At 38.6% G+C, this 144,179-nt stretch overlaps 9 protein-coding genes across 15 annotated transcripts in view; 5 read left to right on the plus strand and 4 right to left on the minus strand.

The window, feature by feature from the left end:
• Nucleotides 1–3,279: 3,279 nt before the first annotated feature.
• Nucleotides 3,280–15,270, plus strand: prokr1a (prokineticin receptor 1a). Its single transcript, XM_077246053.1, has 3 exons — nucleotides 3,280–3,770; nucleotides 6,028–6,567; nucleotides 12,779–15,270. The coding sequence occupies exons 2-3, from the start codon at nucleotides 6,101–6,103 to the stop codon at nucleotides 13,482–13,484; spliced, it is 1,173 nt and encodes a 390-aa protein (XP_077102168.1). The 5' UTR covers nucleotides 3,280–3,770; nucleotides 6,028–6,100; the 3' UTR covers nucleotides 13,485–15,270.
• Nucleotides 15,271–32,031: 16,761 nt separating this feature from the next.
• On the minus strand, nucleotides 32,032–49,243 carry aplf (aprataxin and PNKP like factor). 4 transcript variants are annotated; one of them, XM_077246057.1, is made up of 12 exons: nucleotides 48,183–48,446; nucleotides 47,861–47,956; nucleotides 45,950–46,021; nucleotides 44,667–44,827; nucleotides 42,987–43,152; nucleotides 42,453–42,558; nucleotides 40,057–40,172; nucleotides 39,958–40,026; nucleotides 38,950–39,212; nucleotides 37,775–37,909; nucleotides 35,087–35,133; nucleotides 32,032–33,011 (listed from the first exon to the last, which is right to left on the minus strand). In XM_077246057.1, the coding sequence occupies exons 2-12, from the start codon at nucleotides 47,954–47,956 to the stop codon at nucleotides 32,830–32,832; spliced, it is 1,413 nt and encodes a 470-aa protein (XP_077102172.1). In that variant the 5' UTR covers nucleotides 48,183–48,446; the 3' UTR covers nucleotides 32,032–32,829. The 4 variants fall into 4 exon arrangements, with proteins under 4 accessions (XP_077102172.1, XP_077102171.1, XP_077102169.1 ...); XM_077246056.1 differs by lacking the exon at nucleotides 48,183–48,446 and adding an exon at nucleotides 49,225–49,243 and having other exon boundaries at nucleotides 39,958–40,172; XM_077246054.1 differs by having other exon boundaries at nucleotides 39,958–40,172; nucleotides 48,183–48,468.
• On the plus strand, nucleotides 48,444–50,476 carry fbxo48 (F-box protein 48). Its single transcript, XM_077246062.1, has 3 exons — nucleotides 48,444–48,549; nucleotides 48,858–49,175; nucleotides 49,264–50,476. The coding sequence occupies exons 2-3, from the start codon at nucleotides 48,876–48,878 to the stop codon at nucleotides 49,423–49,425; spliced, it is 462 nt and encodes a 153-aa protein (XP_077102177.1). The 5' UTR covers nucleotides 48,444–48,549; nucleotides 48,858–48,875; the 3' UTR covers nucleotides 49,426–50,476.
• Nucleotides 50,477–50,996: 520 nt separating this feature from the next.
• On the plus strand, nucleotides 50,997–55,321 carry cnrip1a (cannabinoid receptor interacting protein 1a). Its single transcript, XM_077246058.1, has 3 exons — nucleotides 50,997–51,319; nucleotides 51,695–51,839; nucleotides 54,159–55,321. The coding sequence occupies exons 1-3, from the start codon at nucleotides 51,018–51,020 to the stop codon at nucleotides 54,321–54,323; spliced, it is 612 nt and encodes a 203-aa protein (XP_077102173.1). The 5' UTR covers nucleotides 50,997–51,017; the 3' UTR covers nucleotides 54,324–55,321.
• Nucleotides 55,322–56,114: 793 nt separating this feature from the next.
• ppp3r1b (protein phosphatase 3 (formerly 2B), regulatory s1ubunit B, alpha isoform, b) lies at nucleotides 56,115–73,094 on the plus strand. Of its 2 annotated transcripts, XM_077246059.1 has the most exons (6): nucleotides 56,115–56,398; nucleotides 61,382–61,421; nucleotides 68,938–69,114; nucleotides 69,467–69,526; nucleotides 70,378–70,562; nucleotides 70,860–73,094. In XM_077246059.1, exons 1-6 carry the CDS (start codon nucleotides 56,396–56,398, stop codon nucleotides 70,905–70,907), a joined length of 513 nt encoding a protein of 170 aa, XP_077102174.1. In that variant the 5' UTR covers nucleotides 56,115–56,395; the 3' UTR covers nucleotides 70,908–73,094. The 2 variants fall into 2 exon arrangements, with proteins under 2 accessions (XP_077102174.1, XP_077102175.1); XM_077246060.1 differs by lacking the exons at nucleotides 56,115–56,398; nucleotides 61,382–61,421 and adding an exon at nucleotides 68,411–68,535.
• A 9,472-nt stretch (nucleotides 73,095–82,566) lies between these two features.
• Nucleotides 82,567–89,006, minus strand: etaa1a (ETAA1 activator of ATR kinase a). Of its 2 annotated transcripts, none has more exons than XM_077246063.1 (6): nucleotides 88,710–89,006; nucleotides 88,078–88,212; nucleotides 87,925–87,998; nucleotides 87,727–87,836; nucleotides 84,127–85,664; nucleotides 82,567–83,331 (listed from the first exon to the last, which is right to left on the minus strand). In XM_077246063.1, the coding sequence occupies exons 1-6, from the start codon at nucleotides 88,846–88,848 to the stop codon at nucleotides 83,210–83,212; spliced, it is 2,118 nt and encodes a 705-aa protein (XP_077102178.1). In that variant the 5' UTR covers nucleotides 88,849–89,006; the 3' UTR covers nucleotides 82,567–83,209. The 2 variants fall into 2 exon arrangements, with proteins under 2 accessions (XP_077102178.1, XP_077102179.1); XM_077246064.1 differs by having other exon boundaries at nucleotides 88,078–88,209; nucleotides 88,710–88,980.
• A 5,944-nt stretch (nucleotides 89,007–94,950) lies between these two features.
• On the minus strand, nucleotides 94,951–117,782 carry meis1a (Meis homeobox 1 a). Of its 2 annotated transcripts, none has more exons than XM_077246065.1 (13): nucleotides 117,393–117,782; nucleotides 115,999–116,210; nucleotides 115,367–115,505; nucleotides 115,119–115,169; nucleotides 114,929–114,979; nucleotides 114,275–114,421; nucleotides 111,253–111,358; nucleotides 109,024–109,169; nucleotides 104,084–104,160; nucleotides 99,009–99,067; nucleotides 97,828–97,917; nucleotides 96,747–96,847; nucleotides 94,951–96,092 (listed from the first exon to the last, which is right to left on the minus strand). In XM_077246065.1, exons 1-12 carry the CDS (start codon nucleotides 117,402–117,404, stop codon nucleotides 96,786–96,788), a joined length of 1,152 nt encoding a protein of 383 aa, XP_077102180.1. In that variant the 5' UTR covers nucleotides 117,405–117,782; the 3' UTR covers nucleotides 94,951–96,092; nucleotides 96,747–96,785. The 2 variants fall into 2 exon arrangements, with proteins under 2 accessions (XP_077102180.1, XP_077102181.1); XM_077246066.1 differs by having other exon boundaries at nucleotides 97,828–97,914; nucleotides 117,393–117,763.
• Nucleotides 117,783–120,570: 2,788 nt separating this feature from the next.
• spred2a (sprouty related EVH1 domain containing 2a) lies at nucleotides 120,571–132,053 on the plus strand. Its single transcript, XM_077246067.1, has 6 exons — nucleotides 120,571–120,992; nucleotides 126,933–127,116; nucleotides 127,214–127,382; nucleotides 127,474–127,538; nucleotides 130,016–130,165; nucleotides 131,012–132,053. The coding sequence occupies exons 1-6, from the start codon at nucleotides 120,967–120,969 to the stop codon at nucleotides 131,699–131,701; spliced, it is 1,284 nt and encodes a 427-aa protein (XP_077102182.1). The 5' UTR covers nucleotides 120,571–120,966; the 3' UTR covers nucleotides 131,702–132,053.
• Nucleotides 132,054–141,996: 9,943 nt separating this feature from the next.
• Nucleotides 141,997–144,179, minus strand: part of actr2a (actin related protein 2a) — a 12,373-nt gene continuing 10,190 nt past the window's right edge. Inside the window, exon 9 of the mRNA XM_077246068.1 lies at nucleotides 141,997–144,179. This exon is cut by the window's right edge and continues 221 nt beyond it. The gene's annotated coding sequence lies outside the window, so the exon portion shown is untranslated.

Consider the following 144,179-nt stretch of genomic DNA (forward strand, 5'->3'; position numbering starts at 1 on the left):
ATCAGCATTTTTTAACAAATCTCTTGAATGAATGATTCAATGACAAATACATTTTTAACAGTCACTTGTCGCCACCTACTGGCGTAACGATGTAATTGATACAATCGCTAATTGAAGGAGATGGTTCTCACTGCAGAACACTGGGAGGAGTCGGATCTAGATCCAACTCCTCCCACATTACATATACCTAAACCTACCCATCTCCGGCCCCTAATCCCTAAACCCACTTCTAATCCTACCCATCTCCGCCCCTTGGATCTTGAATCCGACTCCTACCCGTGGATCTCATATACTGCATTGAGGTGCTACTGATTTGAAGCGCCCAGTTACTTTCAAAGGGTGAGTAAATGATGACAGAATTTTCACTTTTGGGTGAATTGTTGTCATTTAGAGATAAGATGGGTTTTTGAAGCAACCACTCTTAAAGCCTCACTGCTTCTTCACTTCTTCTTATGAGCTTTACTTATTATGACGGGAACATTCTAATTCTGTTCTGCTATGTTGCTCATAAATCTCTGTAAGATCTCTGTTTGATATTCAGCTGCTTGTAGCTTCAGTGCTGCTTTTATGGCTCACTTTTACCAGGACACTGTGTGTGTATGTGTGAGTGATTTAGAGAACGAGATGGATATTTTTGTCCACACAGCAATCTACCGTCCGCTCCTGTCAGTGTCAGAGCTGTAAATTTAGAGGATGTTCAGGAATGATTCTGTCGGGAGTGAAAGATTGTATGTGGAGGACAGCATGATGCTCTTTGATAGAATCTGTGTTCTACATGTGAGTAAATCTTTAACACGACACCTGTTTCACTTTCTTCTGCAGGTCCAGATGCTTGTCCTGCAGGAGCTCCTCTCGTGAATCCCACAAAAATGTGTCTAGGTCATTTCAAGGCTAAATTAAAGGGGGGGAAAAATAATACAATAAAAAAATGTAAAAGATAACTTTTTTCCTTCGCAATTGCGAGAATATATTTAGCAATTTTGACTTTTCCATGCAATTGCGAGTTTTTATTTTGCAATTTTGACTTTTTTGCAATTCTAACTTTTTTTTCACAATTGCGAGTTTATATCTTGCAATTTGGACTTTTTTCTTGCAATTGCGAGTTAATATCTTGCAATTTTGACTTTTTTCTTGCAATTGCGAGTTTATATCTTGCAATTTTGACTTTTTTCTTGCAATTGCGAGTTTATATCTTGCAATTTTGACTTTTTTCTTGCAATTGCAAGTTTATATCTTGCAATTTTGACTTTTTTCTTGCAATTGTGAGTATATATCTTGAAATTCTTTTTTTCTCACAATTCTAACTTTTTTGCAATTCTGACTGTTTTCTCGCAATTGTAAGTTTAGCTATATCTCGCATTTCTGACTTGCAACTGAGAAAAAAGTCAGAATTGCTAGATGTAAACTCGCAATTGTAAGAAAAAGGTCACAATTACCTTATTTTTTATTCAGTGGCGAAAACAAGCTTCTATTGTAATATGCTTCAGTGTTATGAAAATAAGGTGATAAAAGTAAAGTAGTCCTCATTGTCTTTAAGTAAAATACAATTTCTTCACTCTTTATTTTGATTTTTGGGAGAAAAAGGAGCTGGACATGTTTCGAACTGTTGATTTATCTGCCCAATGAAATTAGCTGATGAAATCTCTTCTTGTCGGGTATCGGGGTCGATTGCTGACCTTTTAACACCATATTAGTAATTTATGTCTAAGGTTGAAAGATTGTTTTTCTCAAGGTTTTTTCTCATCAGTCCTGCTAAACCGAAAACAGAACGTTATCAAAGGACGAAATTAGTAGCCTACAGAAAAATTTATTATGACCAGACTGAATATCATGTTCCCAATCACACTGTCCAATGAACCGAACGAGACCAAGTCAACTTTATTTATTTATGACTGAATTCAGACCACAAAAATCTGGAATGGAAAAGAACACTTAAACTACAAAATGCTCTACAAATGCGCATTTATTGCTCCTGAGGGGCCTTTAAATAAAAACGCTCATAAAAAGACATTTACCTGGACTATAAATAATGATTGTTCTGTCAACTCTTTGCAGCTGATCCAGAATACTGCAGCAATAGTGGTCTTTAACGAGCCGAAGAGAGCGCACGTCACACCTCTCCTCATAAACTTGCTCTGGTTGCCAATTGTCGCTTGCATCCAATTCAAAGCACTGATGTTTGCACACAGAACAACCACTGGCTTTTCACCTTTATGGCCTACCTAAACTGACCACTGCAGACCTAGGCTATGTGCACTCCAGAAGCTTGAGTTCTGCAAGTTAACGGCACCTTGTGTTTCCATCATCCCAAAGAGGCATCACTTTCAAGGACCTTCACCTTGACTGTTCCAAGCTGGTGGAATGACCTGCCTATATCTCAACCCGAGCTGCTGAGTCTTTAGCCATTTTCAAGAAATTGCTGAAGACGCATCTTTTTCGTCAACACTTAACCCATTGAGTAGCTTAGTGCCGTTATGACGTCCCTTTGTAGGCTAATTGTCAGTTAGCATCAGGCTGGTTCCCTGGACAAAACCCAATTAGAAATACTTGTTTATCTGTATTTAACAAGGCCAATGTAGACGTATTTTTTTCTTTCTTTTTTTCTTGGTGTTCAATTAAAACAATAGGAGTTTCCTTTTGGATGATCTCTAAAAACAAGCATTGTGATCAACAAAAGTTTATGATAGTTAGGCCTACAAGTTTTGTCCATCGAAATAATTATCACAGATGGAATCAACTTTTATGAATTTTGAAGCCTAAATGAAGTCGCCAGAAGTAAAAAGCTAAAGGTAACGTAGGCACTAAACGATCACACGAATTCAACATCACCATCACTAAGCTTCCACAACTCTTCCAGTTTTTATCTAAACACATTTTTCCAGAACATTTTAGTTAGAATAGTTTATAAGAGCACAATTATAAGCATAATAAGGCTGTAAAAGCGGACCGAATTTACCTGTTCTGCGATGGTGTTTAATCTCTTCACAGCCTCTGTAACGTTAGCGTTAGCAACCGCCGTTTACAAGACACATAACACAGCTTCAAAAAAATCACGAGTGGGGTAATATTATGTATTTTATGTCGTAGAATAAAACGTGAAAGTGTCTTGAGCTTGTGTTCAGCCATTTAACCAACACCACATTAAAAAAAACTAGTTACATGATTCCGCGTTTTGGCCTACAATAGTGATGTCGTACATGTAGGCTACCCTATCTTAAAGAAAGAAAGAAAAATGCTATGTAGCCTATTATACTACTGTGCCAGAATTGTATTTCTCTCCTCATTTGTTACATTAATAATGAATAATAATCGGAATAAACAAATATTCAGCCAGGCAGTTCATAGGTCCAAGTGTAGCCGTTTGCAAAGCAATTAATTTAGCGACTTGACGCGTTTATTGGCATATTTTACGATTTCGTAGTTCGTCCAGTCAGAATTTACTGTCGACGCTATCTGTTTTATAAGCATGCATACATGTGCATTTTTAGGAGCTCTGTGGGCTGGATTTATTTATTAAGATACGTTTGTAGAAGTGACTTAATTCTCGAAGAACTGCGCGATCATGTGACCCGGGCTGCAGACACACTCACTGCCGCTAGAGGGCAGAGGAGCTGCTTCATTCATCATCAGCTGAGTTTATATCAACAGCATCAACATCAGCACTGCGATCACACAGCAGAAACTAGAGGAGACTCCTCTGAAGAAGATGCGCAGATGTCCTCACTCCGAGATCAAGACGAGTTTATTACTGTGGGATTAATACTGTGAAGGTAGGACATATTCATTTCTGAAGGGAAAGTTAAATCGTTGTGGGAGTTTTCCTGTAGATCTGCGCCTTTTTCTGTAAAAAAAAATATAATAATTTAACAAAATTGTTTTGACTGTATAATGGCGTATAGACTACAAAAAGAAATGTATCTTTGAAGTTTCTAACTAATTAATTCTGAGGCTGTCATTGACCGGTGAACCACAAACCAGTGAATAGCTCTCAAAAAAATAGTTTTATAAGAGCGGAATATATTTACATCTCAGACTGAAGTGCGTGTATTGTTTATTCATTGAGAAAGATTTATTGTGAATAGTTTATTATACGAATGTGTTTGCTGATTGCAGCCAATAATGCAAACGTTTATGATTTCACTTTATCTACAGTGCTTGTTTTGCCCATGAATAGCCTAGGGAGTCACATTTTGGCTGTTCCAAAAAGTAATTGTAAATGCATTTTAAGAATAAATGCAACCAAATAAATAGCACAAATCTGTGTTGTGGAAGCTTAATGCAACCTTTTTAGTCCAGTCATGCACTTTTAAAGTTTGAAAAACTGTTTGATTACTTGTCATTTAATAGCACTAAAAGGCTATTCATTTCTAGTTTGTCACTCTGGGACTGACACTATATTTGTTATACCAGCCTCATACTGTACCACCAGATAACAAAATAAATCAAAAGAAAGAGGAGAGTCAACTGAAAACACCTCATTAGTACACAAAAAGTCTAGTAAATTACGTTCTGTTTTAGATAAAAATAAGCGCAGCTAAGTCTTAATTAAACATGCTTCTAAATCTGAGCATTATCATAAATCCATCCCTAATGTGGCCATCTGTGAGCTCTCTTAACTTAAAAATACAAATCTGTAACCGCCAGATAACAAGCACATTTTTGTGTCGTTTCACGGAGAGTGTGTTGTAAATAGCTATATTTTCTTCCATTAAAAGCACTCATCACCCCAAAGTGAATATTTTGTTGACATTTATTCACCCTCATATCAGTCCGACCCCATATCATTTTCTTTCTTCCATAAAACACCGAAACGATATGTTATGCAGAATGTGCGAGCTCTTGCTGACTTTATGCTATTAAATTAAAGGTTCTTTATTTGCATCAATGGTTCCATGAAGAACCGTTAACATCCACAGAACATTTCCTTTCCACAAAAGGTTCTAGATAGTGGGTCTTCAGATTGTTAAAAGGTTCTTCACAATAAGAAAAAAAGGTTATTTTCAGAACTGATCACTTTAAGTTTCTTTGGGGAACCAAAAATCATTCTTATTAAAAATAAAGGGGTTTTTCGCAATGATGCTATATAAGAACCATTTTTGGTTCTTCGGTTAATTTTTCAGTGAACAATCCCCCTGTGGTAAAAATCAAGCTTTTAATGTTGTTTAAATGTCTACGTGTTGTTTTTTTATATGCTTTAAGACAAACCATGTGCAAATTCATATGTCAACACCATTGCTGAGTATTTTCTGCTTAAAACTGCAGTGAACCAAAGACAGTCTCAAAAACGCTGTTTGATATCGCGGGTGTTTCTGACGTCACAAACCTTGTAACCAATCAGATCAACGTGTGATCGTTAATGAGTGGATCTCTGAGCTGATGTGAGTGGAGGCGGGGCTCATTTGCATATTCATAGAACCGCATTTATTAAATGAGAGAAGGGTGTTACATTCAAGATATTTTTAGGCATTAAGAAATGTTTTGACGCCCAAAGGTTGAAGCCCTTATTGAAACAGAGAAAGAAGATGGATTCACAGAATTGATTTTACAATAGGAGAGTATTTTCTTCAGTTGTGAAATAGATTTATAGCAAAAGTTACATGTTGAGTTAAGTTGAAACAGCAGCACAGACATCAAGGAAAAAACATTTAAATGTGTCATTTTGGTGATCAAAGATGAGTTTTAAGGGATACAATTATTGACTAAAGGGGGACTTTAAAATAACTTTCTGTGTGTGTGTGTGTGTGTGTGTGTGTGTGTGTGTGTGTGTGTGTGTGTGTGTGTGTGTGTGTGTGTGTGTGTGTGTGTGTGTGTGTGTGTGTTTGTGTGAATAACATTTTAATGATCTGAAGATTATTAAGAACATTTTGTGCAATGGAAAAGTTCCATGGAGCTGAAGGTTCTTCATGGAACCTCAGATGCCGTTAAATATGTTATTTTTAAGAGTGTGGCATCAGTACGAAAACTGCCAAACTGTGCTGAATGTCCTTTAAAAGTACGTGTTGGAAGCTAATTTTCTTCATTTTGCAGCTGACTCCAGATTGTGCATTGGAGAAAGAGTATGGAAGACCTTGGTACTTTAACAGACCAGTAGAAAGAGAAGATGGGAGAAGACAACAGAAGCACCCTCACCAGCACATGGACCCTCATCCACCCGTCAGGAAGCCCTCATGACCTCATGTCCCCGAATTACGACATCCCTCTGGACTACGAGGTCCCGGTGGACGAGATCCCGGACACGACTCAGGGACGCGCGTTCTTCATGGCCACCATCATCATCGCGGTGGTCTTGGTCTCCATCATGCTGGTCTGCGGCGTTGGGAATTGCATCTTTATTGCCTCATTGGCGCGTTACAAAAAACTCAGGAATCTCACTAATTTACTCATTGCCAACTTGGCAGTGTCAGACTTCCTGGTGGCGACTGTGTGCTGCCCGTTTCTGGTGGATTATTACGTGGTCAAACAGCTGTCATGGGATCATGGGATTGTGCTTTGCGTCTCCATTAACTACCTTAGGACGGTGTCTCTCTACGTGTCCACTAATGCCCTGCTAGCCATCGCGGTGGACAGGTGAGTTTGTCTCTCTGAGCTCGTGCTGCATGAGTGGGAGTTTCTTTAACCCGAGACTTTAAGAGTTGGGATTTGTTTATTAAATAATCATGGCAAATTGGTATTGGTCAGAAGGCAACAAGCTTGTGAGACCTAGGCTGCGTACGAAATCGCATACTCTCTCAAATAGGTATTTACACCACAACCACTAAAAGACTATGAATTTATATAGTATGAATGTAATCTGGACGCACATTCACCATGTTGTTATTATCATGTGATCTACCAGCGTCAGTTTACTGCCATTCATAAATCCTCTCCTGTGGCCTCAAGGGATATTAAAGTGTCCATCGTATCCACACTTCAGAATCTCACTGGAAGTCGTAGGTCATCCAGGTACTGTTATCTACTCTTTTATGAGTACTGTGAATTCAGACATACTTTTTTTTTGTCACATACTGTTTTTTCACCTACTATGTAGAAGGGAAGTATACGATTTCGGATGCAAAATAGGGCCTGAAATTCGTAGTCATTTTTTTCAATGTCATTTTGAAAGAAATTAATACTTTTATTCAGTAAAGACACATTGAATTGATCAAAAGTGATAATAAAGACATTTACAATGTTGCAATTTCTATTTCAAATAAATGTTGTTCTATTGAACTATATATATACACTCACCTAAAGGATTATTAGGAACACCTGTTCAATTTCTCATTAATGCAATTATCTAATCAACCAATCACATGGCAGTTGCTTCAATGCATTTAGGGGTGTGGTCCTGGTCAAGACAATCTCCTGAACTCCAAACTGAATGTCAGAATGGGAAAAAAAGGTGATTTAAGCAATTTTGAGCGTGGCATGGTTGTTGGTGCCAGACGGGCCGGTCTGAGTATTTCACAATCTGCTCAGTTACTGGGATTTTCATGCACAACCATTTCTAGGGTTTACAAAGAATGATGTGAAAAGGGAAAAACATCCAGGAATAAGGCATTAATACAATAAGGCATTTCCTGTGGGCGAAAATGCCTTATTGATGCTAGAGGTCAGAGGAGAATGGGCCGACTGATTCAAGCTGATAGAAGAGCAGCTTTGACTGAAATAACCACTCGTTACAACCAAGGTATGCAGCAAAGCATTTGTGAAGCCACAACACGCACAACCTTGAGGCGGATGGGCTACAACAGCAGAAGACCCCACCGGGTACCACTCATCTCCACTACAAATAGGAAAAAGAGGCTACAATTTGCAAGAGCTCACCAAAATTGTACAGTTGAAGACTGGAAAAATGTTGCCTGGTCTGATGAGTCTCGATTTCTGTTGAGACGTTCAGATTGTAGAGTCAGAATTTGGCGTAAACAGAATGAGAACATGGATCCATCATGCGTTGTTACCACTATGCAGCCAGGTGGTGGTGGTGTAATGATGTGGGGGATGTTTTCTTGGCACACTTTAGGCCCCTTAGTGCCAATTGGGCATCCTTTAAATGCCACGGCCTACCTGAGTATTGTTTCTGACCATGTCCATCCCTTTACGGCCACCATGTACCCATCCTCTGATGGCTACTTCCAGCAGGATAATGCACCATGTCACAAAGCTCGAATCATTTCAAATTGGTTTCTAGAACATGACAATGAGTTCACTGCACTTAAATGGCCCCCACAGTCACCAGATCTCAACCCAATAGAGCATCTTTGGGATGTGGTGGAACGGGAGCTTCGTGCCCTGGATGTGCATCCCACAAATCTCCATCAACTGCAAGATGATATCCTATCAATATGGGCCAACATTTCTAAAGAATGCTTTCATCAGCACCTTGTTGAATCAATGCCACGTCGAATTAAGGCAGTTCTGAAGGCGAAAGGGGGTCAAACACAGTATTAGTATGGTGTTCCTAATAATCCTTTAAGTGAGTGTATAAATGAATCATGGAAATAAAAATGTATCATGGTTTCCACAAAAATATGAAACAGCAAAGCTGTTTTCAACATTGATAATAATCATAAATGTTTCTTGAGCATCAAATCATCATATTAGAATGATTTCTGAAGGATCATGTGACACTGAAGACTGGAGTAATGATGCTGAAAATAAATACAATTTTAATGTAATAAATTACATTTTAAAATATATTCAAATAGAACAGTATTCAATTAAAAACAGTTATTTTAAATTGTATTAATACTTCATGATAATCATTTTATTGTATTTTTATTTCATAAGAGACTTTAAAAAACAAAAAATACTATTGACCGCAAACGTTTGAATATTAGTGTATACAATATTAATATTGAATGCCAATTTTGCCTAAATTAAGCTGTCATACATCTATCACTGTTATTCAGCTTTTAAACTTACATTTCCCAAATATCGTTTTTTTTTTAAAGTTAGTAAAAAGTTGAGGTCCGTTCTTTGTTCCTCACTTAATACATCCGAGATGATTTGACAGATGCCAGATCTTCTAATCATAATAACTGATCTCTGGCTAATTTGTGGATTTGATTAAAATATCACGACCTGAAGTCTGGGACAGACTTTCACAAACAAACCCATCCAATCAAACTAACATTCCTAGATCATGTCATATCGTCAACAATGAAATCCAGACGAGAGTAATCCACGGACGAAGAACGGGCCCTCAACACGGCTGTCTAGTTCAGTTAATTTTATGTTAGATAATACTCTCTCTTCAGTTCGTTTCATTTTTATCGTATTCATGGAAGGTGCCGGGTGAAAAAGAAATCGAAAATCGCTTGAACACACAAATTCCTGTTTATGACTTCCAATCTTACAAGGAGGAATTTCTCAGAAAGGTTTAAAGGCAGGATTAGGTTCAGACTTAGGAAAGACTGCAGAAGTCATTCATACATTCGGATGCTTTCTGAGGTACAGCTGCACCTGCATGTGAGGAATAGCTCTGCGCTTGCATCACATTTGGCCATTTATACTGAGGCTAAGCTAGTTATTTAGCATGTCAATATTTGAATGCCCTGGCAGTACGGTCTGTATTTATACTCATGTAAATCGAGGCCTTAGATGTCCGGTTTGCTAGCATGTCATGAAATCAGCATCTGGCACACAGAACGGTACATCCAACAGTCTCGCCACCTCTGAAGATCTTAATGTTAACCCAGTTAGCAATATACTAGCTGAAATTAAGCCTTGTAAGTTTCATTTATTGCTATAGAGTTTGACAAAATGACACTTTAATAAGCATCCAAATACATAGCACGCTAAATATATATTGTCTAAGAAGCCGTTTACATGATACTGTTTTCAACTAAAAACAGAAAACTTTTTATGCGTTCTGGCCGTTCATTTACACAACGGCGTTTTGTGGGCCTGAAAACACAAACTTTTGAAAACTGATTTCAAAGTTCACGTTTTTTGAAATGTTAACGTTATTATCTCTGTGTAAACTACAAAAACGCGAATTTGTGAAAACGGTAATGTCGTTTTCCTGGATCCGTATGAATGGAGATCGTTTTGACAACGTTGCCGTCTGTACGCGGAAAAAACGCGAAAACATTTTTTTTTTTGTGACAAATAAAATAATTGTTTTTACTAAGCTGTGCATTGCAATGCATTGTGGGATTGTCTTTTCCATTGAATGCAGCCAAAAGAAGTTACCTGGGACAGACTATAATGCTTTTAAATGCTCCCTACTTAGGCAGCTCGCTAGGTTTTGGAACTGAGCCGCTGTCATATATCTTACAATACCATTCATGAAATCATCCAACCTGTAGCACAGATGACACATATCAATAGTCATTTAAGTATAAAAGTCTTTAGTCTGCCCGTGCGTCACAGTAACCGAAAGTACGTTCTGTTCACCCCCGCCAATCTAGAAGAGACTCCGCTCCCTATCGAAGGTTTCCTAAGAGAAGAACAGAATTCTTTGTAACATCAGAATTTCAGTTACATACAGATGAATTGACAAATTAAATGTGTATTTACCATTAATACATTTGGAATCATTACAGAGAGAGGGACAGATTTCAAAAAAGATTCTCAGAACAAGATGAACCCTGATTAAAAGCTGTTAATCAAAACGGACAGAGTATAAGTGTGTAGAAATAGTGTTGTACCTTTGATTTAGAGAACAAGAGATGCTATTCGGCGTGAATGGCAAAAGGTTATGGGATATCTCATTAAGGACGGGGAGCAGTGATCAGATCAGACAGAGAGATCAGAGATTCAGTCCGTGTTAATAGACCGCTGTGTGCCAGACCGATAAATAATCCTGATTCATTTTCCACGTTTGAGCCTTGAACAGAGATCCGCTCTGAGATGTTTAATAAATACCATTACAGATTTATCACAATCACAAATTCATATCTGCATATGAGCTCATTTGAGCTTTATATAAAATATGATCCTTACATTTTTGCTTTTTGTCTCTGGAACGTTGTCCCTCTACTATTGGCAAATATGTTACGGATTTTTCTTGTTAAAAGATTTATATTTTTCTTATTTTGCAATTAAATATCTAGAAAGAAATAAAACAAACTAATTGAGAAGCCACACAGCAGAAGATATTAAGACCTCTTTAATTTTGCCTTAATGCAAAAGTAATTATTTTTACTTGTTTAAAATATAAACAACTAAACAAATGAGTGAAGTAACACAAAATACACTTTTATTCAAGATACAATCTTGAAAAAAGCAAGCAATGTTGCTTTTCAAGTAGATTTACTTGCTTTACTAGCAGTTTATTGGATATTTTACAAAAAAAAAGTTTAAAAAAATAATTTAAAACATTGAGAACAATTTTTTTTTTGCTTTCAGAGATAAACTGTCATAAGTCACAAAACTATGGAAGCTTGTTTCCACCACAAAATAAAAAATAAAAAAAGGTTATTGTGACTTTTTATATGCAATTGTGAGTTATAAAGTCAGAATTGCATGATATAAAGTCGCAATTGCGTGTTAAAAAAGTTTTTTAAAAGTCTGAGGAATTCTCAGAGCAATTCTGAGGAAAAAAGTCAGTCTATTTTCCCTTAGATTTGGGCTTTATAACTCGCAATTGCTAGTTTATATCTCACAATTCTGAGAAAAGATGTCAGAATTGTGAGATATACACTCGCAATTGCGTGTTATAAAGTCAGATTTGCAAGCTATAAACTCGCATTTGCGAGAAAAAAAGTCACAATTGCCAGTTATATTGCAAGGGCCTGCACGTGGAATTCCTAAGATGAGAAATAAGAGGATCTTGCATCGTTGAGGGCTGTACGGTAGTTGAGCAAATGTTCTTTAAAAGCCAGAGATTGCACAATGAGTCCAGTTTTCTAGGCGGCGACTATCAGTTTTCATCGTTTGAAGTTCAGGAGTGAACCAGGGTGAGGCACGAGTGGAAACAGTTTAGTTTTAACAGGAGCATGCCTCTCAAGTATTTGAGAAAAAGTATTATTGTAAATACAGCAGATTTCTGACAGACAGTTAGATGGTAAACATTCTGATAAGGTTGAAGCCCTTATTGAAACAGAGAAAGAAGATGGATTCACAGAATTGATTTTACAAAAGGAGAGTATTTTCTTCAGTAGTGAAATAGATTTATAGCAAAAGTTACATGTTGAGTTAAGTTGAAACAGTCCAGCACAGACATTGTGCAGTGTTTTCATGTATATTAAAATCACCAAGCAAAATAACAGATGAATGACTGCCACAGACAAGAGTAAGTAACTCACTAATCTCAGAGAAAAGTCAGAGGGAAATTTTGGAGGTCGGTAAATTAAGATTACAGCCAGTGACGTTTGGCCAGTCATTTTCAGCGCTAGCTATTCAAATGCTGCAACATCATCAAACTAGATCTTGGTTATTTTAATAGTGTCACGGCAAACTTAACAAAAAAAAACGTATCCAAAAAACAAATGTAAAACTAACAGTCGACAACAGCAGACAGACAGGTATCAGCGCGGCTAGCGTTCTTACACCGGAAGTGACACACCGGAGACAACTTCCTTCAACTTTCCAAGAAAAGGAATGAATCCTGACTTAATAACACACAATTGCAACTTTATATCACGCAATTCTGACTTTATATCTCGCAATTCTGAGAAATAAAGTCAGAATTGCTAGATAAACTCGCAATTGCGAGATAAAAAGTCACAGTTATCTTTTAAAATGTTTTATTCTGTGGCGAAAACAAGCCTCCATACAAACCCTTTCCCCCCCTGTTACAAATAACTATGTGCATTCGGGCAGTTTTCTCACAGTTTTCTGTATTCAACAGGTACATGGCTATCGTTCATCCTCTGAAGCCCCGTATGAGGTTTCAGACAGCGTACTGGCTTATTTTTGGGGTTTGGATTATCCCAGTCCTCATCGCGGTGCCGTCGGCCTACTTCGCCACCGAACACGAGTACCCGCACAGTGCGCTCGGGCACGACAAGAAGATCTTCTGCGCCCAGATCTGGTCTGCGGACCAGCAGATCATGTACCGCTCCTACTTCCTCTTCATCTTCATCGTGGAGTTCTTGGGGCCCGTGGTCACCATGTCAGTCTGCTACGCGCGGATCTCAAAGGAGCTTTGGTTCAAGAGCGTCCCAGGATTTCCGACGGACCAGCTGCGTAAGCGGCTACGGCGACGGCGCAGGACAGTCGTGGCGCTGATTGCGGTTCTGGTGGCGTACGTGTTGTGCTGGACGCCGTATTACAGCTTCACGTTGTTACGCGATTTCTACCCGGCGCTGATCACACGCGGCCGTAACTCATTGGTCGTTTTCTACATCATCGAGTGCATCGCTATGAGCAATGGCGTCATTAACACTCTGTGTTTTGTGAGCGCTAGGAACAATGCCGCAAAGTGCCTCGGAGCCGTCAAACTCGCTAACTGGCGCTCGCTAACTAGGGCGATAGTTGGCAAGATGGCGGAAGACGACATTAGGACTTCTTCCTTGAGAGTGACCGAGGATGTGGAATGTACACAAATTAAGTGAACGGATGAGACGGGAAAATACACTAAAGGTTTGGTGGTCTACTTTGGAAGGATCCGCACTGCATGAACATATGAATTACAGGCCCAAATAAATGAAGAAGGACTTAATCAACTGAATTACCGATGAAAAGGTTCAGATCACATAGGCTAACTGAAGACCCTAATGTGGTTCAGCCAACTGCTGTGATTGTGATATGAAAAATTATGATGATGAGAGACTGAACTCGTTTATGAGCAACATGAAAGAGAATGCTCCCAGATTTATATATTCATTTCTTCAAAGACCCACCTTACGTCAACAAGCATTTTCTGTGATCGGACCAAAGGTTCTGTGATCAATATAGATTTTAGAGGCAGAAATTATGTTGCTGGCTGATTTAAACAGATTTGAACAGAAGTGCCAAAAAAAATGTCTTGTTAGCGATTCCCTTTCAGACTAATGTTAAAAAATGGTTGCCTCAAAGACTCACATACTGTACATTTCACTGCAGATTCCAGCTGAAATTATCACTAGTGCCAGTAAAACACCAACAACTTTTTATTTCTTTTCACACAAATGATGATTTCAGGAGAAAATTACCCATTAATAAAGACTTATTTTTCCTGTTTTCTCGCACAATATACGTTATGCCATTAACTTTTTTTTCTCACCAGCCACTGTGGCTAGTGGTTTTCCAAAGTTTCTAGCCACTCAGCATTTTATTTTAATATTATCTCATGATGCGGCAGCGGGTATATTAGGCTGCTGTCACTTTAAGACCCGAACCACAGATCCATTATACTGTTACACATGTGTTTTTTTTCTCTACTGTTTACATTCACTTCAAACATAACTGACTGTGTTTACATGAACACTCGCCAAGACCGGCATTTTGACATTTTGTATGTATTTGACTGTTTAAGTGCAATAAGCGGCGAAAAAGAGCTCAATTTAGTACTGAGAGGCGGCTTTATGTGCCGCACTTTGAGTGTGAGCAAAACATCTGAGGGAATGCTTAATATTATGCACAATACACACATCCTACGCTGAAATTCAAGCCCTGTAACACCAATAATATATTTATCTGGAGCAAATTAAATGAGTGATGAGGAGAGACGGGTTTGTGTGTAACTCAATGTCGGTATTGGATGTATTGAAAAATTTATATTTTTGAAAATACTAGATTGTACTAAGTTTATTATTTCAGATGCCTTTTTAGAAGACTACAACTGGAAAATGTATATATTATATATAAAATTCAGTGTGTTACACGCCACTGCTGAAATCCACGGGTTGGCGGGTGTTGATGTCAAACCCTGGTTATGACCTCAAAACACTTCTACCAGAACACATGATGAAACAAATACATTTCGATGTTTTCATCACATAACCAGCTCTCTATATATTTCTGATTAAGTTAATTTGCTCACCCGGTACAGATTGCACTTGCATTATTGAGTCACAATAATAATAAAAAAGCTCAAAGAATCAAGCTAAAATGGCATGCTTGCTTCAACAAATGTGTTTTAACGTCACATTTGCTTTTGTTAACACTATCAGTTAGATTTAGTGCAGGTGGTACGTTATTTAATAACCTTTTAGCACCACTTGATCATGGATATTTCATCTGCCGCAATAAAAAAAGTCCAACATAATCCTAACGTAATCGTGGTGTCCTATTCACGGTTATCTGTAAATATTTTGCAGAAATCTTTTTCCAATGAACCTGGGTTGTTAATTAACTAGTAACTTGTCTCTCCCATGAATAAGAGCGAAGTTAAAATAAAGCATTTATGAAACAAATAAACAGTTGTTTTATTTTTTTTAATGACCCAAACATTTAAAAAAATCAGGCTGAATATTCACTTTTCCAAAACTTAACATGCATGAAAAAAGTTTGTTCTGGATGCAACAGCTACACTGTAAAACCTGATGAGTTAGTTCAACTCAAACCGTTTGAGGAAACTGATTGCCTTAAATCATTTAAGTTTATTAACTCAAACAATTTAAGCATAAAAAAACATTTGATTTGTGTCCAAGTAACTCAATAACTTACTATGAAGATAACTTGGGTAAATAAAGTTAATAGTACTAATTCCATTCAGTTAATATAACTTATATCTATGAAGTACACTGTAAACCCGAATAAGTTGGCAGAACTCACAACACTTTTAATAGTATAAACTCAGTTAGCTTTAAAAAGCTAATCTGCTAACGTAGTAAATGCTAACATATTAGCAATAATATGTTATACAGAAAAGCTTGCTGTATGAGCACAACAATATAAAGGGATTATTTCCTCTCAAATCAAGCTGCATGCACCACTTGTCACCATGATGGTAACTATCCTAAAGCCAACATTAACAAAAATTCTTCTAAATTAGCATAACAAAACATGAATCACTACTAAATTTCACACTTAACATTAAATCTTACACACAAAAAAACCCCATTATATTACACTTAATTTTAGCATTTACTCTCCCTTTCGAGTGCCATTGGCAAAGCATGCTGGGAATTAGATATCCTAGTTGTTTCAGTTAAACTTAAGTTAGTCTAAATTATAATAATTAATTTAATAATACTCAAAACAATGAAACAGTTCAGTTTACTTAAAATATATCAGTTCTGTTAATTTAAAAGAAAAAGAAAGTGTTAAATACTCATAAAATTAATTTGACTGAACTAATTCGTGTAATTTAAGTTTGTCCTACTCAAAACAATTAATTATTTTGAGCGTTAGGGTTTACAGTGTACAATAATATCTGCCTACTGGGTTTTCTCTAGATCAGATGAACATTTCAAAAGACGTAGGGTAAATCAAAGGTTAATTTAGAAATTACAGTTGTTATTAATCTGTGAAATTAAAGATGAATAACTAAAGAAACAGTGAAGTAAATTTAAACGGAGGAAGCCCATTTTCTTTCATCCATCCAAAATACACATGTGCACACTTAGGTTGCCTACAAGATGTACTTTTGTGTCAAATCAATAATAATAAAAAAATCCCGTATGTCAAATGCTGTGACTTGTTTTGATAGGATTTAAGACTTTCCTAGTCGGTTTAACGCACTGAGCAAATAGAAAAACAAGCAGACGACTTGGGAGAAATAAAATGTGCGCGTAACGAGTCAAACGCAGCAAAAAAAAAAGCCTTGATTATAGGAACAATGGGTCCCCTAACACTCCATTAACAAGGAATTATCATTGTGTGCCTGAATCTATTTATCACATTCGTTCTGTTCCCGGTCAACTGCCAAAGTAGGCAGCGTTTTAAGATGCTACGTTGGCTCCCAAGATACCGCATTTAAGGCCAATTTCAAAGCAGAATAGCATGCGTCCTTTGAAGAGAAGGCAATCCCATAATGCATTGAACAAGCTCTTTGAAAAAACTAAATTCAGATGGTGAGAAAAACGGCGATGGACAGTGAAATAAAAAATGAATTACTAATCATTGAAATCAAATTAACTAAAGGACCATAATTAATACACAATTATACCCAATGTTTTTGTTTTGATGATATTATGCTGCGTTCATGCCGTGTTGTAATTAACCCGTGACTTTTTACTCTGAGATATTCTTGGACTCGCAATGGCAACACTATCAACGCCAAAATTAATATGCAGGGGTCATGAGGTAAAAGTCAGAGCACTCAGAAATTTCAAAGTTGTAATTATGAGTTCTACGAGGAGGTGAACAATCTTCAGAAGTTAGAATCTAATTCCTTTCATGATTTGCATTATTTGCAAATGGTGAGGTTACATTTCATTAAAGATGCTGGCTAAGAAGGCAGCTGCCTATTTAGAAAGCTCACCGTTTTGGGAAAAAGAGTAAACATTTTCAGAGTAAATCATTTTCAAAGCAATTCTTACATAATGCCGCATCCAATTCAATGCGAAAATTTACGCAAGAATGGAATTAGAAATGCGTTGGATGCAGATTTGATCTGCTTGTGTGTCAAGTAAATTCACCTTTATATATAGTGCAAATACTACATATTGTTTCAAAGCAGCTTTACAGTGACAACAGGAGAATGATTCAATGACGCAAACAGTTCATTTCGCCTGCACAGCAGCTCTAAAAGAAAATAGTGTCATTGTTCAGCCCAAGTCATTTCAGTGTTCATTCAGTTCTGTAGTAAAGACTAGCAATTATTAAATTAGTTCATCTATAAGCAGTTCTGCAGATAACAGTGATGTCATCGTCCTGCTCAGTTCAGTTCTCATACAGCGGCGTCAGTGCGGTCAATAATCAATAATATTGTTGAATATTAAGTGTCTCCAACTAAGCGAACAAGAGATGACAGTGACAAGAAACCTAAACTCCATCAGGTGACAGAATCACCTGAAAAAACCTTGGGAGAAACCAGGCTCAGTTTCATTGAGAACATTTCGTAGAACATCACTAATTATGATGCTCAACAAAAACTATCCATTAACAGGCCCACAACATTTACTTTTAAATGAATCGAGCACTGACAAGAGTGCTTTATCACTTTACTGAGCTTATGAGAAAAACAGACACGTTTCTCCCTAATGGTTTGGCGACTCCCGCTCTTGAGGCTGGAATAGAGGCAGGACTCACAAAAAGATAACCGCCTAAATCTGCTAAAACGCTAAATGCTAGAAACAGACCAAACCACAATGTCTCTATTTACCTCCCTTCTCTTGGAGACTGATGCTGATTTGGAAACCAGAAGCATTTCAGGACAGCTGGGACCAATCAAAACCAGTAAAAGCCGCTGATTTACATACAAACTATCGTTCAAAAGTTTGGGGTCGGTAAGATTGGATGCGATAAATTAATCGAAAGTGAAGGAAAAGGCATTTATAATGTTATAAAAGATTTCCATTTTAAATAAATGCTGTTCTTTTCCTTCTATGCATCAAAGAATGTAAATATGAAGCAGCGCAAACTGCTTTCAAGATAATAAGAAATATTTCTTGAGCATCAAAACATCGTAGGCTATTAGAATGATTTCTGAAGGATCATGTGACACTGAAGACTGGAGTAATGATGCTGAAAATTCAGCTTTGATCACAGGAATAAATTACATTTGACAATATATTCAAATAGAACACAGTTCTTTTAAATTGTAATAATATTTCGCTGTACTACTGATTTTACTGTATTTTTGATTAAACAAATGCAGTCTAGGTGCAAATCTTACCAACCCTAAATTCTTGAACTATACTGTACATACACAAACTGCTTGAAATTAAGTTTAGAGCTGTTTTGTGGGCACTTCTTATGAAAGCATTAATATATATATATATATATATATATATATATATATATATATATATATATATATATATATATATATTGTGCTGCATATCTTCAACTAAACGCTTACGGTTTGAATGGGGTTTCAGGATGTTCCAGGTTCAAGTTTCAAACGTCATGACTTTAGACACATCGCCCAGTGCTCTCCATCCAAGAAAAACCTTGATCCAGAAAAGCCCCAGTCAGACAAGGATTTATTTCATTTTAGTTAGCCGTTTAAACACACGATTAAATATGTCTAAATCAGCAGTTCTCACCAGGCTCTGCTTCAGGATATTGATTCAACATAAGACCTGATGTGCAACCAAACATAGGACCAGAAAAGTTGATTGTACAAAAGTTAACAAGAATTAATAATTAAAAATCCTTGAAATAAACACTAAAAATGTATTAAAAGGAACACCGACTGCATAGGACTATGAATATGAAAATATGACAAGACTTTTCTTGTTAAAAAAGTTACAAATCCAATTTAATTTGCAAACCTGAGTCAACTAGGCATGATTATGTACTTATTATTATTGTATTATTTGCATTTAGTTTTCTCCCTGCTGTTTGCAACCCACATTTTATACAAGTATTTTTTGTTAAACATTTTACATATCTGCATTTTAGAAGATTTTTTTAACTACTCACCCTTGAATATGCATGGCATATGTTTTTCATCTTGCCTTACAATGCAAAAGTAAACGTGTGGAACATCATGTGAAAACAAAAGGTTCTCAACTGTGTTTATCGTTGGTCTTAAGGGTAGACGCACGGTCAATTATTCCCTCTTTTCTCTTCTGTCCAGGACAAAAAGTGTCTGGAGGGATTAAGGTTAAGCCAAAAAAACCATGAGATATCACATTTATCTCATTGAAAGTTAAAAGGGAAAAAAAGGCTTTGTAACTGTGACTGAACACTGACAGATGGGAGGTCAGGAATGAGCCGGTGTTAGTAGGCATGTTGTTATTTCACGTCCCTTAGAGATCAGCTTTAAATCCTGTACAATGACCGGGTGAAACGCAGGACTGGATGAATTTAATCTGGGTGCCGTGATTCTGATTCAGACAGTAGCCTATAAAGTCCGGCCACCAACAGCATGAATTAAAACTGATGAGTGAGGACCGTGAGACTGATTACACAACCAAAACAATGGTGCTTCAAATAACTCTTTGACTTTCACTCTTGACACAAACAAATTAAGAAATATTACCATAAAAGAGAAAGAAGTATTAGAAAATAGTTTATGTATTTTGAAATCAAATACTATTTGCATCTTAGTAAGATATTAGTATGTTTGTTTTAAAGTCGCCCTGTAGTCAATAACTTTATCCCTTAAAACTCATCTTTGGTCACCAAAATGACATATTTAAACGTTAACGCGCCAAAAGCAAATAACCCATTATAATCACTGACGCTGTCTACACTGTATACAGTATACAGATGCGGGCTCAGTTTCTGACATTCGTTGCGTTCGCTTTGACGTATCCGATTGTTTGCATCTTTATTCAGACTGTAACGGCCACTTTGTGCTTTTATTAGTTATGGGCAGATCGAGGCTTCATGAAGCAATGAAACAGTTGAACCAAATGGTCCATATTGTTTCGAGGCTTCGAATCAATCCGACACCTGTCTCAACGGTGACACCTAGTGGTCACTTGCAGATGTTGAGCTGAAACAACCTTGACGAGCCATGAAATTTTTTTATTATTGTACTTTTCTAATATGTGAATCTTGTAACCTATAGGCTCCTCCCTGTGCATAATGTTATTTTGGTCCCGCAAAATGAATATTAATAAAATAAATCAAGCCACAATGTCTCACTTTTTTATTCAAAAATATTAATTTTTCTGCTGTGGAAGGACTTAGCCTACTTCTTTTTTTAACAGATAATTTCTCCAGCCTTTGAAAAAATCCTCTCACAAGGGACACTTGTTGCTGGCATGCAAAGATATAGGACATACAAATGAGGAAAGATTACTGCTCTCTCTTTCCAGATCATGAGTTCTGGGCAAATACGCATCATTGATGTATTTTTTCACTTCCACTGTGGCATCAGCTGTAGCATTGAGTATCATCTGGGTTTGATGGATACGAGTATCAAAAAGTTCCCATAAAATGCCCTGTGCTACTACTGGTGTTGATGTTGATGGTGATGATGTTGATGGTGATGGATACATGCATACCTTGCTTAGATGGCCCAGCAGTGTCAGTAGCAGGCCTATAGGTACAGAGGGAATGCCATCCTCTGCACCCTGCAAAATGGCAGGATGAGTGCTCCTCAAATGGCGCATCATGGATGATGTATTGTTGCAGTAGGCGAGCTGCCGATCACAATACACACATCTCACTTTATTTGGGGTTTCTAAATGGAAATGCTCCCGCACCACAGATGTACGGCATCTCTTCTGGGGAGCCTCCATTTTATCTATCTATCCAAATCTATCTAGATATGTATCTCTAATCTATCTATGTAATTAGATATATGTATCTACAATCTATCTATGAATTTAGATATGTATATATGTATCTATAATCTATGTATTTATATATGTAGGCTATCTATCTATCTATCTATCTATCTATCTATCTATCTATCTATCTATCTATCTATCTATCTATCTAGCTGTCTATATATATTTATATCTATGTATCTATTAATGTGTCACTATATGTATACTCTGTCTCTAGCCTATCAGTCAATGTGTTGTGTAAATTTAAATGTAAGCCTAAATATAACTAAACAAATCGCACTATAAATGTCACTATATCACCAAAAATCCGCTATCTCAAAATCAAACTTCTCTCACAAAAACCCACGTGGTCAATATGCGTTGATTTCACTTTTATACAGATGTGCGATTGTGTGGTCTGTTTCCGACCGTGTCAATCAAACGCTGATTCGGTGGATCACACCTGATGAAACATTTAGTGAAAAACTTCGAGGCTTCGTTTGGCCATAGTCAAGTGACATGGGTGTTTTGAATCACGCTTCGAATCAGTGGGTGCCTCTCATTTCTTATTTGTGCATCCTCGTTCCCTTTCAAGGCGGTCACTTCGACATCTACGTCGATGACGTAGTATGGGAACTCCTCCCCTTCTACACTTCTGCTGAAATCTTATGGGCTAACGCCAGCTGGAGACAGCTGGCCAATTGACGCAAAATATGCGAATACTGACACGCCTGCTGGCAGTATAATTGCATACGCACGTCAATTGCATCAGAATCCTTTTCTTCATGCTCAAATCGACGTGTGCTTCGAATTGGAAGATATTCTACAAATCTCGCCATCGTCGAAGGTGCATCTAAAGATACCTCACTGTCTTTGGCATCCATCTGTAACTTGTGCTCGGAGCCTATTGTGGCGCCCGACACCCATTTGTTCTGCGTTGCTTGCATGGGCCTGGCCCACGCCGAGACGGCCCTGTCGGACGACCTCGTGTGCGCCCACTGCGCGGACATGCCAGTGCGCGCCCTTAAGGCCAGGAGAGAAACGGCTCGAGCAGCTGTAGGGATTGGGCCCACTGCCACCATCGAGCCGCTGGTGGGCCCACCCACCCCCAGGGAAAGGGAGCTCGACGCCGTCAGCTTCTCGGACGCTAGCTTCCGCCCCCCCCGCGACGTCGCGGATTTCATCTCCTTTGGAGCTAGCGAGGAAGAGGACGCCATGTCCCTCTCAGCGTCGGAGAAGGTCTGGGGATCCCAGCAGGCCGCACCTCCCGAGCAAGGGAGCCCTGACCTCCAGGAGGAGCTCTTTAGGGTCCTTACTAAGGCCGTCGCCGAGTTGGACCTTTCGTGGGACGCACCGGATGAGCCAGCTAAGAGCAAGTTGGACACGTGGTTCCTTCAGTCGAGCCGCCGCCAGGCCGCGTCGAAGAGGGGAACCCCGTTTTTCCCAGACGTCCACGAACACGTGGTTAAGGCGTGGGCTGCGCCCCAGTCGGCGCGCACCCACTCTGCCACTCAGTCCTTGTTCGCACATGTAGACGAGGCGGTAGCCCACGGTTACGTGCGCATGCCCCCCGTCGAGGAGACCGTCGCCACTCACCTGTGCCCATCGACGTCTGCACTGGGCGCGGACCGCAGCCTGCCGTCCAAGCCCTGCAGGTTCACGGCCCACCAAGCGGATAAGGCGTACGGAGCGGCGGGAGAGGCAGTATCAGCTCTCCACGCCATGGCTTTTCTACAGGTGTTCCAGGCGAAGTTGCTTAAGTCCCTGGATGGCGTTGCCTCTGTTGACGCTGACGTCATCCGGGATCTCCGCTCAGCTACGGACCTTGCACTGATGGCCACTAAACGCTCAGCGCAAGCCATCGGTCGCTCCATGGGTTTTCTGGTCGTCCTCCACAGGCACCTGTGGCTGACACTGTCTGATGTCAAGGATTCCGACCGGAAAACCCTGCTTAATGCTCCCATCACCCCAGCCGGTCTCTTTGGGAAAGCGGTGGAGGCTGTCACGGAGCGTTTCTCGGAGACCCAGAAACGCGCTAAAGCTATGAGCCACGTGATCCCGCGTCGAGCGCCCCCAGCTCGTCAGCGTTCGCGCTCGTCATCGGCTAGCCGGGGCCAGCCCCAGAGCTCGGTGAGACAATCGGCTGCGCCGCGCACCGAGCCGGATGCTCGCGCTTCCCGGGGCAGGCAGTGGCAGGGACCCGGGAGAAAGAGCCAGGGCCAGAGAAGGAGTCTGCGCCGAGGGAAGGTCAGCGCGCCCCCCTCCGCGTCAAAGCCTTCTTCCTGACGGAGCGGCCAAGAGGAAGAGAGAGCGCGAAGGAGGACGGGACTCCAAGCGCCGTGTTCTTATGCATCGTGTCCCTCATGTTCAGTCGAGCGACGACGGCATATGTGTGAATGTTGTTTGTTCAAACAAAAAATTAATAAAAGCATGTATCCCTTCACAAAAAGAGCTTTTTCTTCCTCTTACACCTCACATTGTGTCACCCGCCCTTTCACGAGACAGCGCAGGGTCACACTCGATGACTATAATGGCATCTCATGGGCACGAGATCGCCAGCACTACACTCAGCCCACTGCGAGCCGCACTCCCACCAGGGCTATCAGCCTCGCGGGAGTGCGGCTCCAGTCTAAACACTACACTGGGGGCGGCTATGACCGCAGTTCGAGCTCGCACTCTGAGTCATTTTCTAGGTGCGTGGGAATCAATTCCAGGCATTTCACCGTGGGTGTTGGGCTTAATTCGACACGGGTATTCGCTTCAGTTCAGACGCAGACCACCCCGTTTCAACGGCGTGATCCCGTCATTAACTTTGCCCCAAAACGTTCCCGTTCTGAGACAGGAAGTTCTCAGTCTGCTCGAGAAAGGAGCGATAGAACCGGTTCCCCCGATCGAGAGGGAGAGCGGTTTCTACAGCCGCTACTTTGTGGTACCCAAGAGAGGGGGGGTCTCCGTCCGATCCTGGACCTGAGACCCATAAACCGAGCACTTCACAAGCGCGCGTTCAAAATGACAACTTTGAAGCAGATTCTGGTGCAGGTTCGTCCCGGGGATTGGTTCGCTTCAGTGGATTTAAAGGACGCGTACTTTCATATCCAGATAGCAGAGCGTCACAGGCGCTTTCTGAGGTTTGCGTTCGAGGGCACAGCTTATCAGTACTCAGTACTCCCGTTCGGACTGGCTCTGGCCCCCCGCACCTTTTCGAAGTGTGTGGACGCGGCGCTTTCTCCCCTCAGGTCGAGCGGAATGCACATCCTAAATTATCTGGACGATTGGTTGATTCTAGCCCACTCTCGAGAGGTGCTAATCGGTCATGTGTAAATACTACTTCGTCACCTGGACTCGCTGGGGATGCGTGTAAACGAACAGAAAAGCGTGTTCACACCGAGTCAGACCACAACATTTCTGGGAGTGTGCTTGAACTCTATAACGATGCGAGCCCATCTCTCTCAAGAGCGCATAAGGTTTCTGACATTGTCTCTGGACCGTTTCAGACCGGGCAGGTCTGTGCCACTAAAGGAATTTCAGAGGCTGTTAGGTCTGTTGGCGGCAGCCTCCCCAGTGTGTCATCTGGGGCTGTTGCATATGCGCCCTCTTGAAATCTGGTTGAAGCTCCGAGTCCCTCGGGGGGCGTGGTCGTCCGGACTCGGGCGCATCACGGTCACCCGCAGCTGCATTCGCACTTTGGTACCGTGGAAAAACCCAGCGTTATTCAGTTCAGGGGTTCCGATGGGCACCGCGGCGCATCGCACCGCAGTCTTGACGGATGCATCAACCTCAGGCTGGGGAGCAGTGTGCATGGGCGCGACTGCCTCAGGCTTATGGACGGAGTCGCAGCGAACGTAGCATATAAACCGCTTGGAATTGATGGCGGTATCCTTAGCCCTCGAAGCCTTCCGGTCACAGTTAGAGCGTCAGCATGTACTGATTCGGACCGACAACACGTCGGTGGTCTCATACATAAATCGCCAGGGAGGCGTGCGCTCCAGGCTCCTATTCGAGCAGGCGGCGAGTCTCCTGCTGTGGGCAGACCGGCACTTTCTATCCGTGAGAGCAGTGCATATTCCCGGTGTTTTGAATCGCGGGGCGGATATGCTCTCGAGGAATGGGATTCCTCATGGAGAGTGGAGGCTTCACCCGGGATCGGTGCAGATGATCTGGGATCGGTTCGGGAGGGCGGAGGTCGATCTGTTCGCCTCGAGCGAGAACGCGCACTGCCAGGCGTTCTTCTCGCTGTCTCGTTCCCCCTTGGGACGGACGAACGACGCCTTGACTTCGCACTGGCCGAGAGCCAGACTTTACGCACTTTCCGCCGGTGAAGATCCTGCCCACAGTGTTATGCAAAATCAGGGAGGAGAAAGCGTCTGTGATTCTCGTAGCCCCGAACTGGCCGAATCAGCCCTGGGTCGCGGACGTGATGGAATTACTGGTGGACTCCCCGTGGGAAATTCCGCTCAGGAGAGACCTGTTATCGCAGGCGAACGGCACGGTATGGCACCCCAACCCCGGGCTGTGGAACCTTCATGTATGGCCGCTGCGGGGACTCTGAATGAGCGGGACGCTCTGCACTCTCGAGCGATGAGCACTATCGCTGAGGCGCGCGCCCCATCCACTAGGCGTTTATACAGATTGAAATGGGAAGTTTTCTCTAAATGGTGCCAGGATATCAGTATTGACCCGGGTAATTGCGCCGTGTCGGATATTCTACGCTTCCTTCAGCACAGGATGGATAATGGGAGTTTACCGTCCACTCTGAAGGTGTATGTGGCTGCTATTTCTGCGTTTCGCCCCCCGATCGAAGGACAGTCGATCGGTAAACATGCATTGGTGATCAGTTTTCTCAGGGGAGATAGGAGATTATGTCCGTCACGGCCGCCTTCTGTGCCGCCGTGGGATTTAGCCCTAGTGTTGAGGGCTCTGTCTCTTCCACCGTTTGAGCCACTGGCTTCGATTGCGATCAAGGAGCTTTCCCTGGAAACTGCTTTGCTTCTCGCGCTTGCTTCAGCGAAACGTGTGGGGGACCTGCAAGCGTTCTCGGTTCACGAGGACTGCATTCGTTTTGGACCAGGAGATTGTAATGTCACTCTTCGGCCAAGACAGGGGTACGTTCCGAAGTCACTCAATACTCCGTTCAAAGCGCAGGTTGTTTTACTGCCTGCATTGTCTTCGGAGTTATCAGTCTCGCGTGATACCGATGCTCAGAGCGCTGTTTGCCCAGTCAGGGCTTTACGGATGTATATGACTCGCTCAGCCGCTTTTCGTCAATCGGATCAGCTATTTGTATGCTTTGGCGGTTGCAACAAGGGACGTGGAGTTTCGAAACAGTGGCTTGCTCACTGGATTGTGGATGCCATTGCCTTGGCTTATGATTGCCAGGGGGTGGTCTGTCCCCTCAACATTAAGGCTCATTCGACGAGGGCGATCGCCTCTTCGTGGGCCTGGTCCAGAGGTATGTCTATAAGGCACTTGTGTCTCGCTGCTGGCTGGTCTTCTCAGAATACATTCGCCAGATTTTATAACTTGGATGTACCTTCTGTTGCGTCTCAAGTGCTTTCGGTGAGCTAAGCCTTCAGGTTGTGCATGAATGCTTGATTTATGTATTATGCTTATGCAACAGTCGCCGCTTCGCTGCTGACGTGTATTCACTTGTTATTACTTGTGTTGTTCTGCCCTGAATGATTCAGTGCAAGACTTCCCTCTATTCATTTGCTTGGGAATATGCAAATTTTGATGAGGTTTAGAAAGCGCGCTATTGGCTCGCGTCGCCCTATCAGGGGCTCGTATTTCTAGTAGCGCAGCTATTGGATGAGGGTTCTGTCATTCTCGAGTGGGTGGGTTCTCTGCTCCACGGCGGGATTTGACACAGTTCCCATACTACGTCATCGACGTAAATGTCGAAGTGACCGCCTTGAAAGGGAACGTCTCCGGTTACTTTCGTAACCTCGGTTCCCTGAAAGGCAGGGAACGAGACATTTACGCCGAACGCCGTGTCGCTTGTTCATTCGAGCGTTCAGTCGTATTCTGATGCAATTGACGTGCGTATGCAATTATACTGCCAGCAGGCGTGTCAGTATTTGCATATTTTGCGTCAATTGGCCAGCTGTCTCCAGCTGGCGTTAGCCCATAAGATTTCAGCAGAAGTGAAGAAGGGGAGGAGTTCCCATACTACGTCATCGACGTAAATGTCTCGTTCCCTGCCTTTCAGGGAACCGAGGTTACGAAAGTAACCGGAGACGTTTCCTTTCCTCGCTTCCTTTCCTAGCGTCTCAGCTCCACCCCCTGTAGGTTGTGAGGGAAGGACGCAAGGAAAGAAAATGAGGACGGAGGAATCGAATGAAAGCTTTTTTTATACATTGGAATACTTGACCAGTCGAGCGTCACTTCACAGAGTCATCAGCAGCGCTCAAAGGATCTGCCCTTATGTTGTTGAAGTTTGTTTATTTTTGAAATTCATAATGAATAATAATAAAGCAAGATACCCTGTTGAAATATGTGAGATGTGTGGTTTATACAAACTGCAAAGGTAAACTATAAATTAAAAAGATTGTGACCGATGTGAAGGGGGAGGAGAATATATACGTGCGTCACGTTTAGTCAATAAAACACTTCCGCATAGGATACACCTGTGTATCCTCGCTCATGACTCCTCTGAAAGCCTCCTCGCTCTTCCATCCTCGACTCCTCGCGGTGCAATTAGAGAATTGGAATGTCCTTCAAGATGGCTGTGCTTCATTGGTTTCCGGGTCATAGGATGGAGGACAGAGGAGCGAGGAGAGATATTGAGAAGCACCCAGTGTTTCGAAACATCTGCGCTTCTGGATCTCGCAAAGCTTCGGAACGACTGTTTCGCGTCAGCCATCCCTAGCTTTTATGGTAATCTGAGGTAAAATGAGAACTGCGCATGTGCGTAGAGTGTCAATACTCAGTAATAGATTTGACAGGCGAGGAGAGGAGATAACCGCTCTGCTGACTTTTGGTACTCTTCTTTTATTTCCTTTTATATTTTGACCAGAGTTGATGTTTGTTTGTATAGTTTTTCTCACTCAATCCCCATGAATGCGGAGCGTGATTTTTTCCCCCAAACCACTTCAACGGAAATCCCGCCATGCAGCCGATTTCATTGGTTTAGGTTACAGTGACGGGTAGGTTTAGGGATCAGTGTTTGGTGTAGGCAATCAGTACAGTGATTGACATGACCAATGAAAACTTTAGAATCGGCTGCAGAGCGGGATTTCCACTGAAGTGGTTTGGGGGGAAAAAAATCACGCATGCTGTGCTGCGTCTCGCCATGTTTACTTCCGGTATACTGCACGCGGGTTTTTGTATGCGCCGAGAAGTTCCTCTACTCAAAAGACCAAGATTCCTCGCTAATAGAACATGCGCAGAACACAAATAATTATGGGTAACGTTATATGCCGATACGCGTTTACTTGACCAAAGATTCGGGTTACAAAAGGGGTACCCCAGGTATCAAAATCCGGGATATGTGCATATTCGGGTTTTGCCCGGTGTTTACATGGCCGTGCGTAACCCGGTTATTGCTAATATCCCGGTTTTGAACGGGTTATTGGCTGCATGTAAACGAATCATAACAGTGGCATTTACTGACGATCAAATGGATCATTTTAGGCTAATTTATTACAGCGTCAGAATTAAGGTTAAAAATAATCATATTTGTGAAAAAATACTTTAAATATATGTATAAATCTTATTGTAAAAGTGTTTACAATGATTTTAATAGCACTAAAATGTTAATACAGAACTAATTAAATTTACACCGAAAACTGTTCTGCTTGTGTTGCATAAATGGCTCTGTTCCAAATCCCAGTGAGTTCCCTTGCTGTCTTCTGAGGCTGCGTCCTAAATAAAATGGAATCTTTTAAGTGAGTGATTCTGAATGCTCGCACATAAAGATTGTTGCTAAGATAATGACACGCTACTCATAAAGCATAAAAATAAGCAGCACACAATTAGTCAACTTCAAAACTAAATGAAATGCAATAGAAATTTCTCTTAGTTTGCCATCTTGGATGCATTTTGCATTATGGGATTAGCTTTTCAGCAGAGGACACATGCTGTACTAGAATTTGGCCAAAGCAATCAATTTTATATGGCATTATAAGTATGCTACCTACCTTTTGGAACAAACTTTACATTTGCAGCAGTGTTGGAACGGAGCAATTGTTTCCAGAACGGCTAAATGTCTGGCTCATTTCATAAGCAAACGCAACTACCAACTGTCACAACAAAATATGTCTCCCGCTGTGTTTAATAACTTCAAATTGACTGCAGAAAGAAACAACATTCTCTCATCCGTAGAATAAAGGGAACTGAAATGATGGCCGTGGAGACAGTGGGAAGGGCATCTGGCACTGATTGTAGGAAGATAGCCCTGAGTAAGAGTCTCAATTCAACCCAGACTGAGGTTCTTCAGATCCTCCTTTGATGGACTAACAGCCTGATGTTGAAACTTTCACCCAGCACAACAGCAGACGAAGTTCAGCTAAAGTGGACTATATTTTCTAATTTTAGTTTTTTGGCTTTAAATTGCCCATATTATGCTATTTAAAAGGCTCCTTTTGTTTTTGAGGTCTCCAACAATAGGTTTACATGCATCCAAGGTAAAAAAACAAAACACTTTAATACATCTATTCTCACAGCATATGAAACCGTTTGATAAAGCATCCGGTCTCTCTAATCTCCTTTCTGAGAGTCTTCTCTGCTCTGATTGGTCAGAATTTCAGCTCCAGATCTTCCCCAGCACTTGATACACAATGATATGAACAGTAACAATGCCGTCAGTTTTTCCATATCATATCCAGCCAGAGTCCAAATCCTTTGGAAGTGCATAAAAAGTGGATTTGCTTTGGCAATGAAGAAAACATTTTCTTCTCAACATGTCGACAACACGAGGCAACTCTTCCAGGCCTCAGCTACAACTAGTGTTTGAGGGTCAAAGTAGATGTTGTTCGCCGGCGGCCAATGAAGACCATTGGCTGGCATTATGCAAATTTGTTACAAACCTAGATAGGTTTGTGAAGGAAGTGAGACTGGAATGGCTGACGACTTAAGGCAGTTCAGAATTGATCAACAAAAATTAGATTGCGAAGAAAGTAAGATTCAGTGACAGTTAAAGGAATAGTTTACCCAAAAATTATAATCATTTACAATTAAAGCAGATGGTGATCATTTAATGCCAATCTCCCAAAAAAACAAACAGAAACAAATAGCACAAGACATATAGAATAGAATACTTTCATGATGTGTTTGATTTTGTTCTTTTTGTTAAGTATTATAAAGTCATATAACAGCTTTGTGTGAGCAACAGCTCATAATTTAAGACAGTATCTTAAATTAGTATGTTCCATTTCACAAAGCTATTGTGCTACTTCAAAAGACTTGGAATATAGAGCATATTCAGAACACACACACACACACACACACACACACACGCTGGTCTTAATCAGGAAATAAGCCCTGATCCAAGCATACACTCCAATTTTCGACCTCACAGTTGGAGATTCTTCATAATTGTCAAGTAATTTCACATGTGCCAATCAATCATGAGTCAACTCTCCCAATGTGGCACGAGGAGTCGTTCCAAATCAATCACTTACGAGGGTCACAAACACGAGCTTGATTCTGGGTGTTGTTGCTTTATCTGACAAAACAGAAACAATGCTTTCCATCAACAGACAAGTGCAACAATGAGCTTTATAAACAGACAAAAGTCCAAGATATTCCACAGGACAAAACCCCCCACACATCGTAATGCTTTGTATGATGTATAAAGCTTGACTAAGCACTCGTTATCTGCGTAGATCAACAGTTACTGAATGCTCAGATGTTTATTTGTGATTTCTAAACTGAACGGTTTCAGACTCTTAATTCATAATGACTTGGAAAGAGCCAAATATCCAAGTCACGGATTTCCTGTTTAAGACTCATTTGTTCCCTTCCCCATTTAGTCATTTGTACTTGCTCAGTCACAGATAATAACTTAATCTCTGAAAAACTTTCCAAAAACTGCAGCCCACAGGGTTCTGGCTAGAATTAGAAATGAAATACAGAAGTACTTCTTGGTGATGTCTCTGCTTTCAGAGGCTGTGTTCAAAAACCATGCGAGCTTCCTATCTAGACAGCATTTTTAGGTATCAAACGCGTCCTTCCGATGCGGATGCTCTTCTAAAATGTAGGCTGCGTTCTAAGATAGCCTACTTTGTTTTGGTCAAACTTTAAAGCTGCAGCAGACAAGGAAATGCTTATGCGATACCAAAAAGTATCAATAGCAGTCTTATCCTGAGCACTGAAAAGAGCGCTCTTTGTTTATGATGCACGAGTCCCTAAGGGGCCATTTACACGACACCATTTTCAACTAAAAACGGAAAACCGTTCATTTACACAACAGCAGGCCATTTTGGGGGCCTGAAAAGGCAAACTTTTGAAAATGGGATTCAAAGTGCACGTTTTTGAAAAGATACCGTTATCGTGTCTGTGCAAACTACAAAAAGGTGAATTTGTCAAAACGGTGACGTCATGCACATCCATATTATGCGTTCAGTCTATAGACGTGTGTATTTCTTGTAAAACTTAGGGAGTAACTGCATTCTGAAATGGAACCCTGAGTGAGCAATTTGGAACACTATTTGGAACACTACTTAAGCTTAAGTAATATTCCAACTCGCTCACTTAAGGTTAGGATGCCAATTAGGTTTTCAGTTAGGATGCCAAACTGAATGCAGCAATGACCTTTGCTGTTGCTCTATAAATGTCACTGGTAGATAAATTTATATATATAATATATAACATTTAATATATATAGTAGAAATAAACAGCCAGTCAGTGAAAAGCACACACAACTATAATTAACTGAATTCATACAATGAACAAAAAAAGAGACTTACAAAGTAGCAGCATCTATACAAACACAAACACAGACAGGATAACACAGACTGGGATAGGAGAAAGTAAAAAAAATAAGTTGGCTATTAAAACAAACAAGCATTAGATTGCAAAGAAAATAAGATTCAGTGAGAGTTAAAGGGATAGTTCACCCACAAATTAAAAGAGTGTCATTTACACAGAGATGGAAAACAGAGATGGTGATCACGTAATGCCAAACTCATTACAGCTCATAATTTAATAAGGAACAGACCATAGTTTAAAATGAGCTATTCCTTAAAATGAGAAAACAAAAGGGTAATAAAGGTAATGTAAAACTGAATAAAATGCCTGAATGAATTCTGTCAAACCCAGCAGCAAAAAACAAACACAGGACAGGATAAAACAAAGGTAAAAATAAATAAATAAAAATAGCAGACTGTGAAGAAAGTAAGATTCAGTTAGAATTAAAGAAATAGTTTACCCAAAAACCAAAATTGTGTCGTCATTTACAATGAAAGTAGATGATCATTAAATGCCAACCTCAAAAAAAAAAAAAAAACACAAAAAAAAATGTTAAATTCTTTTCTGGGTGATCCACTCTCTTTAAAACGTGAAGGCGAAAGGTATTGAAGGTAACCTAAACCTGAATAAAATGCCTCCATGGACAGGGATTCTGACAGACCCAGTGTCAGACGTTCCTCAGTCTTTGTGAGATAAGTGTGAAGAAGTGGTTTTCATGTAATCTACCCCAAACGAGTCACTTCTTCCTCCTCAGGAAGGCTTGTGCCTCTTTCTGCAGCCGTTTAAAGTCCTCTCCTTCTCCACTGTCCTCCGATTCGGGCAAATAGTCCGAGTCTTCTTCTGCCTCTTCCTCCTCACTCTCGTCGTTAATAAAACTGTTCTCGTAGTGATCTTCATCCTCTTCAGCAACGGTCTTAGCTGGGGAAACAGAACTACATGAAATGTGGTTTGAATTAAACAATTTGGAGCCGTTTACACCTGCATTTCGCACTGACCCCTTGTGAGCACCCAAGACGGTGTAAACAGGGCTTAAGAAGAAACATCTTGCACAGTAATGGGGTTACAAGCTGGTTTCTGAGAAGGAAAATGTTCTGAAAACAGCTGCAAGCATCTGTGGTTCTGGGCCTGGTTTTTGTTAGGCATCCAGAAAGCACTTTACCGTTTTCTGGAGTAAAATAAGCTAAACAGTCTGTGACTTCATGAAGCATCAGTGATTGCTAATAATGAAACATCACAGTGTAGATGTTTCTCCTAATATTAAATGTTAAATGATCTCACCATACATTACGCTCATTCAGTCCCATGGAAAATGATTCTGATTTGCGGGTGTTAGTTGGAACAATAAACATATCAATTATTCTTCATCTCAGAATGTCAAAACGATCGCCTCTCAGAGACGAGAAACTGTTTATCACGCTTTCATCGAGGGCTGTATGCAAACAGAGATGAGATAATAAAACCCGAGTGATGACCGATACGGCCACCTAGCTATTTTTCACTAAATTACTGATAGAAAAAACCCCAAAACCCTTGAGACGAGGATGAAGACGCACTGCTTTACAGTGAAAATGTCAGCGAGCCTTCAACATGACTCACTTCAGGCTGATCCACTTATATACCAGGGATTTTTCTGAGACAAAAATGCAGTTTTGTGGTAAATTATGTGATAGAGTTGATTGACTTTACACTATTTCAATTAATTATTTAACTGGCATGATCAAATCCTTTATAGGACGGAAAGACTTTTTCACGCTTTTAAAAGTAGTCTGCATTAATTTGATCAAAAATACAGTAAAAACAGTAACAAGATCCTTCAGAAATCATTCTAATATGGTAGCTGTCGTGTGGAAACCTTGCATCTCCAAAAACGCTACTTTTAAGGAAAAAAAGATTCTTTTTAAAGAATATAACACCGTGTTGATATATCAACATTGATATTGTGGCTTTATATACGTTCAGACACTTGCATCTGTCATTACGTTACAAATATTTGACTAAAATCAAGCTCAAAATGAGTTACAAGGTTTTTGACCAGCAAATTTCTGAAAATTTCATTAGAACGGCCGATTCTGAGAGTAAGTAGTGCATCGCATTACATTTTCATCAACTTTCAGGTTATAAAGTATAATATATATATAACTTGTTTTCCTGTATACATTATTTTATAATTTAATGTTTTAATGTATTTTTGAATTTTCTGTGCCTTTCCTTAGATCCAGAATGTACTAAATTTGAATATCAACCAAGCGCTTGATCATTTGAGATATATGACTTAAGATTTATGTGACTAAATCAAATGGCTCACATAGCCTAGCTTTTTCTAGTTTCCACCGCACAATTTATTCCTAATGGAAACATAAATGCAGGAAAAACGCAGTGTACTTCTGAAAACAGTCCAGAGGATGATAATCTTGGTTCACACCTCTCTCATAAACGCTGCGGCCTACAGTGGAATTTCACGCTGCTCGATTGGTCTATCAATCCAAATTAGACAGGACAGAGGAAAGGAGAGGAGACAGGGAAGAAAGACTGATGGCATTTTTTAGGACTTATTAGTTGCACTTTCCAAAATGCAGATCCTATTTCTCATCTCCTTCTAAGATAAAAAACAATTTATTTCACATTTGAAAAGCAATAATGTGGTGATTTAGCACGAGCAGTCATTAAATGATATATTACCCAAAAAACAATTTTGGCACCAATAACTGAATTCTGGGGAGTGACTCACTAAATCCATTTCTCTAAATTGCCAACCAGCACCCAGAGAGGAAGTAAATACAACATTATATTCAGTTTGAAGTTAAGGAGGACAGATAGAAACCTCTTACTCTCAATTAGTGGAGTCTTCTAAGGTAAGCATCACTTTTATTATTGTTATACTTAAAGAGCTAGAGATTTGAACAAACCCTTCATCTTACTCCAAGTATGTAATTGCGGCAGAGAGTTAATTAACACATTAATTAACACATTAATTCACATTTAAAAATACTCACGTGGTGATTTAGTGTGTTTGTACTCTTTCTTGTGAAGTGGATTCTTCCTGAAACATTGAGACAAGCACACAGAACACTTTTAACAAATGCTAGGATTAAACTTAATGCTTTATTAATCTAACAGATGATTTAGTTTTGTCAACTAAACAAAATAACAAGTAATTTACTAATTTTCTAGTAATTTACTCACTCAAACATACTTGTTTCATTACCGGATGAACTAGCATTTTTAAACGAATTTCGAGTGAATGATTCAATGACTCAAATACTTCACTTGTTTCATTACTGGATGATTAAAGTACTAAGTGCGCCTTTTCGATTAATCGTTAAAAGATCGATTAATCTAATTCTTATCTACATTCTGGATGTTTTTACGGGGGGTTTTCCTGAAGACATATTTTATGATTATATAAAAAGAGAGATCCAAAACTATAATGTGTCAACAAAATGAAACAAGAATTTTAAGCTCCCTGAATTTTCTCAAATTAAATAAATAAAAAACTGAGATATTGGTGATTAGGTCTGCAGCCTCAGTCAACTGCGATCATATTTAGATGTTAATGGTCTTTTTGAACCTTTCCAGTCAGGATTTCGCCCATGTCATAACACTGAAACTGCTCTTCTGCAGGTGGTTAACGACATTCTTTTGTCTGTCCCTGAATTTCCTCAAATTAAATAAAAAAAAAACTGAGGTATTGGTGATTGGCTCTGCTCCCTCAGGCAAAAGGATGGACCTGTCCTTTGATATGGAGTTCAAGTTAAGCCTTCGTCATCTGTTCGTAACCTTGCAGTCTTGATCGACTCAACTCTATCTTTTGGCCCTCACATTTCTTCTCTCTCTTTTTTTCCATCTTCGTAATATTGCACGTCTGCGATCTTCTTTCACTTTAGCTGATGCTGAAACCTTAATTCATGCATTAATCACATCATGTCTGCATTATTGCAATGCTCTATTTCTTGTTCCGCCCAAAAAACGTATTGCAAGATTACAGTATGTTCAAAACTCAAAACTTCCATATCTGTCTGATCTACTGTACTTTACTCTTACCACCCTGCCCTGTCCCTTAGATCAGCTGAACTTGGTTTATTGTCCATCCCACGGTTCCAGTTGTCTACTATAGGTGGAAGGTCATTTAGTGTTAATGCTCCTAAATTATTGAATTCACTGCCCCTTACACTTCGTAATATCTCATCTGTGGCTACATTCAAGAGTCAGATAAAAACATATCTATTTAACAAGTATTCTGGATAATGCATTTGTGTCCTATGTGATTGTAATGTGTGTGCGGGTGTGTAAATGTATTGTAATGTACCATGGAAAGCGACCTTGAGCTATGGAAAGGCGCAATATAAAGAAAACTACTACTTCTAAGCCTGGCTTTATCCAGTATGGACTTCTGGTTTGAAGACGTATGCAAATTAGTGCAGACAATTTTAGAAAACTTGTAATACAAAACAACTTTCTTAATGTATTGTGATTAATATACTGTTCACCCTATTCACCTTAAGTGCCTTGCCTTTATTTTTTAAATAATAAAGTCTTAACTGAGCATGCAACACAACTTCTCGTCCAGGCCCTGGTTATTTCTAGGCTTGATTACTGCAATTCTCTTCTAGCTGGACTTCCATCATGTGTTACTAAACCTCTACAAATGATCCAGAATGCTGTAGCCCGCCTTGTCTTCAACGAGCCCAAAAGGACTCACGTCACTCCTCTGTTCATCTCACTGCAATGGCTACCACTCGCTGCTCGCATCAAATTCAAAGCTTTGACGCTTACTTACAGATCTACCACAGACTCAGCTCCATCCTACTTCCACTCCCTACTACAAGTCTACGTCCCTACCAGAAGCCTACGATCGGCCAATGAGAGACGGCTCATGGTGCCATCACAGCGAGGCACTAAATCACTCTCCAGAACATTCTCATTCACGGTTCCATGCTGGTGGAGTGATCTCCCCACCCTCGTCCGTAATGCAGAATCCCTGACAGCATTCAAAAGACAACTGAAAACGCATCTCTTCCGTGAGTACTTAACATAAAAATATAAATAAATTCTTCTTCTCTTTTAAATCTTTCCTTCCCTTTTAAATCTTCCATTGTCTGGCTTTTGCTACTCTGAGCAATGCCTGAACTTTGTATTTTGAGCACTTCTTGCGTCGTTCTTCCCTCTTCACGATGACTCGCTTGCTTTAGTCCTCAGATGTAAGTCGCTTTGAATAAAAGCGTCTGCTAAATGACTAAATGTAAATGTCTTAAAGGGATAGTCACCCAAAAATTAAAATGTGTCATCATTCACTTATTTTTTCATACTGTGGAGATCAATGGGGACCAGAAACTGTTTGGTTACCAACATTCTTCAAAATATCTTCTTTTGAGTTAAAGGATGAAAGAAACTCATACAGGTTTAGAACAACTCGAGGGAGAGTAAATTATGACAGAATTTTAATTTAAGGGTGAACTTCCCCTTTAAGTTAATGTCGCAGATTTTTAATGAAATTAGAAAGTATTTCAGAACATGTAATTTTTTGTATCTTAGTTTCAATAAGTGTTTTGAGTTCTGAAATTAACAGTTTTAATAGTATCCGAACTCTCATCTCAAAAGACCCAAAAACTTTAATAAACTTCTAACTAAAAATAAATATTTAAATGAAGCATGGTGGTGTTTTTAATCTCATTTGTTGTCACCTGTAACAGTGGGTTCCGTACGGACACTCCGGCCTGTCATCATCGGCGTCCTCTTCTTCTTCCTCCTCTTCCTCCTCCTCCTCATAGTCACTGTCTCCGGGGTGACTGCACTCCTGAAAGTGGAGTGGATTTTTTCTGGAGAGGAAAAACACAATTGCTGAGTGAACTGCAATCCATGCTGGAACACAATAGGTCAAATGAATTCAATCACGAGCATTCATGCAACTTAACTACACTGCCTAACAGCTAATCTAGTTGGAATTTAAAAGTTGGAAATTGATCGTTTCTGTTCTTCATTTCCCATTGTCGTTATCATTCTGTGAACCTTCATAACAGGAATATTTCTATTAAATTGTCCAACAGAAAGAAACTTAAAGAGTAATTGATCAATCACAACTGCTGTCAGTTAGAGATGATGCTTTTACTTATTTATGACTGTTTCTAAAGAAACGTTTGGAGGGGAATGAACCAAAAAAAAAAATTATGAAAGCTCGAACTGCGTTTTCAAAGATGAAATCCGAACTGCGAACAAATGCAAATGGTTTACAAGGTAGTGTCACGCTTCACCTCTGCGTTTGTGGACAAAATACAGATTGTGTGTTTTTTATCTCTCAGCTTTTTTGGTATTAAAAATAAACGTCAGAGAACCAGTCAGGAAAACAATGTGCATATGTCTTTGAAACACCACGCAAACCATTTCAGTCGCAGATTTACGCATATTAAACATTTCAGAGGAGCTTTTGGTTGTGACTGTTTCAGTCTTAATCCTCTTGAAGCATTTTATCTTTACATAATATTTACTACATGAAACTAATTAACATGTGCAGAGTTGATCTTCAAGGAATATTTCGAGTTATATATTTATGGCATTATAGACATTGGAGGGGAATGAACCAAAAAAAAAATTATGAAAGAAGATTTATGCATATTAAACATCTTAGAGGAGCTTTTCCTTGTGACTGTTTCAGTCTTAATCCTCTTGTACCATTTTATCTTTACATAATATTAACTACATGAAACTAATTAACATGTGCAGAGTTGATCTTCAAGGAATATTTCAAGTTATATATATTTATGGCATTATAGACAGAATATCTGAACGCTGTCTTGACAGAGCAGCATTGTTTGAAGGTAGAGTTTAAAAAGCAGAAGTTCATTGAAGGTTATTGAAGTACCTGTAGCAGGAGCTGCCGTAAGCACACCGCGTCCGCCGCTGTTTTTTCACCTTACTAGTGCTTGTTTTGCTCTCGGCCTCCGTGATCTTTGACCTCTGCGAGGGTCCCTGGCTGGCCTGAGAATCACTGGGATCTTCAGCTTGAGCTCCTCGTCTGACCTCATCTCCTTTCGTCTCTCCATCATCACTCTCCATCAAACCGCTGCTGTTCTCTCCGTCTGGGACTGTTCTGACTCTACTGCTCATGGGAGCTGCGGCATCATCCTGTCAGGACATCCGTGCACTCAGTAAATACTTCCATTTCAATGCAACACAATCCAGGTATTAGCTGTATGGGACAATTCATGTATACATGTCTACCAGGTTTTACTACGAAGCAATGCACATGATACATGATACAAAAAAGATACATATCGTGGCCACAAATTGAGAATTTGTCTCTCGTTTCAGTAAATCGTGGCCATGATCTATTAAGCCGCTCCCTCGTATTAAATAAATTGTGCACATGATATAATAATGTGTTCCCTCGTTTTACTAAATCATGCATATGATATAATATTCTGTTCCCTTGATTTAGTAAATCGTGGCCACGTTTTACTAAATTGTTCCCTCAATTATTACAAACAAATAAGCAGTGAAACGTGATATTATAAATTTGATTTAATAGTGTTTCTATCAAGTAATCCCGAATTTAAAAATGCAGTCTGTAAGACCATTCAAATTATATAACAATTGTATTATTTTAATACATATTTAATTATTATTTATTATTGTTGTTGTTATTTTTAATAAAACAGTATGCTTCCATCAAGTAATCAATTTTTTTTTAAACTTGCAATATGGATGTCATTCCAAACTATTATTATTGATGTTGTTGTTGTTGTTTTTATTAATGAAAAATTTAAAACTTGCAGTCTACAGGCCATTTCAAATGATTAAGAATCACAATTCTCCTTTTTATACTCGCATATTAATTAATAATATATTAATATACTATAATTTCTCTCACCAGAGATACCAGAGGAACCGACTCATCTTCAGAGTCACTCTTCAGTCTCTTTGCTCTTCTTTGGGGCATCTCTTCCTCCAGCTCCTCTTCCTCCATCTCCTCTTCCTCCAGCTCCTCTTCCTCAGATGACAGATGTGCGGCTCGAGCTCGGTTGGGTCCAGTTGCCCGCTTTGGTGCAGCTACTCGAATGGGTTTTGTAGGAGTCCCTCTCACCGCTGAGCTCCAAACGAACGTGAAAAAGAAGATTAATTGATGGATAATGTCTATATAATGCTTGAACATGTTTTTACAAGTAAAAACTTTCAAGTTTTTTGGTCAGCATAATTCAAGTTATAATAAAGTGTAAAATGTGCAGGAAAAATCGCTTTTTCCTCAAATCGTGATCTTCTGATGCTGTGATGACACATTGTACGATCTGTAGGACCACAAGAGAGCGAAAAAGGCCCCAGAGGGCTCCAGATGTGACCTGTGGCTCTGAGAAGGTCAGAGATCAGAGGTGATATGGATGTTTTGCAGTCAGAGAGAACAGTACAACTAATGCATGCCTCAGGAGTCAGTATTGCTGGAAAGAAAAAGTTTGATTACTGTGGGAAGTGCAAACAAGAGCTAATAAAGGCCAGAAAGTCCTTCCACACGCTTAACTCGCACACAAAAGCATGCATTACTTGTTTAGAACTGGGGTTTTGGTCTCAGACATCCTTGTGCTCAGAAACACAAGACAGAAAATAATAGCAGATGTTTTGAACTGGAGTCCTACTGACAGCCAAAACTACGCTTACATATTATGTGGGGGGGGGACTATCGTTCAAAAGTTTGGGGTCAGTACCTTTTTTTTTTTCTTTAAAGAAATTAATACTTTTATTCAACAAGGATCCATTAAATTGATCAAAAGTGACAGTAAAGACATTTATAATGTTATAAAGGTAAAAAAAAAAACTGTATATTTTGACCTGTATATTATTCTATTAATTAAAGAATCCTGAAAAAAAGATTACTTTTTTCACAAAAATATTAATCAGCTGAACATTGTTTTCAACATTGATAACAATCAGAAATGTTTCTTGAGCATCGAATCATCATGTCAGAATGATTTCTGAAGGATCATGTGACACTGAAGACTGGAGTACTGATGCTGAAAATTCAGCTTTGAACAAGAATAAATTACATTTTACTACATGATTTTATGTTGTCACAAAAACACAAGGACAGTGCTAAAAATGTAAGGGTAAGGATGTAACACCCTGAATGGTTAAAAAAAAAAGGTGTTTAAGACCTGTCCACTGTATTGCATCATACAATAGAGAGATAAAGACGTATGCCTGCAGGAGACACAAATCTGCACCTACATGAGCTGAATAAGAAAGTTTTGCAGTGCTGCGAGATCCAGATGGAGAGCTGAATATTACAGGTGTGGTACTAATGAGGTGCTTATAAAGTCTGTACTTGCTCTTTGGCAATCCATCCCCATTTCTGGAGAGCTGCAGAATACATCTGAGAAGCCCTGAGGATGAGGACGACATCTGGGCCGAATCTGGACCCAGTCCGGCTGGGTTAGAGTAACAGCACTGTAACTGATTTGACAAGTGGAAAGCGACAAGGGTTGGGTACCGTACCTGAAATTCGGTGCCGATACCCAACGGTACCTTTTTTCAGTACTTTAGGCATGTTTACCTCAATAACTGTAAAGAAACTAAGTCATTTGTAGAAGTGTTATTGAAATTATGCCAGAGCTGCCTTGGTCGCTGTCTGCCATAGTCTATGATGCTTGAATATTAATAAAAAAAACAACCATTTTAGTAATAAAAACAATTATTTCTATGAAATGTTTTGTTTTCCACAAATTGTGTGTTGTGAATTCTCTAGTAATCAAATGAAGACATAAAACAAATTTAATTGATCTTTTATATGAAATTAAACTTTGTCAAACAACATGCGGCACAACTGAGCTTTATACTGTTAAAATGACAACATAGAAGAAAAAGTGTGATTATTCCTTAAATACATTTTTGAGAATTTATTATTATTAGTGTTAGTATTATTATTAAATTAAGATATCTAAATTCTACTGTACAACAGTAATAAGACTGCAGAGACTGAAAAACACGTGTACTTCAGTGTGTGTGTGAATGAAACCGCACACACTGAAGTACAGGAGTGGTGCAAGACTCGTCTGCACCACTCATTCACACAGATACACGCAGAACATGCAGGATTCGTGTTTAAATAGTCTTACTCTTGCGCCCAGATGCGTTCTTAGGTACCGAAAGATGGCACCGATTGATTCGGTCGGTGCCATTAAAAGTACGGTACCCAACCCTAAAAGCGACTAACTCTCTCTGCTTTTTCCGATTTATCCCACAAAAAATGTCTGAGTACAGTCACTGTGATGACGGGACACTTGACAGATGTGGGGTTTGTTTCTGTATGGGTGTGAATAAACAGACCCCTGATTCTGTTGCCATGGTGACATTGTTCCATCGCCATAGTGACGGTACCTTTGGAGGTTGAATGGCTTGTGGATGCTGACGTCATCATCCAGGCGGGCAAGATACGCTTCTTCTGTGGCCGATCAGACTCGTCGTGTTGGCTCTTTGTGGGCACCTTGAAAACACAAAATAGATTAAATTAGATGAGAAAATTATTGGACTATAGTTAAGTTGGTGTAGAAGAGCATATGAAAATATAATACAGAATAGAAGAGTATAGATATGAAAAGTAGAATTTATAGAAGAGTAGGGTATAGAATTATATGTATCGACAAAGATAGAGAAATGAATGACTGGAGTAATGATGCTGAAAATACAGCTTTTATCACAGGAATAAATTACATTTTGCAATATATTCAGATAGAAAATTGTTATTTTAAATTGCAACAATATTTCACAATATAACTGTTTATACTAGATTTTTGATCAAATAAATTCAGCTTTGTTTTTGAGCATAAGAGAATTCTTTCAGAGGTATTAAAAAATCGTACACACCTCAAACCTTTGAAAGGTAGTTTATATGTAGTATGCAAACACACACACCTCGGGTAAAGAGCAAAGAGTGTGTGATGAAGCGCCTTTATCTCCTGTGAGTGTGCAGCTTGGGCTCGTGGGCGTGCAGCCGTTGGATTCGAGTGTGGCAGCGTCTATAGAGAGCTCTGCCGGTCCAGTCAAACACTTCTCCACCTCCTCAAACGCCTGACTGTTTCTGTGAAGAGAGCAAATCTTCTCCAAGTTAATGAGGACCTATTATGCCCAAAGTCTTGATTTAGTTTTTGGGCTCTACTAGAATGTTTTCATGCTTGAATGAATGTTCAAGAAAGGCATAATTTTTCACATGTTTGACATTTTTACAGCACCTCTTTTCTCTTAGTCTGTCAGTAACGCTCTGTTTAGTTCCCGTCTCTATGAAGCTCCTCCTTCCGAAAAGCACACTGTGCTCTGATTGGTCGGCTGAACCGGTGTGTTGTTATTGGTCAACCACTTCGAGCGTGTCTTGGAGCATAACTGCGAGTTTCAACACACTACTAACTATTTCAACCAGGCCCCTTTATTTGCATAAGCCTTGAGCGGGAATTATTTAAATGAGGAACATTGAGACGTGTACCGGTATGTTTCCGGAAGAAAACTCAAGACTACAATGTCTTGGGAGTTCAGAAACAACACGCACTGATATAGAGGAATATATAGAGACTGCTGTCGGAGTGTGTGTTTTTTTTTTTTTACTTTGCAGACCTTTTTAATGCTCAAACAGCAACATTGTAATGCACACTATTGAAAATTTAAAAACGCATAATAGCCTCACACTTTGGTAAAATCCCTTGGATAATATTCAACAATGTATAGCACAATTCAGACACAATAATTGCACCCTTTTGAGGAGACAATCAAGGCTTAAAATATTGCCAGTCTTTAAAACAATTCATCATTAGCAAAAACAACAATCCCCCATCTGCGTGAGCACGCCATAAGAAAAGACAGACACTTAACTGTCTAATTTCACAGATGAAAGGCATGACATTTAAATGCATGCAAATCAGCACATTCAGAATCAATTGGCCACAGCAGCACTTCTCATTTGTTTTCTCAGCTGGTCATTTCAGTGTTATCAGAGCGTCTATTTGAAGGTGTCCAGTCAAAACCAGTGTGCCTGCGAACTCATTATAGAGAGAGACAATAAAGTGTGCTTTGATCTAAACTCAGCGGGTCACAGATCAATTTTAAGGGTAAAGGTCAAAATGAACATGTTCAACCAGGCGCTCGTCATCATGACCAGAGGAAATACGGAAAGATGAGATAAATGACTGGCACTATTTTAAGATGACAATCATTATAACACTACATTCATGAATGTATTTTCGAATATTCATGAGGGTGAGAATATTAATATGGATCCTAATTCGAATCTAAACCAATTTCACTTCCATTAAGTGACAAACTGTACAATAATCAACAATGAAACAATGTAGCACTTCAATGTTTTCTCCAACAGGAATCAATTTAGATCATAAAAGTGTGTCAAACAGAATGAAGCCAGACCTGAATGTATTGAGGAAGGTAAATTGGGTCAATAATATATTAACCCCTTCTTTTAAAGGGTGAAATAAATAGAGAAGTTGTTGCAAACATGTTGTACACTGTCAATCGCACGGCCAGCCAGATTCAGCTCTGTTGTAGTTATTGAATAATAAATGAGCGGCTTTTATTGACAGACTGAATCACCTGAGGGTTTGATCCTCTTCTTTGAGGCGCACTCTGTAAACGTATTTCCCGGGCATGAGAGAGAAGATGTCTCCTTCCTTTAGGCAGTGCCACTGGTCCTTCTCCAGCGGCTGAGGGCTGGCCACGATGTTCGTCTGAATGAAGCATGGGTTCAGGTGTGTCTGGAAGACAGAAACCAGAGGAATGCTGATCAGTCACATGCACATAACAACTCTTTTTGCACAGGTCTTTATCATACTATTCAGAATTATTTTGCCATATTGTGTTGTTAGAGATTCGTCATCTCTCTCAAAATAAGTCACATAATTGAGCTGATCTCATGTTACCATTATTTATATACTATTATAATATGTATTCATATTTTGAATTAGTTTTTATTTTAGTTTAACTTTTAGTTATTTTGTAATTTAAAAATAAAATCCATTACGCTTTACTTTTTGTTTTAGTAATTTTAGCACTTAAATTTATTTTATTTCAATTAATTGTCTTTTAAGTTTTTTATGTTTAAACATTTCATCTAATATTTATACTATATTAATGAAAACAATTTTGGTGACACTTTACAATAGTTTCATTTGTTAAAGTCCCCCTGTGGTGAAAATCAAGCTTTTAATTTTGTTTATATGTCTATGTGGTGTTTTTAATATGCTTTAAGACAAACCATGTGCAAATTCATAAGTCAACACCATTGCTGAGTATTTTCTCCTTAAAACTGCAGTGAACCAAAGACAGTCTCAAAAAAAAAAAACAGTTTGAAATCGCTGGTGTTTCTGACATCACAAACTACCCTGTAACCAATCAGGTCAACCAATAAAAAGTACTTAATACATGTTAACAAAGGAGACCCTAAAGCATTAACAAAATGTTAATAGTTTTAGTTACAAAAATAACAAAACTGAATTGAGCTTGTGCAGCTAGAAACATTTGCATACTTGCCTATAGTGTGTTTAATGATTTAATTCAATTAGCTACTAATAATCTGAATATTCATGACATAAATGCAGTTTTGAAAAACAAGGGCTTGTTAACTCAAGAGTCAAAAGATCAATCGAGGTGAAAATGACCCAAATGCAATCATTGTTGCTATGACAGCATGACTAAGAGGCAGTAATGACACATGTAATTAAGAGAGGCAGCTGCGAAAGAGAGAAAGAGCTCTTCATCACGAACTTTTGATGTCTTAACATCAAAGGCCAGTGCCGCTTTTGTACGGCAGAAGAGTCTAAATGACAAAACCACCATCACGACTCTCTGCCCACATCAGAAAACTAACAGAAACCTACAGGCTTCAGGCGCAGTTGGCCGTTTTGGTTCTCCAGGATGCCGTGGTTCCTGGACACCCTCTTATCATTCACCTGGTGCAGAGAAAAAATAGAGAGTGAAATAGAAATATAAATCTTTGCGAAACAATATAATGATAAACTGCACCTTAAATTTGAATTTATAAAGGCATCTATTGACCTATGGTTCGAAAAGTTTGCATGGGGTAGAAATTAATATTTTTATTCAGCAAGTGACAGTAAAGAGGTTTATAATGTTACAAAAATTTCTATTTCAAAATGTATGGCTCTTTTGGAAAAAAGAAAGATGATGTTTTCACAAATATATTAGGCATCACACCTGTTTTCAGCATTGATAATAATACGTTTCTTGATAATCAAATCATCATATTATGATCATATTATGATAATCATATTAGAATGATTTCTGAAGGATCATGTGACACTGAAGACTGGAGTAATGATGCTGAAAATTCAGCTTTGATCAGAGGAATAAATAATATTTTAAAATATATAATTATAATGTTTTCTTCACTGTATATTTGATCAGATAAATGTAACCTTGGAGACCATAAGTGATTTCTTTAACAAACATTTAAAAAAATCTTTCTGACCCCAGATTTTTGAATGGTAGTGTTCTTATGTGGAGAAAATTCACATACCACTTGCAATCCTAAATGTGCAATGGCACCCAGCACTATCATAAACAGATGACACACTTCACTGAGATCTAGGTGATTTAAAGGACACATGATATGAAATGAAATGGCCCGTATAAGATTTCTGTCTTGTCTTGACATATTTCAAAGAGATTTTTAAAAATGTGTGTATATGCTAAAGTTGATTGACTTTTAGGTGTACACTAGCTTATAGACAGATAACACACATACAATAAAAGGCAAAAATCTGGGTCTTAAAAAAAAAAAAAAAAGACTTCTGAGGTTTGGTAAATTCAATGAAGAACGCAGTTCATGGACCACTCCATAAGAGATTAAGGATGAATCCCAATTCTCGTTTTGATCGAGGGGTAGGGCTAAGGGGAAGTGGTAGATACCCCTTAAAACCAAGCATTTTCGCCAGCTTACTTGAAACCAAGGGGTTACCCCTCGATCAAAACGAGAATTGGGATAGCCTTTAATCTCGATCGAGAATCGAGAACGTCCTCACGTGAACGTGCAAAACTAAGGGGAAGGGGTAAGACAGAGAATTGGGATTCACCCTTAACCTCAATATCACAGATTTCTAACCCTAAGATTTGAGAGTTTGGACTGCCATCTTCAGGGCTTTGATTGTCATTACTCCAAAATAAATAGCCCCATCATGCATGAAACTGAAAGTGACACATTTGTTGCGAGAGTACTACACCAAAACATCAACGAAAACATTCAACAGGACGAAATATGTTAACAACTCGAATTAACAAATTATCCATGCAGCCTTCACATAAAGAAAGTCTCTTTTACTTCACTCTCTCAAAAAAAGTGCAAAGCTGTCCCTGGGGCAGTACTCCAAGGTACCAAAGTGAAAAGGTACATTATTTACCCCAAGATGGTGCATAATAGTACCTTAAAGGTTCATATTAGTACTTTAAAATACATTTTTAGTTCTTTAAATGTACATTTTATTAGTACCTTTTTAGCTTTTGTACCTTAAAGTACTTAGCCAGTGACAACTTTGTACCTTTTTTCCTGAGTGTTGGGTCATTCCTCCATGCCATATTTAGCTTTATAACAGCATTTCTGTAAAAACACACAACAGACTAAAGGCACTAGTAACTTAAATGCATTATAACTTGTTAATTTGCACAAAGGCAAGAACCATTTTGCAAGGTTAATATAGCAGACTGTCTAATATATATTATCAAGACATATTTGTCAAAATACACTGCGCAGTAGTAATGGCTCACTCACTTACCCCCAGAAATGGTCCTCTCCCCAAAACAGTTTCTCCATCGGGAAGGTTTATAGGACTGCCACCACCGTCCACTTGCTCCAACTCAAAGCCTGGCATCTGTCCAGAAGAAGAGATAGAGACCAAAATATGAAATATCTTTACTTAACTATAAAAAATAAAGTGCATACAAACAGATTTGTGCTCGCACGCGCTGATGTAATTCTCAGTACAAAGTCTCACATTTCTAGTCTGAGAAATAATTACTTACTACGAATTCGTTAGTGTTGTATGCAACCCCAACTTTTTGCTACTTCATGTAAATGAACGTGCAAAAGAAACTTACTGTGTTGACTGACCGTGAAGTGTAACTTAGTAAGAAAAAATGAATAATGATGATTACTTTTCGTGCGCGAATAAGTACTTCCGGTGAACTCCACCATTAGCATGTGCTGTATAAACACGCACGTCGGACTTATCCAAAGCTCTTGTCGACGAAGCTGCGCGAATTTAATACGATATAAAATGTAACCTATCATTCATATTTTGCACTAATAACAAAGAATCAAAAGGACTCTACATTGGCGCTGAAGAATCGCGCATGCGCGGTGAGAACTGGGCGGGGAGGTTTCGGGAGGTTTGCCTTGTGACGTTTCTGTCGTAAACAAACAGAGACGTTTAAATCCTCAGCTGTCAGCGAGACGCGACTTTCGGTATGAACCTTTAAATAACAGTTTTTAAAAATATCATCTTGAAAATAGTCGAACTGTTCGTACCGCATACAGTTATATAACTTAGATATGAACGTTTCGTGGTTGTTTTTAAAATCTCTTCTAGGCATTGTTTAGCTAACATTAACGTTAGCTAGATTTACGTTTTTGATGCTGCTGTGTCTAGTAACGAACAGATACTGCAACACGGACAATATTAGCTTCGTATTGTTTAAATAATACTGATTTATTTGTAAGTCAAAGGTTCTGTCGTGTAAATAACTTGGTTTGGGAAACTGAAACTGTTTTAGGACGCGGAGAGATGCATAATGACTGCAAAAGGAGCAAAAGCGCCATCTTCAGGCCTGAAGGAGAGCCATCCACCCATGGTGCCAGGTGGTCATGATCCACTTCAGCAGGACTTTGTAGAGACCCTGCCAACAGAGATGAGTGTGAGGATCTTCAGCGAGCTGGACGTCAGGAGTTTGTGCCGGGCTTCGCTCACCTGTAAAAACTGGAATGACATCATCGAGGGCAGTGATCACCTGTGGAGGAGCCACTGTTTTACGGTGCTGGCTATTTGCCGGAGAGAGGTGAACGGGGACAGGCTTGGTGGATGTTCGTGGAAGGTTTGTATACATTTTCTGCCTGAAAACATCTGCTTCATTTTGTACCTACCTCTGCTGTTTGTTTATCTTCTTCTTCCTTCTGTCCCAGGTTAGTCTTGTGCGTAACTACAGGAAAGGCTGCGTAAAGAGGAGGTGGCTGAAGGGCCGGTACAGTAACATCCGCTCTGCCGACGATATCCCACCCAACAGCATGTGTCCACTGGACGTGGAGACCTGGGGAGAGATACTGGAGGCAGAACTGGGGAGATAAGAGACTTTTAGGATCATGCCAACAGACTGAAATATATAAGATATGCGTCTACAACGGAGAATTTTTGACTGAAACATGATGATTTTATGGGATATTTTATAATGTGTTGCAAAAAAAAAAAAAAACACAGACTGAGGTGGTCAAAAACATGATAATGTGTCTTTTGTAATGGAAAATGTTATTTCTATTACTGAAATTTGCTAGAGACTGTATGGAAAATTAGATTTTATAGGTTTGAAATCGTTTTATAGAACAGAGAACAGAGAGGGATCTTTTCTTCGCCCTTTTTTATAGATCAACCAAAATTGTGCACCTTTTGATTTTTTTAAAGTTTTGATTTTATAATCAGTGTTGCCAAAAAGCACAAAGATTCTGCGGCGGTCAGAATACATGATAAAGTGGCTTTAGTTGTGGAAAATTGTAATTGTATTACTGAAATTTTCTTCAGACTGTATGGGAAATTACATTTTATAGGTTTCATGTGATGGATTTGTTTTATCACTTTATGTGCTTTTTTTTTTAATCGACAAAATTGTGCACCTTTTGAAATTTTTCTTTTTTATTCATTTATTTGATTTTCAGAGTCACCACCAAAAGTGTTTGGCTAAAATTATCATGCAAAAATTGTTTTATAAATCCTAATATATTTTTTAAATCATGCATCCCTATGCTATTCTCTCCTCGTCCCCGGCCTTCCATTCTGTTGCTGCTGCTATCTGTCTACATACCCATTTAAAACAACAGAGAAATATTGTCATGCTTTGAAATGCGAAGCGGTTTTGTGTTGAAATGTAGATTTTGAAAAGTACATGAGTATGTTTTAAATAGTCTTATCAGACCAATTATGTCTACAACTGCTAATTAATTGCATTATTCAGTCTAAAGCTAAATTAACTTGTTAAGGGAAGAATCTGCGACACCTAAATATGGATTTTAAATGAGAATAGAACTTGCTTTTGATCTCATCTGATTACTCAGATTACTGTACCTTCTTTTTCATTATATAATTGAAAATGACACTATCCATAAAAAATTCACAGATATGGTTTTATATCATTGTTCTTATTGCAAAGCTTTTACAAAGATGAAAAAAATTATCACAAAATGCATATATTCCTCCAAAACAAAAACATAATGCAATTAACATCCTATTTAAAAAAAAAAAAAAATTATAGTTAATTACATTCATTTATATTCATATTTCAAGCTCAACAAACACGAAATAGCAGCTTTTTGCGTGTGTGTTTAGAACATTTTATATTTAATGTTGAGGACACAAATGCTACAGCAACACATGATTCTTCAGTTTCAGCACTTTGGACAGGGACTGTTTCAATCGCGAAAATAACGGAGACGAGATATAGCCTACTAACTAATGGGTTTACGATCTAAATCGAATGCCTGATAAGCTATTTACGATATCTATTACTCCTAGAATACAAGTATAGAAAATATAAAAACAATTTGTAGGGTAGCGATTCCTATTTGCCTGCGTTTGTTTACCCAGCGCGCGCGAGCGAGAATAATGGGAGGCACTGGTGTATTATATGAGCCTTCTTATGCATAAGCATAGGTCTATGCTGCATAGCTGAATGGCTATGGCTTATGTAGACGTCACAGCATCTCTCAACAGCTTCCTGGGACCATCCATGATCCGCCATCCCTTTAATGACGGGGAGCCCTGGAAACATATCGACCTCCGTTATCTCGCAACTATGACTGACGTTCCAGCGATAATAAACATCGCGATTTCATTGAAAATCCAACCTAATGACGGGCCGGTGTTTTATAAAGTGGACGGGACGAGGTTCGGCCAGACCAGGACAATCAAAATGCTAACAGGATCGAAATACAAAATCGAGGTGATCGTGAAACCGGGTAGCGCGGAGGCCACGTAAGTCGGTTCAACGCGAATACGCGACCGAATTAATCGTGTAAAGCCTATATGAGACTTGCATCTGATATGTTGTTGCATACAATCAGCTCTTAGCACTCAATGTGTTGTCGTATTGTAATGATGTCGAAATATGCACCTGCGCCCCTGTAAGAAAAGAAATAGTCTATAATATCATATATAGCCTATAAATAGCCTGCTCAATGTATGTGCATTAAATGAGATTCTTTAGAAACGCTTTATGGCTGTATAACTGAGCCCTGTGGTTACAGTGCACAAGTCTTTAATGTTTTATTGACAGAAGGAATTTCAGATACATGTCATTTAAGCTAAACAGGCAGTCTCAGCCTGACATTTGTTTAAATGGGTTTTCAGCACAATGGGGATCGGTGGAAAGACCTTCCCGTTGGAGCAGCAGTCCAAAGATGAGGAGCAGATCGTCTACAATGGCACCTATGATACTGAGGGCGTGCCACACACCAAGAGCGGGGACAGACAACCAGTGCAGGTCTCCATAGAGGTATAAACCAGCAGGGAAAAGGGTAGAACAGAATTAACACTGAAATCATGTGGAATTGCTAGCTGCTAAATTTCTCATACAGAGGATTAGGGATTTAAGGCTGCTAAGTACAAGACTTCACACGTAACTCCTACCGCACTATTTTGGCTTGCATGATTCCCCAAATCTCTTTTTGCTTGTACATGATTTAGTAGAGCTGCAGAGTTCTGGTTAAATTGAGAATCACTTTTTTTTTTCAAACAGAAAACATGATTCTCCCACGATTCTGAACAGACAACTTAACAAAATAACATGTATTTTACTAGAGGTTCTGACAAAAATGTTAATTGCTGCAGTCTATTCAAAAATTGAAGAAATTCTTGTCTTGTGAAAGCTGAATAATAGGAAAACCCTAGTTTACTCGCCATCTGCTCAATTTCCCTCAAGTTTTGCATCTTCAGGACATCCAAACCGGTATTTGAGAGAGTTGCAAGGAGTCCTAGTTGAGTTTGAGTCGAAGAGGATTTATGACCCTTTGGATTTCAATTTATATCCTACTTTATTAGTTCATATCGACCCAATCAGGTTTAGATCAACTTGGGTGACATTAATTTTAATTAATATTTTTTTAAATCAGTTTGAGTCAATAATTCAATGACTCCCTCTTAAAGGGATAGTTCACCCAAAAAAATATCCCATAATTTACTCACCGCAAGTCATCCTAGGTGTATGATTTCTTCTTTCAGTCAAACACAATCAGATTTAAATTTAAAAAAAAAAATCCTGGCTCTTCCTAGCTTTATAATAGGAGTGATAGTAACTGTGATTTTGAAGCCAAAAAGCACGTCCATTCATCATTTAAAGTCCCTGTTAAGTCTAAATGAAGTATTAAGTGTTCTGAGTTTGTCACACCACAGAAAAATGTGTTATTAGCCACCCAACCAAATTTGAATGATAAAAAAAGCTGGCAAGTACATAAAATAAGCTATCAAAATCTTGAATAAATGAGCAGTAGTCTCTGCTCTCAAACGTTGGGGGCGTGTCCGCAGGCTGTGCTGAAACCACGCCCACTCGCGGGAAGTTTACACTCACCGCTTGTCAGCGCGATGGGAGGATGAAGGCCGAGGCGGAAGATAGTCGATTCGGCCCCATTCACCAGTAACAGCGGATTAGCAGTGAATCCCAATTGTCTCAGATGAAAGTTTATACAACTATCCCGTGTAAAATGATCACTACAGAGGCGGTGTTTGCGGTCTTCCTCAGCTCTCCATCAAAGTGGCTCTTCACAAAATTAATCCACCTCTTCTTGATGTGATCGTTTTTCGGTAATGTAAATAAGGACACCGATCTGTTTTGTACGTGACCACATCCAGGTAGTACGCCTTTCCGTGACGAACGCACAGCTAGCTAGCAAACTGTAGGCTTTAGTAACTAATAATACTGACAGTAACTCGCGATTGAGCGGCAAACTGATGTGAATGTGCTCTATTTATATTGTTAGTGGAGCGGCCAGCCTCAGTGGCTCTAGTGCGTCATCAAGTAGGGGCGTTTCCAGGAGCTCAGGGGCTCCAGTGCGTCATCGAGCCCTGTTTTAGACCCGCCCAAAAAATCCGGAAAATAGCAATGGTGAAAAACTGTTTAACGGTCTAACTCCACAATTCAGTTCTTCACAGTTCACAGTCTTTGTAATATGTTTTAACAATGCATTTCTAACATTTATAATGTGTTTAGAATTTTTTTTTAAATTGCCTTTACAGGGACTTTAAAGTAATCCATCCTCCAGGGTGTTAATAAAGGCCTTCTGAAATGAAGCGATACGTTTTTGTAAGAAAAATATCCAAACAAATATTATTTATAAATAACTTTATAAACTATAATCATTGGCTTCCACCTGCCGGTAACAGCCTTTTTTTTTGCCTGAACTATTCCTTTAAGGATTTTTTGAGGACCCACAAAAAATATTTAGAGCCTATATTTTTGTTATTATCAATATACATTAACAGTATTCTCCAAAATATATGACAAACTTGAAAAAAAAAAACAATTTTATATTTTAATTGTATTATATTTTCTCTATGTTAAATGGGAAGCAAGTACCTGGACAAGCAAGAAAAACCACACCTAAAATTAATAACAATAAATGCAAAACAAATGTGAGCTAAATCCATTTAGGATGCTACTGTACATGTACTGTACATAGTTAAAAAGTAAGAGCATTGTGTTAATTTTGCATTGTCCATGCAAACGTCCACACAAAGAGGTAGCCTAAAACTGATTGAGCGTATGAAGAAAACTGAACTATAAAATATTACTTACCTTCCATCTTCCTGTTGTTGCCAGTTCAAAGATGCCGGCATGTTTGAGACAGTGTGGCAAGTGAAATACTACAACTACTACAAGAGAGAACACTGCCAGTTCGGCAACAGCTTCAACTGCATCGAGTACGAGGCCAAGCCCAACGAGACCCGCAGCCTCATGTGGATCAACAAAGAGGTCTTCCTGTAAAACACGAGCGCAGCGGCACAGAAGCAGCAGCAAATATGCACAATGTGTCCTGTAACCATCATGGGGCCGCTGTGTGTGGGACAGATGACTCCAAGCTCCTCAGTGAACATTAAAGGCGGATCCATCAGGGTATCTGTTCACCAGTCAAGCAATGCACCTGTTTGTTCTACCATTGCTCATGCATGATTTCCAGTTTCAGTTGTCAGAATGTCGCCTCATATATGTCTCTTCCTCCTTATCATGCCTGAGCTGGTGAAATCTGAAAAAAAATGAGTTATAGGTGAAACTTTGTGTGAAAGTTTCCATGGGAAAGGATTGTCAGCTCTCTCTTGGTCATTTGCACATCACATATCTGCTCTCTTATGGTTACAAACACACTGAGACCATCTTTCCACAAGACTCAGATGAGACAGCTCTGAAGGCCTGTATTTAACCAAGTAATTGCTGGTAAAGAGACAGGCAATGCTTGCTCAAAAAGGTGCTGTATGAACGTACACAGGCTATTAATGATACTTTATAGTAGTGTGTATAATGTAATATTATAAAAGTAAAGACCAGTCAGTTAATATTGTGGTCTTTTGGTACCAGCGTAAAACAATTATTTATTTTATGACAGGCGTGCCTGTTTATGGTGTGAATGGATGTTAAATTATTTCCCATTTTGTGTTACTGTTGTTTATGCTGAAACTGTTATCTATGTTGCCTATTTCTTCACAGAAGCATTAGTTCACTGGTGAGAGTTAGAAGTTAGTGCTTTATTTTGACTTAATTCTATTATTTTGACTTAATTCTTTTCCCATTTTCAGATTGTTTGTCTGCCGATGTGTGTTGCTGAATATCAGTCTTGATTTTGATCAGTCTTGTGTGACTTTGAGCCAAACTTTTGACTTTGTTTTTGTAAGAATATAAACAATTGTTGCTTGAAAATCTGTGCTGTTTTAATAAATATGTTACAGTTTAAGACCAAAAGAAGAATAAGGCAAGAAAAAAATGAAAAAGATTATCTTGTAATATCCATCATATGACGCTATTTTTTGTCAACGGGCAGCTGGTGAAGATTAAATACAGTATATGGGTTGTTATTTTGAAAAGGTATGTTCATAGACGCACACCTGCAACACTTTAAGATGCAAATACCTGCTTATCGTAATGGCCACCAAATCTCGATTAAAATTTTATATTTTTAAACACAAAAGCAGGCCTCACAATAAAAGTCCTTTATGAGTTTCTTTCTTCTGCTGAACACAAAAGAAGATATTTTGAAGAATATTGGTATAAACCACACCATTGACTTCCATAGTATGGAAAATAAAAAACAATGGAAGTCAATGGGGATCAGAAACTGTTTGGTTACCGACAAAATATCTTCATTTGTGTTCAACAGAAGAAATAAACTCATACAGGTTTGGAACAACATATGGGTGAATAAATTATGACAGAATTTTCATTTTTTGTGTGAACTATCCCTTTAAGAATGTTCATTTTTAAATATAATTTGAAATGCCTTCAGCATGCAGTATTGGTTCATGCAGAAATGCTGCAGTACCTTATTATAAAATGAAAAGTAATGTTCAATTGTTTTTGTAATGAATGTTATTGGTACTTTTGTGTGAACTGTCCCTTTACGTTGGCTAATAACAGCTTACAACAAATATCCATTCATCTCCTCTTCCGTCAAATACTATGTTTCTCTTGCTGACTTGAGATACAAAATTATTTGATCAACGTTAATGATGCCAATGTTATATATTCAGGGAGAGAATATCAGGCATAAATACCCGGAAGTGATGTGAAGTTCTAATGCACCTCCCCCCTCACTCAGTCTTGCTCCCTCCCTCTCTCTCTCTCTCTCCCTCTCTCTCTCCCTCCACCACCATCAGCTCAACCCACTGCCTCTCTTCCCCCTCCGCTGCGGACCTACCGAAGCCACTGCAGAGAATCCTTCAATCTTCAAACCGAGAACAAGATCCGAGCGCCGCGCTTATCGCGACTTCCTCGCTCAGTAAAATAACCGTCGGCGACAGTTGTGTTCCGCGAGACCCTGCACAAGGCGAAGAAACCCAGCCGACAGAATGGTAAGGATCCCCAACAGCTCTCGCTAAACCGCTGCAAATATACCCGAGATAGCAGATACTTCCTATAGCCTACTGTTGCGCGTCGTATCAATCGCGCGTTAACGCGCCTTTTTGGCGCCGTGACAGACTGGAAACGCGCTCGCGGTGTCGTGATTGAAGCCGTTGTTGATAAAACAGAGCCATGGCTGTCAGTATGGCCCACGTTCATGCTGTGTACGCTATGAACTGTGAAGAAACACACACGGACAACAGGTCGCTATCATATTCCAGTGTAAATGCTGTATTTGACCCGATCAGTGATCAACTGTAATGGCGCGACTGGAAAAGAGAAACATTGTAACGTTTTGGCTTCTAGTAGTTGCTGTTCAATCGATACGCCTGTCAAACTGATCGAGAGCTGTTTTGCTCGTAAAATAGATCCGTTGATAACTTGAATCGACTGGTTGATTCTCCTGGAAAGGTTGACTTTGCTGTGCCATCAATTATACGACTGAGATTCCTACATTTGGGGAAGTTTTCTATCCCCTAGCATGATTTTAATATATGCTTTTTCATAAAACAGTTTACATTGAGTAGGCTATTTCATTTCCCCCTCATTTTTAGGGTTTCTTAAAGGGATAGTTCACCCAAAAAAATAAACATTCATCCATCATTTACTCACCCTCAAGTTGTTCCAAACCTGTATAAATTTCTGCGGAACACAAAGGAAGATATTTTGTAACCAAACAGTTGTGTTTTTATCTCAATACTATGGAAGTCAATGGTGCCCCACAACTGTTTGCTTAAATTTTTATTTTTGGGTGGATTATCCCTTTAAATCTGCTAGAAAGTCTCTGTTTGGGCTTGTCTGCCCACCCGGACTTTTCAACATACCCTGTATAATAGTTTTATAAAAAGTCCTAAAATTAGGGAAATTCTGCCTTGCAACTTTTTATAAGAGCGTAAAAACATTTTCGCCCTGGTTTGATATTAACATGTCCATTTCTATTGCTCTTATAACTGCCACATTACTGCTCATTACTGCCACACCAAGTATTTTAGATTACAACCGTGTTTCTTCAAAAACCTAATATTTGGTTTACATAAAATGTTTACATCATGATCTGAGAGTGGATTTATTATGCGTCATTGGCCAAAGGGAGTCTAATAGAAACATTGTTGATGAATCACGTTTACTGTAATATTTAGTGTTGTATATGCAATTATGACAGTTAATAAACTGATTGACATGAGAGGAAGTCATATCTCAATCCGTTTTGAAACAGGTCATATCTACCAATAAACAGTAAGCAGAAGAAACAAGCAACCTACAGGATTCCCTCACTTATGCAAAACCTAAAAAATATTCTTCTGATCCTAAAAGTCTTAATAGTATTAGCCGTACCAATGACAGATGAATTTGTGGCGAAATAGGGTTTGATTGAATGTACTGTCATTGAGGTAAACAAAACATATGGGAAGGGGATATTTATTTTGCTATCCTAACTATAAGTGGTTAGTTGCATATTATTTTTTTTGCATTTTTGTTGTTTTTTTCCCACCTGCTGTTCTTGATCCTATTAGAACAAAACTGCAACTCTTTTTTGGGTCTTTCTTGATGCAAATGTATTGGTCCGAAGGTGTGGGAACCATGAACCTGTTGTTTATGTACTGTACCAATTTCTTTGGTATAGGCATTGAATTTAGCCTCAATTCACACTGAATTCCTATCATGAGCAGAGTGGCTGATACAATGCATATGTATGTATAATTAATGTTAGCTAATAAAAGATGCACAATGTAAAAGTTTTAAAACGACCCTAGTTGGAACTTGGAATGAGCACTTTATTTAATCGGATGCTGCAATCGGCCAATGAGAGAATCGCAGTCTGTATATCTGTGTATCAATGCAAATTATCCTAAAAGAAAACATTCAATGCACTCAATTCAAAGAAAGAAAAGTGTGCATACTTGGGATGCATAGCGTAGCATTACGTGCTCCAAGGACTAGCTTCACAGACCCAGAATTAGCTTAGTCTACCAACACCGTGTCTATATTCATCTTAAATTGTTTGTATCCCCTTTTGTAAGTACCCTAGGTCCAAATATTAGTGTAGTACATTAAGATCCGGACAAAATCAGATCTTTTTCACATTTCCACTGCTGATTTGGGTGGAAAATGAGTTTAAAAAAAATGTAGCATGTTAAAATGCTTTAGCAGAGCTGAGAGTACCATACTATTGACTTATGTACTATTGCCACATAGTATTAACTTATGTTAACTTCATGCTAAAGTTTTATATTCTGAAATAATAGCCAGTTATCAGTAGCTTGCCTTGTACTATATTCGCTAACTTTGGATTGTATTTGTTGTTGCTGTCTCTTTAGGATGAATCCCTTAATCATTTATTTTGTGGCATTAATTCATCATTTTAAAGTCGTAATGAGTCGTGACCGATCTTTTCTCCTGTATTGTGACGTACATCTGAGTATAACGGATTTTTGAAAACAAATGTAAGGCGGGGCTTGGTTCTATGCAGTGGTTGTTGATTGGATGTTGAGATGTGGATGCAGGCCCTGTCCCAAATGGCACACTTCATGTGGACTTGGGATGGCCACCGCGTGCCTGTCCGTTAAGTCCACAAGACCGTAGGGTGTCCCATGTGTCATTTTAGGTTTCAGAAGTTTCCCGTTATGTGCACTTTTACCGAGACCACAAACCCACTAGGTCTGCAGACTTCTACCCGACAGTCACAGCGGCGTAACTTCACGAAAGTGTGGGCTTGGAGGAAGATTGCGAGGGTTTTGAGTTCCATTTGGGACAGGGCCGCTGATGAACACGAGCTTGAAGGAGCAGCGTTTAAGTGCACTAAAGAAGTCCTGCTTATGTCATTAGAGAAAAGTCTTGTGTTTTCTCCAGTTATGACTTTTTAATTAAACATTACGAGGTCAAAACATTTTTTTTAAATGAAACCTGCAGAGATGACATGTTCACAATAACATGTGTTAGCATGCATGTAGAAAATAGATGGGGTGAATTTTCTTTAAAACAGCTTTGAAAAAGTAGTACATCTGCAAAATGATGCAAATGTATATCTGTTGAGCTCATGTTTAGGGGTACAGGCCTGATTTGCGTATTAATTTAATATCACTTTTCATCTGCCCTTTCCCTTTAAAAAATACCCAGTAAATGCTTCAAGCAGTTATTAAAGGATTTCTGCCAAAGAAAGCACAAATCACAAGGGTTTCCCTTGCAAGTAAAGATGTAAGTAAGTGCCAGTTGGCTTCCTAACAGATGCGTCTACTGAAGGAACTTCCTGATTGGACATTTGAAATGATTCGGAATGTGATGTCATAAAGGGTAAAATGTAGCCCAAATATAGTTACATTTTAGCCGAGCATTCATTCCCTGTATGAACGTTTCCTCCTGCTTTTGCTTTGCTTCAAGGTGTCTTTCCTTGCCTGGTGACTTTGCTCACTCTTGAGGCCATATAACCAGATGAAGTAATCCTAAACCCTCAATCCACTTTAAGTTAATTTGCTGTCGCTCCACCACTAAAGTTAAAATAGCACAGGGCACTCAACCTTAGCTAACCTACTAGCTGTGGCAAAACACTGTCTGATTGTAGTGCACATGAGAGTACTAACTGATTTTAGAAGGGGAGATGTACTGATACGGCTCTATTTGAATAGAGTAAATAAGAGAAGTCACTGTGTTTAACCACACAGTGACTGAAGTGTGACCTGTCCCACACAGGTTTAATCTACTTCCACACCATATGTGCAAACGCGCATGTACACACAGTGCCAAAAATAACTGTTTTATCAGAAATGTTAACACTTCTCCTTTTTACAGTTTTCTTTCATTTTCTCTAATCTTTTCCCCATGAAATGGCTGGATCACAATCACATAGCCACATGGGAACTTGATGTTGTAAGCTGTGAAACTATGTGATACACAATTAATGGAGGTTTTGTGGAAGTTGCTGTGGATCCTTCTAGGCACTGAGATGGCCCAGTTTATCTGTCCCGGTCTCTATATTGGGTTGTGGTAGCTTTGGTTTCTTCCTGCAAGTCATAACAGGCCTTCAACAATCTCCTCCTTAAGGCACCAGCCCACTTGCTGACTTGAAACAACTTGATTTTTGTCTGGGATGTCACGCCTAGTGAGAAATCGTTTGTTGAAATCTTGCCCTCTGGCTGTCTTGTAGTTCGTTTAAATAACTAATTGTGTCATTTACGCATGCCAATGCCATATTATTTTTCTTCCCTGAAACCCAAAATGAGATGCAGCCTCACCAAGGCTCATTCAGTAAAATTCAGTAAAACTTTAATGTTGTGAAATATTATTACAATTCAAAATTGACCGTAAAGCTATTTATAATGTTACAAAATATTCCTGTTTCAAATAAATGCTCAAAGAATCCTGAAAAAAATGTATTGCCGTTTTCACAAAAATAAATACGAAACCTTCATTCATTATCATAAATGTTTCTTGGACAGCAAATCATCATATTAGAATGATTTCTGAAGGATCATGTGACGACTGGAGTAATGATGCTGGAAATTTAGCTTTGACATCACAGGATTTTAGATATTGGTGTTGCTACCATTTACATCTAATAATCCAGTTTCATTTGCCATCTGTAGTACCGTAAACACACCACGGAAATCTGATTATCTACTTAACTAAGACGCGTTAGGTGCCATAGTGGTGACTCTGAAGACCCTTTCCCCTTGTGACTCCGGTGACAGCTATGTGTCGTGTAGTGAGAACATAGGAACATCTACTACATCAACACACACACAACTTTTTCATTACAGGAAATAGTAGCCTAAAAGACATATATTATGCTTGGTTGAGGTATTTGATTATACTAAATCACTGATTATGCAGTTATAATTGAAATTATTTCCTCAATCAGTATCAAACGACATTAAAAAATTGGCTAACATTTTAAGTGTATTGTCATGCTGATTCCGACTCTTGTTCTCTCTCTACAGGGAAATGAGGCGAGTTATCCCTTGGAGATGTGCACACACTGTAAGTAAATTGGGTATTCTAGTACTTTTCCTTACTATTTAATTTTTAAATAGGGAAATTCAGTCATAGTTTATGCAGGTCGAGCACTAGATCTAAAACGATGCCTCAAACACCATCTCTCCATGTCTGGATTTGTTTCAACATTTGTCAAAAACATGTGTTCGACATCAACAATATAGAAAATGGTGATTATGTAATTATTGAGGATTATGTAGGAGTTGACGAGGTTTGGAAACTAATGCATTTTGTATGCTAGAATGGGTTAAAATCCCTTTAAGGTAAGTCAGTCCACATGGTGGCCCTCTTGACAGGGCCCCTGGGCAGTGGTTAAATGAGGTTTGCCGTTTTGTTTCCCGCCTACAAGAAAGAACTAGATATTACACTACTGCATAAAGTAAATATCTTTAAAATGTACTTTTGGATTAAAAGGAAACTGGCCAATCAAAGCACTCTGAGCCTATCTGGCTTTGTAGAAATGAGCACGTTTCAGACAGACTAGGTATAGAGGTGCTGCAATAATGTACAGCATGTAAAAAAATAATGTGTTTTTTTAATAACCTAATCTATTAACCCAATAAACAAAATGATGAACTTAAAATGGCATCAAATGACCTTTAATATTTTTAATTAGTTTTATATTAGTAGTTTATATTTTCCAATTTAATTTTAATTAAACTTTTAGTAATTTTTTTGTGTTTTTGTCATTTTATTATTTATTAATGTCTATTTTGGGGGGTTTAAAAAAAATTAAATGTCAATGTTAGTATTTTCACCTAAATAAACCACTTTGTCAATGTTTTTTTCAATTGACCCTCCTGGTTTCAATTGACGAACCGGGGTTAGTCACTAGAGCTGCACGATTCTGGATAAATTGAGAATGACTAACAAATTCTAACTAAACAAAATAACATTTTAACCAGAGGTTATGACAAAATGTTAATTGCTGCAGTCTAGTTTTAAAACGTTTAATTCATTTAAATAAAATTTTGTTTCAAATCAGATTAAATAAATTATTCAATGACTCGCTCATAAATACTTCACCTGTTTCACTACTCGATGAATCAGCATTTTTTAACAAATATCTTGAATAAATGATTCAATGGCAAACACATTTTTTTCAACAGTCGCGTGGTCGCAACGTACTGGCGTAACGATGTAATCATCTTTGTGGTAATTTAAATATTTGCAACACAGAAATGATTACACTGTTTGGTTGAAAAGACTGTATGTGAGCTTTTTCATACCTATACATGACCACTGCTCTTTCTGGCTCAGCGGTGTGATTTTGTCAAAGTTTAATAGACATGGCTGAATCGTTGTCATTTAGGAATAAGATCGCGTGGTTATTTAAATCGATCTTTCTGCGATTAATCGTGCAGCTCTATCAGTTAATACATGTTGCTCGTTGTGGATGATCAGAATAAGCAGCCGTCAGTGTAGTCTAGTTTGGTCCTTTAAACACTTTGGGATCAGCTGGAAGATCAAGACATGAGGGAGAGGGCTTTCCCTGGATCAGTGGGGCTCTCCTGGTTTGGAGGAGGGCCAGTGCTAGACAGGGTGGTGTAAGGGTGCTGCGGTGGGTATGTGGGCTATAAATGCCTCCAGCTGGTAAAGGTTAGTCTCGGGCTGCAGGAAGCACGAGCCTGTTTATTTATAGAGTTGGTGGGGGTGAGTAAAAGATCATGAGGCGATGGCCCATTTTTAATCGGTTTCTTTTTTGTGTGGTTCGTAATTCTTGACAAACACATTTAGGAGAGCTTTAGGATTTTTGATAACCTTTTTTTTTTTTGCTGTAAATGTGATGGCCGGTGCTTGGCCGGAAATTCTACAAACCTCTTTCAGAACCAACAGTTTCCACTTATTTAAAGGGACAGTTCACCCAAATATGAATATTCTGCCATCATTTTTTCAACCTCATGTTGTTCCAAACTAGAAGAAGATATATATATATATATTTTTTAAATGGCTTGTTGTTTTGTCCAAACAATGAAAGTCAAAGGGGATCTTATTTTGTGCTCGAAGCAGACAAAAGAAAGTCATACAGGTTTGGAAAGACATGAGGGTGAGCGATTGATTACAGAATTGTTGTTGTCGGGCGAACTATCCCTTTAAGAAATAATTTTAATGTTACAGTTACTTCATAACCTTTGCACATATAGAGAAAGAATATGCAGAAATTTCTCCACTTTGCAAGTAAAACTAAGATTATTAGAGTATGTTTTATAAGCAAATACTATTTCAGTCTTTCTACATCAAAATTTCATGTTTAATTCAATGTTACATGCTGTGTCTTTAATTATTTGGGAAATTCACTAGCTATTTTTAAATGATAAAATTGTTGAACTTCACAGAGATGGGATTAAGATGGGTCTTACTCGTACGTACAGCACACCGCGGAGAATAAGCTACACGTGTGTGTCCTGTGAATAAGAGGACACACTTTCAAGTATTTTCACTAACATGGCAAATCCAGTGATTTTATTCTTCCTCAACACCGTAATGATGAAAGCAGTGGGAGGTCAAAGGTCGAGGCGAGCCGAATTCCCAGGAGCTTATGCTGCCGAATGAGGTTCCAGTAATGAATTGTGCAGGACTGTAACTGGGTGATAACGAGTGTGCTGCTGTGAAACTGAGCCACCTGTTGGTCAGATGGGTGCTTGGCAACCACAAGGACATCATAAGGCTTCTCAAATTAGCAGCTGTGGTAACACAACACTTATGACATCATCCCAAATCAGTTTTGTAGATGAGATGCATCTGGCAAACACAGACTGTTTATTTGACATAGAAAAGAAAAGATGATTCTGGTCACCAGTCACTACATTTCACCCCTACACTGTTTTATTGGATCATGAGAAGGCATTATGTTTAAGAGGGACGTGCACACGAAATGGATATCTGTGTCCGAAGTCGCCCTCTTACACCCTCACTCACTATTCCCTACATTAGTCCACTAATGTAGTCCACTCGAAGGAGTGAATGAAACAGAGTGAGTGAATTCGGACACTGAGTGCGCTGGAAGGGCTGTTATTTTTGCAAAGTTTTAGCTTGTTGTTTAATAATTATTTGAAATTTAACAAACTGGCAGCTCCAGTAATGAAAATATTTATTTTATACTTATACTATACTATGTTTTGGAAAATGAATGGATGGATGATTCAGCTGCGGGCGCCATCTTCTGGTCAGACGCGGGAATTCAGTTTTTTGACTCACAGTGCATTATGGGTATTCTCTAGCCATTGAGCATACATCAGTTGTACACTCGTTATTGTGGTGCATTGTGGGATTGAATGTGTGCATTCGATAACGTCCACTATGGTTTCGGACACCACTGCAAAATGGCTGTTCCCTCAAATAGTGCCCTATTTAAGGGTATGGGGTGATTTCGGACACAGACACACTTTCAATTTTGAGGAAGTGCTTCAATATTAAAGTAGTATTGTTCCAGGTGAAATAAGTTAAGTTTTGACGCTCCCAAATAAGTTAAGTTATCAATTGACTGCATTTGTGGCATAATTTTGATTACCACAAAATATTACTTCGACACACCCATCGGTTTCTTTCAATCAGGGTTACACTGAGGTTATAATGCAAGTGAGCCTAATTTTGGTGGATTTAAATGCAGAATGTGAAACTTACAATATTGTACAATATTCAGTTCTATTGAAAGTGCCTCATGTTGTTATTTTTTTTTTTTTTATTATTATTTTTTTTTTTACACCGGTGAAAATGGATTTCTGTGGTAACTTATGTCACAAAGGCTGTGTACTGAACCCAGAATATTCCTGGTATTGGATTCACCTGATCCCAAATAGACATGTGTCCTAGAGCGGGTATTTGCGTAAGACACGTTCTTGCGTTTAGTCAAGTCAAGTCATCCTCATTTATATAGCGCTTTTAACAATGTAGATTGTTTCAAACCAGCTTTACAGAGATAAACATATAATTTAAGGTAACAGAGATTGGTTTAGTTTTATAGTGGTTCTTGAAAAATGTTTTTTTCCAGCTAAAGTTAGTTTTGATTGATTCACTTCCGTCTAAATGATAGTTTGTTATTAAATTAGGGGCCGCTAAGACGACACCGTTCTCTCTAAACAGACTTTAAACGCGAACCTGCGATAGACGCTGATGGCGTTCACATGCGCATTTAAGAATTTATTCTATAGTTATGTGCGTTTGAATATATGTGTGCAGGTTTCTAATTCCTTACAAACCATGCCTAAACAAACTACTTGTCTATAAATTTTGATGCAGAATTTTATTTTATCTCATCACTTCGGGTAGGTACGCGAACCAAAAAAAAATCCACAACGCTTTATCTGTAGAGTGGTATAGGGATCCTCCATAGGGAGAGGCTAGTTGGCACTTCAGCACTGCATTGTCATCGGGCCCAGGCGAAAGTCCTTCGTCAGATCTGGAAACGGCCTGGATCCGGCAGGCTGCGGAAAAACCTCGGGATAAACAAAGACACTAAAATTAGCGTAGATGCCATTCTTCTTATGATGTAACGAGTACATCAGGATTTAAGGGAAGTGTTCCCAGTTCCGGCTGACCTAATCTAAGCAGCCTAATATTGAATTATAGAAGTCTACTGAGTGTTATGTGAATGCTAGGTCAAAGAGATGTGTTTTTAGTCTAGCTTTGAACTGACAGACGTTTAAAAACGTCTAGTTGGAGCGCAGTGGAGCACTATCTAGTGTCGTTTACACATTTTAAAAGTGGAACGCTAATTAAAGCAAACATTTGCAGCAGAAATGATATAGCAAAAGTTGACCCATTTCTCTAATGAGCGTGTGCACCACTGCTCTCCCTCCGCTGAGATGGATGTCCTTGTTGCTAGGGGGCTTTTCTAAGAGGCCCTTATCAGCCATTACAGTGTGAGAGACCATAGACGATCAGCACGACTGCTATAAATATTTTCCCTTCTCGACATTGTTTGAATACTGTGGCTCAGTAATGCAACAGTCATGCTGATGCTAAAGTGTCTGTAGTGAAGAGCGTGAAAGCCTTATTTTTCAACTACGTATGATTCACAGGGTCAAATAGAGCCTGCTTTAACGTCACTATTTTCAACTGTCAATGCATTACTGTTGCATTAACTTGTCCTCAACACAAGAGAGATTTTCTTCACACACAGTATGGGTTGCAGTCTGAACATGTGTTTCCGCACCCTTTTGATTCCGCACCCTTTTGGTTCAATCAGCCCTGATCATTGGTTTTAAAAAAGATCGTCCGATAGTGAAAATAATTGCTTTTATCGGCCAATACAGATTATTAGCCAATATATTGGTGCATCTATCATTTTTATTCATTTGAGGCCTAGAAAGCCCCTTTGGGTGATGCAAATTCACCACTTTCAGTATGTGGATTGTAACACCCTTTGTCCTGATGTCTCGCGGCACGACAGATGCATGATGGTGTAATACAGTCACCTGGTTTATTGACACACATAGCACTCGCTGTATCAGGGTTAATCCATGGTATATTAATAGAAATGAAGTATGAGCAGTTATATCATCTGCTTTAGGGTAATCTGGGAAGTGTCCACAAACTCAAAATAGCACAGTAGAAATCGGCATGCGTCTCTTTACCTCTCTTGAACCACGGAGAATAACTCGATTTGCAACAGCAGTAAAGCTGTTTTTTTCATCTGCTTTAGCAGTGACGGTCTCAGGCTGCTTTTCATTTACACGGCTGTTTTTGGAACCCATTCAGCTTAAATGACATGTGCTTAAATACTGAATAGGATTGTCCTCCCGAGACCCAGATATTCGATTTGTTCTCTGTTGAAGACTTTTCTTCCCCTGAATTGCTGAGTATGCAATACCTCATTAATCTGGTCTATCAGGGATATTTAAATGATTTAGGTTTAAAGCTACAATTCTTTCGCCGCTAGGGGTCGCTAACCTCTTACAATAACAGAGGCGTAGGTTGATGACACATAAGCGGAATTATGGAACTTGTCGTCATGCCGATGGATCTAATAATGTTTATGGATGAGTGAATACATTGATGTTTTTAACATGACTGTGGTATTGAAGCAGGGCGCGATTGCTAATGAGAGACAGATATCAGCGCCACACGCGAGTCCCGCGGATATAAAGGAATGAGGACATTTAATTCTACCGAACTAACTTACCCGCAAGTGCTGAATTACTACTCGCATAGGTCAGTTTATTTGACAAATTAAACTTGTGAGGTAATGCAGCGCTGTTTCACTGGGTCTAACGTTACACTATCATACTAAACTGCATTTGAGTGTGTTGAAAGTTATGTTTGTTAGTTTTTTGGCTATATGTTGTGACTAGCAGTAAGCTAGATCAACATTAGAATAACATACATGATCATATTCTAACATTTCATCATGTGTGAGCTATATAACATTGATTTGTTTTATGTACATTTGCTCACCTGTCTAATAAAGAACATGCAAGAGCGGCGTCTCTGTCAATTTTAGAAGTCCTGTCAAGTCAAAGTTCAAATTATATTAATTTCACAGTCTTCAGTGCATAAATTATAAATGAAATATAGATTAATCCTTATTAAAGCTACAAAAGTTAAAAGCAGTGAGCGATTTTCTTTTTTTTTTCCAGATTATTAATTTCACTTTTGTTTTTTGTAATGGATATACAATTTCTAATGAGAAATCTTAACCATGTTTTATTCCTCCTAGCAATGAGGCGTGTGTTTTTGTGTGAGTTTGTTAGAATGATTTGGAAGTCTGGTAGTGTATGTCAGTCGTTTAGTGTATGATGCCCAGTTTTCCTCCATTTACAAAGTCGGCAAGATGCCTAGTGTTTTAAAATCTTCAGATTTTAAAAGTCGTGTAGTGTATTCCAGCCTTTAGTTAGTTGTGCCTCAGAATCGAATCCCTGACACTTGGCGACTGAAGAGTGGCAAACTTTGAGAATCGCTCATCTCTTGTGATTTCGATGTTTAATTCGATTAACCACACAGTGCTATCGTCAAACAGTCTGACAGCTGATTACTTGAGGTGTGTACCACGTGGCTGTGTGAATGAGATTAGGTCATTTAGCAGTCCGCGAGCCTACGAGCCGTAGCTGAACGGCAGTCCTCAGAGAGATGACCATGACTGCCAGGCAGAAGAAACTGGGTACGGCTCCTTCTGGCTTTCTGATGTGAGCCAAAGATGGATGGAAGTGTGTGTGTGAGAGAGAATGACAGCCTTGAATATGGAGTTTAGCCTGTGTGTGTGTGTGTGTGTGTGTGTGTGTGTGTGTGTGTGTGTGTGTGTGTGTGTGTGTGTGTGTGTGTGTGTGTGTGTGTGTGTGTGTGTGTGTGTGTGTGTGTGTGTGTGTGTGTGTGTGTGTGTGTGTGTGTGTGTGTGTGTGTGTGTGTGTGTGTGTGTGTGACGTTTTGAAGATCTATTATTGATGGTTGTAGCCGAGGGAAAGCTTAGAGAATGAGGAAAGGATGTATAATTTAGTCTGTGTTTTGTGTTGCGTTTCTATTGAAATGAATTGCTCTCTTCTCTCTCTCTCTCTCTCTATTTCAGTTGACGCTGATGAGATTAAAAGACTAGGAAAGCGGTTTAAGAAACTCGACCTTGATAACTCGGGCTCTCTCAGCGTGGAGGAGTTTATGTCTCTACCCGAGCTGCAACAGAACCCGCTGGTGCAGCGAGTCATCGATATATTCGACACAGACGGCAATGGAGAAGTGGACTTTAAAGGTCAGTAAATGTGCAGTTATACGTTGTTTAGGGTCTTTAAGAGTCATGATAGTGATGTTGTGGCAAAGCATACTGAATTCCAATTAGTCATTACATCTATTTGCATGATCAGTTGTTATTGGTCTGGTGTTCCTTGCATATAATAAACCATTCATGTCTGCCTTTATGCAGAAGCAAAGCCTAAAATTGTTTGTTTGTGGCCTAGGAAATTTAATATTATGTGTTTTCTGACCAGTTGAAATTGTTGCATGAGAAGCACAAGCTTCATGCTAGTTTCAGAGGTGCTCTGTGTACATCAGGAGTGTGTAAATGGCTACCTCATCCTTCAATTGTTGGTCTTTTTTCCTTGCAGAGTTCATTGAAGGTGTCTCTCAGTTCAGCGTCAAGGGCGACAAGGAGCAGAAGCTCCGCTGTGAGTCTCTTTCAGTTTTGAATCTCACCAGCACATTTCCTAGTTAACCCTACGAAGCCTACTGCATCATATTTGATATGGCCTCAAATTTCCACGGCCTCTACATTATCAACATGATAACTGAAACACAATCTACTCCATGCCTTCTGTTGTCTGATTGATAGTTTAAATTGTTTCAGCATGTAAAAGGCTTTTTAGAATCATTCTAAAAACGTCCACCTTCAGGTCATGGTATACGTGTCATTTTGCTCTGAAATCTTTAAAAACATAAAAATAACTATTATATTGTTATTAATATTTCAAGATGAACACTTACTGGACTGAAGCAACTTAGGTTTACTTGATTATCCATACATCAATTTTTAGAAAAATCACAGTATCAGTGAGTATTGATATATCAGATGATCTCTCAATAATCATTGTATTACATGTTTTTTCTCCCACAATAAAAATTACCGATCATAAAACTAAGCATTTAAATATTATCTTACTCAGTGAGCTCCTCACAATCATTCTTTCACAATTTGAGCCTAGAGCTACTGTTGACACACATATAACATGCTTGAAACATCATAATCACTGCAATAATGATCCAATCATACACTCTTAACCATTTGCCCATTTAAATCCAAACCGTGACTTTTTTTTTGGCCTGGCATACACAGTATGTCTAAATGCCTAACAAACTTCTTTTTTTTAATTTGATTTTTTGGAATTATTTCATGTCAGACCAAAAATATTGATTCAGACCAAAATAAATAACTCAAAAGCCATACAACTGGTCTGTAGTGCAATGGTCCATTTAAATCACCTTTTCTGTCTTGTTTTTGATTCTTGGTTTGTTTCTGCAGTTGCGTTCCGGATTTATGACATGGACAAGGACGGCTACATTTCCAACGGCGAGCTGTTCCAGGTGCTGAAGATGATGGTAGGGAATAACCTGAAGGACACTCAGCTGCAGCAGATCGTCGACAAAACCATCATCAACGCAGACAGGGACGGGGACGGGAGGATATCCTTCGAGGAGTTCTGCGCTGTGAGTCTCACATGGGTCCTTTCAGTTTTTTGGTCTGGTTTCTAATGTAGGGATTCAGCGAAAGTTGACGCAGCAAACATTGTTTGAGACAATGAGACTCTGATTGGTTTATTGCACGTTACACCCAAAACACACTCATTACTCATTAAGAGAATAGAGACAACCCTTTTAGACCATGCGCTGTGCCCACAGACCATTGATAGACCAAGATAGTTGGCACAGTAAACAAATGTTTTTTTTTTTTTTTTAACAATCTCTGGTTATGACATTTTTTCCCCTGTCACCCTTTATCCGCAGGTGGTTGGTGGCTTAGACATTCACAAAAAGATGGTGGTGGACGTGTGAAGAGACAAATCAGGCCCTTCACTGAACACCCTCTTTTTCACTTCTCCATTTTTTGAGAATCAGCTCCAGACGTTCCGCTTACACACGCTCTCTCTCTCTCTCTCTCTCTCTCTCTCTCTCTCTCTCTCTCTCTCTCTCTCTCTCTCTCTCTCTCTCTCTCTCTCTCTCTCTCTCTCTCTCTCTCTCTCTCTCTCTCTCTTTTTCAATGGAAGTATTTCTCTGAATGATGCCTCTGTTCCCCGTCTGTACTCCCTGAGCCATCCTAAGTGTTATAGAGCATGAGATTCTTCTGTCCACGTTCTCGGGTATTTAAGGACAGTCAGAGAAATGTCGTCTCTGTCAATTTCCGAGCGATTCAGTGTGGTGGAGAAGGAGGAGAGGAGGGTGTGTGTGCGTGTGTGTGTGTGAGTGTATGTTCTTTATTTTTGAAGGGGGGATTTTTTTTGTATTTATTTTGGTCCTGTCTTTTTTAAAGATGATCTAGGTCTACAGGGAATACATGTATGCGAGCGATATATGACTTGACACTTGATTTCAGTGCAACATGCTTCAAGCATGAAGTGCCAATCGAAACATACAATAGCTGAATATTGATATCGCTATCTGATGTTTTTCATGTCATGGGGAGATTAAAAAAAGTTTGTTAACAAGCTTATGGTTTTTTTATTCCACCTCTTTTGGTTTTGATATCTGCTTCAGATCTCACGCAAAAATGCAAATCCGATTCGAAAATTTCTACCGAGAATGTGTGCGTGTATGTGAACGTGTGGTGTGTTAATATTGTCAGGGAGTTCATCTACCGTCTTGCTTTCTGATATACAGTAGACTAGGATAAAAAGTAAATATATTTGAAGTTGTGCACATATATACATATGGTTTACTTTTTAAGGCCGGTGTTTTATCGCAGGGGTCAGATGGGGAGGGGCGATCAGATCACATATTACTGTAGGATGGAACCGTGCCATCTGTAAACCCTCAACTTTTTTTGTGTGTGTATTCTGGATTTATTCTGGAACCATTTTAACACCACAAACGAGTAATTTTGATTTAACAGTATAGTTACTTACGAGGATACAGTGCATATTGTGTCGGACTGAATCCACAATAACACCTAATTTGAATATTTGTTGTGGAAATTTAAGTTTAATTTTTCCAACTTGACTGCAGGCAGCATTGTAAAGATCTTAGTAGCTCATATTTGTATATTAGGGATTGAAGGACAGAATGTGTGTTTTGTGGGCTTGGGTTTTTTAAGCGGTAATCGAGTTGGTTCGCTGCATGTTTCTGTCGAAGTAGGCAAAAACCAGACCAGACTGACCATCAGTTTCTCTCTTTTATTTCATCATTTTAAAGACTGATCAATGGGATTCGATTTGTTCAAGAAGGAGAGACCAAACTAAACGCTGTAAATGCGGATGAATAAACTCGAAGCGTTCGGCCACTCCGCTAGTTTGCTTTTAAATGTGAATCTCCCTCGCAAATCGGCACCATCTTCTGCACAGAGACGGGGCTTGTATGTCTTTCCCGAAGACCGTCGAGGTCTTGTGATGTGCTTGCATGATACGGGAGGGTTTCTCTCTATTTTTTTTTTTTTTTCATTCTTTTGTGCATGTAGATTTTTTTTTTGGGGGGGGGGGGGTCTCTTGTTTACATATGAATCGTACTTTTGAGATATAATCTGAATGACAGTTACATATAAATATATGGACGTTGCCAAAGTTTTGGTAAATGTTTAAATATGGAAATGATTAAAGCGAGTTTCTTCACTACATTTATCCATAAATATTATTATTCTGAAAAATAAAAATGTGTGAGTTATTCTGGATTGGTGTCCATCACTCCCAGCGAAGCTTCTTTTTGTTCTTTCCTCTTTTTAAAAAAAGAGGGAGTTATGGGTTTTTTTCTGTAATTGGTTTGTTTGAATTGTTTTGTACAGAATGTGTGTTTATTAATGCTTGCTTTCGGTTCTGTTTTGTATTTCTTCAGCTGGGGGTCAGACAGCCATCTATATAACTTTCGGTGTGGTGGGATTTTGGACTAAGGAAACATACAAGTGAATGAAAATGTTCCGCTTTTAGGTTCAACGTTTTGTTTCTTTCTTCATTTCTCTGCATGCTGCGTCATATGCTGTGGGAACCATTGAAATGTCATTCATGAAAATGAGAAATAAAATATTTGAGACTTGTACAACTGTGTTCTGATTATGTCAATTGCATCATAATGTTGAAAAAGCAGTACATTTTCACGCCCCCATCATGCATTACTTCATATAGGCTATTGGATGTAATACTTATAAGTCTGATGTCACAGTTGAATTGACCTTAATACAGTTATTTTAAACCTGATCATCAACGAGTGGATCTCTGAGCTGCTGTGAGTGAGTGGAGGCGGGGCTCATTTGCATATTCATAGAACTGGATATATTAAATAAGGCAAGGGTGTAGAGTTACATTCAAGGAAAAAAAACATTTAAATATGTCATTTTGGTGATCAAAGATGTTTTGAGGGATTAATTATTGACTTCAGGGTGGCTTTAATGACAATCTCCCAGGACGAGACTTTTTTTTTTTGGGTGGGAAAACAAAACATCAATTATTGACAACGGATTTGATGAATTTTCGTCTGTTAGTTGGTTTGTATCGCTCTTAAATGATCTTGTTTGGTAATAAATTGTCAAAAGCTGGTTATAAATATCTAAATTATCACAGAGTATGGCTAACTAGCCTATCTGTTTCAATCCTCTGTCATTTTCATGCATTGTGTATGAATTAATCAATTATTAATAGTGTAATAAGTTTGCAAGTGCAATGTTTGTTATGCCCTTAAGTTTGGAGATGCATCCTTAAATTCTATGCACAAGCTGGTCCCCAATTACTTTTTTCTCCGTTTGGTAACTGTTTGGTTACCAACATTCTTCTAAATATCTTCCTTTATATTCAGCAGAAGAAAGAACTTCATGCAAGTTTAGAACAACTTGAGGCTGAGTACATAATGACAGAAATAATATTTTTGGGTGAACTATCCCTTTAAAGGCCCACTGAATTGTCTTGAAATGCGGAAAACAGGGTGGTACATATCGAACAGCTCCTCCCCTTTTTTAGCCAATAGAAATAGCGTTTAGTTTATATCACAGCTGGGCGAGAGCTGCTGAGCTCAATTAACCTTTCGAGAACGTTCACTTCATATTGCGTAGCTATACGCAGTGGGAAAACTCCTTTTCTCGAGAATATTGAAACCATTATTTTAAAATGCAGCAGCTGCACAGCGAGAGCAGAGCGTCTAGCTCGCTCATTGGCTGTGTTGCAGCAACTGCAAGACCCAATCGGGTCGCTTTGCCCCCAGGTCGCTTCTGCTACAATCCTGGGAAAGAGAAGCCTTTATATCCTTTTCGGCTACTTCTGTGTGTTCGCCGTCGCGACATTCTAGAAGCTGAAAGAGCAAACTTTGCAACAGCGTTGTTTCAAATGCCACGTTCTGGATGCACTTCATGCAGAGCCCTTCTGCATGAAACTGACGGACACACCGAGTGCGCCTCATGCCTGGGCCTCGGCCACGCGGAGACTGCACTCAACAATGGCGGCTGCCCGCACTGCGAAAGCCTGCCCATCTCCTTCCTGCGCTCGCGGCTAGCTCTCCTCTTGGATGGCGATCTCCTCTTTGCGCTCCCACGCTTCCTTCCCTCTTTGAGCTTTGACGGAAGAAGCGACGAGGTCAAAGGATGCCTAAACAAAGCGAGCCCACGCCAGCCCAGTCCCCGCATGCCGCGCTCTCTCCTCACGAGACCCCCTCAACGGTGGTTTTCTCGCAAACGGATCTATGCCCCTCCTCTCAAGCGGCAGGACTCATTTCATTTGGCGCATCTGAGGAAGATGGCGACGACAGCCTGTATCTGGCTGCATCTGAGGGTGAAGATTGGCCGGGCTCGACTATTGATCCCGCCCCTCCATCCCAAGCCAGCGGTGACGGCGTTAGAACAAGCAGAGACGCTGAACTTATTTGCGTCCTCACGAAAGCCATCAAGGGCCTCGACATTGAGTGGTCTCCGCTCTCAGCCCTTTACACGGCGCGCTTAAACTTCAACCCCCACAACGCTTTCGACTATCGATGGCACTGAGAAAAAGGGCTACAACACGTTGCCCCCCCCCAGAGGAAACTGTGGCCGTGCATCTCTGCCCGCCCACCTCTGTCCGCCCACCTCTGGCGGACTACTCTCGTAACTAAGGCGGTGCACCCATCCAAGCCCTGCAGAACAACATCTGCCCTCGCCAGTCGCACTTACACCACCTCCGGCCAGGCTGCATCAGCTTTGCACACTATGGCGATACTTCAAATGTTTCAGGCCGAGCTCCTCCGCTCTATGGATGAGACTGGCCCTGACCCTAAGGCCTTTGGGGACTTACGCAGCGCCACTGACTTGGCCCTGCGCGCCACAAAAGCCACCGCCCAGGTGATCGGCAGAGGTATGGCCAGTTTTGTAGTACTGTAGTACTGGCTAAACCTTATGGAGATCAAGGACGCGGATAGAACCGCCTTCCCTGATGCCCCAATCTCTAACAGATCTCTTCAAGAGATTCCTCCAACCTGGGTTGGGGGGCACTGTGCGAGGGTAGGCCAATCTCTGATTTCCAGACCTGGCAAAACTGCTGCAGGCAGCTCCTTCACCTATACCGCTGAGGAAAGACCTCCTTATATACATGTTTGTGAAGTACCTCTAGTACTTTCCTTTCTTCAGGAGATGCTGGACGCGGGTAGGACCCCCTCCACACTCAAAGTATATGTGGCACCCATAGCGGCTTTTCATGCCCCTGTGGCAGGCCATTCCAAGGGGAAAAGTGACCTGGTCATTCATTTCATCAAGGGGGCCTGGAGGCTCAACCCGCCTCGGCCCCCCTCTGTTCCTTCCTGGGACCTATTCATGGTCTTCAGGGCCTTTAGGGGACCCCAGTTTGAGCCACTCCAGACGACGGACCTTAAACCGCTTTCAATCAAAACTGCACTCCTGCTAGAGCTGGCGTCTGTCAAAAGAGTAAGTGACCTGCAAGCGCTTTCCGTAAGCACCGCATGCCTTGAGTTTGGGCCTGGCAACTCCAGAGTCTTGCTCAGACCAAGACACTCTCAACACCGTTCAAAGACAGACTCTCAACATCGTTCAGAGCCCAGGTTATAGCGTTATCTGCTCTTCCCCCGTCAGAAGATGATAATAATAATTTGAATCTGGTCTGCCCTGTCAGGGCTCTCAGAATCTATCTGGAGCGCTCCGTCACATTCAGACAGTGGGAACAACTCTTTGTGTGTTTTGCTGGCCGCACTAAATGTCTGCCGGTCACAAAACAGAGACTTTCTAGATGGACAGTAGACTTTATCTCTCTAGCCTACATCTCCATGGGCCTTCAATGCCCCATAGGTGTTAGAGCTCATTCCACTAGAGGCACGGCCTCCTCATGGACTTGGTCCAGTGGTGTACCAATCGAAGACATCTGTGCGGTGGCAGGCTGGTCTTCACCATCCACATTCATGACATTTTATAACCTAGAGGTCCCTGCTCTGCAAACACGGCTACTTTATGCTCTGCAAACACGGAAACATTATACCTTAATAAAGGACCCGACTTTTGTCTGGTCCTAGGGTGAATTGTTACCTTCAAACTTTACTATTGAATACAGGGCGAAGTCGCTAGCTAATAGCACAGAATTTTAAAATGGGTTCCCACTCCGTATAGCTACTCAATACGAAGTGAACGTTCTCGAAAAGGAACGTACTCGGTTACTAAAGTAACCTCGGTTCCCTGAGAGTAGGGAACGAGTATTGCGTAGCCTGTTGTGCTATTACGCTTGGCTCAGGTGCTGTCGCTTCAGTCGATTTAACCTGACTCTATGGGAAATGGTCTGCTTATATAGGCATAAGCCTCGCCCATTCTGGCGGGTTCTGACGCGCCCTGGGCGTGAAGCGACCCGATTGGTCCGCGCGTCTCAGCCGCCTCGCCATAGGGTCGTGCAGTTGCTGCAGCACAGCCAATGAGCGAGCTAGACGCTCTGCTCTGTACTCGCTGTATGTGCAGCTGCACTGCGTTTTAAAATAATGGCTTTTCCCCACTGCGTACGTAATACTTGTTCCCTACTCTCAGGGAACTGAGGTTAGTAACAGAGTACGTTACCTCCTAATCTCTAATTGTTTCTCCTCCTAAATTCTCCATATCGCTTTAAAATATAGCATTCTGTGCAGAATTCAAATGGGTCCGATACGTTTTCTAGTCTGCGCGGACTTAATGCTCCGCTCTGTGCTATCATGTCTCTTGACCGAAGCTGTGGCGGTTCACGTGACACTAACACTGAAACCAGACTTTATTCGCCCCAATGGAAAGCATATTTACACTGTCTGACTCTGAATCATTCATTATCCCCTATATAGTGCATTAATATGTGCCACACCATGTAGTAAATTGTAATCGTGTGTACAAGTGACTGATTTCAGCTGCAGCTTCAGTATTTATTTATAATGTAGTTTCAGATTCTAGAAAGCATTTGATTGGACAGAAAATCTGATGAGAAGCTGAAGTGCAGAGTGATGTCATCAAAGTCATTGATCGGTATTGGCGGAAGAGAGGCTGTAGATTTGAATGCTTTTATCTTCTAAATGCGAATTTTGCCATTGTTTTGGAGCCCAATAGCTTATAGGTAACAGTAAGAATAACATATTCATACTACAAGTCAAAAAGCTTATATTTACATTAATGGGGAGGACTTTAAAAGTCTTGAAGCTGTAATATTAGTTGTTTGCCGCTAGGTGTCAGTGATACACAAAAAAACGAACGAACTCAAAAGGTTATTGAGTGATTCAAACTAAGATGCAGTCAAAGTGGGAAATCTAGCTAACAATGTGTGGTTAGTTTACGGTTATAATAAGAATAACACTTAAACCCATTAGATAACGTTTTGTATAAGTTCTCATTGGGTTAGGCTACTACAAAAAAAAACAACTCCCCCCTGTTACATTCAAGGATGGTTAGAATTTGGTTACAGTAAAAATAACCTACAATTCCCTCTAGCGGGCAGAAATTACACCTATGAAGAAATATCGAAACGTTTACCAAATCGAAAAGGTACTAAATGTTGTGTCTTTTGGGGGAAAAAGAAGTTTATCTTAGTAGCTGTTGCTTTACAACACATTTCCCTGGCAAAGACGTTAAGTTAAAACAGCCAAAGCTGGATTGTTAGCCTTAGCTTGTTTAAACTGCCTTTCACCAAAGGCATTGTTAAGGCAATTGTTAAGGCATTGTTAAGTTTGGCAAGAGGATCAGAGTTTTTGGTAATAATAATAATAATTTTTATTTATATAGCGCCTTTCCAGGGCTCAAGGACGCTTTGCAAAAAACAAGCAACAATAAAGGCAATGGAAAAAGACAGCAGACAAAACAACAGTAGGTAGATAAAAGTGTAAGTACAGTAAAGGCGAAATTAGGTAGACGGGGCGGCACCCAGCAGAATACATTTTTATTTTATTTTTAAATGCAATACAACTTAAGAATTATGACATGAAAATAAGTGAGTTTTGAGCATGGATTTGAATTCAGAAATAGTTTTAACAGAACAGAGTGATCGGGGGAGAGAGTGGTCAAACTTTTTATTACGGTCCAATTCTTAATATTAACTAAACATTAACTATGAATTTTGCCTCTATAAACTCCTAATTACTGCTTATTAATAGTTAGTAGTTAGGTAAGGTAGTTGTTAAGTTTAGTTATGGTAGGATTAAGAATGTAGAATATGGTCTTGCAGAATAAGGCATTAATATTTGCCTTATAAGAACTAATAAACAGCCAATATCCTAGTAATATGCATGCTAATAAACAACTAGTTCATAGTGAGAATTGGACCCTAAACTAAAGTGTTACTGAGTGTCTTTATAGCCTACATCAGAGATCTTTGGATGACCAGCTTACATTTTACACAAATGGATGTGCTGATAATCAGTACAGAACACATTTTGTTGTCTATTAATTGATGACTCAGAATAAATCTTCAAAAATCCACAAATTTGACATGCAAAACCCTAGTAATGACACTGGTTCCACTTTATTTTGATGGTCCCTTTATTTTGGTTGATTGTAACACATTCTGTTGACTATAAGTAACATTGCACCTACATGTCAACTAACTCTCATTAGAGTGTTAGTAGAGTATTAGTAGACTGGTAGGGTTAGAATAAGTTAACATGTAGTTGCAAAGTTACTTATACTCAGTAGTATGTCTGTTGGTAGAGCATCACAATAAAGAGTTTGCAAATATTAAGCACAGTCTACTCTAATGAGAGTTAGTTGACATATAGTTGCAAAGTTACTTATAGTCAACAGACTATCAAAATAAAAGTGTCACCATGGCATGACACTTTGTTTAAACCATAGGGTAAACTTACAACAGACATTTTCCAACACGTCATTTTTTTCCTTGCAGAAACCGAGTCCCGTACTGGATCTTTCTGCAGGAGAGATTCAAGACCAGCCCTATCAGTCAGCATCAGGTGAAGCACAACAGACAAATTAGAACATCTATCAATTACAACACACACACACACAGACAGACAGACACAAAAAGAGAGACACAGACAGACTGGTATTTCCCACACACATGCACACACACACACGCACCAGAGGACACTGATCCACTTCCAGAATCTGTGCCGCAGTAGGACAATAGTCTTGCCCTCACAGGTTGGCATTTCTCAGGCCCGGCGTCTGGGACAGCGAGTGATATTATTGTATCGGTGTCCGTACTGATTGGGAAGGAGAATAATTGATGAAACAGAGAGAATCGGAGTAAAGCAGAGAGGAGAGCGGGTTCATCTGGAGTTCAGGTGTATTCTCGGGTGACTTTATTCCTGAACACAGGCTGCTGATAAGCATGTTTATCGAGCAGACAAAAGGACAGTGAGGATCTTGTTGCTTCAGTTTAAACCTGCTCTCCGTCTCCATGTGCTGGCGATGGAAGGCCAGACAGGCTCTAAATGGAGCAACAAAATGCAATACGGGGATAAAGGGTGCAGTCTCTTACACAGAATTTGCCAGTATTCCAATGGGCTTCCACACATTTTGACCAGTGATTTTCCATGTGTTTTAAGACATTTATGATAAGGATTTTAAAAACATTTCAAATTAATACACATTCAATATAAACCATTCAGAGTCGGACTGATTTTGGGAAACGCGTTGATATAGATGCTTTGAGATGAACCTACTCATAAAACTGATTCACCAAACCAGACATTACAATGATATTCAAGCAAATGATGAGATATAAGAAAAATATATGAGAGTGTTATTATTCACACTTTCTTTATTTCCTATGCTGGAAAGATGCATGACATAAATATTCATGTAGGCCTATATATATATGTGTGTGTGTGTGTGTGTGTAAATAAATAAATTATATATATATAATATATATATATATATTAGAATTTCATTCATATCCTATTTTATAATTAACATGATAAATAGTAAATAAATAATATATATATATATATATATATATATATTAGAATTTCATTCATATCCTATTTTATAATTAACATGATAAATAGTAAATATATATATATATATATATATATATATATATATATATATATATATATAAGAATTCCATTCATATCCTATTTTATAATTTAACATGATAAATAAAATAAAATTTTTAAATATGATTAATTTCTATAATGTTAAACATAAAAAAGTTATTAATTACTTAAATATAGTTAAGTATTCATTTAATATATTTAAATATGAATATATCAAAAAATATAGTAAAAACAATCAATAGACAATTGACTTATAAATAAAATACAAACAGAAAGAAAACACTGTCATCAGAGTTCCCAGACTTTCTGACCAATACATTTCCATGTCTTCCCCCAATAATTTATTATTAATTAAAGCTTACACTCACGAATCAAAATTCTCCAGTCAGACAAAAGATGTAATACATTGTTGATTTCTTTCAGGCTTGCATGGGAATCATTATTGTAATGACGACACCACGACGATGTAGGCCTAATTCCAAAGCCCATTTTACACCAGACACGTTCTGCCTCAACAATGTGTCAAGCTACCGAACTGGTGTAAATTGAGACATTTTTCAGCTTTAATAGCAGTCACATCAACCTAATGTGTTGTGTGTACTTGTTAGGAAACTAGTGCTTAATGAAGCACAGATGTAGACCTTTGACTTCAGCCATGTAATCCTCAGGTCAGTCCCATATCAAAACACACACTAATCTCTGCATGTACGACATGAAACTCACCAGAAGGCCCATTCATGCTGTCCTCATCAGAGTTCAGTCAACACACGGTCCAGGTAAGTGCCTGGACGCTCGGCTGGTCAGGTGAAACCGCATCCCGGGCCGCGGGGGCTTTTCATAGTTCTGTGCGCTAGCTACAGTTACACACCGGCAGGCTGATAACAAGACTCGACTTTCAGGAGCACTCATGTGTACCGCAGGTGTCCGAGGACAGCTAATGATGAGAAACAGCCCACCTGAGAGGCCTTACACACTCTTACACCCCTTTACCTGCACGTTTGTGCTAAAGGCAGGGTAGGCAATTGCTTTTATAAACACTTTTTGTCATACTGGTTGAAACACTCTTCACACAATAAATAATAAAAGTGGTCTAAAAATTAAAACATGCACATACATCTCCTGTTCTGGACCCAAAAATGTTCATCCAATCATTACGATACAATGTCCTACCTGCCTGTCAACATGTATTTACACAGACATCACACTTCATCAGCGCGTTCTGTAAGGCTATTTAGACAGACGTCAGTCACAGAGCGCCGCAAACAAACAGCAGCCGCCTTTTACTGTTCCTCCTGAACCAAAACTAATGCGTTTCAAGCTATGTTGTTACCGTAATTAAGAGATGGCAACCCGTGACTTTCTATCCGGAGCTGTTCACGTCCTCAGACTCAGGTTTAAGCGTTTCAATGTCAACACTATCAATGCCAAACTGAATCTGCAGCAGTCAGGTGGTACAACTGAGCTCTGTAAGTTGTTTACCTTCATTATTGTAATGTTATTTGCTTTGAGACAAGAGGTAATTTGACACTTTGCAGACTGCTCTGGCTTTGCACATTCATGTTTTGAACGAGGTGTGGCTTTGGAGACGCTCTGAAGGGAGGGTGGGATCTCATGCTCTCAAAGCTAGCTTGCTATTGCTAGCCTCTCCAAAATTGCCTGCCTACCTTTAAGCACATGGTATTGGTCAGATAGGCAATCTGAAAATGCAAATAACAGGATAAGGATGTTTAAAAATCATGTTAAGTCACATTAGCTGAATGAATCATTCAGAAGACTTTATTTGTATGACTTGACCGGGGACGAGTTTCATAAAGAGCCATTATGTTACGACTGTGTCTTAAGAACTAATATGACCAACTAAGTTAGTCAGTAATCAGTCTTACTTTTCGGTATCAAATTAGACCAATCGTGTTTACATAAGGAAATTAAAGTTACGTACAGTCTTAATGAAAAAAAATTGGATGACTTTTAAGACTAGTCTTAGCAGTTTATACAACCATATACAGGCCTGGAAACCCAAATTACCAAAATAAATGTTCAAAATGACTGGGAGAACCTGAAATAGATTAATTATGATTAAGTGTCAGTTTGGCCATGTTCATCACTTACTTGAAGTCACTTTATTATTCTGGGCTTCTTATTTTAGCACAAAGACTCATACATTGAAAAAAACAGTCAAATCAACCAACCAACATTTTTAAAATATCTTCTTCATTATAAACTGAACAAGAGTGATTTAAGCATTGTAAAAATTACAATTTTAAAATAAAGATTGAAGGAAATATTTATTATACAATTTACTTAGAAATGCATCAAATTCGCATAAAAGTGACTGAAGTGTAAAGGGCAGCTCCTGATTTTCTAGTAACCAATGGGGATCCATTGAGAACGTCATCATACATGTTTAGCAAAACAAAACAAAAAGTGTTGATCTAGGATCTCTCGATGCCCAAATAGAAACGTTAATGGCAAACCATATGACCTTAGATCAGCATTAAATGTTCTACATATAAGAATGGCCCTTAAAGCAACAAAGGCCATTGTTCCAACAGTTTTGGTAACATTTTGCCCACAAAGTGGCATGATGCAAGACAATTAGATCCATGAAACTGCACAGATTTGTTGCTTATAATGGGAACAGCTTTAGTTGTGATGTAGAAACAGTGTAACTCTTTATATAGACATAGACCTCTGCAGGCCTGTTTTGTTGTTACTATCTCCATAGTAATGCTGTATCAGACAGGAGCTCTGAGGTTCTGATTGGCCAGCATCTTGAGTCTCCGCCTCTCCATAGCCTGCTTCTTCTTCCTCTCGATCTCAGCATCACTGCACCTTGCGACTTCAGACTTACACACATCTACAGAAAACACACACACACACACACACAGAATTAGCAACACTTCAGGAGAGTTTGCAATTAAGCAGACAAGTCAGATATTTGGTGAATATAATATAACAAGGGTATTTAACAGCAATTTAAAAAAAAAATCGTACCGACCTCAAATATTTGAACAGTAGTGTATAATATATATTTATATTATATATACACTAATGGATGTTTGATTTTTGCATATGTTTAAGAACTGTACAGCACATTGGCCAACTAACTGTTGTCAACTAATCTATGATTATTCTGTAAAAATATTAAATAATTAAATGAAAATTATTTCCTTCGGCTGAGACACTTCAGATGCACACTGTTCGTCATGATAGTTTTGAATTGCTTAAAATATGATTAGAATCACTTTGAAAAAAGTAGAGATCTATAGAGTAAAGTGCAACAAGTCATATAGGCTACATAAAATTACAATGAGGACATTATAAATGTGTGCTTGGTACATGGCTTTTAATGGTGACTTGTTTTTGTAATCAGGGCAGGCTCTCAAAAATTATATCAAAATTTGGATTTAGATTTATCAGCCAACATATCAGTTATCGGCTTTCAAATATAAAGAATTATCGTATCGGGCAAAATTTTCATATCCGTGCATCGGGATTCTCCCTTGTGCTCATTTAGTGAAAAACTGGAAAAGGTGCTTGATTTAAGTCTACCTAGATTTTTTTTTTTTACAGTATTTTAATTCTTTAGACATTTAAAGATATCATACCCCTAAAAACTACTTGCAACCACAATAAAACAAAGACTATGTACCTTTGGCGAGGCCCGGTGCAGAACTGAACGAGTCGCTGTATGGCTTCTGGAACTGGTGACTGTCTGATATTCTCACATCTGATTGGAGGACGGCCAACACGCCCCTCTCGTGGCCCTGCTGTGAGGAGCTGCTCACCTGTTTAAATTTATACGGCCCATTACTTAAGGGGCCAGATGGTCTCATTGCGTCATGTGACACATTAGAGCCGAGTTCTGCAGGCCCAGAATTCACAGCATGAGCTTTCTGCCCGTACAGAGACGCTGATGTGTTTGCACTGGACGTGGAAACATTAACAGCCGGCCTTTTGGGTGGATAAGGATGAGCAAATACAGTTTGCTGACTAGCCGTTTCACACGGTTTGTTTTGTGCTGCTTTTGAGGTGTTGTGTTGGCCGTTTGTGTCTGTGGTTTCAGACTTGCCAGGTAACTCCTCAAGATTATCACACGCCTCACAAAACAGATCATCGTCCTCGGCTCCGTCATCCCAGATGTCATCAGATGCAAAAAAGGAGTCCAAGTCTTCATCTAAAACATCACTGAAGCCTGTAACGGCATCCTCTTCTGTTTGTTCAATACCTCCAGAGCTTGGATTTTGGTGCGTGCTGGGCGGCTTTGAATGAAGGGGTTTTATAGTACTGAGGCCGGTGGACGGCAGCATCTCTTTGGTGTGTGAATGGAAACGGCGCGTTGAGGAAACATTGTTGAGTTCAGATGAATTCTGAATAACCGGATGCTGTCGTACTTGCGTTTTGTGCTGATATTGCTGGTTCTGATTGGCATTAAAGCAACTTGGAGCAACTGGCAAAGATTTACTCATGGGAAAAACCTGATTTGTGCAATTATTTTCAATGTGATTTCCAATTCTAGGCAACCCTCCACAAGGCTTCGCCTCTATCCGAGAGTCCAGCTGAAAAGTTTGTTCACTTTTCGCCTTTTGCCCTTGAAATGTGCCACATTTAACATCCTTTTTAGCTTCTTGTGATTTGTTTGCCATTACACTAAAGGCAGTTTGATTCTTGTGAGTTTGTTTTTGTGTTGAACTGTGCTGCGGTGCAGCAAACAGATCTGGGTTTTGCGTCATCTCCAATAGCAATGAGTCATCAAGTAAACCGTCACTGCTCCAATCGTCATCAAAATCATCAGCATTGTTAACTTGCTTACTGTCACTGTTTGCTGTCGTACAGAACGAAGGACCTTTTCGTGAATCACAGGCTTTCACAACATTTCTCTCAGGGACAACCTGAGTGTGAAAACTCGAGGTCTGACTGAAACGCCCGCTGAGCTGCTGAGTCGGCCCATCAAAAAGGAAATCAAGATCATCCTCCATCTGCTGATTAAGCCCCCTTTCATCAACAGGCTTGTTGTCATCGGGTTCGAGAGCAGAACTCTTCATGACAGAACCGATGTGAGCTGTTGTGTATCGGTCACCACGCTCTTTTGAAGCTGGCTCATCCGAGCTCTGTTCTTGAGCTTCATCTTGCTTCATGTTGAAGTCAAACCGCTTCGCCAGCCGCATTAGATCGTCTACAGTGCTCTGTCTGTGACATACAAAACAGCAGAATTTAGATGAATATGGACGATAACTAAATGCATTAATATGATATACATTTGCACATTTCTGTAAATGATTAGTTGATGCATAAAATGTAAAATGCATCATCTGCCTGTCACAAATAATTCAAATAGAACTTTTGGATTGCAGCCTATATTTAAGTTCCAAATAAAAAAGAGAAAATAATGCAATAAATAAATATAATAAAATTATTACATTTTTTAACGTATGTTACATAAAACAAATATATATATTAACACAGTGATTTTTAACCCATCCGTAATGTTGCCTGCAGAAAGAATGGAGCATTTAGGGTTAATCATGGTCTGTTGAATGTACTTAGTTGATGCTTTTACACTTTAAAATTTCCTTTTAATGTTCGGTGGTTGAACGATGAGTAGAATAATGTTATCTCATTGTGACCAGTTTTTAAAAAGAAGCATAATATTGTGTTCATAAAGTGAACACTTCACTGATTGTTTACAGCTTAACGGAAGTTACACCCTTAATTCACGCATAGCGTCATGGTGCATAGGAAAAAGGTGGATTTTGCATTTTTGCAGTGCATTGTGGGATTTATGACTCCCTGATCAGTGCCCTGACTACTGACCTTGGGAGCTGACTGAGACGCACCCTTAAGCTGGTGCCCACTGTATGATTTATAATAGTCCTTTATGATTGTTTGTTTATCAGACTGTACGAACATGATCCTAGCTGTAAGCCACGTCACACTGTGGGATTCTCAGTTATCATTAATGTCAGACTGTACGGCAGTCAAGACGCGTTAAAAACGGACACACGCAAGAAGACTCGTCCAGAGTTTTACACCATCAATCCGTGACAAGTTAAGTGAGAGCTAAATGTAAATGTGGGATTGAGTGGTGGCTAGCAAACAAAAACAATCTCTAGAGTTAAATTTGATCATGGATTCTGTTGAAAAGAAAAACGAGAAAAAAACAAAAAACAAAGACGACGAGTGTGGAGCTAGTGGTGGTTTGTTGCTCTCTCTCTTGTTGTGTAATCAGGTTCTGCGCTCATATTGTTTTTTGATTCGAGGGTTGTCGTATAAGTCACACTGCAGGACTAGTGAAAATCTGATCGTACTGGTCTAGTGTTGCACAATTAATCATTCGCGCTGTCAAGCCTATGCGATTATATGACACAAAATGCTGCGATTTTATATGAAATAAACAAATTAGGGCTGTTAAAGCAATTAACGCAGCATCTGTTATTTTTTTGTCATCCTTTGGCTAGTGTTAAATGATCCCGCTCTTCTTTGTGCAAATGCTTTTAAACCATTAATGCGTCAAAGTCAAAAGAGAGTGCGCTGCATGTTAATGTCCTGACTGTGATGCGCTCCAGTATCATGCACATGCACAGACCGTGCGCAGAAAACATTCTCTTTCGCTCTTGAACGAACAATAACACACAATTATACCAAAATGTCCTAAAGAGTTGCGAGAGATTGAGGAGCGTGTGAGACCCGCTCACATTAGCACTCAAAGGCGACAGTGAAGGAACCAAAACTCCATCAGTGACAGAATGGAGAAAAAAAATGTATCCAGACATCAATGGCTTACTGATCATTATAAGTGTTATCAATCATTTAGTTGTTGTTGCTAGTTTGAGTTGAGAAACACACCTTTTAGCATTATCACTAATCTGTGTGTGCATTTTGCTTTAGAACCAAGCAAGTTAACTCATGAAAGCATTTGTTTATTATATCACAATCGCAATATTGACCTCAATAATCGCAATATGACATTTTCACCAATCCGTGCAGCCCTACACTGGTCATTAATCGGCTGTTGGCAAACACAGGTTTCTCAACATCTGTCTAAGACGGCCAAAATCATACAGTGTGAACCCGGCTTTAGATACTGAAAACACATTTTGTTTATTGTTGTCATGCGTTCTTTGATTTTATTGCTGACTATTTGCTTGTTTAGAAGCTACAAATTGAAAATTATTTAACATACAAGTGTTTAATTATTTTTTTTTAAAGTACTTAACCTAAAGATTCCCTTTCTTACAGAACAGTGGCTTACTTTGTCGCCATAGGCTTGGCTTTGGGTTGTCGTACTTCCGGTGTGCAGGGAATGGCACTGTCTCCAATCCACTGCAGTAAAGATGAGTCCACTTCTTCTAGTCTTCCATTCTATAATCAAAGAAATGACAACACACACACTTTGATATTTTGAACTGAAAACACAAGCACTGTAGTAGTTCACGCTCCTCGAGCAAACCTTTGGAGCGATCCGATTGGCAATGTCCGATATATCCACCGCTCTGACATTTGCAGTTCTCCTTTGTCCACGACCTGAAAATAAATACACTTATGTCATACTGCATGTTTAAAGAGGAATTTCAAAATTCACAATTCCAATAGACATTATTACCATGTCGAATGGGTGATGGAGATGTCGTATCCCATATAATATCTTGATGAGAATCAGGATCATTGCTGGGGGAGTCGTCAGGTATCAGTCTTCTGAACTGGCCTCTTGCTGGACGTGTAGGTGTTTTGAACTCTGCTATAAAACACACGCTTTAGTAAAGAAACATATCTGTATCTGTATCATATCTGTGGCTGTATGTGATGGTTTTGCAATGCATATTAATCACCTAATGCAGAAACTAAAAACTTCATAGTGGTTTTAAAAGTGGGACTATGTTAATTTTACATGTTTCATGCCCACATCTTATAGGCCTGTTTGACAAAATGTTAAAACACGATTCAATAAAAAAATAAATGTAACGTTACATCATTAAGTTGAGGTCTCCACTTGACCAGAGCATTTTGCTTAAAGTTTGGTCTACTATTTAATTAAAATGTTTATTAAATTACAACACAAATACGTTACAAAATTACGAAAGTAACTTACTTACACAACAGGAATGGCTAAATACTTTCCAACGGGAATAAACAATGTAACATTCATAGAATAGGCTTGTGCTTTCACACGTGAGTTAGATGCGACATTAAGCACAGAAATGCAGAATAATGAGTGTTTTTCGGGTGGTTTGGTACCTGTGTTACGGATCTGCCCGGGATTCAGTGTCGCTGCTTTCGGGCTCCGTTTCAATCTGTTTACTTTCGACTTCATCTGCGTCAGTTTGGCGATGTCAGTTCGCTCGCATTGTGAATCCTGACTGCGTCTGCCCTCCATGTTTGTTGGATTATTCGGAATGTATACAGCGCAAGATTTTATCGAGTTGATGTTATATTATTTTTTTCTTTTCGTTCCCATCGTGAGCCTTGATTGATGATTTGTATAAATTGTTCAAAAATTCCGCCAAATACGCAGTTCCTCCCAGGATTCATTGCGGAAATGTGCTCGAGGACATCCGCTGTGCGCAGCTGCTACGCAACGCACCGACGCATACAACAAATAACAACCGACTAGACATGTTCATGGTTTGTAATGTGACTGGTATTTAAATTTATGAATAAATACATATTTTTTTAAAACACATAATAACAACATAGGTGTGTAATGAAATAATTCAATATCTGAAAACATCTTTTTAAATATTATAAAGTTTTATAAGTCTGATTGATCGAGCGCAGATCGGTTGTTTTACGTCAAATGTATAGGCTAGTTTTAAAATGTAGGCTAGGCTACAATTCGTTTCCTTAACACAAAACAATGTCAAAAAATAGTAATTTCAAGTAATGAGCCTAGACATCTGTGTTTTACGGTGATTTTCATGGGTAAGGGGTTAACATGACGCCGCAACAACAACATCAATAATGACAATAGGCAAAATAAATACATTTTCCTTCAAATAATATGGTTCACGTAATATAACACATTTATAATTATTAGCTATTGCTTATGTCAAAATAGTATACTCTTACACTTAGTTTTGCTGCAATAAAGCTACTTTATCAATCTTTTGGAAACTACTGTTATCAAAAATATGACAAAAAATATTTAGAAAACTTCTTTGCTTGAGGGAGATCCTTGTCTATTCATTTATTATTGATATGATTTTACACCAGTGACAACTTAACTAGCCTACTCTATTGTCTAATCTCTTGTTGTGTGTAGGCTATTCATCACCATACTGTCAAAATTCTGGAGACTGCTTGGCTTTGACTGTCCGTCTGTTTCACTGCAGGTCAGTAACTGTAGAAAAGTGTCTGTACTCGTAGCTCATTGTGTATGTGTGTGTGTGTGTGTGGTTCAGGTATTATATGAATAATGTCTTCAGGTATTCTATGAACAAAATGACAAAAACAATTTTTGGTCCCCATGAGGAAAACAGCTTATAAATCATAAGCTAATAATTTTTAAAATGTTAAAATGCAGAAAGTTTTCTATGATGGGTGGTTTAGGGGTAGGGTTAGTGTAAGGGGATAGAAAATACAGTTTGTACAGTATAAAAACCATTATGTCAATGGAAAGTTCCCACAAAACACGAAAACACAACGTGTGTGTGTGTGTGTGTGTGTGTGTGTGTGTGTGTGTGTGTGTGTGTGTGTGTGTGTGTGTGCTTTTCTGAAATGAACTGTGTCCAAATAATGGTTGATAGGGATCTTAGCTTGTCAGAACCGTTTTCCTATTGTACTTACGGAGTGATTACATTGTCTAAATGTCATAATACAGAATGTGTCTACTCAGTAATGTATTTAAATGTTAATGTTTTGGTTTCTTGCAATGCTTTTGCTTGTCGACGGCACCACTGCAAAGCTGCAGTGTTATTTCAGGGTAATGTAACAGGAAATAGCTGCAGGAGCTCAACATAAATTTAAAGGCTCACGTGATCGACCTCGTGGAGGTTAAGTGGAAATGTACATCCGTTTGATGTCATACCAAACTATATCGTTAACAGAAAGTCGGACAATTCATAACATTAAACAAAGTTCAAACTAGTTGTCAAAATGATTTGCCTTGCGCCTGAAAGGGATTCTTAATCTTTTAAAATTCTACGGACCCTAAATATTATCATCCTCATGCAAAGATCCGCCATCCCCAAAACTAAAAGGCAATTTTTAAGTAAAATTTATATTAATTTAAACTGTATTAGCCTACTATACACTACACCAATTGAAAATATTATTATTTGGAAAATATTACATTTCTATTAAGTAATAGGCTATTAATTTATTTTCCTACTCACTACTACTTTAGATGTTTTATTTATTTATTTGAGTTAATTAGTTAAATGAATTAATTTACTTACTTATCCTAATTTAATGTAATCTATTTATATCTCTTTTTTCTATTGACTATTTTAACCTATTTATTTATTTTACGGGATAGTTAACAGGATAGTTCACCCCAGAAAACTTCTGTCAGCATTTACTTACACTCATGTCATTCTTTTTCTTTTTCATGATTATTTTAATTTTTGATCTGTAAAAAACACTTAAAATTGACCACCAAGTTCTATTATGGATTTATGGGTCCTTTCTGGAGCTAGACTGACTTATATTTTTGTATGCAAATGAGCTGTTTGATCACAGTCTGGTTTGAAACGTCATGAGAGTAAAAGTTATGTCAGAATTTCTTCCCTTTTTTGCTAAAGTATTCCTTTGAGACATCTTTAAGATCCAGCTCTCCCAAATCGCTGTAGCTGATCACTGATAGATGAAGAACATCTCATTGAATTATCACAGCATGATATGTTGTGGTTTGGCAATCTAGCTCAGTTTCCTGTGAGTTCAGCCCATGTCAGCCCAGGCCTCGCGGGTGAGTCTAATCAATAGAGCTAAGTCATTCTAAACAAGAGCAGACTGGGGATATATTATTTGATCTGACCCGTGGCTAATAAATCTCCCGTGAACTGTTAAACTGTCAGGCTGACATGTAGACGGAGGCCTGATCGACTGCCCTGTCACTGCTAAAGCTACCTCAACAGATTACTTATGTTTATATCAGAGTCCACACACACACACACACACACACACACACACACACACACACACACACACACACACACACACACACACACACACACACACACACACACACACACACACACACACAGAGCTAGGACTTTCATTTGATAAATGGCTGTTCCACGAACAGTCTGTTATTGGGAAACTCTGTGATATACGGCCCTGTATTGCCGCCAGTGCCGGTCCAGCTCCGGTTACCCACAGGAGTCTGATGATGTCATCAGAAAAGGTACCTAACGACCCCTGGTTGGCCTTTTTGTGGTTAGATCCTGATTAGAGGAGCTGATTGAATGTGTGTGTGTGTGTGTGTGTGTGTGTGTGTGTGTGTGTGTGTGTGTGTGTGTGTGTGTGTGTGTGTGTGTGTGTGTGTGTGTGTGTGTGTGTGTGTGTGTGTGTGTGTGTGTGTGTGTGTGATAATCACTCACAGGCCCGTGTTTGGTGTGGTTTGGCTGAGGGTCACACAGGGGTTGGATGATGGGAACTGTACTGTATGTACACTGACCCATCAAACAGTTCACATCTCACTCTGTGTGATTTTGGGAGGATCCTTTCTTGTTGTTTGACATTCTGATTTGTAGCTTTATTGTTATTCACATTCACTAAACAATGTGAGTCTTACTGGAAACCTCTATGTATATTTTATCTTCAGATACACCACTTCTGTGCGAGTCCATAAAGAACCATTTTTGGTTCCCCAAAGAATCTTGCAGTGAACAGTTTTTAGTGTGAAGAACATTTTTATAATCTAAAGAACCTTTTTCCAACTATAAAGAACCTTTTGTGGAATTGAAAGATTCCATGGATGTTAAAGATTCTTCATGGAACCACAGATGTACAGTGAAAGAAATATCAGTGCTGAAACTTCAGATTAAGATTCTAAGATTCTATATTAAGATAAGTTTAAATAGGGTTAAGTTTGATTTCATGTTGACCACAGTAAGTCCATGTCTTTGTTAAATGAAGCCAGTTGCTTCTTCAAACGAGGTCAACTTCCTGTCCCGGTACAAGCTTTCACAGGACAACCTGACACTTCTCTGTTTGTCTCTCGCTCTCTTCGTTTCTCTCTTTACCCTTGAACTGAAACAGATCCAGAGACACTCAATCGCCTCGTTTCCTGTTGACTGTGGGCAGCCCTTATTATGTGCATGATTTAAATGGTTAAAAAAGTGTATGTTAATCAGGCATAGCTGATTTAATAATAATAAATTATTATGCCCCACATAATGAATTATATTTTGCTTTAAAAAAATGAAGCCTATCTATCTATCTATCTATCTATCTATCTATCTATCTATCTATCTATCTATCTATCTATCTATCTATCTATCTATCTATCTATCTATCTATCTATCTATCTATCTACTGTCTGTCTATCTATCTACATGTATATCTGTCTATATCTATTTATCTATCTGTCTCTCTTTATCTATTCTGTCTGTCTATCTATATGTATATCTGTCAGTGTCTGTATATCTATCCATCTGTCTGTCTCTCTGTCTCTTTTTTTCTATCTATTTTGTCGATCTATCTATACACACACAAACACACACAAGAATTATATATATTTATATAAATAACTTTTTTAACTGATAAACAAAAAAAATTATAAAATGTCATGAAATAATATAGATGTATTTTAGAAGTTTATATATATATATATATAAACTTCTAAAATACATATATATTATTTTATGACATTTTATAATTTTTTTATAATCACTACTTTAAAAAAATGATATATATATATATACATATTTTTTTTTTTTAGGTAGTGATTGTTTTTAACAAGTAAAATCTCTGGACTAATAAACAAACAAAAAAATTAATTGTCATAAAATAATATATATGTATTTTAGAAGTTTATATATATGTATATATATATAATTTTATGACATTTATCCTTTTTTATAATCACTACTTTAAAAAAAAAAAATATATATATATATATATATATATATATCAATTTAAAGTAGTGATTGTTTTTAACAAGTAAAATTTCTGGATGCATTTTTGCAAAAAAACACTTTATGATCCTAAAATACTGTAGATTACGGCTAAAGGTCTGTAGGAACTGTAAAGGCCTCCGGAATAACTGATCTGAAACATACACTCATAATGCAAACAGGATGCTTCAGAGTAAAATATGTCAACGTAAAACAGTTTGCCAGAATTGTAAACATGGTTTTGGATTAGCTTCAAGATTCTCCTCTGTTGAGATGATGGCGGGTTTGTTTTGGTAGTGAGTTTAAACAGGAAAGTGGAAGAAGAGCGAGATCAAGCATTAAAATCCAACCCAGACATTTTAATTACACTGACCATCACTCACCTTCATACCACAGATGGTTTCGTTACAACCGCAACCCATGTTCCCAAGCCGCTTTCTCTCAGTCAATCCTCCTCCCTTTTCTATAGAAGTCAGTTGTGATATAGTTTTTAGGTCATTTTTGTTTGGACGTGGACTAGACCAGGGGTGTCCAATCCTGTTCCTGGAGATCTACCTTCCTGATCAAACACAACTGAAGCAGTTCAATCTGAGATCTGCAGGATTGGACACCCCTGGACTTAGACATTCATTTACTCCAGTTGTTGATGAAATTTCCAGTTTAAGTTATTGGACTGCAAAATAAACCACAAGAGAAAGCAGTACCTCTCATGCCCTACAGGGGGCGATACACACCACCTCCATGTGCAACCCGCTTACCAACAAAGCAAAGGCTGTGCAAGGGTACTATTCATGCAGTATATAGTATGTGAAGTGTGCACTGTATGCATAGAATACAAAAAATGTGTAGTATTTAACAGAGCACACTGCATGGATTACTGTATCCCACAATGCATTGTGCTTAAATTCATCTTCCATGGTCAGTGTGACGAATAAACCGGACATAATGTCTTCTTATCTCATTATATGATTAAACATTTTTAAGACTTAAAGGCAGAATTTGGTCAGACTTTGAAACTCATATTTTTGAGATTATAGAAATAAACATATGAGGTAAATGTAGCTGTTTGAAACATTTATCAGTGCTTATTGTTTTACATTCACTACTGTTCAAGTTGGGTGTCCATTTAATGTTTGTGAAAGAATCTCTTCTGCTCAGCAAGGCTGCATTTATTTGATCAAAAAAAAATACAGTAAAAACAGTAATATTGTGAAATATTATTACCATTTAAAAGAACTGTTTTCTTTTTGAATGTAAAGTAAAATGTAATTTATTCCTGTGATCGAAGCTGAATTTTCAGCATCATTACTCCAGTCTTCAGTGTCACATGATCCTTCAGAAATCAGTATAATATGATGATTTGCTGCTCAAGAAACATTTCTGATTAATATCAATGTTGCAAACAGTTGTGCTGCTTCATATTTTTGTGGAAACCAGGATACTTTTTTATTTCAGGATACTTTGATGAGTAGAAAGTTTCGAAAGGACATCATTTATTTGAAATAGATATCTTGTGTAACATAAATGTCTTTACTGTCACTTTTGATCAATTTAGTTTACCCTTACTAAACAAAAGTATTAATTTCTTTAAAAAAAAAATCTTACAGACCCCAAACGTCTGAACAATAGTGTACTTTTTAAACTATGTACTGTAATATTCAGAAAGCAGTACACTAGTAGTCCATGCCAAACACAGCCAAGGAATCAAAGCACATGAACCACCCGTGTGCAATAATAATGATATAACACACGTGTTGAGGTACGAATTTTTATGTGAATAAACCCACACTCACTGAAAACCAACCAAACACACACACACACACACACACACACACACACACACACATAGTGTGAATATACAGCTCAGCTCACTTCAGTCGAATCCAGAACAATCATTAGTACCTTTTCAAAATCTCATCGACTGTCCAGATGCATCTAAGCGCATTTATACTGCAGTAAATGGAGTATGAGAAACCTTCAGTTGCATTCATCGGCCGTTTATGAACCTCTTCTGTCATATTTGACACATCCAGCAGCATTATATACAGTTATGGGCTTTGTATTGAATTGCTTTGCACAGATTAGATCGCAAACTTCCGTCAGCGTGACGTAGGCATCTGGTGGTGTGACGTAGGCGTCTATCGCTCCCGGACTTTTGTCTGCAGAATAATGACTCTTGATTTCAGGTGGCACTTGAGTTGAAACACGAGACTTTGTTTTGACCTTTCAGGCCACTTGAAGATTCACCTGGTTCCAGGTGAGAGGTCACATGAAAGAGTCTCCCGGCCCAGAGCGAGTGCGTCCAGGTCTTGAGGCATTTCTTTTTTTCTGTATTGTTTACTGATACAGTTGATCTGCCCATCACAGGGAACACGAGTCCCGGCGGCCATCTTGAATCCGTCTGGCGCCTCGCTTCGAGAGTAAAGCTGTAGGGGTTTCCTTGGGGTATCTGTACCGTTGAATAAAGGACGTTTATTGTGATGCAAGTCAAAATCCAATTTCCGAATCCGCCCGAAAAGTCCGGGTATACGTGAGCAAAGGATCGATCCTCTCGCCAAAAAGCCTGAGTGTGTAATGAAAAAGAGTTGAAATCATTTATGAGGAAACACTACTGGCGACAGCACGGTCACAAATCAGTTCAGCTGACATTTCTGTCAAAACCCCCGCTTTCATCTTTATCTTTTCCTGTGGGTTGAGACATTAACTGATTCCAATGTCATAAACTGTCTCCACTGAGTAATTGAGTGACTAATTAATTGGACTGGGCGGTTTGTACCATGTGACGGTGGAAATATGGGATGGTGATTTTGCTGTACAAGTTGCTGTGAGTTGATTTTTATAAATGAGAACAGCTCTTGCAAATTGAACGTACTCTTAAAAAATAACGTTGTTTTGCAAAAATAAATTTTGGTTCCCCAAAGAACCTTTGAGTCAACGGCTCTTAAAATAACCTTATTTTTAGTGTGAAGAACGTGTTAATAGTCCAAAGAACATTTTTCCACTCCAAAGAACCTTTTGTGGAATAGAAAGATTTCATGGATTTTAAAGGATTTTAATGGAACCATCGATGGCAGTTAAGAACCTTTATTTTTAAGAGAGCATGAAGAAAACTGAAAAGGTAAACAAACATGAAAGCACAAGAATTATGACTATTAGCTGGGTCGAACCGCCGTGAGGGATGTTTCCATACAGGGGAATCCCTGGTGCAGAAGCGTACCTCTCGTCTGCTGTGTTCAGCAGGATGGCAGGGGTTTGTTTACATGTAGTGCCACTGACTCTCCAGACCCATATTCACTCCCCCAAGACCACCCAGAGTCGCTGAGAGAGAGAGAGAGAGATAGAGAGACACTTTCATGAAATCACAAACACGTCTACTGACAGCCTTGACAATGGGTCACTCTCATCTTGTATCCTGTTTTATGTTATATTCAAATGTTTTTTGTGAATTTAGAGTAAATGTTTATTATTAATTTATTTCATTTCAGTAATTTTGTATACATCTAATTTGCTAAAATAAATGTATATCTATGCATATATACACTGTATATAAACCATATATTGCAGGTGGACTGACATTTTTATGACCGTTAAGCAGTTTTTTTTGTAATGCATTATTTAAAAAATCTAGTAAAAACAGTAATATGGTGCAAGAACATGTCCTGTATGATACATGTCCCACTGAGATGATAATAAGTATATATATATATATATATATATGTTTTTCTACTAATAAGTGTTTTCTATTTGATGGCAAAGCATCATTACTCCAGTCTTCAGTGTCACACGATTCTTCAGAAATCAGTATAATATGATGATTTGATGCTCAAGAAACATTTATTATTATTATCAATGTTGAAAACAGTTGTGCTGCTTCATATTCGTGTGATAACAGTTTTTTCAGGATTCTTTTGATGAATAGAAATGTCAACAGAACCGCATTTATATGAAATAGAAATCCTTTGTAACATTATAAATACCTTGACTGTCACTTCTGATCAGGTTGTTCAAAATATGTCCTTGGTGTTATAATATAAATATAAATATCTAAAAATTGGTATTTTTCTGGGTTATAGTAATGAGAAAGTTTCCTCGAATGTCATAAACGCATCAAAAAACAATGCAATGATGGCGTCATTTTCTTTAAGCAAATTATAATTTCTTATATATTGATTATGGTGTGAATCATCCTTTTATAGAGCGTTTTATAAATTAAGCATGACTTTGCTGGCTTCAGTTACAGGACGTACGTTCATTTTCACCCTCAAACATTTGAACATTCAGACAGAGGGTTGATGTACCTGGTGGTCTGATGCCCATGTGCGACTGACCGTCCATTACGAAACCTCCCATTGGCTGACCATCAGGGGTGTACGGGCCACCGTGACCTACTGCGCGCACACACACACACACACACACACACACACACACACACACACACACACACACACACACACACACACACACACACACACACACACGAGACAGTTAAGAAGGTCAGACATATCCACACATAACAGCTTCCCAAAGGAAATGTGTAACTGTCACAATGTTGAGAACACTTCCTTTCCAATCCACCCAGACATTTACTGAAACCAAGCTCTCTCTCTCTCTCTCTGTGTGTGTGTGTGTGCGTGCGTGCGTGCGTGCGTGTGTGTGTGCGTGCGTGTGTGTGTGTTGTGTGTGTGTGTGTGTGTGTGTGTGTGTGTGTGTGTGTGTGTGTGTGTGTGTGTGTGTGTGTGTGTGTGTGTGTGTGTGTGTGTGTGTTTGTGTTTGTGTGTGTGTGTGTGTGTGTGTGTGTGATGGATAAGGCTGAGTTCAACTAATTCATCCTGAAGGCCATTTCGGGGGCGTTCATACATGTTCTTGAGTTTAAAAATAGCACAACAGCTTTGGACCAAAAGCATGTTTGGAAATCCATTGTTTTAAAACTGATGCATACATCCAATTTGCCACACAAACATATATCTAAGCACATACAGTGTATATAAACTGTATATAAACCATATTTTGCAGGTGGACTGACAATATTCTTACGAGAATTAAGTCAATTTATAAACATTAAATTTTTTATTTCCAATAATATATGTAAGAAGTCTCTACTGCTAATTTATTTGATCAACAATACTGTACAGTAACATTGTGAAACATTACAATTTAAAATAACTGTTTGTGTATATTTCACATGCTAGCTTATTCCTGTGATGCAAAGCTGAATTTTCAGCATGTTTGAAGATTGAAATGATTGTTTCCATTGTTTTAAAACTGCTGCACATTAAAACGTGTTCATTTGACTGCTTTAAAAGCATGATACTTGTGGTGCAAGACACTGAAATAAACAGAAAAGCAGCAATGCAACAGCAAAAGTCGTCCATCTGTTGCATGTTTGCATAGACCAAAAATTTCCTGGATGAAAGAGCATTTTATACAGTTTAGCTCTGAGAATTGAAACAAAAATCAGTCAGTTTTATAAGGCACTTGCCTGCGCGGTTGGACTGGTCGATCATCGGCTGGACGATCCTTCTCCTGGCATTGATAAACCTGATGGAGCAAAGCAAAGAACAGGGGGGAAAACAGTTGAAATGAGCATAAAAGTACATTCATTTTTTTATTAACGCGCTGGCTTCTTTCAAACGCAAGCATCAATCAAATTTTATGGTTCAGAGTATTAAACTTTGGCGCGCACAGTTTGTGCTGCAGACGCGAATGATTTCTCAAATCATGCGGCTTATTAAGTCTAAAGAGAACAGATTTGGGTGAAAACGGGTGAAAATCATTGTCACGTGGGCGAATTCTGCATATGAAAGCACGGCTGGCGTTTACAGAACACTAAAAAAAAAAAACGTAGTTTATTTTAACACAGAACATAAATTATCACAGAACTTCAATGCTTTCCGCATTTATTCCCATGCTATGCTTGACCTATGACCCCCTGACTCGGTGACCTCACACCCCGGGCAGCAGCCCAGCTCTGCTCTTTCTCAGCCTGAAAAATTCCCCGTGACCTCTGACCTTGGAGTGCCAGGGCACAAGTCCAAACATGATTAATGACCCCTCTGCGTCACCCCAGGTGCTTCGCTTCCATTCGAACCTTCACAAAGGAGGGGAAGTTCTACTTTTAATTCATAGGAAGTGAATTACACACACTACACACACACACACACACGTTCTTTCCTTTAGAGGAGAAGCCTGCCTTTACATCAGTGCTTCTCCGAGTTTTCAGGCCAACTTTGACCAAATCTAAACATTCACAACAATTTTCCCTTATTGCAACATAGAAAAAAGCAAAACTGCGTAAGAAATAAGGGTTCATTTTAAGAGAATGGATGAATTATGTTATTTCTCTTACTGCACTCTTGTTGTAGGAGTAAATGGGAAAAGAAAAATAAATTCTTTGAAATCAGCTCTTACACAATTTTGTTTTTCAAGTAAATGTATCTTGTCTTAAGTATGAAATTCATACGGGAAAACTGGACTATATACACCTGTTAAGAAATTAATATTTTGGATTTGACAAATATGCATTCAATTGATCAAAAGTGACTAAAGACATTTATAAACGTTCTATTTATCAAAGAATCATGAAGAAAAGTATCCTGGTTTCCACAAAAATATGAAGCATGCAGCACAAATGTTTGCAACATTGATAATAATCAGAAATGTTTCTTGAGCATCGGATCATCATATCAGAATGATTTCTGAAGGATCGTGTGACACTGAAACTGAGTAATGATGCTGAAATTTCAGCTTTGATCACAGGAATAAATTGCATTTTTGAATATATTCACATAGAAAACAGTTATATTAAATTGTAGAAATATTTCACAATATACTGTTTTTAATGTTTTAATCAAATAAATCCAGCCAAGCACATTACTATTCCCATTGCAGAAGTGAGAATGTACCAATTTTTCAAGATTTTATAAAACCCTTTACATGTAGTGTTGCACACCACAGCTTGAGAAGCCCTGGCATAGATTAATGTTAAGAAGCAGTAAAAACAGAGATAAACAGGAAGAGCAGCGTGACGGGTCCAACATTCAGAGCAGGTACGATAAAAACGCTTTTTTTGAGGTTGTTGAGTGCTAGCATCTCTCTCAACTCCGCCCGTTAGGTGACCAATCAGAGATAAGGGCCGTTTCCCCAGTGGGAACGAGCCCGTCCCACTTTTTAAGGGGGTTAAAAGCTGACCCCTCACTGAACCCCTCTTCTCACCACGAGACCAAGTTTACGAGCTTCATGCCTCTGCCTGTTCACTCCAAACACACACACACACACACACACACACATAGAGACACAGACGTCGTACACGCACGCCAAACACATAACAACACTACGCAGCAAGTGAAATATTTGGGGGCCCTTTCTTGTGCACAAGGGAGCAAAGAAACACATAGTACCTTTACTGCACAATCCAACACAGAACAAACCTGCTGTGCCATATATGCTCATTCATATAGGAAGAGCTGGTCTATGTGGGGTTTAAATGCTCAAATTGACTATATACAGTGGGGTTGAAAGAATCCACTAGTAAAAATACTTCTATTCTGAATTTTAATACAAAATATTTACTTGCAAATATATATATATATATATATATATATATATATATATATATATATATATATATATATATATATGTATATATATATATATAGTGGGATTAGTTGTTTTTTGTGTGCAATTTAATACAAAAAAAATTAGCAAATTATATTATCAGCATAATTGACTGAAAATAATTTTACTTAATGCTCAATTTTCATGCTCATTGTCAGAAATAAATAGCTAAATTAATAAAGTTAATAAAGTGGGAAATATCAGTTTCCATTTCCAAACATTCCTTTTGCCATTAATAGTAAAAGTCGAATAATACACTACAGCAAAAGATATAAATAACTGGCTTAGATCCATATTTTAGGTTGAAAATATGTAAATATATATATATTTAATATTGTTACGTGTGTGTGTGTGTTCGTGCGTGCGTGCGTGCGTGCGTGCGTGTGTGTGTGTGTGTGTGACAATATTAAATTAATTGAACATTTATAAATAATTCAGCATTATATATATATATATGCTATAGATGATATTTATATATATGCTATAGATGATATATATATATATACTATAGATTATATATATATATATATATATGCTATAGATGATATATATATATATATATATATATACTATAGATGGTATATATATATATATATATGCTATAGATGATATATATATATATACTATAGATGATATATATATATATATATATATACTATAGATGATATATATATATATATACTATAGATTATATATATAGCATATATATATATGTATATATATATATATATATATAGTGGGGTTACTTGTTTTTTTGCAATTTAATACAAAATATTTATTTGCAAATTATATTATCAGCATAATTTGAGTGAAAAAAACTAAAATAAAATTTAACAAGAATTTCAGTTAATGCTAACCTTTCATGCTCATTGTCAGAAATAAATGCATTTAAAATCTAAATTTACATATTTCTTTATTTTATGGCATCGCTTTTCTTTTTATGATTTTTTTATTTTTTTATTCTCAAAACTTAATTTCCAGGCTTGAATAAAAACAAAGATTTTCAAAGTGGTCTCTTTTTGGACCCCACCGTACATTCCTAGGCCTCCCAGTTTATATTAATTCACCCTGTGATACTTGTAGCCTATTGAACCTAAAACTCAACAGCAAATGTTCCTGTCTGGAAAGCATGGACATAAAGTGTTCTTTTAGTCCCACTGTATTGTGAGGTCATTTGGAGGACAGTGTTCCTCTTTACGAGTGTGTGTCTGTGCGTCTCCATGTTTAAATAAACCAGTCCAGCTGTTCCCTGTGATAATTTCTGTTTAATTTGACAGCAGCTCGTTTTCGCCCCTCGCGTTCCCTCACCTGTTTCCTCTGCGCGCCGGAGCTGCAGACACACACACACACCGCTTTCTGCGCTCTTGTTTGTGTTGGGCTTTGAAGAGCACCTAATGTATTTTCACTCCGGTAATTAAAATACTAATTAGTTGTCATTTTGATTATGACGGGCTCTTGAGGGTCTAAAAACTGTTTACAGTGATGAGCAAAACCCAAAGACGAGAAAATGTTCTGCAAATTACAATGCACTTAAAAAATAGTCATGACTTGATCAACCTGACGGTCCAAAATTTCATTTTTTAAAATATTAAGAAATATTTTCTACAAGCAATGCAATTGTATTTTGCATTATTTTTTATTAAATGATTTAATATATATAATATATATCACACTTTTTTTTCTTGTGCAAATAGCAAAAAATCAAAAAAAAATCTCATATTTTTGTTTTGGTGCCTTTTCCAAAAGCTCTGGCGAAGAACAAACTTGCAGTGCACAACTAGAGCTCAGCAAATTAAAGGAGTGTAAAGAAACCAGTCCAGATCTTCAATCACCACACCTAACATTGTTTAACTGTACTCGTCAGTTACTATGGCATAAGCAGTCAGTTTATGTCCTTGTAGAAATGCTTCTCATGAATCACGACTGGTGCCGGGACACCTTAAGCCGGATCAGAACACACACTCTTAAAAATAAGACTTCTGCTTTGATTCATTGCAGCAAACGGTTATCAAGAGCCATTATTCACTCTAGGGTTCTTGAGTCGACTAGCGGTTCTCAACTGGAAGGTCACAAGGAGTGTGCAAAATGTTAAAGGAATTTCTGCATTGGAAAAAATGCTAAATGCTTAAACCAACCATGTAATCGTGCACAGTTAGGATAGCAAAAGAGATATGGTTATCAGCGTAGAAGTTGATAGGGAGGAGAAAACCCTTCCTGTATCTATTGCGGTTGATGTCCAAAGCTGTGAGTTCATTCAAAGCACAAATGAATCTAAAGCTATAGTCAAATTAGACAGATGCAAACATGGACAGGTTGCCTGTCGTGCCTTAAAAAAACATGAAAAACACAAGCTTCAAAAATGATCCAAATATGAATAATTTGATATATGAATTTCAAATATGAAGCAGCGCAACTGTTTTCAACATTGATAATATAATTAGAAATGTTTCTTGATCCTCAAATCATCATAATGATTTCTGAAGGATCATGTGACACGTGATCATGTGATGCTGAAAATTCAGCTTTGCATCACTGGAATAAGTTATATTTGACAATACATTTAAATAGAAAACCGTTTCTCAAAAACCCCAACACACACACACACACACACACACACACACACACACACACACACACACACACACACACACACACACACACACACACACACACACACACACACACACACACACACACACACAAAATGTATTTTACACTTTATGTAAAATAGTCTCAGTACTGCAAAAAAGATCTTGATGTTACACATTCTATAATGTAACATCTGTCATGACGTAGAATAACTAAAGATTATTTGATGAACTTTTTCTTCCTCAATAGAAATAATAGCATACTTTGATACTTTCACATCACTTGCTCATACTTTCACATCTGTATTTTTTCAACTTGATGCTGTGTTTGTCTGATGTGATCAGCCCTTACCAGTTGTTGACCTGCAGGATGGTCAGTCCAGTGTCCTGGGACAGCTGCCTCTTCTGCTCCTCAGAGGGGTACGGGTGCTACGGGCCGCAAACATCAACAATTACAACACTAGCAAACAGCAGAGTAGCAGTACAACAGTAGAATTGCAACAGAATAAAAAAACGGACACAAAGGATCAGGTTTCAGTTGCATTTGTCTTTCTTTTGAACTGTGTTATGTGGCTGTAGGGTGTTTGCATATGCAGCCAAACAAATTCCTTGTATATCTTGGCAAATGAAGCCCTAAACTCTAAAGGAAACCCCTTGCGCTAATCGGAGAGTTGCCAGCTGGGATTTAGACGCCAAGCCACAAAGTCATTACAAATTGCTATCCTGTAACCAAGGGTGACGGCTCTAGCAAGCCTTTCTCTAAACCCAGAGGATACGCACACGGTGACAGGGGAGGTCTCAACCTGTAATTAGACAACAACTGATCCCGGGTCAGCCGTCTAAACCTCAACGAGATCTATAAATACAGAGGAGTGAGCATTAAACTGATCCTGGAGCAGGAGTTTTACAGCAGCGACTATAAACACCTCACCCATGAATGACTCTCTCTTAACACCTGTTGCACGCCGAGAGCTCTGGTAGCAAATGGTGGGTAACTTTACGACCGAGTGAGCCATGCTGGCTGGAGGTGTGTGTATGTGTGTGTGTCCTGTGAAACTCAATGAAGAGTTAAAGGTGTGTGTGGGGTCATTATCCTGTTTACAGAGGCAGTAAAACTGTTAGGGCTCTAATGATCGGTAATTCAGGGTGAACGGTACTTAAAAAGCTTTTGAAACACACCCAGCCTCACCCGCTGATGCAGCTGTGTGTGTGTGTGTGTGTGTGTGTGTGTGTGTGTGTGTGTGTGTGTGTGTGTGTGTGTGTGTGTGTGTGTGTGTGTGTGTGTGTGTGTGTGTGTGTGTGTGTGTGTGTGTGTGTGTGTGTGTGTGTGTGTGATGGTCCCCCTATTGTACTCAAACACTGAATCTAGACTTTAGACTATTCTACTTAAACTCTACTATACCAGTGGTTTTCAACTGGTGGGTCACAACCCAAAAACCACAGACAGCAGGGATGAAAAACAATACGAGATCCAAGTACTAAATCTAACCAAGTGGGGAAAAACTTGCTTATTAATATTTACATTTTTGTTTTTCTCAAATGTTAAATTATATAAATGTTTAAATTGTGTGTGTGTATACATAAAGTATTATAATAAAGACAGATACGAAAAAAAAAATTTTATAATGTATTTATTGTTTAATTTTTATTTAATATTTATGTTATACATTTTTCTCAAATATGTTAATACTTTTATACACACACACACACACACATATATATATATATGTGTGTGTGTGTGTGTGTGTGTGTGTGAGATAAAGTACATAAAGTATACAAGATGAAGCATGTATATGTATATAATGCTGAGTTATATATAGAGGTTTTATTAATTTAATATTGTTATATTATATATATATATATATATATATATATATATATACATACATACATACACGCACACATATATATATACACGTGTCTGTGTATATGCAGTACTGTGCAAAAGTATGTTAGTATTTTCACCAAAAAAATGGTTTTAAGCCAATTATTTATATCTTTTGTTGTATTGGATAATTGGATTATTACAATTAATGGTAAAAGGAATGTTTGGAAATGTAAACTGATATTTCCTTCTGACACACTACAGCAAAAGATATAAATAACTGGATTAAAACCTAAAACCTGGAATGTGTCTAAGACTTTTGCACAGTATGCCTACTGTAAATATAACTTAATAGATTTTAAGTAGTTAGTTAGTAGTACTTTCTCAAATGCGTAGCTTTACGGTATGTAGAGTATACTTTGAATTATGAGTAGCTTGTTACTTGGCAAGCTAGTTTTAAAGTAGCTTCTCCAACACTGCATAAAACAGATTTTCATTTCTAAAAAAATGTTCTCACAAAGACCCAGCAGGCCGACTGTGATTTTCATTAACTTTGCAGCTACAGTCTTGAGTGAATCCCAAAGTGAGGCATGACTTCTCAGTCCGACGGTTCTCCGTTTCATCTCTGTGTCTCTGCGTCGCCCCCCCCCCTCCCCTCTGCGTTTACGAAAAAAAAAAAAAAGAGTCTGGCCGTGATGAATCACCTCTCCTCTCTTTCATTCTCTCCAACATTTTTCTTTTCCGCATCCCTTTCTTTTCATGGGCAAGGACGGAAATTCCCTGTAGGTCTAGCAGAACCCAGGTCCCCAGGAGGAGCTGTCAGAGCCGTAATGGATGGTGTTTTGATAACAGCGAGTTCGACCCTGGAGAGACCCTGGGGGGGGGAAGGAACCCCAGCAGATCCATCCTCACACAACATGCCCGTGCAGTTAGGCTAAATGAACTCCATCGCGCCCACCCCGCCCCCCAACAAAGCCCTCCGCTCCTCATTTTTTGAGACTGACGCTAATTGCGGCTCCCTCATTACAACCAAATGCTCCACCGCTTCAAAGGAAAAGTACGCCTCTGGAGAAACCGGCTAAAACAGTAGCATGAAAGCCTAGAAAGTATAAATAAAGCCCCAAACAAAAGGCGCCCCAGCCAACAAAAATAGGTTCTAAGAACGTTTTGGTAACGTCGCCATTAAGCTTCTATTCTGAAACGGTCAAAAAGTCCAGTTTTTAAAATGTTTGGATTTTTGTTTAAGGGAACATTCCATTTGATGATTCTGCAAACGTTATGGGAATGTTACTTTTAAATGTTCATGAACATTCTAAAACAAGTTACATTTAAAAAAAAACATTAGAATGTCCAACCAAACATTCCATGAACGATGGTATAAATAATGTTTTTGTGCTTACATTCCGAGAACATCATTGAAGACCAGATAACTTTGAACAAACGTTCTATTAATTTTACTGAAAAAACATTCATTCATAACATTGTTCTGAGAACGTCTATCACAGATGGGTGTTACATAAGTGAAATACAGTGAACATTGACTGAATGCTCACCGAAGAATGAAAATTATGTGATTATTTAATAACCTTCACATTGTTCCAAACCTGCATGTTTTTCTATGGGGGGGGGGGGGGTCTTTTTCATGCAGACAAAATGACTCACGCATCATGAAAAATAACAGCATATGGTTTTGAACCATAAGAGTGAAAAAATAATGAGCTAAATCTTTAAACACAATGCCTTTGGTCTAAATTAGGGGTAATCAGCGAGCGAGGTCTGCGAAATCACATTTACAACTGACAAACATCAATATGGAGATTTAGATTGATCAGAGCCTGGGAATAGGCGGGGTGGAAAACATATGAATTATGTTTTGCATGCACTTCTCATATTTCTAAACTCCAAAACAGAAGGATGCAGTAATGTCTGAGGTGGCGCTGCACGGTGTTTGTGTGCTTGCCGGAGCTGAACGGATCAGGGAACTGTACTGGAATAAAGGTTGAGGGGCGCGTTCTTTTACGCACACGACCTTTGACCCCCCCCCAATGATCTCAGGGAATGTTGTAATGTCATCTATCTGCACGCTCACCACCTTAATCGGCGCCTGAAGGAAAGCCCTCGCGTCTAGAATCCGCATTCTGTCTCAGTGTTTACCTCCAAATCACACTGATGGATGTTCAGGTGTTTATGTGCTCATATGTGCTCATAACTACCAAACAATATTTACTCAACCCTGACATCACTCCTCCAGTCTAAAGTGTCACATGATCCTTCAGAAATCAATCTAATAAGATCATTCAATGCTCGAGAAACGTTTCTGATTATTATCAGTGTTGAAAACGGGTTAGGTTTAGCGTATCTGAAAATGTTGCCTACATAGGGAGCTCATACGCTTTGAATCGCAGCCATGGTGTTTGAAAGGAGCTGATTTGCTGACGCTGTTATTTGTAGGTTTCAATTAAAAATCTTGAATATGCATAGCCGCAGTGACTGGTTAGCACATGTTCGGCTCTTTCCTGTCCTCTTGTGACTCTTATATAAATCATAAAAAAATCCTTCCATAACGTTGGTTGCTCAGGCAGCCGTGTGTTCTGCTGCTTCACATCTGCAGTCAAGAAGGGAACAAATTACCCACTAATTACCCAATCCAAATCACAGCCTTTATGTGGGATGCATATGAGCTAGTGTTTATGAGGTAGTGTGAGCGCCTATTTGTTTGGAAAAAGATTCAACAAGTTTCCGAATGAGAGAGAGGAGGAAAATAAGGATGCAGAAACAAAGGCTTAATGTCTGTTCAGTTCAGATTATATATTCAAAGCCGGAGCGAGGGGGAGGGGCTCTGAGCTGTGCCCGCCCACTTTACCATGGAAACCGTTATCACACCGTACACATGACAACAGTAAGGAAACCCTGCCTGTGTTTCATCACAATATATTGTTACACCGGTCATTAGTGCATCTCTGTGTGTGTGTGTGTGTGTGTGTGTGTGTGTGTGTGTGTGTGTGTGTGTGTGTGTGTGTGTGTGTGTTCAATAAGCCTCTAGGCAGTATGGGAGCGTCACTGAGCTTGAAATAATGCAGGAGCGCAGGTAGAGACACGCCGGGCCGAGCTTCTTATCATGTTCTGTGCATCTGTAAGCTGTTTTATATGCTTATATGTGTGTTGATTAACTTCAGATTAAGTTTCAAAATGAGCTTTAGGTTACATGATAACTACTGAGCACCTTATAATGATCCTTATAATCACATAACATGCATTTATCTTGGGCTGCTTTCATTAATCTCAAAGTAGTTGAGCATTATCGTTTCTGAAAGCCATAATTATGTCATTTACATTTGAATTGCATTGAATAACTTTTGTTCAGCACATGCTGGTTTGGTTTTTACTCTGTTACAAATAAAACACATAATTATGATCATAAGAGGGTGATTTGGAATATTATTGGGAAAGCAAGAGACATGTTTTACCGTGAGGTGCTGGAACAGCCATGCCCTCATGATGTTGGTTGCCACTTTGGGAAAAATGCCTCTTTTCTTGTTGTTCTTCCTCTCTCTATCGGGGTCTTCCTCCTCTCCTGTGCTTGGAGAGGCGACACTCTGATCCAGAAAGTCGCCTGAGAAAAAGAAACCAACTATTAACATGTTTGAGATAGTGACAGTGAACTAAAGTTTTTTTTTTTGTATTTGCATTGGCTGCATTCATTTTTAGGAACAAGGTTGTAAGATTTTCAAAAACGAATAAATGCAAATACATATTTAGTTTTATGTATTTCCACCATTAATGTACACCGATAGTGCTTTATGCATTTTCAAAAACAGTATTTAAAATAATTTCAAGCACAATATTTTTTATTATACTCAAAATACATCATTCCAACTAATTATTTCACTTCTGTTCAATATGTTTTCATTTAGCTGCATATGTAATATATCATGACTCATTTGTAGGACTGGGTGGTATCACTGCCAAAGTGCGCACTCAGAAAGCTGCCACTCAGAAGGCATTCACGAATTTGGGACGTGCTCGATGATAAAAAGTGTTATTAAGCACAAAGAATAAGCAGTGAAAAAGAGCTCAATGCGGTGCTTGCGCTGACTGACACAGAAATCCGCGTCTCTCAGCATTCGATCGCAAATTCAGTTCTCTTTCACGTCTTATTGCGCTTGAATGGTCGAATACACACGCAATTATGTCAAAATGCCCACCGTGTGAAGTGTTCATGTAAACACAGTGTATGTCTCAGGTGAAAGTAAACAGTTGGTTGTAAACTGGATGTGTAACAGTATAATGGATTTGTGCGTTCGGTTTTAAAGTGACATAATATTTCTGCTGCTCTGTTATTAATGTCAATCAAACAAAAGAGAAAATAACTTTTATGCTTGACTGAATCACTTTTTTAGCTTTAATAAGAATACATTTATATTTAATTCATACAGCGACAGACTACGCAATATTACATTTTCACATTTGATTATTACATTTCTGTACTAATATGTTGAATAAACCTGAAAATCTTAATTTGTTTAATTCTTATTTTTGTTTTTGACATATTTTTGTATTGGTCATATTGTTTGTAATTTGCTTCTTTTTTCTTATTTTTAATAGCAGAAATTAGATAAAATAACACAAAATAACTATACTGTTACACCCCTAATCGTTCTGTACTGTAAAAACAGTAACTTTCAAAGCTAAAAATGTCCTTCTTCATTGAAAAATAACCATTTATAATAAATAAAAAAAAGTAAAAAGCAAAACCGTCTTGTAAAGCTGATGTCAGACAAAAAAATACTGCTCTGTAAAATGTGTAACCTTCAGCTGTTATAAATAGCAGCTGAAAAGAGCTATTTCTACCTGGTTAAACCCATACAATTAGTTTTGCTGGTATGAATTAATGTATGTAGGATGATTCAATGATGTTAAATACTATTTTTTGACTTGAATAGATCCAGTTCATTTAGAATGTACCATTTTTAGGTTATCCTTTTTTTCTCATTTCACATACAAAGAAGGCATTTGTATAGACTTAACAGCAAAATATCAGCGCGGAAAGAGGATACAAAAGGTCAATAAACTTTACATAAAAAGTAAAAGCATATAACGTGGCCTTTTTAGATTTGACCTAAAAGCTGAAAAGACAAATGTTTACAGTATAAATAATGCCCTAGGACAGACTGTGCTTCATTGTGATCATTTATCCGTGTGTTTGTTTGTCTGTCTGTTGTTTCTCTTTCTCAGGTAGTGAGATATTCTGTCCGAGCCAGACTCACAGCTGCTGTGCTGAGGCAGAGCGGATAAAACACACTCACATACACACACACACACACACACACACACACACACACACAGATGCGGTGCTCGGGGAAGTATGTACTCTGGTTTTTATTGGCCATGGTTGGTGCTCAGAGCAGAGGAGCCCAGAGAAGAGTCTTTATATCCATCATGCACCATTTCCTGTCCAACACACATCCACACACACACCGAGAGGCTGCAGTTATTTAGGAGCAGTCTACCGATGTGTGTACTTGCGTATACGTGTGTGTGTGTGTGTGTGTGTGTGTGTGCAGTCGGAGACCCCCTGTGGTGGTGCTAAAGTGTAAATGTATGCTAGAGATGACAAACCTGCAGCAGATCTGTTTCACTTGGCACACAGCGAGCTCTCGCGTGTGTATCTGTAGCATAGCGTGCAAGTGTGTTACCGTGCTCGCTGCTGTTGTCTCCATTGTGTGAGCCGGCGCGTCTGCTGCAGGCCGCCGGAGCTTCAGAGGAATGAACAGATGCCGCGTCGTCCTCTCTCCAGAACACCTAGAGAGAGACAGGTAGACAGAGTAATAAGCGTAATATATTATTGCTTAAGTACAGTATAGCGGCGCATACCAGAGGCGTGCTGTAAGGAGTAATACAGAACACATGCTGCAAGAGCAAACAGTTTCAAACCGCTGTGTATAAACACACGCACAAACATCTGCACGTAAATTATAAGACAAACAAACATACACGCACAGGACCCATCTTGTTAGCTTGCACCGATGAAGCGGATGGATACGGCTCTGGATGCTGATTGGTCAACTGAGTGTTCGAACTGTGCTAAAATACATAATATAATAACAGCTATGACGTGAAACACCTGTTCATCTGGTCAGCATTTTAAAGATGCAATCTGATCAGTGTGTTGCAATTAACTGACACTAAACCTATAAAGAAATGTCTTAACCAGAGGCCAGAAACCTTTCAGAGTGAGAAGAGTGAGAAGGATTACATTAGGAGAGACCGGGGCTAGTTGTCACATTGACAACTGATTTTCATTCATGTGTGTGTGTATATGGAGTAATCTATGTGACAACTAGCCCCGCTTATATATATATATATATATATATATATATATATATATATATATATATATATATATATATATATATACATATATAACTTAAATCTATGCAGATATTTAGTCACAAATAAACCCACTATATATATATATATATATGTGTGTGTGTGTGTGTGTGTGTATATATATATATATATATATATATACAAATTTAGGAAAAATAATCTCCTAAGAACAACTCACAATTCTTCAAAAATAGTGTAGTTTATTGTGTTCACTTTTTACACAAATGCAATTAAAAAACATTATGAAATTGGAATAGTAGGTTGGATGATATACTCATTTTTTTTTAATCTGTGTAATTGGATTTACCTTACATTTCCCAATGTGACAATTGCCCCGGTCTCCCCTATATATTTATGGATATATTAATTCTATTTAGTTATTTTAGATTTGTTAAAGTATCTCATACATGCCAGACTACGGATTTTATTCAGTTATGGGTCGTTTGGGAAACTAATGATTCAAAAATGGGACAAAAAAACCTGTATTGTCACTCTTCATGATTGTGCACACAATAGTAACGTTTGGTCTTTTTCCTTGAACAAATAAGTGAGCATCTCTGTGGAATAAGGAGACAGTATCTTGCGAAACATATAATAAATCAAGATTTTCAACCAGGCAAACATAATCCTTAACATTCCAAATGCAATGATGGTGACTCTCAAAAAAAAAAACATATCATTAAGGGAAATACAGTCATCATCACATGACCCAAAACTCAAAGGCATTCATGCAAATAATGCAGTAAACAGTAAAGACAGTCAACAATGCTTCAGTGATAGGTATTCAAGACATACACAGCACTAATGAACTCTGATGGATTATTTACACACTAAATAATTAACACTGCCAAGTTTGCTGTGTGTGTATATACATTCTGAAATAACAACATTTATTTTTTATTTTTTATTGGTGGGAGACACGTCAAATCCTTGGTCTGAACTATACTCGGTCAGTATTGGAATGGACAACTTATACTTGTAATTTGTATTATCATGTGATCTGTAATAATTTTGTGGGACGTTGTGTATATTTAATTATGCATTCGTCAGGTTTCATTTAACCTCAAAAGAGCAAAAATGATTAATTATAATATGACAGAAGAGTGATTCTCTGCTGTTATTTAATATAGACGACGTCGACAGGGACGGATAGTCTGTGGCCGTATTGTATCTCATGAAACAGGAGTTTCTGGCCTCCCACAAAAACAATCTCTCCAGGCTAGTGTTTCAAGTTCCCTTCGCTACTGTATTTAAGCAGGTGACCAATCTATTCAACATTTTAAAATATATTCATGTATTATGGAAATGGTATATTTTGGGTGCTATTAAGTCTATGGTTTTATTTATTTTTTATTTTTTTTGTTTTGTTTTTTTGGGGGGCGGGGGGGGGGGGGGGGGTTGAAGTTCACAAATGAATTTTTAAAAGCACAATATTCCAAGTAATGTCTCAATTATTGCGTGGTCATAAAAGATGCATGCATAATAAATATAGAAGAATTATAAAAATATTTGAAACAGGTTTCATGTCAACCGTGCATTTGCTGGAAAAAAGGGTAACACTTTACTTAAAGCCTTTATGTATGATGCATTATTAAAAGTATTTTAATGCATTAATTATGTCTTGTAATGTACCTTATAATGCATTGTATGATCTCATGAATTTATAATAAATTATAATACGTATCTAAAGTATAGTGCATTAAAAGCATTACAAACAACCAATTTCAGATGTAACAAGGAATCTGCAACTATTATAATGCATTATAACTTTCGTTACAATTATTTATAAAATATATAATGCGTTATAGGAAACATAATGAATAATCCATTATTCATAAAGGCTTTAAGTGTTATACCGGGGGAAAAATATTCTCACCACAGGCCCAGAGAAATCATAAAAATATAGTTTTTTAATCTTTTCTATTCTTTCCATATGTCCTATATCAGCTCCATATCATCACTAAACTGTTAGCCTAATAGATCAAGCAAATCACTTTTTCTTGATAAAGTCTTAGCTTCTTAAAATACTGTAAAAAGTGATCAGTTGACTTTACTGGACTCAGGAAACCTGCTGTCTGAAAATGATTGAGCTATAAACTTTATGCGTAATTCAAAAAAATAAGTTATGTGAATTTGACAATTCCACATTACTTATTTTTTTCAATTACTCATGAAGTTTATTTACGTAATAATTTTTAAGGTTTCCTCACCTTTTTTTTTTTAAGTTAAGTCAACTGATCACTACTTCTTTTTTGTACAAATCAAAAACATTCAGCACTGCCCGTTTAAAAGCACACCAATGCAGAGGGAGTTTATCTGATGGCTTGCCTGGTCTATCCCTCCCGGGGTGTTTGTAAATTCCTCTCCGTCAGATCTGGATCCCCCCTCTTTATCATCCACCACCAGATCAATGGGCATCTTGCCCTTCAGACAGCTGATGTAGCGGTGACAGAAGTTGTCACACAGCTCATGCACCTACGATGAGAAAAGACAATTAACATTAATGATAGGCCTATGTGTTATTTACATGTCGACGTACGTCATATATAGGCTACACGTACACTTAATAGCCTACATGTAATATAACGAAATAATAGTAACACTTAACAATAAGGTCTCATTTATTAACATATTGCGTTACTTAGCGTAAAGTAACAAGGAGCAATTTATTTGTTACAGGGCTATTTATTAATCTTTGTTATAAAAATCCTGCTGTTCATTGTTTGTTCATGTTAGTTCACAGTGCATTAACTATAATGTTAACAAATACAACATTTGATTTTAATAATGTATTAGTAAATGTTGAAATTAAAATTAACTAAGATTAATAAATGCTGTAGAAGTATTGGATAGATCGTTAGGCTACTAGTTCACGTTAACTAAAGTAGTTAACTAATGTTAACAAATGAAACCTTTTTGTAAATTGTTACCATAAAAATATAAATTATAAATGATATTATGAATAATAATTGAAAGCCAAACCTTCTCTAATTCGAGCAGATGAAATCGTAACACTTGAATGGCTTGAATCATCTAAAACGAAACGACATATCATGTCACAAAATTGCTTTGTGTGCATTGTTTCAATTTATCCAGTTATAAAAAAAGGAATTCAATTGGTGTAAAGTAAAAAACAATATTGGCAATTGTCTCTAACTACAGGGCGACCTACCAAATTATCCAAGTCTGGATTCGACGAGAAGAAAGGTTTTTCCGCCCTTATCTGAAATTTAAAAAACAAAACAAAACAAACAATAGCGATCGTATAGTTAGCCCGGATCATAGATTGTAGCCTACAGTTTTCACATAAAATTAAATTGGCCTGTGTTGTTGGTTTTTATTACCGTTTTTTAGTATTTTTATTATTTTTTTTTTATATTGTAATAACCGGTTGTTAGAGAAGTAAAACGAGGGCCTGACCTGTTTTGAAAACACTGTAATATCTTCGTCAAATGACTCTGACGAGCAGACGTCGCCGGTCACCCCGCTCTCTCGAGGCGTACACGTCGCTAATTCACATTTCTCGAAAACTAGTGCAAGCAGAGGGAAGAGGGGGTGCCTGGAAAACAAAACACATTCACTGGAGTTTATATAGACTATCTGTTCTGCCTCAAGCACAAGACATTCGGCTTCAAGGCCCTGTCTTTTTCCTCCCCTCTCCACACCTTTTCAAATAGACCTAATGGAGGAATATAAAATAAAATGTGATTTTTATGTGAACATTTAAGTATTTTTGATTTCAAATTTTATGCAAAAATTACGGTTGCGACAGCAGGCCAACAGCATTAATTCCATTTCATTGAAAACATACACAGCCTAATAAAAGTGAATTTGTAGTCTTCGATTAAAGGGGAAAAAACACTGTCAGACACGTAAATATTTCCTCAATTTCAGATTAACAAAGTAGGCTATAACAGAACATCGTAAAAAATAACAAGCGACTAGGCTACATCGATTTTTTTTTTTTTTTTTACTTAGACATTCTGCCCTACAGCCTAACTCATCAACATAATAGAATAAGCAACATGGAGTATTAATCAAACATAGCCTACCCGTAAATGGCGTCTTTGTCCCGTTTTAGCGCGTCGTTAACGGGCGCCGGGCCCCCGGGAGCCCCGGGGTGCGCGTGCGGGTGCGGGTACTGGTGAAGCGGCGGGCCGTGACTCACGTGAACCGCCTGCATCGCTCTGGCCGCGTGAGGATCCCCGTACATCGGAGACGGGATACCCACCGCATCCATGCCGTAATGCACCAGATCCTCGTACTGAGGAAATTCACAATGTGGAAGTTAAAACTCAGATTGGGGATTTTGTTGGACACACACCTTTACACATAGTCTACACTCTTAAAAATAAAGGTTTCCCAGCGATAGTAGAACCATTTGGGGTTTCCAAAGAACAGAGTTGTGAAGAAGGTTTTATTAATCTACTGAATCCTTTTCCACTATAAAGAACCTTTTGTGCAATGGAAAGGTTCCATGGATTTTAAAGGTTCTTTATGGAACTAACGACACCAATAAAGAACCTTTATTTTAACAGCAGGCCCTTATTTGTTTAAATTGAGCATCAAACCCCAATTAAACGGAATTACACGTCAGTAGTTTACTTAAAACAAATCAATTAACCAGGCATTAGTTTTATTTTTCAGGCCCTTTGTGACTTAAATGTGCAAGAACCTACAGCGGAAAATATCAATCATTGTCATTACTTCTTGAAAACATTTTTGGAGCTTTTTTAAAAAAAAAACATTTTAAACACGTTTTAATTCACAACTGATGTAGAATTTAAAAATGTTATCTTTATCTAACAGATTATTATTATTATTATTATTTACATGTATAGGCTATTTCAACTCAGTTTTCTTGTTTACGATAGCTGAATTTCAAAATGCACAAAAAAGTATAGTGTAACAGAAATGTAGCAATGTTTTAACTGCGTATAAAAATAATTACTGAAATTAATATTGATGTTTTGTAGCATTAAATCCCTCTCGCACAAGTGCCCAACGACAGCAATATGAGTTATGAACCGGCTGTAAGCATCAAGTTACTCGTTTGGCTGTCAGCTAAATATGGAATTTTAGGATAATACTTACAACATAATATATATATATATATATATATATATATATATATATATATATATATATATATATATATATATATATATATATTTGAATTTAATCAAAAATAAAATAAAGAATGATTTTTAAAAGTAGGCTGCATGAAAAATATCATGGCAGAAAAAAGGAAATAAAAAAAGGGTTTTTTTTTTGTTTTGTTTTTTGTGGTTTCACTTGTTGCTGCGTATTCCAAAACAATGTATGCGTATAAACGCACACACACGATTCATTGAAGGAAATAAAGGACATCTGACTGTACTTATGTCCTATGTTTTATCAGCGTCAGAATTAGTCTTGACGGCCACGTTTGAGGGTTTTTACGCACCCGTTGCGCCATGAGGACTCCGCGTCACCGACTCCCTGTTCTCAACACGTCCAGATCTCAGTGCCTCGAGCCCGGAGAGCCCCTCACCGCACTCACAACTCTCCCGAAGTTCTCGTGCTGAACAATAACATTGTAATCCACCCCAAACACTCAGCTGGTCAGCTTTCGCAACAAACGCAAAGCTGGATTTCAGTAAATTAGAATTCCAGTTCTCGACGCTCCGAAACAGCCGAAGTGCGCGTATGACGTCTGCCTTGTTTTTCTATTTCCAGTCGAAGATTTGTAGCCAAAAGGTGAAAAAGCAAACTCCATTCGGGGCTTTGATCGTTTGGCTGGTTTATTCCTAATGCAATAACACCTCTATGAGATGTGAGGAGCGCGGAGAGGGAGGAGGAGGAGGAGTAGAAGAGGGCATTTGGACTTCTTAAAGGAGACGTAAAAAAGGGAGACCAAAGTGAACCCGTGCGTAAAGGGCGCACAACTCTATATGGAGCAGGACACTGGGAAAATGCCTTTTAGAAACCAAATTAAAGTTTTCAGGAAAGGTGACAGCTAGTCCCATATTAATTCAGTTAATTAGAGGACCATATTAGACCAGCAACAAGCCAGCCAACAGTTGAAGTTACACGGTAATTTAGCTGATCCAGATTAGATTTGCCAGTGGTGACCGCATTGTAGATCAGCTAAAAACCAGTTTGTGTCCCATTACTACAAGGAATAAGTCATTCTGAAACCCATAACGGACAGTTCTAAGTTTAACCCATTTGGTTTTATTTAGAAAGAAACGGAATATTAACATCCTAAGAAATGTACAATATAATCTTACGGTTTCACAGGCAAGGCTTAAACTAGACCCAGACTAAAATGCATGTTTGAGCTGTTTTAACTGAAAGCAACTTGCACCGACTTATCTTAAAATATGTCAGTGACATTGTTTTCTCAAGATGCTCACCATGTTTTAAGTGCCATTAACAGTTTGGTTACCAACATTCTTCAAAGCATCGTCTTTTGTGTTCAGCAGAAGAAAGAGACGTATACAGGTTTCTAACAACATGAGGATGAGTAAATGATGAAAAAGAAAATCCCTTTAATCCAAACCCTGTGTGAAACCAGGCCAATATGCCACAACTCAATAAATAAATACAAAGTTATTATTTCGTGTAATCTGATAGTAACATTGTACCGTGCAAATTCCTAAAAAAAACAAGCATAAATGGATTTAACACTGTTTATTTACTAAATACATATTAAGTCAGGGAAGGAGAAGACGGAAATGGACTGTATTTTTGACCGTGCTCTTGGCGCCCTCTACTGGCATTATTCATGTTGATAGGATTCCCACGTCACAGACACCCGATTGCATTCCCTGCTTAAAGGTTGTATCAGTGAGCCATTTTTGGTTTATGGGCCGCTTATGGGGCGGGCAGCTAGCGGATCGTTAGGAAAGATTAGACATTTATTTTTGGGCCTGAAATCACTGATACAACCTTTAACGTGAAGTTGAAGACTTAATACCTTTCCTCTTCAATTTTAACTCTTGCCCTTTATTGTTTAACATTTAATGTTAACTGACAATTACTGCATTTTTTCCTACGTAACCTGTCTAATCAAGACTGTTTCTAAAAAATACTGTACAAAAATATGATCAATAGGACAACATGTGTTTTTACATTGCTTTAACTCATCAAAATAAGTTAAGCAATTTTCAACTTTTTTATAAGTTATACAAGGTTCAACTCGTTTTTTAAAGTGAGTTTAATGTAATTTAAGTTGAAATGACTTAAACATCCAAGTTGATTGTCCTCAAAAATTTAAGGCAGCGACTTTTTTACAGCGTATTTTTTCTAAAAATGCTGAAACTTTTTTTTTTTTTTGCATAGCTGTGAATTTACTTCCATCAGCAAAAAAAAAAGGTATTAATGCAACCTCCTCTTGTTACCTCGAGGTGGCAGCACATGATCGGATTCGACGCAACGCGTGGCGAATGAACAGAATTTGGCACACAATTCAATTCAAAATAGGCTCACTATTCCGACCAATCATTTACATTTCTAGAGATTTATATGGGTTTGTATTGAAGACTCTAAGACATAAGTAGTTTTTGAAGACTTGAAGAAAGCACAAGGTATTGTTGCATACTTGTAGTGGAAAAGTTTCAGAAAGCATAAATAAACTCGCGATGAACTTTTAATAACTTCCTCTGGCTATCTGAAAAACTGGATTCAAGTTCAACAACCACCAGATTTTACCAGAACTATGTTTGTTTTTGAGACAAGCGGTATAGGTCCAATTTAGGCTATATTATGTATAGCCAATACATTTTCTCAAGAAATGCCTAGATAAACAATGTATGTCATGTAATGAAATATGATTGGCATGGTTCCATAAAGAACCTTTTCAACGGTTCTTTACACTGGAAAAGGTTTCTTTATATTATAAAATGCATGTTCTTCACACTAGAAAACACAAATTCTTTAAGAACTATTTTTTGAAAGTTTGGTTACTAATTTGGTAACTTTGTTTCACAGTGTCATATAAGCAGCCCTAACCCATATAAGTACATGTAGTTAGGCTACTTAAAATTACTCAGTACTTAAATGTATAATTACAATGTAACAAAGACACCTTAAAAATAAAATGTAACCCATTATTTTTAGTTGTCTGTGTCACAGTGGAATTGAGGTATACCGTCCCTAGTATAATAATGACTAACTACATGTAGGCTAGGGTTAGAAAAAGAGGTTGGTTGCATGAATTATGCATAATTTATAACCTGGTTAGTAACTACACGTAACATGTCATGTGTAACAAGGAGACTGTAAAATAAAGTGATATCGAAACTTTACGGGAGTTTTGGGGAACCAAAAATGGCACTTATTGCTTCACTGCCTTTCCAACCTTTATTTGTAAGTGTGTAGACCAGTTAGAAACCAGCTGCCGTGTTTAAACGGGACTTCAAGCAGTGACAGAACACAGAAATGTGTGTGCTCGTGAATTTTATTACTACAGGGGAAATAATAACCCCGAGCAACCTACAGATTAAGGTGAGAGGATGCACTAGGTGACGGGACGTTGGCACAGCCCGTCACACTGGAGATCCCTCAGTCCAAAACGGGCTGCAGTCGTTCCTGTGTGACGTCATTGCTTCCGCAAGCGCCCCCCCCTCCTCCCCCTCCTCCAGTGTCGGCGGCGCTCGCCTGCTGCTGCTGACTACACAATCCAACATGGAGTAGTGAGAGATGGGGGCTCCTCTTCGAGACCAGCGGGCAGGCTTCAGCCACGGGAGAACGCGACGCGAGGCGAACAATCATTGTTATAGCCATCGGGATGTTGCATAACGCGAGGATTCCTGGATCTTTAAGCAGATGCATTGCAAACCTTGACGGATAGAGAGTGCAGTGCGCGGAGGAAGAACGAAAATAAGGAACGCTGAAACGGATCTGGGGGAAACTCGTTGATGCACTGGACTTTAAAAAAAAAAAAGGCGAGGTGGAAAATCGAGACAACATGAAGCCCGAACGCTGCGCGCCCGCGGTGGGATATTATTTTTATTGTAGGTGAAACGAGGGGGAAAATGACTGAGGAATCGCACCCAGACGAGTGAGTATTCACTTTTAAAGAAAACGACGCATGTGGACACGAATGGAAATCTTATCCTGTGTCCAAGAATGCGTTCCCGAGCTGAACGAGGGGTCAGTCAAATGCAGCGAACTCGTGCATGCGCTTCTGAGAGGGACGTTGGAGATGTTATTACTAAGAAACAATGCAGTGTCAAAGAGATTTTGAGTGCTGGGCCCCTGCTGCAGGGCTCTGGTCTCAAACTGAGAACGGGGGGAGGAGGAGGAGGAGGGGCTCGAGCGGAAACATTTTGTGGAGGGATCCTTTACCGAATTCCTTGTATCACCTCGACCTTAAAGACGAATTTCCGCTCCGAGGAATCAAACTGACGACAGAGAAGTTTATAAACACATAATGCTAGAGCAACGAGCGCGTATAAGCTCTCAGAGCGGCCGTTCTTGGTGTCTTTCTTTGTGGTGGTCTGACATGCTATATCCGCCATTTCTTTTTCGTGAATCGCTCTCATTTGCATACTGTCCTTCATTCATAAAAATACAGGCGGGGGCGCGCGCAGCAGAGAGAGCGCCTCAGAGCTGTCCTGATGTTAAAACAGGCCCTATATTGCATATATAGGCCTATATATGTGCTTTTTAAATGTTGAATTTAATCAGGCCGTTTTCTGGAAACAATTTGCAAGAAACAAACAAACGCGAATAAACATGAATGTAGCGCATATCGGTTGTCATAAAAATTGACTTTTTAGCAAGCTATATTTTAGTTAGTTTGGGATCTCTTTTGCCACATTCTTCTGCACAACATAAACACCCGTACCTTTTTCACGGTAGTTTGACTTGGACGATCAAAGTCTCGTTAATAGCATTAGGGCCGTGTTAAGTGGCTCGTTAACTCCGTGAGCTCTTTAGGGGCTTAAAAACTTCTGTAACGTACACTCAATCTGTAGGCTATTAACAAGGCGATGTTTATTTGGATTGTCTTTTGTCCCGCCATTCGTTTGATCAAACGATTATGTGAAGGTTTATCGTTAAGTCTAGTGTAATGAGAGTCGTAGTTTTAATATCCCTAAGGAATATTACTTAGAGCAGACTGAGGTGTAACATTGTTTCAACGTCTGTAACTCTTTTTTTTTCCGCATTACTCAGAATTTAATATGCTATTCCCTTGTCTACTTGAATTTAAAGTATATTACTTTTCCTTAACCGGTGAATATTAATGTAAGTAGCCTACAAAGAGTGCTTTTGTTATAATTGTCCTGATCTTGGTGTTGTAACGCTAATGGACGTAAACATGGACGTAGCATTTAGTTATTTATTTAATTATGATAATCAAATGTACTTAGATAACTAATGTAAGGATGTGTGCCTGATTGTTTAAATGTGTTAAAAACACATTGCCCTCAGGTCACACAGTTAGATAACCGTCAAATATCTTAAAGACCTTTTAAAAGTAAAACCAAGGGTTTTTTTTCCCCTAGTATCTTGGTTACTTCTTAAGGCGATTTTTGTTCGCGATGTAGAGCACTCTGACTGCTAAAACGTCGGTAAAAACATCAATTTATAATCAACGACCATCCCAAATCTAGAAGGAATTCCTTGTGCAAAAGTTACATTTATCATTAAAATTGCTTGAACTCAAGTTGTATTTCCTCTTCTGGAGATCATGTATCGCAAGAGCGTAACCCCAAGCTGGTGGGGGAATTTCTCTTACTTTAATTTATGGCACACTCACACCCGTTTGAGTAAATACGTGTGTCACACTGGGATGTAAAGGACCATATAATAGCCCGGGGTTGTGAAATGTTGACTTTTATCGGCGGAGGGTAGGGCTACAGGCTACTCAAAAATGGGAGGAGGTTTCTGAGAAGGCGCTCCTGGAATGATTGTGAAGGGAAACAATGGTGAGAGGATTAAAGAAAGATCCGGCGGAAGTGAAAGAGGAGGGTGAAGCGGTGAAGCGTAACTTTGCTGTCACGCCCCTCGATTGTTTGATTCTCAACGACGTGCCAATAATCAATGGATTACTCTGCACAATTCATTTCACTGCAAGGAAATCTTTCTCCTTTACTTAATAGGCACATCTCTCTTGTTGTGTAGTCTAAACCGTTATGGCCCCAGGTTTCACAGATTGGAGTTTCATGTCTTGCGAGTTATAGGCTATACATCTGGGCACTTAAACAAAAAAAAGTCTGAAGGCCATTGCACATTTTGTTAGAGTTTAGGCCTACTTTGCTGACTTGACTGACCCCACAAAGTGCCACAATTTTTTAAACAAATCTTTTGTTTGTGAAATGTGTTGCTTGAAAAGTGTATCTTTCTTTTCTCAGTTGTTTTGATATATTGTTATCTCGTGCATTGTTTATTTGTGACTTATGCCTGGTACACATTGTATGATTTTGACGAAAGATGCATGGCCAATCGTGGCGATTTCTGTGGTTGTGGTTCTTAAACTTGTGGTATGTCGTACAGTGAGAGAGATTCAAAGACGGCGGTTGTCACGGTCTTGCAACCAAAGATAGCCTTGGATAATTTTCTGACAGTGTTTGGAATTTAGCATGATAATCATCTCACAGTGTGTTTGCTGCTACGACCTATATCTACTAACTAGCCAATAAACATGCAACATGACATGGCACTAAAACTTAGAGCTACTTACCTCAAGCTCCATTTGCAAAATTGGCATGCCAAGTTGGCCTCTTTTCCCAAGCCATGACTGTGTCCATATTCTTCTCTTTCTTGTCTTTTTTCATTGCACACATTAAAACACAATTGCTAAATGCGATTCATCTTGGTCTATTTGTTTACCATAAGCGCATGCTGATGACATTTTATTCTTCTATACTAACTTATATAGATTCAATAGGGGTTTGAAACATTTGCCACAAGAACTGGAGTGGAAAATGTTTATTTTTTAAAAGTGTTGTTTTAGGTATTGAATTGTACATATATCGCCTTAAGCAGTTTTACTATAAAAAGCTATATTGTGCTACATTTTTACTCGAAACCATTGGTGACCTTTGCCTGCCTTATGTATTTTGAGTTTGCCTGACTGATATTGACTAAATAGGTCACTGTCCTTACTACTGTAGTGCTGTTCTCGCTACTTCCTGTGTGTTATTGCAAATGACCTCTTGGCCATTAGGCCTTGTTTCACCACAATGCATATCTGCTCTCGCTGTCACACAAATTCCATTTTTCAAAATTAACTGGATAATTCAGGTTCATTGTGACTGAAAATGTATAAATATCATAGGGAGCTGAAAAGGACTTAAAAAATTACAATTTTATCATCATTTACTAATGTCATTACAACCTTGTACTATTATTCCTACTTCAGAATGACATGAGGGTGAGTAAATGATGATAAGATTTTTATTTTGGTTGAACTATTCCGTTAGAATGTTAAACACTTTAGAGTTTTCTGAAAACTCTGGAATGCTGGTGTTTGTTGGTCTTTATTTGGAGTGGAATGCGAGTTCCTCAAAAACGTGCTGAGCAAACCAGTGGCTCCCAATTGGTAATGACTGTAGCCTGAAGGTGTGTGTACGTGCTCACGTGAACTGGCTGGCGCCCAGACCTCAGACCCGGATGCCCTCTCCAGCCTCTGGGCCGTTTGGGAGGGGAGGAATGCAATCTATATTGATCAACCCAGCATGACCTATATGCAGCTCCATTATGGGTCAATAATATCTGAGAGGGGAAGAGAGAGTGACTTTGAGGTAAAGTCAGTCCAGATGAACTGTTCTGATGGATTTACGGTAAGGATAAGGATTGATTTGCGAGCCAGGAAGTGTTAGGGTAGTGAAATACAGAATGAAGGGACTGCAACGCTGTGACGGGAATTGAGTTTTAAAGAGTGGAAGAAGATCGGAATGAAACATTTTTCCTTTGTATGTTGTTCAGTGTGCGGGAGACAATGGTTGCTTTGGCAGCTGCATGTGTCATTGTATTGTTGTATACCAGGGCTGCGTGAGGAATCTGGCGATACGATACAGGGGTTACAATATGATATATTGCGATGCAGTAAGAAAGGTGATATATTGCAATATTATAAGAATTAAATCCTTTTTATCTGTTTATGTGGACACAAAACTAAAGATCAGATTGTTAATAACAAATGCATGATAAGTCTGAAAGTAATTTTACAGACTCCAGAAAAACCTCAGGCTCAGATAAGGAGGAAATGAACTCATGTTCCTGCCGTTTACATTGATTTCTCAACAAATGTTCCATGGCGATGTCCTGTTTTTAACGCAAGTTCCTGTGTAAACGGCCTTTTAATGTTCTCCACACCATGATTACTGCTCCTTCCTGACTGTACAGTGCTGGAGAGGATTCCTTTAACCAATCGTATTCCAAATTGCCATGTTGCAATTGACAAAATTACAAATGAGGCTACATATCTGTGAGTTTTTGTATTGTATTGAAGTTTGAAGTCAGTTTGTGTTTTCTTGATCGAGCATTGTTGTCTTTTCCATTCTTTTACATATTTCCTTTAGCTAATTTGGTAATTTAAAAAAAGCATAGGCCTATGTAGGGCTGCCTCCTAATAGTTAACTAAACATTAGTCAAAGAGAAGCCCGTTCACACCAAGAATGATAACTATGTTAGCGATATCATTCTGTTTATTCATGATTGGGTCATGGCTTTTAATTGTGAGACTTTTGTTTTTGTAATCAGGCTCTCAAAAAATATATTAAACTTGGATTTAGATTTATCTGCCAATTTATCGGTTATCGGCTTTCAAATTATCGGTCATCGGTATTGGCCAAAATGTTCATATCGGTGCCTTCCTAATAAAATTCTTTCTCAGCCCTGAAACTGAAAATATAAGTAATAAAATTAACAAGAAATCAAAATAATACCATTTAATGGCTTAAATGAGCGACTACTACTCGACTGTAAAAATCTTTAGTCAGGGGCAGCCCAAGAAATAAGGGCATGATGGGTATTTGTATTTGGACACTGATGCTACACATTAAATTAATTTTTAGACATGAGCTGTTGAATGAAAGTTGAGGTAGTATATATCAGCTGTTCTGATGTTGACTGGTGGGTTAATTCCACCATTAATACGAGGTAAAGATGAGGCTGTAATCGAAGTTCCCATGCTCTACCGCAGTCAGTATGTAAATTACATTCTGAGAAATCCTGATCCCAAGTTTTGCATTTGTTAAACCGTCTGTCATATTTGCGGTTCAGAATTTCGGATGGCATTATCATATCTCCGCATTAGGCGTATCACTGTCTTTAAACAACGACCGCAAATCTCATTAGCATAACGAACATCATCCTCTTCCAGATTTCTGTACACCTTATTTGCAATGCAGAGCTGTCATTTGTAAGCTCATGCATCTTCCCGAACGGATTATGATGCCATCATTATGAGTCAAGTCTGGGCCCAATCAGGGTGCTTAGGTTTAGATGCTGATATCTTACTATAAGCTCAATAAGCTCCAAAAGTCAGCATATTAATAAATAATTATATGGAGATTTATAAATATATTTTATATATTTGTGGCTGTTTATATATTTATAATTTATATATTTATAATATAAATTTTTAATACATACGTATTTTAAATATGTAGTATCTTAAAATATTTCTGACAATTTGACCTTTTCATGACATAAGTCAAATGGTTTCAAAAAAGGCAAAAACCACAAGAACAAATTTGTTCATGATGAAAACATTCTGTAAAAGTATTTTTTCTTTACCATTTCTTTCATGTTATAAAAGTTAAAATGTATAATGATTACACTTTCAAGGTGTAAGGAAAATGTTTTTATTTCTTGCTTGTTACACCACTTTTTGCATTTGTAGTCGTTAAATCAACATTTCTATTGACTATGAAAAAAAAAAGTGCGTTACCAAACCAACATGAATACAGAGAGTGCATTTCTGTGTTTGAAACCTGGAATCATCCTTACATGTCATTGAAGCACATCTTTCCATCTCTCCCTGCAGTGACAGTTACATAGTGCGAGTGAAAGCTGTGGTAATGACGAGGGATGAGTCTAGCGGGGGTTGGCTGGCTCAGGAGGGCGGAGGTCTCAGTCGAGTGGGCGTCTGTAAGGTGGTCCCAGCTGACCTGGAGCTCCTGGGATGCAACGGCTTTCTCATCTTTGGCGAGAGACTCAAAGACAAGCAGGTTAGAGAGCTGACCGCATAGTACGGCTCAAAAATCTGATTCCTCGAGCCTAATATCTTTGGCTTTCTCTGTGTGTGTGTGTGTGTGTGTTGAGCAGGTGATCCTGCAGTGCTTTCTGAAGAAAGATCTGGTCTACACTAAAGCCACGCCCACTTTCCATCACTGGCGAGTGGACAACAGGAAGTGTGGCCTGTCGTTCCAGAGCCCCGCTGACGCCCGAGCGTTCGATCGTGGCGTGAGGAAGGCCATCGAGGACCTGACGGAGGGTGAGTGGACCTGTGAGCGAGATGAGAAATGCCTAAGACACCGCATCCCATTCTGACTGAGATTATAACATGAGTCTTGCTGTTTCTCCAGGCTCCACTACTTCTTCCTCCACCCTGCAGAATGAAGCCGAACTGGGGGATGATGACGTTTTCACGGTGAGTGAACAGTCCTTGAGTTTTGCATTTGCCCTCAAATGGCATAGAGGGGTTAATTATTTATTTTTTAATCAGAGGATAATTTTCATTTGTATACTCCACTTCGGTAATCCATAGTAATAAAAGGCACGCGCTGTTTTAATATGACAAATGTCATGCTTCTGTGATGAAAGTTTCGAAGTGATTCATTCAAAGATTTCAAAATGATTCATAGAAATCAGTCTTATCAGCCTTTTCAAAGGCTTGTAAAACATATCTTTCTTACATCTTGGCATTGCTTAACTTTCTCCAGCAAAAGCATTGTGACTAATCATGAATGTTCAACATATCAACAGGGCATTATCTTCTTTTTTCTATTCATTTATCTACCCAACCTTTGAGAATAGATTCTATTAATGGGTCACTTGCCATAATTTTTCTGATGAATGGTTTTGTGTGTGTGTGTGTGTGTGTGTGTGTGTGTGTGTGTGTGTGAGCTGTGCTCAGGAAGTGACCTTTGCTCCCTTTGTCCTCCTATTGCTCTTAATTCAACTCAACAATGCCACAACAAAGCCTTCAGATACAAGAGTCCATTTATCACGCACGCACACATTCACGAGCCCAAGGTTATACAGAGTGAAGAAACGTGAATGTGTTTCTTTTGGTCTGACTTCAGTCTTTAGGTGCGTTTGCCACGGTCGCTCAGCAGTGGTGTTCCTCTAATCGCTAACTTTAGAAGTTTATGACTCACTGCTATTCATACAAGCCCAGCCAGACACTGATTATTACTAATCAGAGTAGTCAGTCGCTCCTAAGTTTAGAGGGAGAGAGAGATGGGATGTGTGCTGTAGGTTTAGAATGGGCAGCAGCTGTTGGATGTCTAATTCCCTCTGAGGTAAAGTCTAAAGTGATAATTAGCACAGCCACAAATACATTTCCATCCAGACGTTATGCACACAACTCTGTATGTACTTAGTATGTTTGTAGATTCAAACTCTCATATACACTCAACCCAAGACACTTACATAGATCTATCTATCTATCTATCTATCTATCTATCTATCTATCTATCTATCTATCTATCTATCTATCTATCTATCTATCTATCTACCTATCTATCTATGCAATACATGCACTTTACGGTAAAACAAATATTGTAAAAATTAGAAATAAATTATTAAGTGCATAGTATAAATTATCTTATACATTTAGATTGCATATGTTTTTGTAATTATAATGTCTAGAATGCTTCACCTTATTATTTATGGTGAACATTTAGATTTAAGGAAATGACCCATGTATTTTTACAGTAAAATTTTGTTAAAAAAAACGTGGAAGTAAAATTAACATTTACAATAAAAAATGTATTTAACAAGACGATGTTCTTTTATGTAAAAAAAAAAAAAAAAAACTTTTGCTTTTGTAAGACCATATCATTTCTGGTTAAAATGTTAAAGAGTTTTCCCAGAAGTCCAAAAAAGACACATTCCATTTGCTTATATTTTATTTTCTTATGTCGTCGGTTTGTGTATACGGGGGAGTTTATGTTACATTATGTTGTGTAGTTAATGTTTATTGCATTATTTTAGTGTCACGTGCTACCCTGATGCTGCAGCTGCCAGATTTTTGCTGTAAATTTAACAAAAATGTTTTACAGTGTAGTGTAGATTTCAGTCTTTGCAGTAGAAAGGAGCCAGAGGACTAAAGAGAGGCGAGCTGTGTTTGTAATCATCTCGAGCTTTCACACACACACACACACACACACACACACACACACACACACACACACACACACACACACACACACACACACACACACACACACACACACACACACACACACTCTTGAGTTATTGATGGCCCTGTGGCTCTCTGTCAACTCTTAAAGCAGATGCTCGCACACACACACACACACACACACACACACACACACACACACACACACACACACACACACACACACACACACACACACACACACACACACACACTCGCTCTGCTGGCTCTAAACTCAGACTCCAGGCTTCAGGAAGAGCCACAGGAAGGAGACAGTGTGGATTTCAGGGGTTGAAGGTCAGAGATAATAGTGCTGATGATAGTTCTAAAGCACTTCATTTACACAAACCTCACACACCCAGACACAGGGTCAAAGGACAAGCTGAATGACCCGTGCAGTGTTGCTGTGGAACGGTTTAAATGCTTTTATACACAGACACTCTCTGCATGGTGAAAGTTAATTTTGAAGTTCTTGATGATTTGATGCTTTTACATTTTTTTTTCTTTTTTCTGAAGCCTAGCTATAATTAATATTTTATCATGGTAACGTTATAAATCACAACACAGCTATTTTTGCTGGAAATTCAACGAAAAATGCACCTCGGTTTGACCCTCGTTCCAGGGCGGGGAGTCTTTCGGTTTGTGTCAAGCCACCATGATCTTGCCAACATTATCAAATTGGGAAACAATTTCTATTGTTGCTCTCTCTGTGTGTCCGTCAGAATGCCACAGACAGCTCGTCGAACTCTTCTCAGAAGAGAGAGACGTCCATGCAGACGCTTGCACCCATCAGCTTCTCTGAGCCCCACCACTGCATTCTGGGACATCTCTATGACCAGCACAGGCACTCGGACCGTTTCTACCTGGAACAGGTGAGTTTGTATGAATAATCTGTTTGTGCAACATTTACTCAAGTTATGTCATCACAGTGTACTGTTTTACTGCACTTTGAGTCTTTACTTGCAGTATATTCTCAAGACACTAGGGGCAGTATACTGGTCAGTGAGGCAGACTTTTACTTTTTTTAAGTAGTTTTTCACAATTTTATGTATTAAAAATATTTTACTTATTTTAAAATAATATATGAAAAATTTATTATTATGCAGTGTTACATTAAGATAATAACTATTATTAATATTTAAGTATGAGTTAACCTTAAAGCTTGCACAGTCCTATAGCTCATCCTGGGTCGACATTTTATTCAGTAACATTAGACAATTTTGATTTATATGCTGTTTAATGTTGATGATTGCGTTATTTTACATATGCATATGCTTACAAATGATATCACTTGTTTCAGCCTCTTCTTCGCATGTGTTTTGATCAAGAGATTCTCTACTCTTTCAAAAGATGTGTAATAGCGCCCCCTACCGTATAACAGTGAAAACACTAAAAGACGGAGAATCACGTCAATGGAGGGGAAAGAGTTAAAAGAGTAAAGATTCAAGTGGGAATAAAATTACATAAGTCACAAAAGCCATCATATTTTGTTTTAGTGTGGTTTTATTCTTTTTAGATAAATTATTCTTTTTTTATTTTTATTTTTTTATTCTTTTTTTCCTCTTTAGTCTTTAAAGATAAATGGTTTAAATATATGATATAACATTTTTGTGTTTTATGTGTTCAAGATCAATCATTCCGTTCCATTTCATTCTTCTTATATCTAAATCCAGCTCGTGTTAAACTCTCTAAATATTCTCTATGTTTGTGCCATTCAGACGGTGCCCATTTTCCCATGTTCCCGTCACGTACGGTTTCACGAGGAGGACGAGGAAATCGTCCGGATTAACCCACGCGAGCGATCTTGGCTAACGGGCTACGAGGACTATCGGCACGCCACCACAGCTACACGGGGCAAACCTCTGCGACTGGATGCCACGGACGCTTACGTTCACCTCGCCAAGATCGAACCTCCCAAACACGACTACACTTACTCTTACCCACTCAGTGGGGACGGACACACTACCCGCGACAGCAAAACGGGCATCGGCGGAGGCGTGGTCACTGGTCAGCCGCGGCCGCTAACTGCTAAATGGCTGCCGCGGCGCGTGGAGGACAGCAGAGAGCGCTTACGGTGCGTGTACTGTCAAAACATGTTCAGTCCGGCAGAAAACAGGCGCGGGCGCTGTCAGGAGGCCCCGGACCCCGTGCAAACTTGCATTCGTCGGGTTAGCTTCATGTGGTGCGCGGACAGCCTGCTCTACCATTGCATGTCGGACCCCGAGGGCGACTATTCGGACCCTTGTTCCTGCGACGCCAGCGAAGAGCGCTTCTGCCTGCGCTGGCTAGCACTCCTGGGACTGTCGCTGCTAGCGCCCTGCATGTGCTGTTACGTGCCGTTGCGAGCGTGTTACCACTGTGGCGTCGCGTGCCACTGCTGCGGCGGCAAGCACAAAGCCGCGGGATGAGCGGGAAACATGCTAGCACACCAGCAGCTGGGGGAAACTACAGCGGGAAATGCTAATGAAAAGTGGACGAATGAACTTGTGGCTGCATTTAAGTTTTTCCCCTCCCGTTTTTATGTTTTGTTTTCTCAATTTAATTGTACTGGACAGCTGTGTCCTGGTTTGTATTTTTCTTTGTTTTTAAAAGAGTAACCCTCAGCTTCCATTTAAAAGACTACACGATAAATATTCATTTATATATGAAAAGTATATATAAATATATGTAGATATAAATATATAAATCCAGGTACTTTATATTTTTACGCTCATCTGCTTGGAAGGTTTGAATTATCTGCCTTCCGTCTCGTCTGTGTTTTAACATCCCGCGTCAGCCTTTCGTTATAGTGTCTTCAGTCAGAGGCTTCTCTTCTACTGTGATCCACTCCCGTCTAGATAAGACAAACCCAGAGGAATCCAAAATAGCTGACCTGTAGGACGGTAGATCTCGTGTGTGTGTGTGTGTGAGTGTGTAAGGTCAGAATGGACGTGGGAAATGACATTTTGCCAAATTGCCAATATTAATTTGCAGTGCGCAAACTGACGGCAAACACATCGCTGCCCAAGTGTAAAGCAAGTGTGTGGGTGAATCTCAAGAAAACATGTGCAGGTCATATTTTACCCCAAAATCGAAAGATAACATGCTTTATTTGGACCTTTTAGCATTACTTTCATGAAAATTAAGCATGTTTGCCAACTAAAGTGTCATTACCGTAATGCACAAAAAAATCAATCTCATTACGGTAATATTTTTGTAATTTTTTTATAATTTTGTTTTTTTATGACAAGTGGGAGGGAAGAGTACACCAAATACTACTATTACTTATAAATACTTCACGTTTTTTTTATATTCCAGTAATGAGAGTAAGATTGCTATTGCACTACTGTAATTTAAATAGCGTGCTTGATTATCATGAAAATAATGTCACAATTCAAATGCCTAAAAATGGGTTTTATATTCAAAAAGTGTTTTTTTTGGTTGCTTTTGGGGTGAGATATGAGTTGGGACGTCCCGTGTTCTTATAAGGTTTCGTGAGGTGTATGTGCCTGTTATCTATGTTTTGAAAACCAGCCTCAAAATGGATGTACCCCTCCTACAGGACGAAAAACAAGATGTCTTTTTTCTCTGCCTTTGTCTTAAGCACAACACAAACTAGTTAAACTAACAAACAAGGAAAAACAACCATCTGAACACTGTGCAAAGTTGTTGTGAAGTTCTCGAAAATATAGTTCCAGTTGCTGGCCTATCAGCAGAATCCTTCAAAAAACAACATCCAGCCAATCAGTGGAGTGTGACAGCGTTGTCATGACGACTGTGATCCTGATGTTTTATGTGCTGTTTGTCTTGTCTGTCATCTATCTTTCCCCCCTCTTCCTGTGAAAAGCTTTTGCAGTAGTACTATCTGATGCGTGACAAAAGAGGAGCAGTTTATTTTTTTATTGGTGTCCAGGAGAGTGAGTTCTCTGTCTGTCTGATGCTCCTGAACACTCTTGAGATTAAAAGAAAGTGCCTGAATCAGCCAGTGCCGTCTCACCCCTTCTGTCCATCTCCACATCATTCATGTTACGTCGCTGTTATTTCTTCCTTTTGACATCTGATTGCTTTAATTACAAAAGGTAACATTTTGTCACGACCAGTCCTTCATGCTACGCACATCAAGATCATTTGTTGTTTGCTCTATGGAGCACAACAGTAGGGTTTCAGAGGTAAAATCTGACTTAACACAAGTCACAAGTCAGTGTCATTTCAACTGTTTCAAAAAACTGTTCCCAACCCTCGAACTATTTATATATTTGTATATATTTGAATATTTTGTAACAAATATATCAATAAAAATATATTGAATATAAATATATTTGTTCTTATATTAAAATGACATGGTTTTTATATCTCTATATGTATGTGCACAGACATTAAAACTCTATATGGACCCTTTTCACATTTACAGGGTTCTCAGTAGTTGGGTGAACGGGAGACTCCTGCAAATATAACTGTTGTATTTCCATTTGCTCTAATAGCAAAAGAAAAACCCAGGAAAGAGTTTCCACGGCTTTCCAAAAGAGAGAGAAAATATCGAGAGATTAATTATGAGAAGAGAGAAAGATGTTGTATTAGAAACCCTCACATGTATGTATCCCTCACAGCAGCGTTAATTCGTTTTTTGTTTTTTTGTCATTTAATTTCAAAGTAATGTAGCCATATATAGCGTTAATGTGTATTAAAGTCCCCCTGTAGTCAATCATTTTATCCCTTAAAACTCATCTTTGATCACCAAAATGACATATTTAAACCTTTTTTTCTTGAAAAAAAAATCGTCAGGCCTTAAAATAGTTCGAATGTAACTACACCCTTGCCTCATTTAGTATACGCTGTTCAATGAATATGCAAATGAGCCCCGCCTCCACTCACTCACATCAGCTCAGAGATCCAGTCGTTGACGATCAGACGTTGATCTGATTGGTTACAAGGTAGTTTGTGACGTCAGAAACACCAGCGATTTTAAACCGTGTTTTTGAGACTGTCTTTGGTTCACTGCAGTTTTAAGCAGAAAATACTCAGCAATGGTGTTGACTTGTGAATTTGCACATGGTTTGTCTTAAAGCATATTAAAAACACCATATAGAAATATAAACAACGTTAAACACTGGATTTTCACCACAGGGGGACTTTAAGTGTTTAAAAATGAAAACCTTTACTAAATTTACTACGATTATAACTGCGACTTTTACTCTTTATTTATTTATTGAGGTTAAATTCGACATATGCCACATATATTACTGCGATCATTATGATTAATACTGTTATGAGCTTAATCACATCGATTTGGTCAAAGTATTACATGAGGTAAAGTTTAACTGCAATATTGCCTAAATTCCATCATAATTGCATTATGAGGGTGCATGCAAACATAGTCAATAACAGACAAATTACAGACTTTTGACAATTCGATATTATGGAAAAGTGGTTGTGTGAATGTGCATGAATTACGTGCGTGTGTGTGCAGAAATCCTGGCACGTGCTTGCATGACTGCACGTCCCATATTACACCCCCAGTGACCCACTCTAACACTCAGTTTGTTTCTTCCTGTGCATTATCTCACAGATAGAGATATCATGAATGTGCAGCCACTGTAATGCAAAGTCGAAAAACATCTTAATTCTGAGCTCCCGAATGAGTGAATAACAGCTTGAGTGAGACAGATGGGGAGAGCGAGGCTGTCCCAAAGGCCTTGTCCAGCTTTGGAGCTGTAACTACAAATAGCATCAAATTCTAGCATGTGCAGACATTTAGATCACGCTGGACTCAACAGGAGTCCTTCTTTGTCCTCTTCCCACTGTTAAAGCGGAGGAATCCGGTAACAGCACACTGTAATGCATATACTACAGTAGGGATGACCAAAACACCTTACAACATTACGAAATCAGAACCATCCTGATGTAATCAACAAGCCAGCGACTGGTTTTGTCCATTCGTCTGCAGAGAGATGTTGATTATAACGGGAGAATGCTAGTTTTACCATTTGACTTTAGTTTCACTCTCGTCATTCTGCCAGCTCTGTTGATCAGTTTGGATACTAGTTTTGTTGTTCTACTTTTTTGTTCGTTTGTAATGACCATTTTAAGTTTGTTTTTTCATCTGCTGCCATCTTCGTTGATGGGTCCCCGGACATAGCAACATAGTATCGGCCCAGATCCGGGCCACATCCGGTACATGTGGATTCCACATGGCTCAGATGTGGGCTGGATCTGGGCCGACACCATGTTGCTGTCTGTGGTTCCTCTAATGTATCCAGTTTTGTTTTCATTAATTAAAACTCAAGCATTGTAATTTTTCGTTTTGTCTGCTAACAGCTTCGTTGATGATATCAGCATAATAGTTTTAGCATTGTAGTTGGTTTAATTTTCTCATTTCATTTACCAACAACTTTAGTGATTATAATGAGAGAGTTCTAGTTCTGTCATTCTACTTTTGTCTAGTTGCTTCGTTCACTGACAGCTTGATTTTAATGGCATAGTTTTGCTTCTTTGATGGTTACCCAGACAGCAACAATGTGTCTGCCCAGATCTGGGCCACATGTGGTACATGTGGTTTCCACTCGTACCGGATGGGGGTTGGAGCCAAAAATGGCGTATGCCAAAAATATTCTGACTTATAAAACCATGCGTACGCCAGAACCTGTGCAAAATTCACTTTATAAATCCCAGTCAGCGGAAAGATTGTACGCACATGCGTCTCCTCCCCGAAATAACCATATATGGAGCTTACAACGCCTAATTTTACAATGGATATCCTCATCTGCATATCATTTCCATATGCATATTATCCATGTGATACCATGTTTAACAGTAGACTACAAGGAAATACAGATGTGCTGGCACATTGCATTGCTAAAAGTCATTTAGTAGCCTATCCATGCCATGTTTTTGAATAAATAAATGAAATAGTAGAAAGTACATTTCAGAGAAAGTTTTTCTAAATTTTTTTCCACTGGCCAAATAGTATTTTTAATTGCTTTGATGTTTTTAATGGAAAGAGATAGGCCTTATTGTGCATTATTGATCATTATTTGACCGAAAATATTTTCTCTGTTATTATCATACGATATTATCTAAGAAATTCTCACTGTAGTGGTCAAAACATTAAAACACAGCATGCCACAGGAAAAAGTGTTCAAAAGCATCGCATCCACTACAAATATTTCTATTTATTAGAACATAAAAAACTTCTCGGTAATGGTTTCCAGTAATTTAAGTGCTTAATGAGAATGTTATATTTAATCTAAATGTGTATATCAGATGTAAAACATAGTTTAAATAATTATTTTATTTATTTAAATAGTTATTGTGAATATACACTGTATTTATGATTAGGACTCATAATGAAGAGTTAAAGTGGTTTTCCTTCATCTGCCGTCAGTCCCTCAGCTCATCATCGGTGCCGCCAAACTGCTCCTTCTCCAAAATGTTCGTACGCATGGTTCGGAGTTTTTGTGCAGGTGCGCAAATTTTCCCGTCAAGTTTGTTTTTATAAATCACTACTTATGCGTCGGAAGTGGCGTACACCTCTTACACGGCCCAATGACACAACGGTTATAAATGAGGCCCCTGGGCCGACACTATGTTGTTGTCTGGGCACTCACTGTAGATGTGTCACGTTGCTGTTTGGAGCGTAGTATAGACCTTATGTAGCCACGCCCCTTTTCAGCGCTGAGCTCGTTGTCTTTTGACTTCCGGTCTGTATTTTCACAGCGATCTTGCGTAGTTATGAATGAACGCCTCGTTTAATAAATTTCCAAGGTCCATTTGTTAAGACATATGCTTTACAATGCTTATGATGAACATTAAAATGCTCATGATAAATTTCGTTAACTCCACACTAAGTAAATCAACTTCACCAGCTAATTACTCCTGGACAGCGATGCCATAGAAATATACAGAGCGAATGCAAAAACGGAAGTTCAAAGACAATATTCTAAAGATGGCGGCGCCCTCGTTTCTTTGGTGCATAAGGTCTATAGGGTGTTAACCGTTTGCCGCTACGTAGTTATAGAGGGCCGAAGTTATGACGTCACCTTTTAGGCCAAAACGCGGTTTGAGTTAGCATTTTAGCACTTCCAGTTCCCTCGCCCTAAAATCTATGGGTTTTTTGAATGGGTTTCTGCTAAATCGCCTGAAATAAGGTCTGTGGTTAACAAAGCCTCTAAATATTTTCACGTTTTGATCTATGACATAAAACACACCAGTTTTAACCTGCTTGTGGTTTTTTAAACTTTATTGTGTCTGCTTGTGGTTTTTTAAACTTTATATAGGCTTCAAAATGTATACATCTTGGATTAACTTGTAAAGATTATCTTGATAGACAAAACATGAAAGGGTCACAACTCTTGTTGAACACAGATCTTATATTTTAAAATTTTCCAAAAATCTATGGGGAAAATGCATAGCTTTTCGATCGAGGGAACCCATGCGCCGCTAACTTGCGAGTTGTCCTACAAAGTGACGTCATAACTTCGGCACTCTATAATTAACCTTAGGTGCTCGTTTATATATACATTACTGCCAGAATGGCCCATCTTCCTGAACCCCGTCACCCATCCCTGCTCCCAGACTGCAGGAGGCGCCGTGATGACGCTCCCCGTCTCATTCAGGACCCTGTCGTGCCATCACACGCATTTGAGAACGAGTGTTTGTGCAACACAGCTTCCTCCCAGTTGGGAACAAACAGATCACACACACCAGGATGTTATTGTGCGTGACACAACAAAAGAGTTTGAAGCGTGTGAGAATGATGAAGGTCAACAAAGATTAAATGCACATTGAAATCAACATTTGTAGCTTTACAAAAGAACAAGGAAGAGGGAGGAAATAGAGATGTTCAGGGAGTCTGCGTTCTCCAGAGGAGTCTTCCCACACTGAACAGGGACCTCGGAAGGAGCCGTGCGTGTGTGTTTGCAGGAAAAGAGAGGGCCGGGCCAGCATTGTCTCTTTCCCCGTGTACACCCTTGCTTGTTTACTTTCAGCAGCAGTTATCTGGCAACCTGTCCACAGGGCCGGAGAGGTCATGGTAATGAATTTGCTGCAATAGTCCGAGGTCAACTGCCTTTTGGGCCGTAAAAGTCCCTGTGGAGCACTACATCGCTTCAAATCCGGTTAAAGTGCATTTTAAGAATCCAAGTCTGGAGTTTTTGGTAGCGTCTGGATCCTTGAGACTAAAGTATTAAGAGAGACACAGTAAAAGTTGTCTCAATAGAGCCATTGGAGCAGTTTCTTATGAGCAGACAGCATGATGGGAAACAGACCCGGATCTGAGCAACTTGGAGGAAGCAGAAAAACACGTTGCCTTTACACTCTTAATTCAATTAAGTTAACACACGATTCGTTTTTACTAACGAGAGTCACAACCGCATTTTATAACCTAACTCAGACCGGTACATTTTCAGGCCTCAAAACTTCATTTTCGACGAATTCATGCTGAGTGAAAGGAACCGCACTGGACAACTAACTAAACCACCCAGCTAACAATTTTTGGTTCGCAGAACATTCTTTTTTTAAGGTTTGTATTTGGTTTTACGGAAATAGAACGTTAGTTTTTGGATTGTAGAACGTTATTCTTACATTATTCAAACATTCCCCAAGCGTTATTCTTACATTATTCAAACGTTCCCCTAACGTTATTCTTACATTATTCAAATGTTCCCCTAACGTTATTCATACATTCCCCTAGCGTTATTCATACATTATTCAAAAGCTCCCCTAACGTTATTCTAACGTTATTCTAACATTCCCCAAACGTTTTTTTAACGTTCCCCTGACGTTATTTATACATTATTCAAATGTTCCCTAACGTTATTCTAACATTCTTCAAACTCATAACGTTATTCTTACGTTATTCTAAAGTTCCCCTAACTTTAATCTAACGTTAATCTAATGTTCCCCTAACGTTATCAACATTATTCTAATGTTCTCCTAACATTTTTCTGACAATCCTCTAACGTTATTCTATTGTTTTTCTATGGTTTCCCTTATGTTTTAAACTAATTTCAGATCTCTGTATAGGTCATTACATAAAAACACCTGCAACGTTTTAATTGGAAGGTTATTTTACATGGTTAATAAATAATAACCTAACAATAACCACTAGGGAACGTTCAGTATAATTTAAGAATAACCACCCGGCAACGTTCTGGGAACATTATTTTATGGTTGCAAAATAATAACCTACAAATAACTATTAGGGAATGTTCTGTAGGCCTACAAGTTATTTTTTAGGTTATTTAAAAAAATCGATGAAAAAATTTAGTCATAATCATTAAATAAAAAGTACAAATTATAGGCCTTCTCATTAGTCATCATGATATAGAAAGTCGAAATTATTGTGTCATAAAAGTCAAATATAATGACATAAAAGTCATGATTATGACTATCTCAGATTTCTGACTTTTTATGTCATTAAGGTTAAACAATAGAAAAATAGCTATTGGGTAATCTGGATCTCTCTCCATTCAGGTAGGTTATGAATTTTCGGTTGTCGATAGATAAAATCAATCCCACACTGTTGAATAGTCTGTTTAACATAAAACATCATATAATGGAAGTAAAATGAGTTTACAAATGCAAACTGAAAAAGAATGCTTGTATTCCTTCATCTTTTCATTTGCATGTAAGAGAGAAATATATTTGAATGCTGCAATATAGCCTAATTGTCCTCCAAACTCAATCCCAGCATGCCCTAGTGCTGTCTGTTCCAGCAAATAACCCTTTGAAAACTACTAGAAAGGAGCATTTACACCAGATTTGCCCTCACGGTCCAGTTGCATAATGATATTGATAGTAAACATGTCTGTGGTTCATTCCATACACCAATGAATCGGCTTGTTGTGTGCTGGATGTGGCGTGCGGTGTTCAACTGAACAGAATAACTATTCTCTTCCCCACAGGGCAGTTCAGTCATTTGTACAGTGCGGAGTGGAATTGTGGGATATATATTATGTGGATAACACTGTTTTCTGTAGTCTGTACCATGTTACTTGTCATTAAGCAGAAAAATGACTAATAGCACAAACCACAATGAACCTTATCTTAAAGAGATAGTTCATGCAACAACAAAAAACGTCATCATTTATTGTCAAGCTTTAAATAGGACAACACAAAACCATATTTACACTTGCATGCCTTCTAAATCACCGAGAAGACATATGACAGCAATGGCGCTTGCCATCAACATCAAATCTTGTTCAATGCATCTTCAAATTTAGATATGTATATACATATAATGGAGGGGATTTTTTTTTGGAGCAAATAATGACGTATTTTGATCAGTTCCTCACACAAAGATATTGTTTGACTTAAGAAGACATTGGATAAAGTGCACAAGCCATACTTATATAATACTTTTTTAGTGCCAAAAAGTGGGTTTGGAACGACATGTGACAAAGTGTTTTTTGGGTAAACTTCCAAATTGGGACCAAACTTGCATTTCTGTGTCATTAATGCAAATCTATCTCTAGTCTCTCAGTTCAAACAAACGTAACGTAGAGCGAGTGGGCCGCTGTGTGCAGAGCAGCCTGGCCTTAATTTAAACAGGCCCCACTGAGTCTGACAGCCCCCCCGTTTACATGAATAAAATCGGAAACAAATGTGAACACAATCACCCCCTCCTACACACACACACACACTCATACAGCTCTGTATCACTGTGCAAGATGACTGAATCACTCAGACCTCCAAAAACCTGACGCCTTCTTGAGAAATGTCAAGGAAAAGCACTTTGTATTGTCCACAAACTAAAGTTGCAAGCAAAAACTAATTCCTCCTAAAGCTTTAATTGTATATGCATCCAGCCCAGACGACCCAAGAGACAGAGAGAGGCTGAAAAAGAAAAGCACATATGCATGCATACATGTGTTTTAAATATTTAGGGATAATGTACGGTCAACCTGGCATTATTGCAAGAAGTGATATTGACCGGCTGACTACACAATCACAATGTGGTTACTTACCAGATAAAACAAACAAACAGACATTTAGTATTTAGTGTTTTTTTTTTGATGTTGCATAAAGTATTTTGTGAGAAGAAAGAGACATAAAAGTGATAGAAAAGACAATATTTGTAAAAATATTTAAGCTCAGAATATGTTGATTTACCAATTATATTATAACAAAGTGTGTGTGTGTGTATATATATATATATATATTTATTTATAGTACTGTGCTAAAGTATTAGGGACGTTAGTATTTTCACCAAAAAATGGTTTTAATCCAGTTATTTATATCTTTTGCTGTAGTGTGTGAGTAGGAAATGTCAGTTTACATTTACAAACATTCCTTTTGCCATTATTTGTAATAATCCAGTGATATTTTTGTATGTATAAGCAGTCTGACAACAGCTGGTATGATCCACACGGAGACCTTGTAAGTGTTTAAGGGGTTCGTTGTGTGTGTGTGTGTGTGTGTGTGTGTGTGTAAACAATGAATGGAATTTTGCCTACACATTTTAGAACCTAAAATATGGATAAAAGCATGAATAAATAATGAGCATGTGTGTCAGAGACTGGTACTGTAAAATACAATTTTAATAGATGAACTGAGAGAAAAGACACTGCTTGTTTACAGCACATCTACATGGCAACCAGCCATTCCTTGTGCGCTTCCATAGTTACATGCCACATATGAAGAAAAATGACTGTCTCTCTTTCTCTTTCTCTCTCACACACACTGAACAGCACTGGTTTCAGTCGGTTTAAAAGACTCACTTTAACGGTTGAGTTATCAATTTTCTTTATTCAAATCAGTGGTCAGGCAGTACGCTACAAACAAAACAAAAAGGCAGAAAACAAACAAAAACAAACAAAAAGACTACAATACCCAGACTTGGCACTTGAAGAATGCGTGAAATCAAAGGAGTCGTCACATGGTTTATTCCATGTGAGGAGTCTGAATGTGTTCAAACCCGAAGCCAAACACAGAAACATCACTGATCCAGCTGCCAAACAGCTGTCACGAATACAAACACTAAAAATGATCAACATCATTAACAATACCACCATTATTATGTCGTTCATATTACAAACAAGCAGTAAACCGTTACATCATGGCTGCCTTCGGTCTGGGAGTGAAGCGACTGACACCCATAAACACCCATCGGGCGTCAGCGAGACCCTTCGTTCCCCGACTATTAGATGCAGAGAAGACACGACAATGACCCGGCAACCAATAGGCAAAGAAGAAAAAAACATGAACGCAAAAACAAAACGATAAGAAAAAAAGTAGAGAATGTGAACAATCGTGAGGTTCCTCCGGGGAGCGAAACACGATTGAGACTCGTTAGAACACGAAATAAATGAGTTGATGAAAAGGATGCAGGGTTATTGCAATAGAATATGCGACACAAGGTTATGCACGTGTGTGAAACATGCATGAGCTGCCACAAAACACACTGTTTTACGGCCGATTCTCCATGTGTGAATCTCACTTGACTCCCAGAATCAAAAAAAAAAAAAAAAGCAAATCACAATTACATTTGCTTATCCCTTTTTTACAATCTTTTTTTTTGGGGGGGGGGGGGGGGGGGGGGGTATTGTGACATTTCATTCACCTCCCAAACTCATTAACATAATGTACATGAACATTTTACTTCCAGATGTTTTGTAATTCCCATTATTCTACAAGATGGTGATTCTTATTATATCCTCATTACCGTCATTTACTGTATCACAGTACAAATAGAGTAATACAATTATTATTGCATTTAGATCAGCATAAAAGGCAGTACAACAAAAAACAATCTCATTTTATGCTACAAACAAAATTGCATTACGGTAATGACAATGCAGTTTTTGCATTACGGTAATGACAATGCAGTTTTTGCATTACGGTAACAAAAATTTTGATTTTTTATGCATTTTGGTAATGATATTTTCTTTTTAGCATAAACGGTAACAAGAATTTGGGGGTGGGGGGTGGTGGTTCAAGGGATTCACCCAGCCCAATGCAGAAATAAGGCTGCATATGCTATGTTTAGCATAACTGTATGCTAAACATGCGGCAGAACATTTCAAATGGAGTCTGATATTGATACTACTATTGTTTATGAAGGTCCTTTAGACTGAAAGGAATAAGTGATCCTGGAACCACAGGTGGAATGACATGAACAGAGAGTCTATATTTAAAGACTTCCAAATGAAGATTTTCATTACTGAAATAAGGCAGACTAACGCTGCATTTAAAGCGTCCTCAGCAATGATATTTGACTAAAGAACTCTCTTCAAATGTTATCTAGTTTTCTCTCGCTATTTTCAGGGCATCAGGAGAAGAGCACATCCAATAATGAAACGCACACACCGAGAGATTAAAGACAGAGATAGTAAGATAGAAAGTAGGCGTTTCAGCAAAAGCAATCTGCCTTCGGATGAACGTCTATGTGTTTGATACCATCGGCCACAATTCTTATATTCTTTATCATTTTTATTAGCAAATTGGCTGCAGCGATTTTTTATCCTCATTACAAAACTTTTTTTTTGTAACAAAGAAACTTTTTTAAAAATACATATTTTTATTGTTTTGTCCGTTTACATACACAACATCCTCCTGTTACTCTTTTTAGAGCGATGTTCCTCTTCATTAAGGTCGATGTGAATTCGTGAGACAGACGGGACTCAAAACAAACAGAAGGTCATGATATGGTGGATGCATTGGATTAGAGGATTCATTTTGGCAGCATAAACGGGTGGTTTCGTGAGCAAAACAAACATTTCGTTTTTTCGTCTCGTGTTGTGCAGCAGTGATACGGACCTTTACATTTGGAATGTCGTAAAAAAAATTAAGCGCGTTTTTGGATTGCAAAGGAAGTTCAAGTATTTGATCGTTGTTCTCAAGTATGTCCGCAAAAAACTGCCGGAAACCTCTGTGTTTACGCTGCCAAAATGCCACCCTGTGAGTGTGAGT

Source organism: Siphateles boraxobius, unplaced genomic scaffold (genome assembly GCF_051911475.1).
Source record: "Siphateles boraxobius isolate OS27281-9 unplaced genomic scaffold, OSU_SipBor_1 29, whole genome shotgun sequence".
Taxonomy (NCBI): Eukaryota; Metazoa; Chordata; class Actinopteri; order Cypriniformes; family Leuciscidae; genus Siphateles; species Siphateles boraxobius.

Excerpts from the sequence above, each read along its gene's own strand:
- meis1a (XM_077246065.1), bottom strand. Across the intron at positions 114,422-114,928 it reads ATCTGCTCGAATTAGAGAAG|GTGCATGAGCTGTGTGACAA; the intron begins GTTTGGCTTTCA and ends TTCTCATCGTAG. Across the intron at positions 104,161-109,023 it reads GGCTGTTCCAGCACCTCACG|CACCCGTACCCCTCTGAGGA; the intron begins GTAAAACATGTC and ends TGCGGCCCGTAG.
- etaa1a (XM_077246063.1), bottom strand. The coding sequence starts at position 88,848 with ATGGAGGGCAGACGCAGTCAGGATTCACAATGCGAGCGAACTGACATC. Across the intron at positions 88,213-88,709 it reads CGGGCAGATCCGTAACACAG|CAGAGTTCAAAACACCTACA; the intron begins GTACCAAACCAC and ends TGTGTTTTATAG. Across the intron at positions 87,999-88,077 it reads TCCATCACCCATTCGACATG|GTCGTGGACAAAGGAGAACT; the intron begins GTAATAATGTCT and ends ATTTATTTTCAG.
- prokr1a (XM_077246053.1), top strand. The coding sequence starts at position 6,101 with ATGGGAGAAGACAACAGAAGCACCCTCACCAGCACATGGACCCTCATC. Across the intron at positions 6,568-12,778 it reads CTAGCCATCGCGGTGGACAG|GTACATGGCTATCGTTCATC; the intron begins GTGAGTTTGTCT and ends TGTATTCAACAG.
- spred2a (XM_077246067.1), top strand. The coding sequence starts at position 120,967 with ATGACTGAGGAATCGCACCCAGACGA. Across the intron at positions 127,117-127,213 it reads AGAGACTCAAAGACAAGCAG|GTGATCCTGCAGTGCTTTCT; the intron begins GTTAGAGAGCTG and ends TGTGTTGAGCAG. Across the intron at positions 127,383-127,473 it reads CATCGAGGACCTGACGGAGG|GCTCCACTACTTCTTCCTCC; the intron begins GTGAGTGGACCT and ends CTGTTTCTCCAG.
- aplf (XM_077246056.1), bottom strand. The coding sequence starts at position 47,956 with ATGCCAGGCTTTGAGTTGGAGCAAGTGGACGGTGGTGGCAGTCCTATA. Across the intron at positions 44,828-45,949 it reads GCCAACTGCGCCTGAAGCCT|ACACACCTGAACCCATGCTT; the intron begins GTAGGTTTCTGT and ends TCTGTCTTCCAG. Across the intron at positions 43,153-44,666 it reads GAAGAGGATCAAACCCTCAG|AAACAGTCAGGCGTTTGAGG; the intron begins GTGATTCAGTCT and ends CTCTCTTCACAG.
- cnrip1a (XM_077246058.1), top strand. The coding sequence starts at position 51,018 with ATGGCTATGGCTTATGTAGACGTCACAGCATCTCTCAACAGCTTCCTG. Across the intron at positions 51,320-51,694 it reads CCGGGTAGCGCGGAGGCCAC|CACAATGGGGATCGGTGGAA; the intron begins GTAAGTCGGTTC and ends ATGGGTTTTCAG. Across the intron at positions 51,840-54,158 it reads CAGTGCAGGTCTCCATAGAG|TTCAAAGATGCCGGCATGTT; the intron begins GTATAAACCAGC and ends TGTTGTTGCCAG.
- fbxo48 (XM_077246062.1), top strand. The coding sequence starts at position 48,876 with ATGACTGCAAAAGGAGCAAAAGCGCCATCTTCAGGCCTGAAGGAGAGC. Across the intron at positions 49,176-49,263 it reads TTGGTGGATGTTCGTGGAAG|GTTAGTCTTGTGCGTAACTA; the intron begins GTTTGTATACAT and ends CTTCTGTCCCAG.
- ppp3r1b (XM_077246059.1), top strand. Across the intron at positions 69,115-69,466 it reads TGGAGAAGTGGACTTTAAAG|AGTTCATTGAAGGTGTCTCT; the intron begins GTCAGTAAATGT and ends TTTTCCTTGCAG. Across the intron at positions 69,527-70,377 it reads CAAGGAGCAGAAGCTCCGCT|TTGCGTTCCGGATTTATGAC; the intron begins GTGAGTCTCTTT and ends TTGTTTCTGCAG.